General features: G+C 34.1%; 1 protein-coding gene across 6 annotated transcripts; it reads right to left on the reverse strand.

Annotated features, from left to right (window-relative positions):
* Positions 1 to 6,010: 6,010 nt before the first annotated feature.
* LOC124370315 (glutamine synthetase-like) lies at positions 6,011 to 70,102 on the reverse strand. Of its 6 annotated transcripts, none has more exons than XM_046828613.1 (8): positions 69,973 to 70,102; positions 17,510 to 17,695; positions 11,594 to 11,755; positions 11,357 to 11,502; positions 9,718 to 9,846; positions 9,007 to 9,206; positions 8,343 to 8,482; positions 6,011 to 6,410 (listed from the first exon to the last, which is right to left on the reverse strand). In XM_046828613.1, exons 2-8 carry the CDS (start codon positions 17,685 to 17,687, stop codon positions 6,262 to 6,264), a joined length of 1,104 nt encoding a protein of 367 aa, XP_046684569.1. In that variant the 5' UTR covers positions 17,688 to 17,695; positions 69,973 to 70,102; the 3' UTR covers positions 6,011 to 6,261. The 6 variants fall into 6 exon arrangements, with proteins under 6 accessions (XP_046684569.1, XP_046684574.1, XP_046684585.1 ...); XM_046828618.1 differs by lacking the exon at positions 69,973 to 70,102 and adding an exon at positions 36,885 to 37,032; XM_046828629.1 differs by lacking the exon at positions 69,973 to 70,102 and adding an exon at positions 32,278 to 32,410.
* Positions 70,103 to 106,488: the final 36,386 nt, after the last annotated feature.

The raw sequence follows: 106,488 nt of genomic DNA on the forward strand, positions 1-106,488 counted from the left end.
AGTTTTATTAAATAATAACATAGATGTTTGAAATTAGTCTTATTATTTAGACCTTTAAAATAATGTCCTATTAGGAAAAAATTTCAAATAGTTTTAAAATTATTTCCAAAAAAATTCTTTATTTCTAATTTTTTTCGTGCAAAATGAAAACTTGCTACTTTCTTGCTAAAAATTAAAAGTATTTTTGGAAATTTTTTATTGGCAGTAATCAATCTATAAAGTATAACTAAAAGTACATATTATTTTCAACAAATCCAGAAAATTTGAAGCGTATAAAATAAAATATTCTCTACTTATTGGAAAAATAATAAACATTTACTCACATTTGGAGATCCAGGAATTCACACACACCTCTGTCTTCAGAAACTGACTGTACTGTCAAAACACAATAACAGGGATGCTACAGGTGCAGAAATCAGGGAAGTCAGGGAAAAGTCAGGGAAAAAAAAAACACACTGTGGAAATCAGGGAGAAGTCAGGGCAAATTGCTTGGAAAGTCAGGGAATTTCGACATTGTCAGGAAAAATTTTTACAAAATCCCTTTACACAAATAAACTTACTGCCGCACGTGCCGAGTCCAAGCCTGCAGACTACGCGGCGCATATTTTACTTCTGTGTTGTAGGGAAAGATCGTTTGAAAGTCAATCTTTTTTTACGTATTAAAATTGTGTTCACAATAGTTTTAAAATTTTTCGCTTTTTTATTTGCCATTTTTTCGTAGCCTACAGCTTTTTTATTCATCAATCTATAAAGTATAACTAAAAGTACATATTATTTTCAACAAACCCAGAAAATTTGCGTCGTATAAAATAAAATATTCTCTACTTATTGGAAAAATAATAAACATTTACTCACATTTGGAAATCCAGGAATTCACACACACCTCTGTCTTCAGAAACTGACTGTACTGTCAAAACACAATAATAATAAATAGGTAGGTAGTGTAATAAATTTACACTATTTACATGCAGAAACTATTTCTGTTTTTGAAACCTTAATGGAAAATATGCTTGACAAGGCATTTAGCATGTACACCAAGCCTGCACCTTACACACACTGTGCGAAACCTCAGCTTTTTTTCCCAAATGATGATTATTCCCTGAACAGGATGGCACAGTTTTTCCTTCTTTGAATTTGTTTACTAGCTAGCCATTCCGAATAAAGACCTCCTATGACTTTTTCATGAACTCAGCCCTTTTAAGCCGGCTTTGTGTTGTATTTAACGCATAAAAGATATATGCATTTAGCACCATGCATCCAAAACGTAAAAATGATATTTTTGGTATGCTTCATAGTCTTGAGCTCATCCATGTACACATGCAACATCTGGTCTGTTGAGATCACACCACCTATACTTTTATTGTACTGACGAGCCATTTTTATTTTGCTCCTTATTAATACACATCCTTTTCTGATTAAGTAAATCTCTGAGGCAGCCTGACGGTCAGTAGATAAAATTAAAAACTGAGACGCATATAATTTTTTCTCTTTAAGAGCCATTATTAAGATAGGCCCTTCCCTCACACAGGCTTTCTGACCCACAGAATATTTTTCAAAAAACTGATTAGGAATGCCCTTCCTATTCTTTCTTAGAGTGCCAGTGGTGAAAGTATTATATTATAGAGAATCCCAGCAAGAGATATAGAGGTGTAAAAATTGTTACGATACAAATGGTGTCCCTTGTCCAAGCAATTTGCCATGAGCAATAGTTGTATGACAACTGAGCTCCCTAAACCAGTCTCTACAACTCTTTTGTTTTTCTGAGTTCTTTGTGCTCCTCTATATCAGTAGAAAGCTACATAATGACATGTTATTGAGTCAAAAAAGACAAAGTTTAAAAAAGATGTTTCTGTCGCATAAAGGTATTGAGTCAGTCCGACTTGCTTCTTCGTGCCAACCAACGAATCATCAACAGATAGAGCCTGTGTTCGGGAGTAGTAAAGTTTGAACAGTCTATTTGCATGGTCAATAATGGGTTGAAATCTACCACAAGGGTCATAGCCGAGATTTCCGTATGGAATGAGTTTGCTGACATGAACAATATGGAAACATTTTTTAATTATTTCAAATCGGTTGCAGGTCATAGTCTTGGCAAACAAGGGGTAGCATTTGTGAAGTGAGTGTCCCAGTAGCTGGTTATACTTGACTTGGTTATCATTCCAATGTTTAAAATTATTCTTTCAAGTTACAACAAGGTTACATCTATCCACTTCATGACTCAGCTAAAAGGATACAGTGTCTTGATTTTTAGCAATATAGAATTTTGTATGTCAATTTGTTTCATTTACAAAAAAAAGTCAGTATAGATGTTGTAAAGAACAGCTTGAAGGATTCTATTGGTTTAGCATTTTGTGGAGGACAATGCTTTGGCCCACTCAATTCAGCAAACGTGAACTGATGATTGTAAGGTGGATCATTGCCTTCCTGCACCTCGTCCCAACTACTGTCTCAGCAGGATCATTTTGTTGGACGACATTTTGCCTATTCTTAGGCCTACCAAATCGTTGCTCAATGACATTAGGCCTAGATGGAGTCTCATCTTCCTCTACCTCTGATGTCAATATATCTTGAGATACACGAGGCCTAGATGACATCAGTGGTCTTTTACTTCTTGGTTGAAGTGCAGATGTACTAGGTTGCTCAGGGTCAAAAGTAATGTCTGCATCTGATTCATCTTAGAAAATGTCATCACTGAATTCAGATTCACTACTGGTCTCTGATGGATTTTCTGAACCACTGTCACTAAGTTGAAAATTTACACCATCATCTCTAGCAATACCCATCAAAGTGCCCTCATTCATAAGAGAATTCGTTTTCCTTGTACTTATTTTTGACTAAAAATATTATAACCGGCAATGTTACACCCTACCAAACCTCAAACAAACCAATAGTGACACAATAAACATTACATAAACAGTGTTGAGAAAATGGACTGACCTCAAACGGCGCAACCTTCCATGTCATGATTTTGTTGAAGTTCAGTGGCAAAACGTAGTATATAACAGAATGATTTTTATTTTGATGAAGATATATTTATCTATCAATTGACATATAGTGAGACTTATTTGGTAAAAATACCACAGTAAATTTATCTCACAACAACAATATTTTGTTGTTTATCAATTTTTGGCTGAAATGTCAATAATATATCGTTGCGTATCAGTGAAAGGGTCAATTAATATTCAGAGCCTAGTTTTGGAATATTTATAAACAAACATAGTCTGTGAAACCAACTTGATATACTAACAAGTGCCAGATTATTTTTTGTAGTTTTGCAAAGGATTTGTTAAATTGTTGGTTTTTTTCATTTATGTATAGAACCTAGTTCGTATTCCTATAAACTAGAGAACAAAATTGACTAAAAAAGGAAACCCTGGTCACAGATTTCTCCTTAAGAAATTCTATATTGAATATAAATTATAAACCATGAGCATTAATAGATAATCATATTTTTAACAATTCATCAGCATCAAGATACTAAAATCTACGTCTCTGAAGTGAAACGTCTATGTATTTGAAATGAGTTTCTATTTATAGTAACACAGTTTGAAACATTAGCTATATGTTAAAGATGTGTGGCTAACATCTAAACTAGCACATTCTCTTAAGATCTCTTGTATGTATATGGGCAGATAATGTTACCCTTTGACAATGGAATAGTGTTCCAGTGTCTTTTGTATTCTTTTATTCAAATTTTTCTTGGCTCTGGTAGCTTCCATGAGAATTTTTGAGCTACTAGATGATTTTCAATGCTAAAAAGGTGAAATCTCACAGCCAGCTAGTTGGCTTTCAACCCATCAGCATCAACTGTCAGTGGAACTAACTTAATAAAAGGCAGACCTTATTGAGTTGTCTAATAAGTTTGTTTAAGTTGATGATGAATGCCCACGTGTTTGAGAGAAAGATGTTGCTAAGGCAATGTTTGAGTCACTATGCTAAAGTTTTAACAGTGGAAAATGGTATGTTAGTCTATGTGACAAGACTCTATTAGTGGAGTTCATCAGTACTTGTTGGAACTGTATATACGTCAATGTACAGAGGGACCAAAGGGGCTTAGAGTATGAGGAATGACTGCATGTAAGGTGGTATCGACTATGATTGGTACATATTCAGGTAAAGAAAAATTGAGGGGTGACAGTTGCGAGTGAAGGGGAAGTAAAGGAGAGGGATTAGTTCAGTTGAGTATCAGCTCTGCAAAGTGCATGTGATGCTTGGTCACATTGCACAACCCAATGTGCTGTGAATAATATGTAAAGCTGAAGTAAAATGATAAAAAAGTATATATTTAAGCATGTGTTGATATATTTATACCCTTAAATAGTGTTGTGCAATTTAGTTGATATAATTGGAATAAGTCACTGGAATTCAAGAACCTTTCGAAATACAAAATTCAGTTCAGGTGAATCAAAATGAACAGGTTGTGCCTTTAAGTGAATTTAAAGAAATCAATGATCGGTTGTGTAATAGGGAAATTAAATGAGATTGTAAGTCTTTTATTTATTGTTTACTAGGAATAAAGAAATTAAATTTTGAATTGTACCATAAAAAAATACATTTTAGAAAATGAACTTCAGGAGGTTTTATTTAATCTCAATAACTTTAATAACCCAAGTATTAGAAAATATAGCATCTTAGTTCTTCTGAACAATAAATTTATTTAGATAAATTATGGTTTGATTAATTTACAAAAGCATTTTAAAATATAACCTACATGTGAACTGATTCATTAGCGAGATTGAGGTATGTAGAGATTTCCTCCCAAAAATGTTTTTATATAAAATTAAACCGTCATACTGTGGATTTCAAAATTCAATTAATTACAGTTCTTTGATATATATATATATATATATATATATATATATATATATATATATATATATATATAGGTTAAGCAACATGGAAGAAGATATGAGAATTCAAGATATTAAGATTAGATATATCGAAGTATGACAATTCGACTAATTACTGAAGTGCAGTTGTAACTTCACTGCTGGTGTTCTCAACACTGTATCTGCAATGGTGAACCAAAACACTCCTTAGGTCTAATGTTTTTGTTTTGTTAAATGAACTGTTAACACTGAGTGTCTGAGTTACAAGTAACTTTGTAGATTTTCAACAAAATCAATCATACATATATACAAGTAAAAAATTATCATACATATATGAAAATTACTAACATAAATGTACTATTCTTATTGTTTTCTTCCTTTTGATTTAACAATTGTTGAATTCTGTTGAAAGTTAAATTATTAAACTAATTGTTTAACACATATGTTTAAAAATATTAGTTTACATGTTTCATTACAAACAGTTTAAATTAAACATATTTACATTAATTTTATAGTGAATAATATATAATATAATAATAATTAATGATGAAATGTGCCACACTTTAGTATGGAAATGTAGTTGCTTTTTTAGTTTTGTACACCATAAAATGTGATTTGTAAAGTGGGATTTTGTGGAACAAGCCAACAGCTTCTGCTTTGTTAATAAGCTGATACAAAACATTGCACCTGTTCTAGCAGTGAATTGTGTAACTAACAACCAAAGACGTTACAGAGTAAGCAGAACCCATAAAGATAGGAATTATTCAGTCAAGACTGTAGTATAATTCAGTCAAAAACATCAAATCATGTAAAACAGATCCCATCTGTGCACAAATTGTAAACAAAACTGTCCTTTTAATATTATTAAGTGAGCAATGTCCAGGATTGGACATGGGATTATTACGCCTTATAGAACACCATCTGACTGATTTCAAACTAAACAAGACAGACTTAATCCTGGATGTTCAATTTGAAAACAGGAAATAAACTTATAATTGATGGAATGGCATGTCTACAATGATACACATTTTAATAATGTGTGGTTTGGTACAGTACAATATTGTGATTGTGAATTGTATTGCAATTTCTTCTCCAAGATCACATAACAGAAAAGATTCAGTGAGTATTTTAAAAGTTAAAAAAACGGAGGAAGTGTGAAAAAGGAATAGAGAAATACAGTCTTTATAACAAATGTTTTAATTAATATATTAATGATTTGTCATTTGTACATTATTAAACATCCTCGGGACATAAACCGACCCCAAATAATCTTAAAGACATGTATATAAAAATAACCATGTATGTTTTATAAAATTATTTCGATGATCTCTTAATAATCATTAAAAATACATAATACGATAATAACAATTAGTTTAAACATGGATAAAGCACTTATTACGCTTATAATTACAATTGGAATAATTTTACTAGTCTATTCGCTGAGACAACAGGTACGGACGATAGCCTCGGTGACTTGATACGGATCACAGTTGGACGCTGGTCGTCGGTCCTCCAGGTAACCTTTCTTCTCTTCAGCACAACCTCGAGGAATACGGATGCTGGCGCCTCGGTTTGCAACTCCTGAAATCAGGGAAATATGATTAGATTCCTTCAAGAATTATTATCAAATGGACATTTGAAAAAGGTAAATAAATTAGGTTTTCAAAACATGTTGGTGATGACAAAGTACCGGAGCCTAGCAGTTCGACAATAGGATCACGTTGGAACTTTATCACAAATTATATCCATTTATACCTTTGCATCATTGAGGTAATTCGTAGTGATTGGAAGAAAATCTACAATTTTCCATGATTTGATATGATAAGGCTAGAAAGTATCCCAGTCGCAGGAACCCTGAGAATTTATTGAGACAATCTCGAAATCTAGACATAACTCAGAGGTTTATCAAGGTTTATTAAAGCTAGGAGCTAGAAGTCCTATTACAGTAGGTTTTAGAAATGGCATGTAAAAGTGTTCACAGCATTCTTGGACTCCCTGGAAGCGATATATGTCCCAGTGATATGCATCTAAAACAGATGGTGTTAAATGGGCAATGTACGAGTACAGTCAACAGATTGGAGAGTAATTTGATGTCTTCTGAGTCTAAGAATAGCTTCACTGTTTTAATAGTTGCAGCATAAGTGGTTAGCTTGATTTAAAAACTTAAAAAAATCCAGGTAGAGTTTACTTGAGTGGGAAATTACTTACCTGAGCATAAATACTATTGATGTTCAAATACTTAAAATATACTTTATTACAAATATACCTAATCTTATAGATGTTTTTAAGATAAAGTTAATATAATAAGCACAGTTCATAATAAGGTTAAAAGGATTGTGAAAAAAGTTATGAATGGAATTCAGTCGATCTGGAATCAACTTTTCTCTGAATAAACAATATCAATATTCCAAAGTAATCTCGGCCCATTTTAATTGTAGTCTTGATTCTCAATTTGAGTAAAATTTTTCATCTTATGTTAAAATATATATTTGTGACAACTTGTACGTGGTAAAATTTGCATATATGTAAAAGAGTTCTAGATCGGAAAGCGTATGATTGGTAATTTGACAGCTCTCCACCTACTTTTATACAGTTAATGTTACTCAGAAGCAGTCATAAATAGTTTTTAAATTATAGAATGTTTTATATTGGTAGATAATTGAAATCGGAATAGAGAGTGTAATGTTGAATTTGTCTGTGAAAAATGATTGCAGGGATGATTAGTTTGGTAAAAATTTGTTATGCCAAGATAAAAGTTTGTAAGGGATATGAAAATTGAATTTTTATAAAGAAGTTTTTGTGTATTATATTGTGAAATTAATAAAACTACAGAAGTCGTTATTTTAGGCTGGAAATAAAAACAGTTTATTTTTACCATCACTGATGTAAACCCAAGTAAGCTGCAATGAAATCGCTATTATCCCCAAATAACATGGTAACCACTTAACACTGTATTGCCTGCTAGTGGTAATTATGAACATATTGTGGGAGAATCCACATATTACCTTGATTGATTGATTGAATCCTAATCTGTTGTGCCTAGTGAAGTAAGCACTAATCTATGGGGGCTGTTACTTTTTTTGAGCTTCAAGATTCTTAAAAATAAAATGTTCTTAACCTCATTTCCTATACCAGAATTTAGACTGGGCCTGGGCTATGCTCCTGGAATCTACCTTTTGAGGATGGATTGAGAATGGTCTGTGGCTAGGCTATGTGGCTGTATTAAAGATAGACAAATGACTCGGCTGTAAAAAATAAGTCAATCTTTTACACAAAGAGATATAAAGAGGTGTTCCCTTCTGAAATTTCAATACAAATATTACAGAAGAGTATTTCATACTTCAAACTAAAATTTTAAATATTTCCCCTTGGCCATTATACCAGTAACTTATATGTTATTTCAGTTTTACATAAACTTAAAACTAAGACTTAGATTTATCATAAGATGATTGTCTTTTAATAAAATTTAGCTCTTAAAGGAGATGTTTCAGTATTTAAGACATCTTTATGTACCTGCGGAAAAGTCGTGAATGGAAGAGGTTTCATGGTGACCAGTGAGACGACGTTCGTTGTCCTTCCCTCCATGTGGGTCGTAGGCCTGGATGTGGCGCAGATGTTGCTTTGACAGCTTGTCAATTGCCTTCTCAATCTCACTAAAACAGAAAATAGAGTAGTGACCATCTGTTTAAACATTGATAAAACTTGAAAACTTTGAGCTACTGGAAATAAAGTTAGTAACAACACTTTTCCAATATTATTTTATTTTTGCAACAAGGTCTTTTGAAACCGAAGGATTTATCATTAGACAACCTCACATTGATAAGAGATATAAAATCTATGAGGGTTTTCTTTCAAAGGCTTTGATTTAAACATATTTGTCAAATATATGTATTCGAACTCAGTGAGAAAGTGTTATCTGAGTGTAATTGTTCATTGTCTTTACTGTCAGTTCTCACAATAGGTTGTAAAAATTCCAAACATTACAATGTCTTATGCTTCAAGGCAATATTTATTTATATGATTATCTGTCGCCCTAGACTTGAAAAGTAAACATTCAAGACCTAGACATTCGAATTTTAGGTTTTAGGTAGAACTTTATCAGTTTTGGATCTTCTCAATAATACTGATTCCAATAAACAACAGAGTGAAAGTCAGCCTTGCAATTCTGTTTACTTACATGATGCCATTCTCCTCTCTCATTGGAGCTGTGCTGAAGTTACAATGTGCACCTGCACCATTCCAGTCGCCGGCCATAGGTTTGGGGTCCAGCGTTACAACAATGCCAAATTCCTCAGAGACACGATGAAGCAGGTAGCGGGCCAACCACAACTCGTCTCCCATGGCTATCCCTTCACACGGCCCCACTTGGAATTCCCACTAGAATAAACAAATCTCAATTCTATTTCCATTTTACAATTTAATTAATATTGTTATACCTAATTAATCAAAGTGATATGACTATTTGCACTGTGTATAATGAAAATATATAACATTATAAGGAAAGTATGACTGTGTTATGTTATAAAAAGAAGTTTTTAGACGTGTTATTTATTTTCTTCATGGAGTTAATGTAATTGATTACTAGCAAAAGCAAACAAGGAAACAAATTAAAGCACAGTGTTATGACTCATAAAAGTTGCAAAAATGTATTTATATCAAATAACAATAAGAAAAAGAGAATAACTAGAAATCTAGTCATCATGTAAAGATCCTGCTAATAGGTTTTCCTTCAGTTGAGAGATACTCTTTCTATTTACCTAAAAATTTTCCTATCCGTAATGGCTCTATTAATTATCACTTTTCTCAATTAGTAATTAATGTTAAATAAATAGTAGGTAAGTATTTTTGTTTTAGTAATTAGTAGTAGGAGATGTGGAATAAGTAATACCTGTGAAGGCATGACTTCAGCATTTACTCCACTGATGGTGATACCAGCATACAAACAGCAACGATAGTGAGACTCAACGATGTCCCTTGCATACACTTTGTTGGCTCCAACTCCACAGTAGTACGGACCCTGTACATGTTAATTTTGAGTTATCTGGGAGCTCAACCAACTCTAACCATCACCCTCTACAGTAAACTAGAACTATCGATCAAGTTACCTCTTTATCCTAATATACTCGTATCAACATTTGCGATTAGTGATGTGTTGTTTCTGGTCATCAATTGGGTTGCCCAGGTATAAGTGATATCTGTTTTTTCTGTGTCATGTGTAGGTTTATCTTAGGATGGCTACTTTCAGCAATTGCATGTTCAAGCCAACAGTTTGTTACAGACACACTACAACACTTTATATTTAATATTCCTAATTTTCTTTTCTTTGGAGATTACAAGATTGTGAAATTCCTTGATACAAACTAAGCATCAGATGCTTATTGAGCAAGCCACCAAAAATGGGAGTTAAGAAATGAAATATTTGGTAATGGTGGGACCTATGTGACCTGGTGTCAATTTCCTTATTAAAATGACATCTGGTCAAGCATGAAAAATGCTGGTAATTTTTAATGTCAGAAGAATTTGGCAGTAACAATCTTCCGGTTTCTTAGTCAGAAGATTACAATCTTCTCCAGTCTGGTCTACCATCCAGTTTGACTTCCTCTTACAGACATCTTGCCCTCACAAGACATACTTGACTTTCAATCTCAGGGTTATGAGCCACTCCTCAAGCCCAACTCCTACACTTTGAAAATATTTAAAACTTGTCCATGAGCTACAAGTACCACATAACATGTTACAGAAAACACTGCTTTCAAGCCAGGGCCATTGAAAGAAAGGTGGGGTGGGGACTTGACCAGGGCCAGCTGCCTATGTTTGCCCCTAGGAGCCACCAACCAAAAGGAAAGGCTCTGTTTCTAGCCAAAGAATCATCAGACAGATATTCTTACTGCTTGCACATTAGTAAACTTACATATATTATAGTAATATGGTCATACGAATATAAAGTTTAGCTCCAGTTCACCTTCCTCTTAGTGCAGTGTCTGAAATCTAACGCTTAATCTCTGACGTTAATTCAACACTGCCCACTATAGCTAAGTTATGTGTAGAATACTGTGATAGTCTTATGTGTAGCACAATTTTCATAATTATTTTATGACTAATCCACTCATATAAGTAATGTCTAACATGTATAATCATTTGAAATCAACACAACATGGGCATTTCAATAAAACTGTTTCTTACATGGACATCATGAGTGGGGAGAGAGAAAAAAAAGGATATTATCTCCTATTCATTATATAACAAAATATGTTAGAAACTCCATTATCTACAAAAAGTAAAGCATTTAATGAACCAAGGCTAATGGGCTTAATTTCCCCATAATGGCTTTTACCGTAAAGTGAAAATGTCTGCCTTCTCATCAAAAACTTTTCTGATGACAACAGTGGTTGTGACAGTTGGAACGCTAAATGTGTTTTAATAAAATTTGAGAAGTCATTTATTATAATGTCAGTTTTGAAATAAATTTTGTTATTCTGTAAGGTTGCAATATACCCTAGTTAGTATTTTGAAAAACATATCCTCACCTGAGGACCAGGAAAGCCATTCTTTGGCCATCCAAAGGGTCTCCCTTCCATGTCCAATAGAGTATACTCCTGCTCAATACCGAACCATGGCTTCACGTCAGCTGCCTTCTTCATCACTTCTACACATGTTACTCTATGGTTTGATTCTGTAAACAAATATTTAATCATAGTATTTGTTGTTTACATTACACTGTAAAAACTATATATCAAGTGCAATATTGGTATTGTGGTACGAACCTGTGGGTTTCTTGTTGTACTTATAGGTCTCGCAGAGCACCAGCTTGTTATTGCCTCGACGGAAAGGGTCCCTGTACATCGCCACAGGGTAGAGGTAGGTATCAGAATTGCTACCTTCTGATTGATACGTCGAGCTTCCATCATAGTTCCAGATTGGTAGTTCTGTAATATACATTTGTGTGAGTAGTAATTGTGCTGTACAGTTCATTCTATCTAGTTAATCTTTGTGTTAGAATAGAATAATAATAGATATATCGTAAACTATTTTTCAAAATGTAAGTTCCTAATAATTGCTGAAAGCAGTATTAAAAGCCAAACATTTAAACAGTTAAGAAGTCTTTGGCAATGATAAAAACTTGAATATTATTATATAGATCACTGCTATCGTATTTAAATTTCTATATATATTTCTCAATCAGTATAAGCTATCATGAGTTGTATGCATCTAGGACAGGAGTGTATCTGTGTAATAAAGAATTTATTTCAGAATATGCATCTGGGAGTATCTGAATGTAATAAAGAATTTATTTCAGAATATGTTGGGAGTATGGAATAGTCATCATGAAATTTGAAGATTCACTGTAGACAATCTCCCAAAGTGTAATCATATAATTGCAGATTTGTGGTACTTTTTATAATGTAAAAATTATGTACATTCAGTTTAATAGGATAAACAGACTTTAAAATATCCACACTTAATTCCAAAGGATATTGCCATTTAAGTATTTAAAGCTAATGATATCTTACTTGAGGTTAATTAGTTTCATACAAATTTGTATCTTATTATTATGCATAATATATTTACATTTCTTTGTTGTATAATTTAATTGTGTATAACAACACTGAAATTTGAAACAAAAAGAACACATCAGTAATCAGTGAATTTGTAGATCTTTTTGATACTGCAAATACAAGTGATATTTCATATCCTGACTTAACCACAAGTAGCTTTGCATCAACCTTTTTTCTGTATTATCTATGATTGTATTAGTTCTGATTCCTTCCTTTAAAAATAGTAACATCTGTGGTGCATGCACTGTTTGATATGCAAGTACCTGATACATGGAAATTAACTTTGATAAATCTGATGAGGGCAGTCAGCTGATTCTTTACACTTGTATTTTAAAATTGCATCCCTTAACACTATAATAGTGAAATTTCAGATAATAAATATTTTTAATATGGTAATGCTACTTATAAAACTAAGTTCCTATAGTACTGGATATACTATAAAAAAGTATAGTGCTACAGTAGCCTGTAATTCAAGAACGACCAATTAATTGTGTCTGGAAAACAAAACAGCTGAGCTTCAGCTTTGTGAACTATCCCTCCACACAAAGGCACTTCCTGTTCCCACAAAAAGAACAGAATTTTCATGAAGCCCATAAGTACTATTACAAAGTTGAAGTCGAATCATGCCCCCTTATTAGTGGTATGAACCAACGTGCAAACATGGCGTTCAGTTCTAATTCAGTGTTTCATTAATGCTGCCGTAAGTCATAGTTACAGTTGTAATGACTTTTTGAAACTTTGTACTCATTTATAGCAGAACATTAGCAAGAAGACAAGTTTATAAAGTTTAGTTTGCTTGAATTGAAACGAATTGAATTGAAAAATGTCTTTATTGAAGAGACGGAGTTAGAGCTATTAAGCCCTATCTACCACTCAACCTCATATTCTATACAGTAAATTTACGATAGTTTAATACAATATTGTGGTAAATTATCAACTTATTCTTTAAATAGAAAAATAAAAATGCTTAACCTATACAGAATTAAATTATCTTCAAGTAAATATATATATATATATCTATATATATATATATATATATATATATATATATATATATATATATATATATATATATATATATATATATATATTTGTCATTTAAATGAATACTTAAATACAAAAGAAAAACTTAATACATTTTATGATAAATACAAGATAATTCAAAATGAAGAGCAAGAAGCAAGAAACATTCAATCACTCTAACACACCGATTGACCACATGACCGCAACAAGCAGCACCTTGCAGCAAAACCCGACGCCCACAGACCCCCCCCCCCCCCAGCAGCAAGTCCCTAAACCCTCGCCCCGAACCGAGAACAGTCCTCAATACATCTGATATCATCGTGGAGAGCGTTTCAAAGGCGACGTGCTTCTCATTTTAATTTGAATAACTTATAAACTTTATTACAAAAACTTTTCTTAACTACAAAACGACTTCACGTTTAGCGGAAAAGTTGTTGGGAAAAAATTGTTATGGTTTTTTTGTCCTTAAATAAATTGAATTGTTCGGCTACAATAAGGTCGAAAGTGGGCTGTTGTCAAGTGAGTCGGCCGGCCGCGCGGGCCGCTGCAACGCCAGCTATTCGCTATTGTATGTCTTTCAAAATGTTAACAAACTTGCCCATTAAATCTTCTGATGTTAATTTTTGTCTTACTTACAGTTATCGTACAAGTTAAACTCTGCAAATGCTAATTGGATAGCTCTAGTTGTAATGGATTATTTAAATGAAATACCGGCACCAAAACAAACGTTTCGAATGAAACATTGTAGCCTGTTACAGTGGTAAGTTTTGTCCTTACATGATGTTTGGGTAGTTAATGAAAAACAAGAAATCTATATCTTTTATAAATGTTGATGAAACATGTAAGCTTCAAATTAAAACGTTAATAAAATACATAACACTGCATTAGAAAATTTATAAATTATCAATTGTTTGCATATAATATTAACAACACAGCAAATATAATACGTATTGTTGATTTTCAAGTGAACTACTATTGTCGGAAAGCACATAATAATTTACAGGGGTGAAATGGTAGGGCGCAAAGCGCAGTAGTGCCTGACTCGTGCGTATCCTCCCCACTTCTCGTAGGTAACACCACTCTCTCCGGCTTCACTTTCTTTGGTCTGTGAGTCCATTGCCACTGCATGAGATTATTGATAATATTTTGACTTAACGTTGTATGATAATATATTTAACTTATGTTTGTATATTTTAATAAAATAAACAATGAATTCACCCTAGAAAATGTACAGATTCTTTTGTCAAGTTACTGTTTTTATTCATTCTCCAATTGATGGGCTTATCACTAAAACTAAACAAAGTAAGAAGATTGAAAAAAATCAAAATAAACAAAGTGGTGTTGTAATTGAATGTTTAGAATCAATTTTATTTATAGCCAATTGAACATCAATTTAATTGAACTCAATTGGAGTCAAGCGCTAATTGCTTGTCAGTGTTAATGTATGAGACATATAAATGTTATCACCCACTATCAAGGTTACAGAGTTCACTCTGTCAGCTGAGCCGGTGACCTTGAACTCTCTGATAACAGGTTATTGTAAAATTCAATGACATTACAGACTAAAATTACATCATAAACGTTACAATGCATTCCTTGGATTACCGAGATGGTTTTAACACACATTTTTAGTAATTATTTATTCGGTTTAAACTGTTTTAAAGCCCCTAGATTGCTACTGGCTTTATAATATCTTATCCAACTATAAGCTTGAAAGGAATCCTGTGAAGCCCTTATCTAACTTGTACTTGTTTATTATTTAACTCCCATTTAATAAGTGTGCAGATTTCTAGTCTTTTTTAACCTGTATAACGCAATAGAAACCCTTAGTGGAACTATATAGTTGGATGAATTGTAAAAAAAAATTTAAATCGTATAGGAATACTTTTTTAAGTCAACAGTTCTAATCCCCTGAAAAGTTTGGGTATCTCGTTATCATAAGTTATAACATTGCTGTCAAATTTTGATGTAATATTACAATGACATTACCTGTCAGTTTCACAGCTGGTCGAATTCCATTTTACAGTAACTTGGAAGTAAATTTCATTCATGCACAAAATGGTGGTTAAAATAATTGATATTTTTATGGTAATTTTTAAATAAAATGTTTTGTTGAACTAGAGAATATAACAAAATATACGTATATGAAGTCCTCATGCCGCCTGCGTGACCCCGCTACTGACTGGGTTCGCCTTGTTGAACAAAGGGAGTGTCAGTGTTGGTGATAAATTAGGTTAGGAACTAATGATGGTCCACTAGTAATAATTATTTGTGACATGATAGTTTGACCTTGTACCAGGTTACATAGTAGACTACTCTTCGATTACTGAGGGATTAGCGTGTCAGCTTATCACTATAGGGGCTCTGGTTCGAATCCTGTTTGAGTGTAGCATTTTCACCCAAAAACATGATCATATCTAAGCAAGCCTGAAGTGATGTGGTCAACTGTTTTGGACTAAAGACTTTCCACAATAAACGTAGTTATTTATATCCTTCATTTCTAGATGTCAGCTGATGTAGTCAAGGTCAAATGTAGAGCGTTGGAGGATCACACACAAAAGACAATTCCTATTGAATAAATGCTTTATAGTCGGAAATTATGTGGACTTGAATAAAACCCAAATGCTCATTAAAAATACTATGAACGTAAAACATAATACCTGAAAAATAAATGTGTTATGTATATTGACGAGGGAAACTTTCTCCGAATTATATCAATACTTTTAAAGTTAATTCACAGTGCTCTGTGGTTAATTGCTTGGAAACTTGCTTTTGTTGAGGGGGAACTGAGTGCTTTCAGGATAATTCACCAGATAAGACCTAGAAGTTGGTCAAGGCCAACCACTTAATGAATACTTACCTTGTTCGCAAATAACATTTGTTGAATTATTTACTATCTACATTTTCATTTTTTCATTTAAATCTGTTAAAACTAGATTTTTTCTTTTTCTGGTAAAATTTGGTAGAATATTTGAAGTGTTAGAGTAATTAAGTTTTATTTCAACACAGTTTAGATTTAGGTAACTAAATCTATATATATAAAAATGAAACTGTTCGTGTGTAACAGCATCACTCACAAACGGCTGGACGGATTCGCCTAATTTTTTTTTTAATTTGTTCGTCTTGATCTGTAGAAGGTTATAGGATACTTTTTATCCCTTTCCCGATTCAGGATTCCGCCCCACTGGTTACAGAAATACCCGTAAGAAATGCATTGCAGCAAACATATGTTATTAAGTGAAAGAGTCTTTTCAAATTTTTAATCAGCTGTTCTTTGTAAACATATAATATAATGCGACAAAAAATTGTTGTTATTTTTGACAGTAACTAAGTAAACATAAATATTTTTGACGTTTCTATGTAAACAAACATTTTTTGACATTTACAACGTGTCACAAATGTCAAATTTTTGATAAACGTGATTTGATATCTTTTTTACAATTTCCAAGAACAGTGTTATTTTCCATCAGTAAAAGGTTTAAAAAAATAGGCAAGTACCCTAAAAAAACTTTTATAATAGATTTTATGATATGCTACGATGTATTAGTAGAGCAATAAATTAATTGGAAAAACGTATAATAAAATTAGTATTTCTTTTCGATGCTTGATTGATGTAGCCCTCTCTACTGCCACGCGAGCGGAGCCGCGGGTTTAGGCTAGTCCACAATAAATTGCAACTCTAAAATATAAATTAATTTACTGACTCGACTTTCCCTCTTATAGGTTCACAAAATGTTATGTTTCCATCTTTACTAAACATTAATATTAGATCCGCATGAACAAGTGTTTGGGCTTATATTATTTTACCACACGTACCAAATAATAGAACATACAAAAATGTGAAATACGAGTAAATACAACTTCCACGCAGGAGTTCTATTTATTTTTGTGAAGCTACGAAAACAATGTAACTTAATTCTTGAAGCTTCGTAATTCGTTATCGTTTACTCTACGCCTCCCAACACATGCCTAAGGCGAAATGTAAATACTAATAAATTCTAGCCACAAACCATCTCAATTGAAATAGTACTAAATTCATAAAAAAAACACACAGTAAAACAAAAACGCAATCACTCAAGTGATGGAAGTACGACGACTTACCTGTAACACTTTTTGGCACGAAGTCGAGGGTTTTGGTTTTGGCTCGGATGTTCTCGCCTGTTCCATCTATCCAGATGTACTCGGCTTGGACCTTGTTCTCCGGCTGCGGCAGGGTGAGGAACCTGTCGAGCACCGCCTTGTTCATTTTGGCGTTGGGCGACTCTGCTAACAGCGACATGACGGAACCTGCACAATAGAAACACGGATTAGAAGCGAGTTATACACGGACAAAAATGTCTAGAGAAGATTTATTTGGAAGTCATTAGTCAAATAATTGGAGTTATACCAATTTAATATGAATATGCTCAGAAAGGTACGTCACAAAATCGGAGAAGAAAATAATGAATAAACTCTCTTTAATATCGTATACTATAGTTAGAAGAGTATTGATATATAAAATGTTGTGGCAGAAGGAGTAGGGAGACTTAATAACCTCACTATAATATGAACAGAATGAGGACCTCTGTATTGAACTAAAAGCTTAGTTTTAATTATAATGGCTCTTGTAAAAGCATGAAAATATATTTTATTTCGACATTACTACTTACTGAAAGGTTCATAGTTAAAGCTTGTAGTTATAAAGAAAGTTTTGGACATTTAGATGCAAATTATACAACATGAAAAATCTCACATTGCAGTTATGACGACAGTGTATGAGTTGGTGATGAATCATTTGGTATACGTGTGGTGTAGTTATTGAGAAACAGAAAACAAAATATTTAGAAAAAGGTTTTTAAATAAATTTTCAATAATGTGTTAACATAACGAAATAAAAATAATCAAATAAAACTTATATTAAATAGAAAATAGCATTTAAAACTTGACCAGATTAGTATGTCAGAGAACGGAGTATTTTTACAATTTTATGAATCTAGTTAAGTAATAGTTATTGAGAGTAATGATACAATGTATTATAAACACTATATATTATTGATATTTTTATAATTTCTTAAGAATCTCTTCTCCTTCGAAAACAACACAGGATATAAATACATAAAAATGTTAAAATGCCAAAACTATGTAAGATTATAGACAACAGTATGTCAATCTTTGGCCCATGTTAGCCTAATGAAAATAATTACACATAAATAAAAATAATTTTGTCAATAGTGTTTAGCGGCTCGCGAATAAACAAAATTTAATATAATCACGACTTTAACAGAACTTATAAGATCATTAATTGAGTTACCTTATGACAATAAAAGACACACATAACGAAACAGACGTAGAGATGAACCTTACACGAAATGTGGGACATGAATGGAGGGTCCTTCTCCTGTATAGGCCAAGGTTCGACTGAACTCTCGGGTTTGGAAGATTGTCAACTCCTATGTTGTAAGTGATCCCGACGTCATTGGTTCCCTGACTGTAAACCCCCTTCTCCGACTCTGCCTGAATATTTATATACCTACGTAAACTAGTCAAGATTCAAGCCGCGCTCTTTAATAGATGACTTTTCTTGAATTGCGTCACACCGCGGCTGTCAGATCCAAGATCCATGTTAAATGTGCCACTTCTTGTATACAGTAGCCAGGGTGTTCCGTCTGGTCTCTTTGCGATCACAGGTAAATGGCAGTCGGTGGTCAAAACGCTATATACAAAGTGAGCTCTTTGTACGATATTTATTGTTATTGTTGTAGTTGAACTGGAACTGGAGTAATTAGGAATGGGAGCCCAACTGACGTGTATGCGAAAATGTTTGAGCTTGTGACATTTAGGTTGCGCGCATTATAAGGTTTATGATTTTAATAATCTGTAAGCTATTATTCATTTCAATGAATGGTAGACTCCTGAATTATTAAGTAAACAAAATATTGGTCTATTTGCCAGCTGTCTTCGATATTACTGGTTTCAATCCATTGCTATAGTAAATCATAAATAAATGTAAAAGTTTACTTCTTTGTTTCATTTCGTGTTTGTAACACATCTTCTCCTATTTGTGTGATTTATATGCCAAACATTAAATTGTGACAAAGATAATATTTTTTGAGATTCCTGAATTACTCTTATTTAGAAAAATCTGATGATGTGGGTCGCTTTAGTAACAACCGAGACCGATACGTCCACAAGTGACAGGACTAAAGACTGTTGTTTATTTTGGTCTGATTAATTTGTTTCGTGTCTTGTGTTGGGAAATGTCTATCTGTTTTTCACTTACACTATTGCTGTTCTGCGGCTGACGACTCAGAGTGTATATATTGTTTCTAGGTTGTGAGCTACAATAATCAATATCAATCTGGAGTAGCCGAGGCGACTCTGGGAGAAAACTAATAAATTCATTAACGCGTAGACATGCAGTGTGCTTGAAACCCCCCAGAACGGTAATTTTTTAACAATTTCTTGTAAAGCAATGAGACTTGATATATTAATATTACCCATAAAAATCTAATGTATTATGTGATTGCAGGATTTTATCTCATCAGGGGGACAGCCCACAAGGAATCAGAAGAAAATCTTATATTAGAGCATAATTCTAAAAATGTACATCAAGTTAAAGGCCTGTTCCAGTAGAACACAATGCCGCAAACGGGACAGCAAAGTTTACCCTATCCAAAATTAAGTTTCTTAACATATTCGGAGATATTTGCCGACTTTATTCATTGATGTGAATACCAAATCTTATTGCTTTACAAGAAATGGTTAAAAAAATTATAAAACCGTCTCGGGACTTTTGAAGTACACTGTATAGAAACGAATAGTGATTGTGAGTTACAGCTTTAAAGATGAGGGTTTTACTAACAATCAAAGAACCGAAACGATTATTTTAAATTACCTAGTTTTGGCACCAAAATAAATTACAAAATTAAATTATAGTTGTTATGTTGCAATTATAAATGCGTCGAATATTACGAATATTAGTGGATAAAATCTATTCGAACTGGTGAAATTAAACACATCTTTCAACTAAAAAACTTTCACTTCGTAGTGGTCGGCCGTGGAAGATTCCTCTAATCACAGGAGAGCACTATCAGATTCAAAGACATGTCAAACAAGTTCGGCCATGCAAGTGTTGCCGGAGGAACATCACCAGGAAAACCCGTGTTCAGAAAACAGGTCCGTTGCATCTGAGCTGATAAAAGTGAACCGGTTTGTAATGGAGAGTTTGTCTCGTCAGCTGTTTCTACTAGAGCGTACCAAATGTGCAGGTCTTGTGGCATGAATGGCGGATGTTATGACTTTGTACGATTTTGTCTCTAACTGTATTTTCTCGACGATATAACTGAACTTATCACAACACTAGCATTGATACTGTCTCACAATTCTTGCCGAAAATTACCGCATCAGCTAAGATAGATAAACAACATCTCGATTTGCTACATTGTCGACCTCATCTTCCAACTAAGGCACCACCAGAATTCGAGTATTCGAAACGCTTTAAGTTGAATATGACTTTTACTTTTAATTTGTAATTACTATATTGTTAGTTTCATGATAAAACACGTCTAAATATAACTATGAGTGCAGGAGACGTACCGAAAGCCGAGTCTAATTATGTATAAAGTTAGAATTTGTTAGTAGCCATTCCATTTCGATATACAGACTAGTTGCATTCGTTTATTTACCAAGAGTTATGGAACTAAAGCTCATTTTGCTCTCCAAACAAAACTAGTAGTTCTGTTCTAAATCAACATCAGTTGTATCAATACTTGTTTGCAAGCAAACGTCTGAACGATGTTTCATTCCTTTGAATAGTTTTTAGTTCAGATTTCCTAGTAATTCTAATACACTGCCAATATCAAGTTTTTGAAATAAACGTGTAATATTTTGAAGAATGGTCAGCTGAATCATTTCTAAGCTTGGTCTGCACCCACCAGTTCTAGTTTGAGATCACTTCAACTAAGACCCTTACGGTATTACCGAAATTCATTGCGGTATTTTAAATCGGATATTAAGTTTCTTTTTCTCTGAAGCGCCTCAGACTTAAACCACAAGGAAAGGAGATGCTGGGCGTCGTAGAAAGATGTAGTCTGAGACTAAGGCGTGTGTTTGAATTATTTTTGTGTGACATTTATTGATAGTATAAAAAAATAGTCAACTTTATGGGTCAACGAAATGAGTTTAGTGATACACTGTTTTAAACAACAGATCTAGAAACTCAGCGGGCCGGAGGAACATAATTTAATATATTTTTAGATGTTGTTTTAGATACGAAGTATCGACTCCCGACCTCTTCATAACATGGAGAAATTTTAAAGTGATCAGGTCAGCCTTGGAAAAGAGATCGAAACAAACATTAGCAACTGGATTTCAGCAGCGTAAATTAAGCCAAGGATCAGAACCTCGTTAGTTCAGAATTCAACCGGAGAGCTAATTGATATCGGGTTTTAAACTAAACTTACTAAGAAACATAATTTAACTAGTATAAAGGCTACGCTTCAGTTATCCTTATCCAAAGAATTAATTTTAGTCTTATTAACTATTCATCCCCAGTTGGTGTTGATACGTGTATTAAAAATACTGTATGCATTGATCTATGATGATTTGCTTCATTATCGACCTATACAACACGAACCGTAATTAACATTCTATAATATAACTTTAAAATAGTCGATTTCTTGCACGACAGATAAGGGTACAAAACACGTAAATAAGAATAATAAAAATGTAAATATTTACTAGCCACTGGCGGCTACAGTCCAAAGGCCGTGACCCAGATGGTCGCTGTGACACTCGTACCGGTCATCTCCTCTATCGACGCTCAAAATAGCCGTGACCACGTTCACACTCTCTGTTGCAGCTGGCGTTCTACCTACCACTGTATTATCTGTGCCAGCTGATTTTCTGTTTGTAAACAGATTTCAAAGAAACATTTATTATGCTTAATTTCGAAACGGTGAACGATAAAATTATTTGTTAATAACGACAAGCTCGTGTGCCGACGATTACATGCATCCATCGTCTCTTTTCGGTGGCAGAGGCGCACGTACCGCGAGCTCGTGTGCCGACGATTTCAAGCATCCATCGTCTCTTTTCGGTGGCAGTGGCGCACGTATAGTACCGCGAGCTCGTGTGCCGACGATTACATGCATCCATCGTCTCTTTTCGGTGGCAGTGGCGCACGTACCGCGAGCTCGTGTGCCGACGATTTCATGCATCCATCGTCTCTTTTCGGTGGCAGTGGCGCACGTACTGAGAGCTCGTGTGCCGACGATTTCATGCATCCATCGTCTCTTTTCGGTGGCAGTGGCGCACGTATAGTACCGCGAGCTCGTGTGCCGACGATTACATGCATCCATCGTCTCTTTTCGGTGGCAGTGGCGCACGTATAGTACCGCGAGCTCGTGTGCCGACGATTACATGCATCCATCGTCTCTTTTCGGTGGCAGTGGCGCACGTACCGCGAGCTCGTGTGCCGACGATTTCATGCATCCATCGTCTGTTTTCGGTGGCAGTGGCGCACGTACCGCGAGCTCGTGTGCCGACGATTTCAAGCATCCATCGTCTCTTTTCGGTGGCAGTGGCGCACGTACTGAGAGCTCGTGTGCCGACGATTTCATGCATCCATCGTCTCTTTTCGGTGGCAGTGGCGCACGTATAGTACCGCGAGCTCGTGTGCCGATGATTACATGCATCCATCGTCTCTTTTCGGTGGCAGTGGCGCACGTACCGCGAGCTCGTGTGCCGACGATTTCATGCATCCATCGTCTGTTTTCGGTGGCAGTGGCGCACGTACCGCGAGCTCGTGTGCCGACGATTACATGCATCCATCGTCTCTTTTCGGTGGCAGTGGCGCACGTACTGAGAGCTCGTGTGCCGACGATTACAAGCATCCATCGTCTGTTTTCGGTGGCAGTGGCGCACGTACCGCGAGCTCGTGTGCCGACGATTTCATGCATCCATCGTCTCTTTTCGGTGGCAGTGGCGCACGTATAGTACCGCGAGCTCGTGTGCCGACGATTACATGCATCCATCGTCTCTTTTCGGTGGCAGTGGCGCACGTACCGCGAGCTCGTGTGCCGACGATTTCATGCATCCATCGTCTGTTTTCGGTGGCAGTGGCGCACGTACCGCGAGCTCGTGTGCCGACGATTTCAAGCATCCATCGTCTCTTTTCGGTGGCAGTGGCGCACGTACTGAGAGCTCGTGTGCCGACGATTTCATGCATCCATCGTCTCTTTTCGGTGGCAGTGGCGCACGTATAGTACCGCGAGCTCGTGTGCCGACGATTACATGCATCCATCGTCTCTTTTCGGTGGCAGTGGCGCACGTACCGCGAGCTCGTGTGCCGACGATTTCATGCATCCATCGTCTGTTTTCGGTGGCAGTGGCGCACGTACCGCGAGCTCGTGTGCCGACGATTACATGCATCCATCGTCTCTTTTCGGTGGCAGTGGCGCACGTACTGAGAGCTCGTGTGCCGACGATTACAAGCATCCATCGTCTGTTTTCGGTGGCAGTGGCGCACGTACCGCGAGCTCGTGTGCCGACGATTACAAGCATCCATCGTCTGTTTTCGGTGGCAGTGGCGCACGTACCGCGAGCTCGTGTGCCGACGCGAGGTTTGTCATACAGAACTTAATTTAACGGTGCTAGTATGTTAAACTATTACATTTCGTTTTCCTTAATAGTATCCAAAACCTAAAATATGTTCCATTCTTAATTTAAACTATTAGGTTTAACGTGACATTTGTTTAATATGAAGTGTTTTTTCAACGTTACTACAGTTAAAATAGCTTCTACTATTAGCACTTTTGTACTCGTTTTCTGTTGATTTCACACAAGTAATTGCCACAATCATGAAGATAGCTAAATTAATGTTTATGCTAGAACCCACAAATAAAATAATCTAATTTTATTTCAAGTGACAGGATGAAAAAATAAAAACATTACAAAAGCTAAAAAAACTATACACTAACTTATTAAGACATTCAATTACTTTTGCAATGTACGCTGAGCGTAAGCGAAACCTATCACTCGTGGGCTGGAAAAATTGCATTTTTGCCTGTCTGTCCGCACGATATCTCGAAAATAAAACCGACCTATAAAGTCATGTAAAGAAATTTTGCATGAAGCAGGACTTTTGTACGAGGACACTAAATCGATGATGGTACAAACCACTCCATGAAATTTGGCTGAATGTTAGCAAATATTTGTACATTGGTCTTATGGGGTAGCCATGATGCAACCAATAACAGAATAAATACATTTTTAAGAACTTGGTGTTTAGACACATGTAAGAACACTGATATGAAACCCAACTTAATGAACAAAAATGTGAATGTATCATGTGGCACAATATTTTATATATGGCAAAATATCTACTTTAAATTTTTCACAAAACTTAAAGGCAACCATGGAAATTAGCTTATCGTCGTTGAAGCCTATCACTTATTAGACTATCAAAATTTCGCTTTTGTTGGATTGGAGATATAAAAGTTAATTTTCTGTATGATTGTCTGTCGTTTTATCTGTCAATAGTGAAATGACCTAGAAAGTTTGTATTGAACTTGGCGAAGCCTGTTACGCGACACGTAGTGTGGTGTACTTCTAAATTTCAGAATGTTGTTATTACGTAATAAACTCGATCACCTATTCAGTTGTAGTCTAAGGTGGTGAGGGGTGGGATTGGAGGCCATACCAGCCACAAGTATGAACTATCCTGACAGAAAATAATAGGTTGACAGGCTCTGTTATATAAAGGAATATCCTGAAAGTGTAACAGAGCAGGTATTGAACCTGCGCTACACCTGGACCATATACAAATACTAGGATAAAGTTATGATGAATGGGCCAGTTTAAACTTATGAAAATGAATGGAGGGCGGAGAACTTGAACTAAACAATAAAAAGTAATAAGAACACTTGATCCTACTGACGAAAGTGTTACCTGAATGTCTGTGTCCTTACTGAATAAATTTAGATTATTATAAAACATGCAAAATCATGAAAAGTTCTGAGAATTCCACAGTGGGAAAATATAAGATCTAAGTGGGCAATTTTGTGAGAAACTGGTGTGGCCGGAGGAGAACGTGTCGGCCACTCCTGTGTATAGTTAACGTTGATCAGTAAATTATATAGTGAGGTCTGATGACGTCACAGAAACAACAACCGACTGGCCCTAGCTCCCAGCTTGTCTGACCTGTGTCTTTACTGCAGCAGGTGATTGTCAGGTCGTCTGTCATTGCCACTTAGAGCGATGTTGTTTAGTGTTTATTTACCTTTAAACGCTTTAAAAATAAGGGATTGAACTTTTTAAGTTTTTAAGTCTTTGCTAACCTTTTTGATTTGTTATTGTTTAACAATTAGGAAACAACTATTCGCATACTACAGCTAGAACATAAATTTTGATTTTTTATTGTACCGAGTTGCACAGTGTGATGCATAAAACCCTCTAAGGGACTTGAATAATGTTTGGAGAAAATATTGAATACAAGTCTTTAGTCTAACTTCATGTGATTGTTTACGAAATTTCTTCTCATAAAATGCTTTTTAAAACATAAAAAACTAAATAGATTATTATTTTTTTAACACACTTAGATAGCGCTTTAGAATTTCCGTAAGATTATCGAATAAATTCTACATATGTATATAATACACCACGCGGACAGATTATTGTCCAATGAACTCAATTAATAGTTTCCAATTCACCTAATTCAGTTTTCAAATAATTAATTTTACAACATCAAGCCAGACTAAATACGATCTGAAGTTAATAAACTATTAGTTAAATAATTGTATAATAACTATCTCAAACGAGATCTAGATTAGAATGTTAGTCGTGACCGTTAATTAAGGCATATTTAACTAAGACTGGAAGTCACGTGGTCTCCAAACGGGGTGAGCGGAGGTTAATATGTAGCAGATCACTTAATTGGCTAGGCGGGCAGTAATAAAATGCAGATTCGTTTGATGACCGTCGGTAATTAAAGGTGATTGAAATTCTAGATTGGATTACGGTATTTACTTCATTTTACAACTGTTTGCTGTTTGTTATTGTTATTCGTTCAAAACTCAATGTAAATTTAATTTAATCTAATCTACATGATTAATAATTTGAGTTAAAGTTGATTGGAACGGAAGATGAACTTTGTTCTAAAAAATTGTATTTTATAGAACAATTATTTTTTTTATATTATAAAAAATATTAAAAAAAAGTAAGAACATAAACGATAAGAAACGTGCGTCACGTGGTCAATCAATGACCTAGATGTGATAAACTTGTCCCTATTCATGTAACGATAAGCGAATCAGGTCAAATCATATTGAAAAATACAAACAGAGTAGCGTTAATAATAATAATAATATTGTTTAACAAGCCACTTTACAAAAATACAATTTTGCACGTCGATGAAACTGTCAAGAAACGGGGACAATGATTTCTATAGATTCGAAACTGTACAAATGTTATTTTTAATATTATTGTTATTATTTTAATAAAATTTTAAAATGCAATAGTTCTCAATCTGTTTTATAACAAATTTACGGTACCTTTCAAGTGGTTTAAATTAAGAAATAAAATTGCCCTTATTCCGAGTATTCATTTTTGAGTGTTTATTCTCTGCCTATCACGGACTTTTGAAGGCATTAAAATGCCAAACATTATTTGATTACTAGACAAGAAGTAAATGAAATAAATTACAAATAAAACAGCAATTAACGGAATGTTAACAGCAAAATTATTCTTAACTGTATGCCTACTTATATAAATTTTCATGTTTATTTATTCAGTTAATTGATAATTATTAAGGAATATAACAGTAATAAATACTGAATCATACGCAAGCACCAAGTTTATAATAAAATATGTTCTTGCAGTTTAAAACCAATCCTCGTCCATTTAAATTTTTTTAGTGGTATTTTATACCTTATCGTGACAATAATCCTGTGCACTTACATTAAATGTAAATAGCTAAATTATTAATAGCTGGTATTGTTTTAAGTCAATTCCTCGCAAAGTATATTGAAGACAAACCTGTTGAAACGAGAAATCCCTAGCGTATGCTACTCACCACAAACTTCATAAATAAACGTTCAACAGTAACAACAGCCCAAAATTCTACGTATTTCATGATAAAAGTACGAGAGATACAAAATATTCCTAACTATACTTCTACGAAAAGACAGTGATCAGAAACGTAAAAGGCTAAAATCACATCTAATCCTGTCTAGCATTCTGTCACGTGACCTCTGACTGACCTTGGACAGCAGCTGCTGTCTCGCGTGTTCGTACATCCTCATCAGCGTGCTGTAGAGAAATGACCTTGAGCTTGACCCCAAAAGACAATGTTAATCTTGTAATAGTTGTACGCCCTTGATTAAGTCTTTGTATAACAGGAGATGTTACTAACACTCGAGAGGCTGGCAAAATATGATATCTATCTTTCTGTCTGTCCGCACTATAATATATCTAGAACGATCTGACTTACTGACGACTTGAAATATTGCATGAAGCTTCATCTCTATGTAGGCAACATTGTTTGATGATGGTATATGTCACTCCATGGGATTTACTGATCATTAGCGAACATGTTTATATTGGTTTTATGAGTAACGATGATAGTTCCACATTGAATTTCACATTGTTTCAAGAATTCACTATGTGTGCTAGTTATGTTCTATAAGGCTAATCGTCTACCGAACTTTATTTACATAAAGTAAGAGTGAATCGAATACTAACACTACGGTCTACGGTATACTCCTGATTAATCTAAACCCTAGATCGATACTTAGCCTTCGGTTTTATCAGAGAATGAAAACCACTGAATCGAAAATGGTCAGATGTGTATAACATGAAGATGTTCATTTTTTTTAGAGTCAAGAGGATGTTCTCTATTTGTGGCTTTAAACAGATTTTGGAGATGTCAAGTATAAGCCAAAACCAAGTTTGTCCTTGAGTTGATAAGAGATAACAGTGTTAATGTGACATCTGTTCTTAATTATTTTAGTAAACGCTGATAATTTAATTACTTTGTTTGTTAGAGATTTACAGGACTAGGAGGAATTAAAACTATTCTTTCTTGAATTCTATTATGATATACAGGTCACATTAACAACTACAAATCGTGATGAATAATGATGACTCGCTATTCACTGTTACTTGAAATTCGAAATTATACTAGAAATGTATTGCTTCAGAATGACCTTTATTAGGTTCTGATTCACTCTTGTTTAGTTCATTTAACTACCTTTTACATTTTACACACTGTATATTGGATACGAACAGACAAATCTTAAAGTGGATATTCTTGCTAGTGGCTTATTCACGGGTGCCCGAAACCCCTGCCCCTACTCCCGTAGACAATTTATACAATCGTCTGTCAAGGGTACATTTTCCCAACAATTGGAATATTTAAATCACAATTTGGATTTGCACGGGTTGTATCCACCCAACCATTTCCCAACCACGCTATTATGTCACGGCAACCATGACAGACGCAGTCGTGACTTTTAATGGATCGTCATATTATACTCGTAAATTAATTTTACTGTTCTGTCACAAACAGTTTTATTGCCACCATGACCGCTTCAGCTAGCTTACCAAATGGAGGCTGACTATTAAAACTTACTACTTTGCTACTAACTATCCTAAATGTCTAAGGGAACTCATACATTTAATTGAGCCGTTTAAAGGGATATATTCTTCAGGATTAGTAAAGAGACATTCTTATTTTCTTTCTTACCATCACAGATCTTTCTGAGGGATAAAGAAGAAAACAGACTTGTGTAATATTGATATTTTTATTACTACCCATGATTATAGTTTTATTAGCACCTTCGTTATGTGTTTAAAATTTGGAATATACTAACCCTGTTTGTAATATTGCATTAATTTAAAGATTTTTACGGGAAAATTGACGGAATAGCAGACATATCAATGTAAATAAAAATAGCTCGACACTTGCAGAAGCGAAAGATATAATTTATTTTCACCGGTTAAAAACATAAATCCTATGCAATATTCTCTCTCATTTGGTTACACAATACTAGTGATAGTAGTTTCTTTCTTTTTATTTCGTTTGATAAGATGAAAAATGTAATATCTTGTACTGATTTCCGTAAAGCTAACATCATTAGATTACAAAAATAACATTGTAGATTAACATTATTTTAAAAGAGAATTACATTTTGTGGCATGAGATTAAATAATGACAAAGTTTAAATTCAAATTCAAATTCAAATGACTTTATTTGTATTATATATACAAAAGGGCGAATTTAGGGCCATAAGGCCCTGTCTTACAATTAACCCTAATATAATAATATAGAACTTAAGTCAAATAAAACTACTACTGTACATTTAAAATAAAACAAAATTATATAATAAAGGTATCTTTAAGAATTTAGTATAAATACATTCATACAAAAAATTCATACACAGTTACATATTACAAAGTTAAGTTCTAACAGACAAATATCCATGCAGAATTAAAATTGCAAAAAATATGAAATTACTTATAAAACAAGCACACAAACAGTAAACGAATCGATGTTGTATTAAACTTTCTTCCTGCTTGATTTCTTTTTTGTTAAATTAACTGAGTATTATAAAATGTATGATGACCAAATATTGTATTTCCTAAAAAATTCATTTCTTAAAGGATAACAGAAACAGTGAAGATTGCCTTCTTTTTCTCACGCGAGGAAAGTTCTTCCACAAATTGCCCTGACAATCTAGCAGCTGTGTTAGCAGCCTGCAGTTGTTCATAATTAGTGGGGAAACCTGGCAGTCCGGCAGCCTTGACTTGGTGAAGATAAACAACGACCTTTCCTTGAGCTAGTGCAACCTTCTTCTGCTGGACTTCTTGTCACACGTCGACTGATAGAGTGAACTTGTAAACTTGACTTGGCGACGATAAACAACGACCTTTCTTTGAGCTAGTGCTACCTTCTTCTGCTGGACTTCTTGTCACACGTCGACTGACAGAGTGAACTTGTAACCTTGACTTGGCGACGATAAACAACGACCTTTCTTTGAGCTAGTGCTACCTTCTTCTGCTGGACTTCTTGTCACACGTCGACTGATAGAGTGAACTTGTAAACTTGACTTGGCGACGATAAACAACGACCTTTCTTTGAGCTAGTGCTACCTTCTTCTGCTGGACTTCTTGTCACACGTCGACTGACAGAGTGAACTTGTAACCTTGACTTGGCGACGATAAACAACGACCTTTCCTTGAGCTAGTGCAACCTTCTTCTGCTGGACTTCTTGTCACACGTCGACTGATAGAGTGAACTTGTAAACTTGACTTGGCGACGATAAACAACGACCTTTCTTTGAGCTAGTGCTACCTTCTTCTGCTGGACTTCTTGTCACACGTCGACTGACAGAGTGAACTTGTAACCTTGACTTGGCGACGATAAACAACGACCTTTCTTTGAACTAGTGCAACCTTCTTCTGCTGGACTTCTTGTCACACGTCAACTGACAGAGTGAACTTATAACATTAACTTGGTGACGAATAAACAACGGGCATTTCCTTAAGCTATTGTAACCTTATTCTGCTGGACTTTGTGTCACACGTGGACTGAAAAGAGCGTGTAACCTTCAACTGTGCATGGACAAGATTGCTTAGCAATATATGGCCGATTGAAAAGTGGTTGAAGGAAAAAAGGATATTGAAATTGATTTCGCCTTGATATCTATACTGGGGACGTATTTGGACTGATTTCGATGCAACGAATTAACGCCTGTAAAATTTGTTCTAACGGAATTTAACCCAGTGATAAAGGCCGAAGACAATTTATAATCAGCGCCCCATTTAATAACGCCCGAAGTTGCGAGCCTAGCAATGTTATATAATCTTATCAAGGCGCATGTGCAGCGTGGTGCACGCTGATAAACTTGCAATTGTAGAGCACGTACAGGTCGAAGCGAGCGAAAGTACACAATGTAAGGATGAGGTTCACAGGTTAAATGTGAAATGTCACAACCCAGTGTCGAGTAATGGGACATTTGCGGGGTTTCCAAAAGTACAGGGCGTTGTTTTGTTTGTTGCGTCTACTGATTGTCCGCCCCCTCCCCTTCATGACCGCACCAATACCCCGCCTCCTCCCTCACCATGACAAGTCTGATTGACTGATACTTCCATCTATTATAGTCCAGTTTTCGATCACGATCCATTTACTTCTACTGTTAGCTTGCTGAATGGGCTTGGTTGTATTTTTGCTACTCTATAAGTATAAACTAAATTAATTAGTTTACTAGTTTACAAACTAGTTTATAAACAATGTATTAGTTTTAATATTCAATAAATACACATTGAGGAATATATTATCATAAATTAATTTCCTTTTAACAACATCAACGCGAAAACTCCGGAAACAAGAAAAATGGGTTCAATCGAAATTGAGGTTTTGATGTTAGAACTCAAAAACCTTCCGGCCATGCAATTGTTTTGGAGAATGTTCACCTCCTAAACAAAAATAATGATTGATGGAGAGTAATTTCAGTTTTAAGAATATCTTTACTAAGCGTATCAACGGAGAGGGTGGTGTGAAAAGAGGATCATCAACCTTTAATCCCAACACCTATCCTTAGATCGAAAATGGAAAATGAACTACTAAATATTGATAATTAAACAAAAAGTTCCGATTAATGAAATCACACAACTGTCCGATTCTAAAAATATAATATTTTTTAATTATGGAGAATTTTTGTAATATAATACAGTTATGGTTGAAAATTATTTTGCTATTGCCCCAAATTGTTTAAAAGAATTTCTGAAATTAGTTATTTGAATAAATCCCAAATGAACTATAAATAGAATTCAATATGAACTCTTAGTTAGCCGGGAAAGTTCTCAATGCCCCTGGAGAGTAAGTAACTTACCTGAGCGTCTCCACCCGATTGCTGGAAACACTTCACTCACTGTACTGGTCGGTCTGACACGACCACCACAAGTCTACTCACTACATCGATAGTCGTGATGACGTCAAAGGTGAGGAGATAACCTAGATCTCGATAGTTGCACTCTTTCCTCGGGTGGATCTTAATTACAAGAATTATTCACTGTGAATTACGCCGAGTAGACATCACTGCGAAGAAGATAAGCTTTGTAACATTTGAAATAACGTAACAATCATTTGATGTGAAACATTAGTAGATTATAGTACAGTATTGTATACTATAGTGTGCTGTGATAAAGTTACAGGGATTAAGTTTTAGAATAGGACTTAACATTTTACCAACATGAACTGTAAGATAGTAGAAAAACTTTGTAAATATCTCCTTCTTGAATTTGTTTATTTCACATTTTATTTCCACTGCTTAAAAATTATGCGATTGCTTATCTCAGTAATTTTTAAAATTTCCTTTTAAAAATCACGTTTTTACAAAAGAAGGCTTTTAAGACTTAAAATAAGAAAACCGACAATGATATAATTGGTAAATATTCAAAACGCCATTTACTGTATCAAGAAGCGTCCTAGTGAAAACAATTGTAGAAAAAATGTAGTAACATCACTTAATTACATACTTAAGTGTTACGTGTCAAGTCTGAAGTGTACAGCAGAATGACCTAGTTAACAGCTGTAAAAGTGTCAGTCACGCGCCGGTCAAGTGAGTGATAATTGTGGCATATTCATACGCCTTATCAGATCGGCGCAGCGATATCAGTCTCGCTGATAACAGCAGTTTAAAGTGCTTGGCCTATTTCTTGCGTAGCAGTATTAACCGGGCGTAGACAAAACGTGAAAAATTCTTAATGATAGTCGTTCGTATTCACTAATAAACCCTACAAACTAATGTAGCGCTTCAATATCATTAATCTCTCTTCTTCTGTGGGATGTCAGCGAAAAGTTTATTTGCAGTGGAAGGTTAAGTTCCACTCATTTGAGGCAGGCTTCATTGAAATCCAGCTATTGCAATTACTCTAATAATATTTTCGGAAAATCTTTGTATATCTCCGACGACCATGACTCCCAGCCCAGAAATAAGTGTATGCCTATGGAAAGAAATGCACTGTTTTATTACGTTCCTTACAAGCTGCATCCAATTCTGAATAGTACAGGATACAGTCTGTCAAAACAAAGCGAAAGAATATGTTAGTCTGACCTCTTTGGTAATTTTGTTTGAAAATCAAGTAACTTACTTGTATTTAAGTGTGACATTGGTTTAAAAATGATAATTTTGACAGATGCTGACTTCCATATCAAACAGCATCGCAAGTTACGACCTATGAATGTTCCTTTCTACGCACACTGCATTTTGGAGTTTCACTTGTTATTTATTCTGTAAGGTCGTAGGTTACCCGGGAGTGTTGTATAGATGTATTTGACTATCGAGGGAACAAGTTTGTACCCAACTTCCAATTCTGAAATTATCAAATAATCTCAGTAGGTTTAACGGAAAGCTAGATAGTGATTTCTAGTTCCTGACTATTGCCAGTAACTTGCGGGTACTAAGCACATTATATTACAAACTGATTGGTTTTATTTACTGGGTGGTCCTTATTCAAACAAATATTTGTTCTTCAAAGAGTTTTAAAAAGGTTTCTTGTTATTTTTGATAAATTATTTAAATCCTGAATTAAAAACACAAACTACAATACAGATTTAGTAATATTATACATAACAGTAGTTAACATAAACATGATATAATTCAATTCTTTGAACAGCGAAGTCCGTCAATGGGTTGAACCGCGAGATGAGACATTAGTTGAACCGCGAGATGAGACATTAGTTGAACCGCGAGATGAGACATTAGTTGAACCGCGAGATGAGACATTAGTTGAACCGCGAGATGAGACATTAGTTGAACCGCGAGATGATGAGACATTAGTTGAACCGCGAGATGAGACATTAGTTGTACCGCGAGACAAGACATTTGTTGAACAGCGAGATAAGCAGTGAGGTGTATCGCCGCCACCTCCCTCTCTTTGTAATATTGTCTGAGTCGTTATTTTCAACAAACATCTCTTATATTACATAAAGCGATTATTTTGAAGAAGTCCTTCAGCGCTGACGTACCGAAATTAAAGTGTTTTTGTTTGTTTCTCCTGTATAAACAGTGACAAACATATCTTGTTGTTGTTTACGTGGAATGTATATTTATTAACATGAGGGTATTTAATCGTGTGTACAACACAAGATACTAAGAATTTCAATTCGTAATCATAGGGTTGAATACATTTATTAGGTAGCTCCAGCTCCAATCTTGATTTTGAATTATTTGTAAAATCGTTTTGTTTACTCACAAGGAATTTAAGTTTTGCAGCAAGTGAACCACAGTCCATTTAAATTGCTGTACTATAGTATATGGCATACCGCAAAAGTAGGCTAAGGATAATTCTTCTCCAACGTTTACATCACTAGATGATAAATACATCTATAAGATAAAACTTACATAATTAATAATTGGTTCTGTATATAATTTTAAAGTAAGTGTTTAATATGGTGTGTTCTTCTAGTTCGGCCCTATACACTAACACACACTTTACAAGTTTACGAATGCCAGTAATTAAAATTTTAGTGAAATATATGGTTCAAAAGTAATGGATATCACTCTAAAATAAGTATCAGCGTGTTTCAGCGCTATACTTTGGCAAGTTCTAACACCGCCATTGCCCGGACCTGCAGCGGTACACCAGTGCATGTAACGTTGAAAGAGACTAACATTCAGCTAGAAGTTTAGTTAGGCGTACACAATTCTATTGATAATTGATATTATCGTAAGATTAATTGAAAACTGTGTTCTGATTGTAATGTTTTACGTTTTGTTAACAACTATGGCGACTAGGAATATTGCAATGGGCATATACCAGACATAAATATAAGGGGAAATCTATTAACAGTCAATGAAACATTTTATAAAACGATCCTAACAATTAATCGATAGTCGATGGCAGAAGTAAGTTTTTGTGTGACTGAAGTACACGCGAACCTCCTCATGCGACACACACAGCTAATTTAAGAACATAAAACCTTTTTATTCGGTGACGCCTATTTTTGACAGCTGGAGACGATTAGTAATATATTTAATGCTAGTCCATACAAATACCGTTTACCCGTAGACCAAGACAAAATCCTTCATTAGCACTATCTTATGTGGTCCTGTAGGAGTTAAGCTGTTTTAGTCCTTCAAATGTAATTTTTCAACTCGCGTGACTACCCTCAATAAAGCACCCCGTATCCAAGTGCGTGTTTCACAGTCCACCGTAGCCCTAGAGTCTGTGACGGAGTTACTGTAGAGTGTATATATAGAATGCATTCAATACGAATACAACAGCTGACACTCGTATCACTAGCCAGCGCTGCTTGTCACAGCTGATTACTAATTCCCGCCGCCAACATAACCTATCTGATGGCTTATTATATTCGCACTCGAGCCGAAACAGATGTGAATTGAACTAGCTCTACCGATGTTTGCATGGAACATAAATCTCAGCACATTTTCAGAAGATATAATATCCAAGTGTTGTTGAAATACCACCTATACCAGGAGTTTAGTAGATATTCATTAAGACCTCTAGAGTAAAAAAGTGAAGATCATACAAAAGTCCGCTGTCAATTCGAGTAAAAGGGGGACCCGTTTGTACAAAAAAACTCCATTATACAATGATTCAATCACACTCACTCGGATCTAAAGTTACACTTACACACGCGCTTGGAGGGGAGGTGAGGGGTTGAAACGTAATCAGTATTTAAGGATTCAAAGTGACAAACAGGAAAGAATCTAAAAATTTAACAAATCAAGAGCATTATGAATACTTTTTCGAAGGTCCTTATTATTACATTATAACAATAGAATATAAAACAATAAAAATATTATTTTATGTGCCACCCATTTCTAATTTGTGTTAACTAATTTTTTGTGTGAATACGGTTTACTTTATTATCTAACCTAAGATTGTAAATTTTTAGTTATCGCCCAATTCAACGAATTATCAAAATTTTACTGTTTTGACATTTTTTTTGTACCGCCAACGTTTTAAACAACATATTCATACATAGCTTATGTATCGATTTTGCACAGACAAATTATGACGTGGAGCGAAAAATTAACGAATTAGGGTAGTTTGTATATTTTGGCTCTACTTGAGGGAACTGTGCAAATTTTGTTAACATTTAGAGGATCTCATCGATTAGCCATTACTTTGTAGCCACATAATTTCATCCAATAAGCGAGTGTAGTCTGTGATTATTTAACAGTCCATAACAAGATTGCACACATTTATTGCACACGCGCTCTCTAGATGTAAACAAAAGAAACAGTTATTGTAAATATATTACAGCAATGTATTAAGAATGTTATATTGAGTAAACTCTGACAATAATACAAATAAATTAAATTCTAAATTAAAGCCAGAGATCATTACGCTAATAGAAGATTCAAATGGAGTACCTATAACTCTTAAGAAAAAGATTTAGCATCGTAGTGTTTCCTAAAGTTTCCTTAAAGTCTACTCACTTTTAAAGTTAATGGTACAGTAAACTTACCTTGAGATTAAAATAAATTTCACTAATAGTTAGAATTTAGTTTAGAACACACGTTAGAATACAACATTGACGGTTGGGTTTTGAATAAAACACTCTGAAATGAAACATGTTCTACTTTTATATTCACGTTATCTTCACACATTTGACACAAACAAGTCAGTCCTTGCATCACACCTTATCTTGGTCTGTTTACGAGGAATCCTAATAGACCGTTTTGTTTTGGTCCGAACAAAACAAACAGAGATAACACAGTATCTAGCGTGAGACAATCCTCTCTGAGGTCAAAGTGTAGAGCCTAAAAAACTCAATTCTGAGCAATAAACGTGAAAACTCAAATATTGGGTCATTGGAACTGTATCTAGCGACCTTCGATAGTGAGTGTGCTAGATTCTTTACAGAGTGAATCAAGGCGTGTTATTAGATTCTAATGAGTCTTTTTTGAGTTCGAGTTATTGAGCGTTATTGAGTTTTTTTTATTCAAATAAATGTCAGGTCACAAAGACGTATTGTAGTTTTTGTACATAATAAGTTCTTATATAGATTGAAATTTCCACTGGTACCTAGTATCCCTCAGTTGAAAACCAATACAAGTTATTATATACTTATACCGTGTATTCCTCAACATGTTTGATTGTTTAGTTGAACATTGTTATACTCTAAGCATTTTAATGTTATTCTTACATGAAAAATATAAGAACGTGAACGTAAAAATCACATTAAGTCTTACATATGTTGTTTCATATTTCGTATTTTAAAGGCAATCGGGTCCTTATTATGGTATAAAGTTACTTTTACTTACGTCTGAGTTGACATTTTAAATGTAAAACACACGTAGGATTACCTAAAGATTACAACTCTCAGAGTGGCTGAAAAGTGTTAAATGAATAAAACACATATTTAAAGGCTACTCAGATAATAGCGATTCGATAAAGCATACTTTACAAAAAAATATGTTTTATAACACAGAAAAATAAAACAAAAAGTATGCTTAGATTAAAAAAATAAATTAGTTTAGCATTTTGTTAAGATTTAAATGTATTACTTAAAACTTAGAAGAACAATGGCGATGTAAGAGACGGTCTTTAATAAATTGAAAATAAACAATGAACGTATAAAGCAAAACATCGACTACGAGTGGTTTTTCATTACATTTTCATGTACTTTTGACGTGAACGTTTCACAAACAAAAGAACGCATATTATTTCATCGCGGCAATAAACATTATTTTAATTAAATAAAACGTTTGATTTAAAATGTAATTTTTGTTCGTGAAAATTAAATAATTTATGAATGAATCCTTTAAGGAGCGGAGCTCGTTTTGAAATCTTTAAGATGATTATAACACGTTCAACTAATGTACCAAGTCAGAGTGACCTGTACGTCCGGGAATAGCGTGACGGTTGGGTCTCATGTCCACATGCAAGGCCTTTTCAGAACTTTGAACTTTTAATGCAACAAGGAGTAGTTCTATTCTCAACGACTCTTTTTTAACGATGTCCTCACTGTAAATATAAGTGTAACGAACACAATACACACATTTGTTCGAAAGTATATTCGATTCTTTTGGTTATAAAGAAACCTAAACTTTCAAATTCGCGTCATTTTATTTTATTAAAGTTCAAGTGACAAGTGTGCCAGTATTGTGTTTTTGAATTCATTGTAGATAGGCAAAATTACTTGTTCATTAATTAATTTTCCATAAAAACTATAATTCATAGGATTACTATTATTAATGATCAAATTTATGTTCATGTAACAATATTTGTATTATAAACCTAAGAATTTCCATTTGTAAAATATCGGGACATTTTCATATTAAATAATGCTCATGAAACAAAATTAACTAAAAATTCAACTAGTATCAGTTTTACAGCTTTATGCTAGAAAGCCTAATAGTAATCAACTTTACTTATGGTATATGATTCTGATAAACAGCACAAAATATCTCTCGGGATGTACAATCGTGGGTAAAATATGCGTGTTTATGAATTCTCCGGTAATATTTTGGGGATTTGTACTTCCGGTCATGGCAAACAAAATATGTAACATAAAATGGGTAGTAAATACTTAGATTACCGTCTTTCTGCCGTTTACGGTCTCTGAGGTAAATAAATATCATTTAAAAAAAATATATATCAAATTGTTTGCCTTGTCCCAAAGAATAAATTACCTTAGAGTTTGAAAATACCCTGTACATAAAATGAAAAAGAAACTGAATGTTTCGGTTTTAGTACTTCAGTAATATTGCACTGTAATATTAATTACTACATACACCAAATGTTCCCTTATTATAGTTTAAGATTTTAAATCAATGTTTATTGAGAGATTTGTATAAATGAATATTATCTTGTTGTGTCTTTCTGAATAGCTAAACGCACTGGTAAAAGTTTACTTCTAAATTAAAGTTTATATAATGACAGGGAAAGATTTGTAGCGTAGCAAGCAAGATCAAAAGAGGTTATTCAGTTCACGTTCGTGTCGGGTCGGCTGGCGGGCGCAGGGCGAGTGTAATAATCGTGATTATCAACAACACGCAGCCATCACAGAGGTTATGTTGGCGAGAATCTCTAATCAGCTGTGACTACTGACTAGTCGAGCTTCACGGCGTTGTCCAGTCCCAGCTGTTCTGGACGCGATCTACAATATTTAGTTCACGTTCGTGTCGGGTCGGCTGGCGGACGTAGGCGAGTGTAACAATCGTGACTATCAACAACACGCAGCCATCACATAGGTTATGTTGTCGAGAATCACAAATCAGCTGAGCTTCATGGCGTTGTCCAGTCCCAGCTGCTCTTGCGCGATCTACAATATTTAGTTCACGTTCTTGTCGGGTCGGCTGGCGGACGTAGGGCGAGTGTAACAATCGTGACTATCAACAACACGCAGCCATCACAGAGGTTATGTTGTCGAGAATCACAAATCAGCTGAGCTTCATGGCGTTGTCCAGTCCCAGCTGCTCTTAGGCGATCTACAATATTTAGTTCACGTTCGTGTCGGGTCGGCTGGCTTACGTAGGGCGAGTGTAACAATCGTGATTATCAACAACACGCAGCCATCACAGAGGTTATGTTGGCGAGAATCTCTAATCAGCTGAGCTTCATGGCGTTGTCCAGTCCCAGCTGTTCTGGCGCGATCTACAATATTCATTGATTCAATCACACTAGCTCGGATCTAAAGTTTCACTTGCACACGCGCTTGGAGGGGAGGTGGAGCTTATCTTTATGTAGGGTTGACACGCAATCAGTATTTAATGATAAGATTTAAAGTTTAAAACTTCCACAAACGTTCGTTACCCAACCAAACTAGTCTTTTACAAGTAAGCATATATTAGTGACTAGATTCTTCACGTTTCGGAGACTGTTCACAAATTTATACCCTCCATAACACAGACGAAGTTCAGCGCATCGGTTTATCGACCTGGTCACCCACGCTGTTTAACAATAGGATCTTGGTTAAAGATTCATAGATCCAGTCTCGCATGACTACGCCACTCGTGTTGTTAAACAACTAGATACATCGAGTGTACTGATCAGTAACTAGACCGTTCACAGGGTATGTCCTTCATACACAGACGAAGTTCAGCGCATCGGTTTATCGACCGGGTCACCCACGCTGTTTAACAATAGGATCTTGGTTAAAGATTCATAGATCCGGTCTCGCATGACTACGCCACTCGTGTTGTTAAACTGCTATTTATATCGACTGTATCTATGAGTAACCAGACGTGTGAACTCGCCAAAAAACCTTATTAATACGTGTAGAAAATAATCTGAAAACGCCTACAGAAATTAACCTAACAAAATCTCATTTATAAGCCATAAATTTGAGTGTCTTCAAATGTAAATGATTCATTATAATCAATGTAACTGCATTATGGGTAAGTCATAACGTTAATAAGTATTCAACGTTAATGACAGTATTGTTTCAAATATTTGTTACATACAATTCAAATTATAAATCAAGGATGAATACATTATTAAAATATAAGTTTAAAATTAAAAGATAACAAATTGTAGATCCTCAAGTTTTAAAGTTAATTTTTATCTTGAAATCAATGTGCTCATTTAAAATTTGTGCTCAATCGAAACCACTGTATATAACTGGTCCTGCAATGTATTAGTTTATATTACCCAAAAGTAAGACCATACTTTTGTCTTTATAGCATGGTTAAATAATGGTTAAGTAATGTATCCCTTCGCTATGATTATGATTATGCGTAAATAAATCGATATAAAAGTAAAACATTAAACCGAACTCAAACATTGGAAAACACTCAATCACAAATTACCGCTGGAGTATTTATATACTTAGGTATGACAGCGCCTCAAGTTGATAGTCGGTAACACCAGAAGATAACTTGTTATACTATTACCTACAAGTTCTAGAAACAGTTTTCCTTATAACGCAAGCTCTCAAGCTATTTATAACACATGAAACGTTTCCTGTTACACAAGTTGAATAACGGTTTTTTGAATGAAAGCAAATTTGGAATTTATAGTCTATATTTCACTAAAAACCTAAAATTTCTCTTGAAAACCATAACGATTTTTACTGATAATTGCAATATTACCAGCCAATTAGGAATCATTAACATAATTATCCAAAATATACTTCCTTAAATTCTCTAGTCCAATATCTATGTTAGAACAAACATCAGAAACCAAAGAAATCCATGTATAATGCCATCATATTATCAGTTGAAATTACTGTCTGTTTTTTTTTTTTTTAAACTCGTATATCCGCATTGCTTCAATATTTTATTTTGTTTGATTGCCGGCAATCAAAACCGTGTAGGATGGTCGAGTATATTCGTACCATTTTATATAATTCATGAAGTGTAATGTTTTAGAAGGAATATTCATTTAATTCATTTCATTTCAATATCAACGATGGTAGTAGTCAGTGCTCTATAGATAACATTGATTTACCTGTGCAATGTACCGAGAACACAATGACACCCACTTCATCATAAATCATAGCTTGGTGTAATATACAACATATATATATAATTCATTTCATTTCAATAGCAACGATGGTAGTAGTCAGTGCTCTATAGATAACATTGATTTACCTGTGCAATGTACCGAGAACACAATGACACCCACTTCATCATAAATCATAGCTTGGTGTAATATACAACATATATATAATTCATTTCATTTCAATAGCAACGATGGTAGTAGTCAGTGCTCTATAGATAACATTGATTTACCTGTGCAATGTACCGAGAACACAATGACACCCACTTCATCATAAATCATAGCTTGGTGTAATATACAACATATATATAATTCATTTCATTTCAATAGCAACGATGGTAGTAGTCAGTGCTCTATAGATAACATTGATTTACCTGTGCAATGTACCGAGAACACAATGACACCCACTTCATCATAAATCATAGCTTGGTGTAATATACAACATATATATAATTCATTTCATTTCAATATCAACGATGGTAGTAGTCAGTGCTCTATAGATAACATTGATTTACCTGTGCAATGTACCGAGAACACAATGACACCCACTTCATCATAAATCATAGCTTGGTGTAATATACAACATATATATAATTCTCATTCCACAAAGGTGGGAGTGTATGGCATACGTACATTATAGTTCACACCCGCACAAACTGTAGAACCAGAATTCGTTGCTTAATACACGTACCGTACAGCTGTATAAATAAGCATTTCAACAGACTGTACTATTCAACGACCTACCAACAACAGAGTACGATACCTCGACTTCTACGCAGCGGAAATGAGATGGGACATCTTGTTGACTTCTTCGCCACCAGCCCTGCTAGATTTCGAGAAGAAATCATTAAATTAGTATATGGCAATCTATAATTCTGTTTCAACTTTACCTTTTTTTCTGTTTTTACTCGCCTTTTTTTTAGTAGTACTTGGTGTTATATATTATAGTCTTTGCATTTAAATTGTTCGATATTGTTGTTGTATTTATAGTTTATTGATTATTTCATGTACCTGTTCTTGTTGATCTTGTTTAATCAACCCTATTTTGCTTGACTCTCTGTGCATCTTAAATCTCCAAACTTTTCTTGTTATATTGTCAAATGGTTACCTGTTGTTGTTATTGAATTATTGTTATCTATTGATTTAGTCGTTATCAAGTTATTGTTATCTAATTGTATCAGTTGTTGTATTCGCTTGTTGCACTCTTATTCTATATTGTTATGTTATTTTACTATGTAATGGTATTGTAAAAGTGGCGATTGCCGTGGAAATAAATAGAGGGTGGAATCAGTAATATTTCTCACATTAAGGTTACATTATCGGTTTTTAGTTGAATTTTTTCAATTTGAGAGGTACTTCCCTTTAGGATAACTTGAAACTTGTTGAAAAATTTTCGATCATTGCGTGAAGTTTTCATTGAAATTAAGTAGGAATTTGGGACAATTTCGAAACCAAGCCCAACTAAAACCTGAGTACTATTATATAATTTTTAATAATATGATTTATTAAAATCCATATCACTACCCTTGGTGATGACCAAGGTTAGTGTATAAATGTATGTAAGTGTATAAATATTGTATAAATGCTGTATTGTTTTCTTAAACAATTTTGATGTGAGTATGATTACAAACATTCCTATATATTACTTTAAATGTATTCAAGTAGTTGTTTTATTGCAAAATGTATCTATTTTCTTGTCAGTAGGTAATATATCTTAAAGAGTTATGGTTTAAAAGTTAAAGAAGGAAATAACCCTACCGAAGAGCGCCTGCACCAGATCAGAGTTTCCGACTCGCCTCTAATGATGGCGCCAACCATTCTGTCAGGGCCCCCAATTACTTACTATGAGACATCGTCAATACTGTGACGTCATGGATTATTGTATCTGTCAAAGCCTGGCACATTTCGATTTCACATCCAACACGCCTACATTCGCCTACATCTTTATTTCCACTTCTCTCACACTATCGGTAGTTGACCTTGTCATCCGAAACTAAAAAAGTTAAATGTATGAGAGAAATTGTTAATATTTGCAGTTTGTTCCTACCAAGCGGGGAGAATAATCTCAGTACAGCGTTTGTTTGATCTAATGACAAGTTAAAGAATACAGGTTCTAAAGAGGGTGGAGAAGAATCTTCAGAAACATCTTCAGAAATTTTCAGTACATTTACTTTTTCAGTACACTTATTTTAAAGAGACTTCAATTATATTCAGCACATTCCAAATCAGAGTAAATAGTGAACAAACATTTATAACTTGTTTATCATCTTTTTTAAAATCCATTAATATCCGTTAAAATAAATAAAATATAAAAATTGAGTTTTGGGACATCACAATATTATTGCACTTTATAGACCTTATAGTAATAATGGTCAATCAATAGCTTTCAAGTATTGTGTTTCATAAACCATGAAACAACACCAATATTGCTAAAATTGATAATTAGAGTAATTAGAGTATAGAAAATCCTGACCATTTTAAGAATGCAACATTACTATTACTATTTAGTTTTGTCGAATGTTGAATTCCCGAATATCTCCGGCGGTGGAAACGGGAAGCACTAGATTGCTTACACTCTTAAAATCGATGTTTATATTACAATGTTGTAGCACCGTTTCTTCAATGAGGTCTTCATATAATTCCTTAACAATCGACATACGAGGCTAAGAGTTCATTTAACAGATATGCTTGTATGTATGACATTGTAATAAATGTACAACCTGATACACTTTTACGCTTTTTCTTTTGGCTGTAAAATTGTGGAATGTCTGATTTTTTAAATATAATCCAAACACACCCGAAAGCTTCTTACATTTTTAGATTTATTTGGTTTACCTGTAATTAATCAATTTAATATTAAAAAAGTATACCCTTTGTAAACTAAGAAGCGGCTGGAAGCGCATTAATTATATTTTAAAAATAATATACTACCAAATATAAGGGCTTAAAATGCTTTCAGATTGAACATTATTCTTCTGGGACAAAACTCAAGGTTGTTTCACTGCGATAACCTTTTAAAAACAAACCGTTATCTTTACAAGAAACCGCATTTAATATTATTTATAAGGATTCAAAGTGAACAACTCTGAATGTAACGACGGAGATATTGTGCGATATAGCTGGTCTGTATGTCCAATTCCGATCTGTTGAGACAGTAACAATAAACAAGGACGGCAAGTCTAGTATATTGTACATTCTAATCAAACCCCGTGTGAAGAAACATAATGTGTTATTCATGTCACGAAAGTTTCACGATGACATTGGCTAAAGTCTTTGACAGAACCTTCATAAGCCTCTCATATAAAAGTTATCAATAGTTTTTAAAAACTTGATACTGTTACTTGATCTTTTAAAAAACAGATTCACTTTTCTCTCTCTATGATTTTTAATATAATCACTGCCATAATGGCCGTAAACCCCAATTTCAAAGGTCCTGGTAACCTTGGAATAATTCATATGTTTGACAAATTATTTACGGCCAGTCCTTCGTAAAACTATGATTTTATTCAGTAGCTGAACAAGATGAGAGTGATATAAGGCAGCATATCTACGCAAGGCCGTTACAAGATAACGGCAGTCTGGGCGAGATGCCACAAGCAAATTGCTGGCAGACAAGTCACAGTTGATTAACATCCAACACGGTTTTCTTCACACTTTTCTTATACACGCTCTTGACACTTGCTTCAAACTGTTATCTCGTCTGCGCATGCTTGGACGCTACTCTTAATTTTCTTCATTTCCAAATTAAAATATGTTTTTTGTAGGTCACCTTCGTAGAAATTTGGAACCATGTTCCTGTAATTTTTTCCCATATCCTATAAACGACTGTATCAAAATGGAGAGTGAGTAAGCAGGCATACAGTACGGGATTTTGTATTGTAAGTTAAGTTTTTTTAAGCGTGGCCGATTACCCACTTGGACTTATTCTGCGTGACGCAATATGCAGCAGGACTCTGGAAGGACCTTATCAACCAGAATAAGAGTGAGGATAAGTGATGAGCACAACATAGATGGAGAATTTTAAACTGTGCTATTTCCAATCCAATCATCCAGTTTTCATTGAGAGTTCAAATAAAAACTGCTCAAGTGATAAGCATGCTTTTAATTTTCGGATTTTCTAACCAGATCCAAGTCCAATGCCTTAGGCTGCGAAAGTTGAATATATCGTTGACATATAAAGCAAAAATATGGACACTCCGTTAGGATTTAATTTTCCCTCCCCTACCCCTCCCCTCTTTTTTGGATGATACTTTAACATCCTTGACCACACAGCTGACATCTCCCAAATCGGATCGAAAGAAACTCGTATTTGAAGGTATGCTGCAACATTGAAAGTTACGTCAAACATCCTCGGTACGAGAAAACTGCATTGCAATGCTATCCTAAATGATAACAAGGATATCAAGTGAACTACCAGAATGACCTTGAGGAAGGTCGCAGTAGCGGAGCTATGTGGGTCATGATTGTGGAATGATGTCAGAGCCTGAGCAGGAGCGAGCAAGAGTATCTCTGCCATAAAGACTTATGGTGGTCTCTTCCCTCAATGCAATGTGATGTCTTCTGTTAGATCATTTGGTCATCGGCATTTTTACATGCTTCGATTCACTATTCCAAGAATAATGTCAAAAATGGTACAACGCAACGGCTGATTTAACTGTAATTAAGTTATGTTACATTTCTCTAATTTTGTTGCTTAATCTATGCTAATATGAATAAACATTATGTTAGAAAGCTTTGAAGGTAAGAATTTATATCGCATTTATTTATTTTACTTTTTGTACAAAGAGGTTTTGAATAGCCAAGTGATAGTTTTGAGAAATACTTACAATTTTGAGTTATAATATTTGAAACAATATTAAAACAAAAAACTTCGAAAAATATAATAATGTCGATTTTATCAATTTTAATAAACACAATCATACTTTAAATACACATACCGGTACGAATGTTATTTCTCTGCTTTTGACACAATTAGTCGAGTTTATCAAGTACCAAAACCAAAATTAATGGTTTCTTAGCTATAAAATAATTGAACAATCAGTAATGACGCAGGACAGTGCATCTCACAACCGCTTACAACGACAGCTCACAACACTAGCGGAGTGCGTGAAACATGAACATGAGTATCAGTCGGTATACACTGAACTATACAATAATCGAGGTGAACACGTCTGCGCGTTGCTAATGCAGAATAATAATTATAATCTTATTAATGGAACTTGATTATCTTTAATCGTGCAGTGATTTTCCACCATATGCCGGATAATACTTGTATAGTGAGAGGTTTTATAATCGACTACAGCGAACGCTATCTCAACTTCCACAGTTATTTATGTCAAGTCACACGAACATTGTAAATCACAATATTATAAATTAATTATAATAAGGTGGTATTTTAAAAAAAAAAAAACTAAATGAATTAAATTGACCCAGATAAATCAATCGGATAATTTATGACTGATAAGTGTTACAGCCAGTGCTTGGATAAACTCCACGGCCTGCCTACATTAATCTTGTCTTTAACCACAAATAATAGTCTTGATGATTCATGATACTTGCGGGAAGACCCTTCTTCCAATGTGCTATTTCGATATGACTCAACTTTCATCACAAGCCGTAATTTAGTTTAACATCAGGATGGTCGTAAAGTGCCAAAATGTTTATGCGTTATGTTGAGTTACTCTAATCTATTGATTTTTTAAAGATTGCTTATACAATGCAGCTCTATAACCAGGGAAATACAAATATAGGGTTTAAAGAAGTCTTTCAATCTATGGCGTCAACGGGCCATTTGTCGTTGATACTGATGTAACAGACAGTCCTGAAGCCTTTGTCGGGCACAAATATATATCACAATCCATTGACGAGACGACCAGGAATTAAACCAGGAAGCGTTTATTTATGGAGGGATTAATTCCACGGATTGAGAGCGTACGTAAACTATTAAGAATAAAAGGAATTAATATGTACACATATGTATTTATTTCACTTTATTGTGGCTTTGAATCGTTCTAGTTTCATATGGCTGAAAATATTCATAAGTTAAAACAGGATATCGGGGCCATTGATCCCCATATATTCCCTAAGTAGGCACCTGCCTGGAACTGGACCCGAAGAGCACATACCGCTACTTGCTGATGTCATTCGGCATACTCAATTCTGTTAACATCCGTGGTAAACTGTATCCTTGTAGCCAAGATAAAGAAAGATAATTAATTTATCATATAATAATAATTCCGCATAGCCGAAATAATATTTATTGGCTTGGATGGTATGCAGGAAGGGAAAGAGTGTTTAGGAGGGTAAACACTACCACTCAGGAAGGTCGCCGAAGAGCGGGAGAAACAACTGACTGTCTGGTAGAGATTTATTCCAAATCCTTCCCCAGATAATAAATGCGTCTCTGTTAGATATGCTGATTAAAAATATTGGAATAAAAGAACAAAGTGCTATCCTTAAAAACTACCCATATTGAACTTTTATTGAAATAGAAAACTTTTCAATAACAACCTGAGCATTCTCGCAACCATGGTGCGGGTTAATAATTTGGTTGTTTTACAATGATCCTTTTCAGTTAATATAAGTCATGGTCAAAGAGATTGCGAAGTAAAATCGCAATTAATTATTCGGTTTCAAGTTACTCGGATTTATGTCATTATCGAAACCGCAATGATTACAAAAAATGAAACCCGAGCCTGACGTCTTGCCCCTTTGATACACTCCTCCTACTTCTCTGTTAGGTTGACAAATGCATGTTCACACTTCTGCTGCTATTTCGAGCTACCATTTGCTCACTTTCATACATTTTACTTACTGAACACTGGATTGCACGTCGCTTCTACTCGCTGGAGAACTGTAGTTTAAGTTAGTTGCAGTAACGACCAAGTAAACACAACATGATACATTAATACAATGATAAAATGCGACACAATTAACACATCGGTCGTACACAATTTACTACTGTATTTGTATGTTGTGGTTCAGTCTGGTGTAGCTCTGTTAAAGGAATATTTAATTCCATGTTAGGCACTGAAAAAACTGTTCACTATCATATTTTGAAATTGACGAAGATAATTTGGCTAAATATCTATTTTAAATCTTGAAAATCACTTTGGGTACAAAATTATAAAATAGAGACCATTGTATGAGTGGCAACTTTCTCTGGGGCAATGATTGAATAATCACGAATTCACGCTTCGAGTGTAAAGTTCACATGGAAAACCTTGTACACTTCGCAGTAGTGTGTTAGGTTACAGAAACTTACATTTTTAATACAGCTCCTTAAAATTATTTTTACATAACTTTTTAAAAGTACATCTCAAAATTAAACTTATACGTTTTGAAGTTTAAGGCTTCTAATAGTAGAAATTACAATGTATATAAAATCAACCGCCCTGCTATTATATTTCACTGGAAAACTTCAAAGCAATGAACCATAAATATCATTTTTAATTATTCAGAAGAATAAAAATTTGATCACTATTTAATTTTTAACGATAATATGTTCCTTAACAGATATATTTTAGTATTTAACATATAAGAAAAACTTTTGATATTAAACGTTTTACCTTGGGAGACCACATATGAAGAAGAAACTGCATGTCTTTAAAACAAAATACGTCCTGGTAGAATATTCCGACGACTCATAATACAATCAGCAAAGATTGTAAATAACTATCTCAAATTCAACAGTCGTTCAATTTCTTTATCTTTATGGAAAAACAAATTTACTATTTATGACTCCTTTTGAAAATGACAACCTCTATAATTACCATGACATTTTATTACCCGGGCCGCCGCATTTCCCAACATTGATTAGTCTCGCAGCTTATCTCGCGCGAAATATTTTGCAACACAGTAAACTACTGATAAGACGCTTTGCCTTTTTACCGATCTCTCGAGTGTCTGAAATACGTTCAACACATATACCATTTGATAATGAATAACGAAATAAGGAAAATTAAAGCTTGAGATGACTAAGATAAAATTGACATGTTTTGTACATGTAAATGTGAAGTATATGCCCTGTTTCACCTTCATCACAGTCAGTAGAGTAGACAATTGGTATCTAATGGATTCGAAGTCCGTGGAGGACGATAACAATTTGTAAATGGGTTCGGAATGTTTCCCTTAAAGTTTATTTAACCTTGATTAAAATGTTCTTAGAGTAAAAAACATCCCCTCTCCTTAAAAAATCTTGACTGTTATTTACGGTCCAGACACATCAGCAGTTTGGCGCTCTTTGATAAACTATGTGAGGTTAAACAAGAGACCAAAAATCAATATCCATTCAAAATTTATGATCAGTCAAAATAGATTATAAAGCAATGGTTAAAAATGTGATCGGCAAAATAATTTTGCATTTAAATCAATAATGAAAATGCAATATATTTAAGTAGGCTATTTTGATTTCCGTACGCAAAAGGAACACTTTTGATATGAACTAAACTGATGAAACGAGCTTTAGATTTAATGCCGGGAAATTCTTCTTCTGGGAATTACTGTTTCCATTAATCACAATAAAAGTTATAACTGAATGAAAATATGAAAGAATCTACGACATGTGCATGAATTATATGGACTTTGAAATTCTTTGCACAACATACATGATCTTTAAAATGTGTGCGTGCCATGTGTCATCTTGTAATAATATCTAAAACCACATATACGTACTGAACAAAGCTTTTTAAATTAACTTGTCCACCTGCAATATAACTCCTATGTTGCAGATCCATTTTTGTCTTAAGGAGGTTAATTCAAAAACTTTAAACCGATTGTTTACTTTCCTTTTTATATTGTTTACTGGTCGATTTATACTGTATGCTGTCTTTCATATCATATTATAACACACACAATAGGCCTACTGTAATGTATATTATAATAGTAATATAATAATCTTATATACTTCAGTTTGGCTAATAGTGTAAAATTTGCCGAACTAAAAATCAAAATCAATAATTTATAAAAAGTAAAATGTAACAATATTTCCATTGTGTGCTAATACAGTTTAAATAAGCCAGTTAAAATAGTTTTCTGATGCGAGCTAAAGTAGTGTTAAAACCAAAGAAAATGTTAATTTTTTAATGTTTGTAAAGGTATTTACAAAAATGTTAAGCTAATGTGAAATATACAATACAATTAAATAATTATTATAGTGTGCTGTTTATAAATAGAACAGTTATATAAAACAAATGGAAACTTGTCAACGAAATAGTGTTTATTAATGTTTGTTTGATAAGTTACACAAGGAAAATTTGAATTAAAACTAATTAAATTCTCAGAAATTAATAAAATGATGCTACGAGTAAGGTAAAATATATTCGAAACAAAAACATAAGTTATACTATACACGTAACAAGTAAATTTTTGGGGCACACAAGATCAAAGCAAAGAGCCGTGATAATTTTCATGCATTGTTTTGTAGACTGTTTGGAAAACCAAAGTTATATATTTTATACACCCAAGATACTGCATACGCGTATCCAAGTAAAATAACACTGTTCAAGAAAACACCATTGGAGTCTCACTACTTTATTGCGGTAACTTGGATTCTGAAGCATATACTACCGTATAGATTACGTCTGTCTCAATCTCCTATATACTACCTATATAAGCCACCTGTCGCCACTCTGTTAAGCCACTGGACAAAAGTACTACAGACATGCCATGTTGATCTGGAACGATGTGGTCATATCGATATGTACTACTAGTTTAAGTATAATATATTGATAGTCCAATTCACTCCAATTTTCTTTATTATATTCTTATTACAGGCCTGTATCTGAACAAGATTCGGACAGCTTTATGGTTTATTCATGTCACAGCTAGCAGTGAGTTGGCAAGAGAGAGTATTGAATACCTGTTGTTGAATATCAAGGTAATCTATAACAACTTCTAACACTTTCTATTGTCTGAGTAAAGACTATGATACATGATGCCTTTGATGTTAATGTGGCAATACTCAAATTAGATCGAAATATTGATGGTAATAAACTTAATTAAATGTGATAAACCATATATTGTAATTAAGATTATAATTGGGGCCATTAAGAGAGGTTGTAATTTTAAGAGATAGAAGTCAAGATGCTGATAAAAAAATCAACATACCTAACATTAACCTTGACGGAGTTTTAAAAACGTTACGGTAAACAAAATATGATCATACATTTTCTGTAAATATTCGGGTTAAAAATAATATTGAATTTTCGGTAAAAAGTCAAGATTTTTTAATCTCTATTTGCAACTGACATTTCAATATTGATGAAATGTTAAAACTGATAGCTCTATAGATAGTTAACAACATTTAATAGGCACAGATTTTAAGAGCAGGTAAGTCTGCAAACTGAAACAAAATACGTTATATTATACTAACGAACAAGTAATAATATGCAGAATTTGTAGTCCTAAGATTGGCTTTTAACGTATTGTTTAAGTTTAAAAAAATCAATTAATGTTAACTATACCAAAATATAATATTTAATACTTAACAATTCGACAGCGGTCGGTCCGATGTTGCCCCATTACATTTAATTTGAAAAAATAATGTTGAAGTAAACGTCAATATTTGAAACTCAACCTGTAATTTGCATGTGCCAATTTCGCAAGGAAGGTTTTAAGACACGCAATATATTTTAGTTTAATTTTTCCAAACAAACTACCCAAATGACAAAATTGCTGCGAGATCTTTCAATTCTGCCAAGAAGAACAAAATAAACGGATAAAATTCGTATTCGTGCTGTCCAATAGAGTGTAATGGCCCAATTATAAACACGCAGTCATTAGTGAGGTTATGTCGGCGGGAATCAGCTGTTCCAGTCACGTGGTATCAACATCAACCACAACTGATTGTGGGTTCGTTTTATGTGGATCTCCTACTCTCACGCTAATTCCTACGCTAAAATGAAGGTGTACGAGAAACAGTAGTTTTGAAGTGGATGAATTACGAAAGATGGGAGAGGTTGTATTATACCAATAATCAAACTGCATTTAAAGGATCAATAACGAGTTTGCGTGGTGCAAGTTTTGTTGCACGCACTCATGATTATATTTAGTTATTAAACAAATTGATTCAACCTGATGCTTACAAGAGTTTACAACTTTGAAGCATATATACTCGTGTACATATAAACATATTGTTTATTTATTTATGTTAAACGAGCTCTCCATTCACTTATTTACTGTTATTTAACATAAAACACTTAAGCTATTGTGGAGTTAAAATTACTTTTATTTATTACTAATAAAATGTAAGCCACAGAAAGACTTTTAATCCAAAACAGCCATTGGTATCTTTATGGACCATAGAAGATAAGAAGTTATCTCCGATGACTATTACTTGAACTAATCCGTGATATTTATAAATATTTAAATGACTTTACTTTGTCACTTTTAGTGATACAAAATTATTGCGTACACGAGTTACTTTTATGGGAATGAGCAATAAGAATGACGAATATGAAAGTTTTACTATTGTTTAACTGTTTAGTTCTACGAATTCATATCTTTCTAACTGCACAGTGTAGCTTCATATCTTTCTAATGTTACTGCGTAGTAATACAAAAGAATCAGAAATCAAAGTCTGTTTTGTGTGTCAAAGTCTATGTATGAAGTGATTTTAACATTTGGTTATTACAGGGGAATGAAAACTAGATTAATCTAATGATATTCAGTCTGTATTCATAATTTTTCTGTAAGATTGGTTCCACGAAATTTCATGAATTTATTTAGTTTGGGGAATGCTAGTGAAATGAGGAAAACCTACAATAAATCAGGTAAGACAAAAGTAGGTCAACAGAGGAGGTCAGTAGTCTAACAAATGTAATGTTCTACATACTTATTCGAAATATATGACCTCTTATAGAAAAACTGCGGAAGGAAACAGAATTAAGGAATATTGCAAATAAAGGAAATACCACAATATAAGAGTTTGAATGAGGTTTAACTTACATCTGCCTGTAAATTATTGAGATTATCATGACTAACGGCAGTTAACACATTACACCGAGGTCTTCTAAATGTCTGCCAGTAGCCAGTAGGGTAATATGGGTGTGAGAGGTCAAACTGTAAAGAAATATCATGGATCACATCGATCCCTCTAGTATGCGAAATGGGCTTCAATATAAAAATTTATGAGACAGTATGCAGTAAAATAACGAAAGGGAAAGAAAAATATAACAGAAATACTATTTCAGTACTAACTGGAAAGTTTATTTGACAAACAATGAAAAGAGGACAAATATAGGGACTGTGATGTATAATCATCCTCCACCTGTTTCTTTGTATTCTATTCATAGACTAGAATGTGCTTTAAAGGTTCTTTCAACATTGGGTTATAGTGGTTTTGACTAGTCTACGTCTATTACTTCCTTAATATTACTAAACTGTTTGTAAATTTATTATTTACGATACATTTTAATATTATGCCTTGTCTTTGACATCGTATAAAATGTTAAATTAAACAAAGAGAAGATTTGCTTCTAGTTGACCCAAAAGTAAAGTCTCATCAGCCGTTGAGAAGAATGATGCGATCTGCTGATTGAGACTATAGTGTGTGATTGTCAGTCGCTGCTATGGAAGTAAGCAGCCAGCAGCAGAGGACAGAAGGAACAGCAGCTTCGTAACACGTCGAGTCTTGCTTGCTTGTTAATTAACACGCGCTTGGTAATTTTCACACGCTTCTCTCAATTTTCCTTGAGCCACAATGAAATTTCGACTGGTATCTCTGGGCGTTTCTCATCGACACGCATCATGGCTTTTGGTTTTAGATGTGTTTTTACATTTTGTTGTAAATAAGCCTATTCATTTATTATGTTAACGTCTCCCTGCCATAAAGTTTTCAAACGTAAGAGCTATAGTAGTCTAAAATTTTGTGTAGAGAAAAACCAACGTTTATTTACAGACACGGAAATATATAAATCTATACTTTTATAATATAACACTCTTAAGGTATCTGTCTGTGTGTTACTCAGTCACGTGTAAAACGCACACACACAATCGGTACTACCACACCGATTGTACATACATTTTGCATGGACATCTTATGGTCCCTGGTTAACAAATAAACCTAGTCCTCTTTCAAAAATCCCTTCGGACTACGCCCCACTGGTCTCTAAAGTTGCGAAATCCTCCTTATTGGTCTCTAAATTAGCACATGAAACAAATATTATTAAATGAAGAGCCTAAGTAATCAACTGTTCTGTGTAAATATTGATTTATTACAGCACGACCATGTATTCACAATTAATTGATGAAACCACTATTTTCAATTTGTTTACATTTATAGCGTGAAGGCTTAGAGTAAGCTTGATAATAATAATACTTTTAACATTTTCACAATTTCAACATTTTCTGTAACTGTTGTTGAGCACAGAGTAAGAAAATGTCTAGATAAGAAAATTAAAAGTTCTAACACACGACACTTTTAATTGTAAATTTTAGCAAATATTAAGTATGCAGTTTTTGGTTAGTACTGCAATTTAAATATCAAAGTCAAAGTTACTGTCGAACTTTTACTATAAATCCATCTTAGTTGTCTTTTGACAGAACTAGGCTTCTCATATCTCACGATCAATATATATATTTTCTTGATTGGGGAAACAAGGCCAAATCAGCAATAGCACAAAAATACCAGAGTAAATTACAATGGCCATAAATATACACTTTGACATATTTACTTGATTTTTGCAACAAGGTATACTCAATATTGGAGTCGGAAATATATTTCTTTCAAACTAGAAGTGCTCATACATGTGCAACGCCTTCGAAATTTCATGCGAAGCTGCGGGTCATTGCGAGTAGTTAATTAATATTGTTGGTCGACACGCATCACAGGTAAAATTATAGAATTAAGACATTTTATATGGAAAAAGATTCTTTATACACATTTTTTATGATTTTTTATATTTCAAAAATTATTTGTGTCGCAGCCAGAAAGACTGACGTGGTGATTGAAAGAAATTCAGAAACGAATACGCTGCTAGCTGTTAGAAATAGAATTTGAAATTTCCATTTGAAAAGCTAATTGTATAATACCTCGTTTCCGCAATTACTTCTGAATTATTCAAATTTTAATTAGTGAGTTGCACCTGTGAAGGTTCTGAGAATGAAACAGTTCTTTCGTGAGAACGTATAAGGTAACATGAATGTCAACAAATTTCGGGGGAATTTGGTTTAGTATTACCTGCGATATTAGGGTTTAATTACACTAAGAAACACGAGTGGGGTGGAACCGAGCTATCAGTCACATAAGTCACTACAGCGGTGAGATGACTATGGGTTGTGACAAAAGTTCATAGAACTGAGTTCTGTAATTCTTGTAAAAGTCTGTATAACATATTTACATCAGATAAACAATATATCAGCTAACAGAGACATAACAGTAAAATGATGAGTTTTTCGTTTTGTTCTATCTTGAGGTAGTTCATTAAAACCGTTGCCGCGATAAATGAAAGTAAATTGTTGGCTCTCCTCCCAAATGTCAGTAGCCTCTGTGGCCGAACAATGAACCCAAACTGAGATCCACTTTCCCTCGAGCCTCGGGCCGGTAGCATTACAAACTAATATTCCGGACCATCAATCCAGCCTGTCAGTAAGACGCGATGTGGACATCTGAGGAGCATTTAATCTAGAAGGGTGAAACGTCACTATAATTGGAAGTGACGTCACCGGCGAGCGCTTGAAATGTATAATAGCAATTGTGTTGTTATAGGAACAAACAGCAGCTCCTATGTTTTAACACGTTTAAAATGTTATTTTAATTCTAAAGTCTGTCTTATATTTCTCCATCATGTTTTTACTTGAAAGTGATCAAACGCTTGTTTTTAGCCAAAAGATGAATTAATTAGATTTGTTCTACCACTAAAAGATGGGTGTAATTCGAAGTTCTTCGAAATTATCGCAATGGCATACTTGTGCTTACACGGAAAAATACAACGACTTAAAAAAATATAAGTTGCATTGATATCCAGTTGCAAATAAAAGCAACATTTTTATGTTGTTTTAAAAAGTTACCTTTCCTGTATTACTGTAAACTAATATTCTATAACCGTAACAGAGTACAGTAACCAAAGATAAAGAGATCAAACATTGATAAATCAGTGTTAGTCGCACATTACTACACATTCAATACGTCATAGACTTTTTTATTTATACCTACAAATTACACCTCCATACTCTAAGAAAATCTTTGAGCAATTTTCAGTCCCTCATGAATGTCGTACTTCGGCAGAGTGGATTTGTAAATCTGTAGAACAATTGTAACCGCATTGTACGGAATTATTCGCGGAATATTGTGTAAAAATAAAAATATCCTCAAGGAGGTGTGAATGTGAACTATGGAAAGTACACATTTAAACATTGCAAGTGGTAGGAGTATTCTGATATCCCTCCCTCCACGTGGGTACACCGCTGCTGGGACAACATTACTGTATCTGTTCGTCCTCTGAAGGCTGTAAAGAGATAACCTTGAAGTCAAGAGCTCCGGAAGTGTAAGGGCAGACAGTGCTTACAGTGCCTTGTAGCCTATGTAGGTCATGAGTGCAGATTGGACAGTGACGTCATGTAATGTTCAGCCTGCGGTCAAATTCGCGCGGCGGAGAAAGTTGCACTTTATATTAACTGTCACTTGTAGGAGATTTGCAAACGGCGTAACAAAATAATAACGTTTTAAATAGAAAAAAAATACAAGAACTGTACAAAGCATACAAAATGTTCGTACAAATACGATTTATATGGCTAAAAATAAAAAAATCTACCTCGAAAATTAAAAAATACAAAGGACTCGTATAGCTCGATCGATAACAAATTGTGGGATCCGAGTTACTGGTGTTGTTGACCCGAGGTCAGTGGCACGCGTTGCCAGACATTCAACTCTTGTTCGGACACAAACTGTGTAACAGAAAATTCACTGATTAATTTCACAACAAATTATGAATACACACTAGAGGCTTTGATTAGGAGTTTTGTCGAGTCTAGATTACGTAGCTAATACCCTTAGCGGATAAGCCAATATCAAGGTTACTGTGATTTACACTAATAAGTTTTAACGGCTCAGTGAGAACTGTGTTTTTAAGACTACATAAAGTGTAATTAATATAATACAACTTTTTTTAAATATACAATATGTCGTTAATTTCTAGTAACGTATCTCCATCGAAATGGTGTTCCTCAATGACTTACATTACAAACATATTAATATCACTTAATTATTTCTGAAATGATGAACTACTCGACATAACACGGTGCCCGCGATACTCTATATCTTTGTTGTAAGCATTCTTTAGAAATCACAGTTGCGGTAATACATTACTTTACTAATTACTTTACAAAACTAATTAGAGCGGTAATACAGGAGAACAAATGACTGGGAGGATCACTTCTTATTTTGCAAAATATTCAGAAGGATAACATTCATTCACATGTAAGTGAAGGCATATTTCTTTGCATCGCAGACTTTGGAAAAGTTGAAAATCTGTAGAAGTTATTACCGAAAACAAGCGGACTGGTTAGCGAACTGAAGAAGCTGTCAATCAATAACAGGTACAGAGCTTTCCACGTGAGTCGGCTGAGTCATTGGTCATATCCCTCAACGTCAGGCAGCTCTTCCAGCTTACTGTACGAAATTTGCATCACTGACAAAAAATTGCAAAGGTCACAGAGAGGATATGGACTTGCGCTACATCTATCTCAGAACCTGACTCTGACGACTGTACAGACCGCGCGGGTGGTGTAGCACGTGTATAAAAGCTGTCTCGTGACTGTGGCTATGTCTCCGTCCACAGTATTGCCACAGTTACAAAAGCAGCAGTGATCGCTCCTCGTGCACCATTTGCCTCGTGTAAAACTAAACTGCCGTGTAGATAGGATTATCAGCATATCTTAGTCTGTATGATTTATTGTGTCTCCCGAGGCAGTATTTTCCGCATAAAATAGAGTCAATTGTAGTTTTGTAACTTGTCCACACTGCTACTGCTTTTCAGTATCATCAAACACAACATTGGATTTTAAACTACTTTGCAGTGAAAAGTTCCGATAGTTTGTTTAAAATATTTTTCGTTTATAAAATGCCAGTGTGTGGAGTTTACTCCACAATTTGACTAGAAAAAGTTTTGCAGGTTGCGAACGTAGGAGTAAGTTTTACAGCAAAAAACTAACATTAAAGCAAATACACAATTAATTGAACAAATACATTTAAATGAACAAAAAATAGCAAAATTCAACGATTTATTTTACCGCTGGATTTTGAGGAATAATCAGGAAATGAATACGTACTTATATAAAATAATCCAATTGTAAATTTTTAAATGACAATAGAAACAAAACCATTATTTTTATTGACAGTAACGGATCATGACAAGTTTGGTGGGCTGTTTTATTTTAGTATTTAATGTGATTTTACGAGAGAATACTGGTATACCTTATTCACATTTGGCGATTTGTATACAGCACTATCAAGAGTTATATAAAATCTAGTTTAGTACATTTTGTTATTTGTTTTTATTTTTATATTTTACTTAACAACGTATTTAGTACTGTACTTTGAAATATATTTATAATCACTGTTTCATATCGTTTGCCTTAAAATAGAGCGTACCAAAATGTTTCAGTGGCAACAGACTATAGCATAATAACATATATATTCTTGACCTTCGATATAAAAACGCCAATCAGATTAAATTATTTTTATGTAATGTACATTTAAAAATTTAACAGGTAGATATTAAATTTAAATCTGATTAAATAAACGGCCGGGGAAAATCGTTTAACGCTACATTTAAAATAATGTATGGCTCTTGATAAATGTAATGACTGTAAACAGATTGTAAATAAAAGAAACATGCTAGAGTATATATGTTTGTTTTAATTAAATATTCTCTTACCAATTGACATACTTATTACAACGTATTATAATTAAAACAGTAAGGTTTTAGTATCTACCTAAGCACAAAAAATGTATTAATTATATTTAGTACATTGCATACGAAACGATAAATACATTTGAAGGAATAATAAAAAACAAATTATTTATATTAAAAGCATTGCTTGTAAAACTGAAACTAGGTCACGTACTTGCAAATAGCTGAAAGAAGAACCCTTCAATAAAAACTTATGACCATTTTGGAGGGTTCTTTCAAGTGCCCTCAACTCTCAGATAGATAAAACACTTATTAAGTTTGATTATAAAAACCCAGTTTAGATTATGATTATTTTACGAATCTACATATTCTTATCTGTATGATATTATAGTTCTTGGCTAAAGTTGACTGCATGGAGGTTTATCGGGGGCGTGCTGTGTTATCAGTGAACGGCCTTGCCGTGGTTGTCAGCCGCTCCTTATCATCTGATAACAATAACGACATGGGTCGGAAGCAGCAGGTGCACTCTCCCAACCCTTCATGTTCCTCAGTCATATAAACCTAACCTCAAAAAAGCAACACGCACCTTCAAATTGTACAATTGATTTACTGATGAGGTCTTTTAATTTCTTTTTGATGATTGAATGGCAATCGTTTCTCGGGTGTGAACTTCACTGTCATGTCAATACTGACCATCACTGTGAATGACATTTAACTGACAACGCACTTCGTGCACAATGCTCTATACTAGATCAATAATTTCGTAAATCCTGAACAAATATTGCGCTAATTTAAGTTTTCATTATAAATAAGTGATTGATCAAATAGAAAATGCCACTGAATCCCAGTCTGGCGTACGAAATAAAGAATGATGACATCCGTAAGTACTTCCGAATGTCAGTTTTTCCCACTGTCTAAAATAAGGACTAAAATAAAATAGAGACTTCGTGAGAAGAAAACTGTTAGATAAATCATTCTTCGTCTGTAAGTTACAACCAAATTTCTCAGGGCAGTACGTTTTAATCTGCTATTCAGTAAAAACATCCTAATTTTTAAAGATTCCTAGTACATGTGCAGTAGAAATATGCATGTTATTACATGCCTATTTTTAAGTGTTCATTTAAAGATTCTGAACGTATGAAAAATATAACGACCGAAACATGATGGAACTGTGAGCGGTACGATTTCAACCGCGGTTACAACAGACAGGATCCTGACCAGATGATAACAGAGAAGTTGTGTCAACGAGAGATCTAGCCCTGGGCCTGCTAGCCTAGAGGGGCGGGACAGACGTTAAACACTACGCTCTCAGAATATATAGTGATTACTGGCTTTCCCGGTACTAATTCGGGTTCTCGCTTTCTAAAATCCAATTAGTGGAAACGAATGTAGCCTAAACAATAATGGGAGGTAAACCTTACACTCAGCGCGTTAATGCAATAGTGCAATCCCATGTGCGTACTGATAATGTAGACTCGTGAACGGTTATGGTTCACTCTGAGTTAACCTCCGTATCTACGGTTCACAAAATATTCCAAGTAGCGTAACGCGAAGTCTGCAGAAACACGATACGGGAGACACGACCCGTGCGTGAGAGGGGAGAGCTATCGGGGTCATGACCCCAGTGATAACACACTGATAACAGAGCCGCCCCAAGGGGGTCACCTTTGCTTTAGTTTTTACTCAAATTTTTTCCAGTAAATGAAACATGAATGGTATTTTCCATAATAGTGATATTGTCGTCTGATACCACATCCTGTATTGAACAAACCTCGGTAAATTTCTTACTTTTACTAATGATATATTAATAGTTCAGCTGAGATTCTTTCAGTTGTACAACACAGTGTTTAATACTTTTAGTTTTATTGCGAGACGGTTAGTGTGAATTGTGATTGCAACTAATATGGTGTATTAAGTTACGTTCAACGTTTATAGTGCAATTTGGCAGGACATGAATTCAGTTGTACAACACAGTGTTTATTACTTTTAGTTTTATTGCGAGACGGTTAGTGTGAATTGTGATTGCAACTAATATGGTGTATTAAGTTACGTTCAACGTTTATAGTGCAATTTGGCAGGACATGAATTCAGTTGTACAACACAGTGTTTATTACTTTTAGTTTTATTGCGAGACGGTTAGTGTGAATTGTGATTGCAACTAATATGGTGTATTAAGTTACGTTCAACGTTTATAGTGCAATTTGGCAGGACATGAATTCAGTTGCAATTCTACAATTAAAATAGTTATACTGTAGTGGAAAGGACATATTGGATATGCCATTAAGATTTACGTGAAATGTTAACAGATTTTATTATTTTAGTTATCACAGTAGCCCTCATTGATTTTCACTGTTCAGATCTTTTACAGTATTAAAAAGAATTGTCTTCCCGAGCTTCGAGAGCAGGTTAAGTAATTCAAACTAAACAACAGTAATAGTCACCTGAACACAATATTTTTAGATCTGAGTAAATAATGTGTCGCAAATCGTAATCGCAGCAAACACAACACAGAAGTCTCACTGGAACACAGTTAACAGCGCCTCCTATGGCCAGACCAAGTAACGTCTATGTAATGCATACAGCGAGCGCAACACTGACGAATTTTGTTATTCTAGAATACAGATTGCTAATTGCAAAGGCTACGTCGTCAAATCCATATTGGAGTTACGGACAACGATCTATTAAAGCAATTCACTATATGTAGCAAATGAATGCAAAACAATGCAAACTTCAATAAAAATTACTGTAAACTCTATTCAATACGATATTGAAAATAAATTGACAGGTAATTCACACGAAACTGTCAAACTTCTTCAGACATCAACAAGATAGTAAAGGGTAAGCAATGATGGGGGGGAGGAGAGGGAAGCTTGTGGTTGGCGGGAAGCCAACTGGCCAGTTCTCACATTTACCGACAGACACGTGGCGATCATGACTTAACAGGTTATAACATCTCCACAACATATATCACCATGACTGCTACTTCTCTGTCTCTACTGGCAGTGGGTCTTATCGCGTCGTAAAATGTACTATAAAAGTCGTGTTTTGTACGGTTTATTTAATTACGCGATAATTCAAGGGCAGAATTGCCGATTGAAGTACACTAAAATGTAATGCAGTGATTATGGATACTAAGTGTATGCCCATTGGGTCTAAGCTCAAAGATATTTAGAAAAGCCAATACATTGCTTTGTATTAGTACGGAAGAAATTCTCTTACAATTCTTAATTATTTATTTAAATAATTTTTCAATATTGATATACAATTAAAAACTTTACATTGTACATTATCTAGTTCTTTGACTTATTTATTCAATATAAAAATCGTTCATATCTTTTAAATTTTCTTTTCAGTAAGGTATTATTTCTTATAATACCGCAACACGAATGAATTTATTTACGAATTCTACTTTCCTTTGATATACAGAAAACAATGATGGTGTCAAACACAGATAAGCCATCGCAATATTGTTTATTTACAGACCGGGTGTGCGATATAGTCTCACGTCTAATGATTCACGCCCAATGATACGATGACCACCAAGTGACGGTTCGCATACTGATGTGAATGTTTGATGATTGTTCAATCATGGCCCCCCAGGATGTCGTTTGAGACACTCCAAGTTTAAAGGATCTTAATTTTTAAATGGGAGCTTTCGAAATCGTAGAGACTATATCCAATACGAAAATTGAAATATAAAAGAACCCCTGCACAGACTCTCTCTGTTAATAAAATAAATCACGCGAACAAAGTATCTATAAAAACTTTGAATACACAACTTGGCTGAGACATACATTCTTTGCGGTTTACATGATATTAATCTGTGTTATAGAAAATCTGTGGATAGAACTATGACTTTTTATGTATTGCTTTTTTAATAAAGGTGTACATATTTTTATTCGAATAGTTTGTTCACGTAATATTGAAGTTTTGAATGAGACCTAATAAAAACGCATGGCTTTTGAAAAAAAAACTACTGAAAAAGTACAACTGATTCCACTTGATTTGTTCCATTATCTTTCTTTATTCATGATTTTATCGTCTTTAGACAATTTTAGAGAAAGTATTTAAGCTATTTAAAGTTTAAATACAATGAAGTATCTAACTGATTTCTTATTACTAACACACTACGAGAAATGTTTGTAGGTGAAAAGTAGTAAATTAATTAACAGAAAAAGCACTTTTTGGTAAATTAATTTAAAAAATATAGTATTTTTGGATTATAATTGGACAGTACGTTGATCCATCCAGGAATAATGGACGATTCAGGATAGGTTAAGTGGTATACCTAGACCGGTTCAAAGGGGGGTCGGTGCACGACCTCGTCTCCAACTCTCTCCAACTGCCCATAATAACCTCACTCATCTCTACCCCGAACTTGATGGACGCAGGCCAACGCAGCTGAGTAATTAGCTTACTTGGCGCCGACAGAACCTACCGTCAGTAGTGATCAAAGTACCAGTACAGCGATGTAATACAATTTAATTTTAACGTAAAAATTCGTTTCTAACGTAATCGTGCTCTCGGAGTTTCAAACGGTGTGCTAAAATGTAGTCTGAGATATTAAAAAGTTATTGTCACGATAACTTATTGCCTCAAGAGGATAGAAGGTAATATAATATCATTGAAATAATAAAATGGGGAGGGCATTAGAACATTGAACTGTTTTAAAACTGCCATGTCAGAATTATGTTTATGAATGATACAGCGTTCCTTTTCATCCATCATTCATGTGCCACACCATCACAACCAATTAAGTTACTTTTACATATTTGAAATCAATGTCATTTGGCGAGCCTTCAGGAGTCCTTGGTAAACAAGCAGAAACAACAAGCTGAATTCTTCGAACTGCTCGGATTGACACATCAAAAGATAAACATAGAAATTTGAGTAGATGATGCAACTCCACTGGAATGGGTAAACAACGCACACCAAACTTCAAGCAGTTCAGGACACGGAGAAGACTGGTTTCGACATTACGAGGCGCTAAACAAATGTTTTGTAAGGGTTGTTTTATAGATCAGCTAGCAAGTCTGTCTGAAGAGTTCCAAGAGCATTGTAAACGTGTGGGCGCTTAACAATGAAAGCAACTTTGTAATGTTTGTACTATACAGTTATCGACTATTTACGATATTTCGATTTTATTGTCATATCCAGAGCTGCAGGCAAACTAAGAAACCATGATAAGTTTCAGATTCAGAGACAAGGTATTCTTAGACATTTCAAATGGTTTTTTAGCAGATTAAAGGGCTTTCCAAATTCTTTTCTTGGTCAGGTGAAGAAGAGTTTGCTTTTGGCGCCTAGTAAATAGAGCCTATTGAATTGGCTTATTGCACAAATTGAAATACTTGTGAAATGATGGTGGGAAATAGAGCGACCTTGGGGTAGGCCGTTGGTGGAGCCAGAAGTAGGACTCCAGGGGCTAAATCCAGCCAGATTATTTTGAAGCGCATGTCGGTGTGCGTGGGCGCATGCGCGAATGTCATTTCATCACCACTTGCTCGCTCGGCGATGCCATCGATTTGACATCACAAAGTAGTTTTAATAGCAGGAATAGCTAATTGCCAAATTAAAATCAGACGCAGATATTCTGCCGTAAATCGGCTTATAACGTCTTATATTCGTTAATATATTTCACGGAAGTAGCGAATAGGCTTTAAGGGGGTTCGGTATGCCCTATCCTTCCCATGTTAATTTGGTGTACCTTTTTCTCAGAAACCTTTAAAGCTATCATTATCAAACTTTAGGACACTACTATTTAGACCTTTGTTAACATTTAGAGCGGAAGACATTATAAAAATCTATTTTAAATTTTTATTAAAAAAAATTATAATTATAAATTATTTTACAAAAAATTAATAAATTTTTTATTTACAACAAATTAAATAAATTTTTTTTTAACTTTGTTCCGCTCTAAATGTTAACAAAGGTCTAAATAGTAGTGTCCTAAGGTTTGATGATGATAGCTTTAAAGGTTTCTGAGAAAAAGGTACATAAAATTGGCCAAATTAACATGGGAAGGATAGGGCATACCGAACCCCCTTAAATAACAACAAATAAAACATTGTAGGCCTGACAATGAGTGAAGCCTGTATTGTATTGTACTAATTTTAACTTATCCCTTTGGCACTATGACTGTTTGTTCGTTACGCATTTAAGTGCAGCTGCACTACACGTGCAGTTAGATCATTGGCATTGGGCACTGACAGAATGTCAGTGACCAGGGGTCACGAATTGTCCTGAAGTAAGCCTTCAATGATGCCCATATTGTACGTATAGGCGCATACAGAGTGTACAATTGATCTAATAGACATAACCCCTGGATTCTTTAGACGGTAAGTAATTTTCCGTACGGTACTCAAATCTCCACAATGGTCGAAATATCGAAACCGAATAAACGTTATTTACATCACCTTTGGCCTCATAATGATGAATATTCTTAACCCGTATCAAAGCACCATGATCTACAGAACATAATCACCATGAATATATAGGGGCAGGGTATTGTTAGTAATAATTCTAAATCACGTATTGATTCCATTATTCATCAGTGAATATTTTTAATTCACTACTTAAATGGGAGTGGTAACACTAATATTTAATAAACTGAATGATAAACGTTTACATTGGTAAAATATATCATGTAATTACCAATGTTATCCTAGAATTATTTAGTTCGCAATACAGAAACAAATGAGTTTGACTCAAATCAAACTAGGACACGGAACAAGTATTTTAAATTGTTTCCAAATTCTGATTTTACCTTTAAGTATTATGAACAAGAATAATCAATGTTATATATTTCAGGTTGACTGTTATACGTTATTGAAATAACAAAAACTAATGTACTTATATTACTTTTAAAACATTAAATTGACCACATTATGCTAACTTGGAACGTTATCATTGATGACTAAGTTACCAAGTCAATATCAGTGGTATAAACTCATATCCTTCGCAAGGCGATAATACAGATCATACTTGCACTCTGGACAGAGACAGGAAAGGCACAACATAGCTTGTTCTGTGTTGTGATAACTTGTAACTGCTAATAAATTCGAATAAACGTTCAATGTAAAAATCTCTAACTCGTATTTTTGTTATATAATCACTATTATTACGCTATTAAAATGATCTGACAAGTGGTATAAATTTATTTCAGATATATTCAGATATTTTTTTATAAATATAGCATATAACAAAATAAACTTTCATTGATTAAACTTACAACAAAAATAATGAGTTGAACCAATTTCAATGCAAAGTTATGTTATAGTTACATTATAAAGGCAAAAGTTTTAGGAACAGTCGAAATGTTAATTATCGACAGAAGAATATATTATTCTTCTTCCTTCTTTACTCTATATTCTCTAAGGTCACTGTAATTTCTATTGTAGGATTAAGGTATGATTAGTTTTGCAACATCTCCGCCGAGAAACTAATTGATTATTAATTTTCCGTCTATGGTTCTCGTAATCGTATGATTAGAGAACGCTAGTTAGGATATGTGAACTTGGTTTTGTTAAGGCATATCACTGTAGCGAAGATAATAATATTCTTATTCTTCTACGAAAAACTGCTGTTAGTCCTTATTACATTTTGACAAATACGAACAGTTATAGCCACAGACATCTTTTCATTAGACTTAATCCAATTATCTGCATACCCTTACTCAACAAATTTGAAAACTTCCTAAGCCTTACCAGAGTTTCTCATTACAAAACACTCATGAACCTGGCGTTAAAGAAGTTTTTGGTAAAGTAAACTTGCCAGGAAATAACATGTTTTTTCTAAAAAGTGGTTTTTACCTTATGGGCTCAAAAATTTTCCGCTTTTGGCTGCCATTCAAGATTATACTGTATAGGATATTACAGTATTACAGTTCATTGCCCTCTTCATTCAAAATCGGGTCTTTTTCGGTTCTAAGAGAAAACCACAAGCTATATTAAAAAAAATTCTTCGCGTTTATTATCACTTTACAATGATTACTTTTTTCGGTAGTATCATCTCAAATAATAAAAAATATTAGATGACATTTAATGTCATTATTCATTTCAGTGATTTGACATTTGGTAAAATTGAATTTTTATCTTACATTTATCTTCATAGGTCTAAGTATAAAGAACTCATACATTTGTTTCAGATACTCACATTACAAATGACTCAAGATTCATATTCTGCACATGAACGAAAAATGCATAATAAAACTAAAAATCACCTGCAAACAACCCGCAAAGTATAAAATACTCTCAAATAGAAAATGCACCTTTCCTATTATCAATGCCCTTGCCAATATTCACAACACAGTAGAGAGAGGATAATGCCAAGAAATGGACTGATAAGATAAGAGCAGCGAGCACAACAGCTGACCTCAAGATAACGGAGCTACTCTCAGATTAGTAAAGATCGTCAATTAACATTGTTTGACCCACGCTCTGAAAAAGTATACGTACAAATACAATAAAAACTTCCCGTGTGTAACCGTAGATACCTTGTTAAAATTTATTAAAATACTACATTTTTGTTTTAGAAGTATGTACATTTAGCCTAGACCTGACCAGTTTTGGTCCACTGTGGCGGTGTTTTTTCCCGAAGAGGGTTGCCTTGAACCCCCTTATTAGAGAGGTACCGTAATTACTACCCCCTAGTCTTGCACACTAGAGGCAATGTAAAAGTTTCGAGTCAGCCTCTCCAATCCACGTTTTGAGATAACTGGACAGTCCAGCTAGAGGTGTTCTGCTGATTCTTCATTACAAAATCTACAACCGACGTTTCTCTGGCGGTGAACGTAGGCTACTGATGCTGCATGCTGTTCCAATGCTTCACTTGGTCAAGCCGAAAAAAATTTAATTGGTTAATATTTTACCCTTAAAAAATTCAACAACTCGCCATGTCACTTCAGTGCGTTAACATTTTATTCCGCAATTGGAATTTGTTACCAATAACTTGTGCGATCAGCGCGTGCACTCTCTTTTTAGCGATTTCATTACTTAATTCTCTTTATGGTTGAAAACTTATATTTTGATAAGTTATATATAACTTATAAATTGAAATTAATTTCCTTAGATTCTGTCATCTCTTACCTTCCAATCGGAGGAAAGTCCTTCCATCTTTTAACAAAGTAATATTTATAACGGAAATATTGTTTAAAGACGACTAGGAAGTAAACATCCAGTTAACATACGAATTATACAAAAAACGAAGTAATCGCCACTTTAATACTGATTAAAACATTCCCTTTACTTTTAACTCCGTTTCCAGCCTTATCAAGACAAATGAGGAGCTATTCAAACTTACATTGCTAACAACAATGTTACTCGAAACGTTAATGAGTTTTGAATTTTGAATTAAAAAACAAATACATCCAGATGAAGCCCATCAACTTTTAGGAGACATGTTCCCATGAAGTATTTCACTTATGTTAGTATAACGAATAATCTCTTGACTGTTGGTGTAATGACACCAAAGCCCCCTGAACATTTTACCTTATAACTTAGGCTATATGTATAATTAACAGAGGCTTGATTTTTAATTATGAAAAATGTAAGAATCCATACATAGAACCCTTCAAATATAAAAACAGACATCCTCCGGTATTCTGGTCAAGAATTTACGCTTCGTATCCCAGCGATATCACCAATGCAGTGTTACAATACAATTTTATAATTATTACTGATTATCCGGTACAGTTTGAAGATGGAAAAGCTAAAAAGTGAGCGTAAAAATTTAAAACAACATATTCGGTAACAAGAGATACAAGTAAAAAAAGAGAACTAAACCCACTGTTAAATTATAGAAAACCTTTGATGGCATTTATACTAGACTGTAATTTTGAGTCTTGGCAAGAAAATTGATTGGTCGTTTCTATCGAAAACATTTTTCATACCTAGTTTGTTGAATGACCAAACTCGTGAATTCTCAGGGATAACGTTTATAACTATTTTTGTCCAAAAGCCGTTAATATTAATGATGGAACAAAATTGTAATACATTTATTATAAAATGTGATATAATTGATAAAGGTTTTTACTATTAATGAAAATTCATACTGAAGGCACGAACTATCAATGAAAAATGTGTATTTTAAATACGTAATTGTAACTAGACAAATACACGTGAGGGGCATACCATAAAACATCTTGCGGCAGTAATTTTTAGATGTATTTCTTACAATTTGAATTTTGAAAAATGAAAGAATTTGTCTTTTAACAAATGCGCATTTACAATATAAATTTAAAAAAATGCATAGATGATGTACCTGTTAGTGTAACAGCGGTGAAAATCTAAAGACGACCCCGGCTCTGCAGGGCTGCACCACACGACTGAACTGACACAAGCCCACCTCTCTCACACATATACACAACAGCTGTTTGGTGTCTGGTGCGCGCGCATTGCCACTCATAGATAACAGCCACCCGCGCCACGACGCGCGGCGTCGCCAGCGTCACGTGACGAACCTTGTACCTGCGTCCTTACCGCATGCATTTTTCTTTTTTCAGTAGTTCTTTATGCATAATTTTGTTTAAATTGCTAACTCTAAGCTAAATCAACTTTAATTAAGTGATAATAAGGTCGGCATGTATTGATTAAAATAAGTGATCAGTTTATAAGGAAATTTTGAAAAGATATTTGTGGAGCAAGACTGCCTAAATATTATATGGTACATCCTTTTCTGATATTTTCTTCTGAAAACTCTAGAATTAAAAACTTGGCTCTTTTAATAGAAATGCGTTAGTACAGAGTGGGTGGTTAACCAAGATGAGAGAGATGGCAAGGTATATCACAATCGCATTTGTTCAGTTATAAATATTTAACTATTGTATTTGGGACATGTAAATCCCTAGTTTCTGAACGATATTCCCCACCTCACAGAACCTTTTTTATCAGCTTAAAAATAGGCATGTATCCTGAGATTTAATTCTAGCTACACTCCAGTGTTTCTCTCCAGGGTTAACAGAACATTACGAAACTTTCTACATAATATACAGCCTTCATATACAATATTGTAACGATACCACGATGTCACATAAATCATGGCTTAACGGACTAATTTACATTCGCTTCCAAAATATTGCACAATATTTCAAATTAAAGTACTTCATTGTAGGTTTTAAAGTTCAAAAATATTAAAAAAATAATTCGTACATAATAACAAAAAAAAAAAACATAAAACAATTGAAAAAAAAACGGCGTTTGAAACCCACCTGTAGTAAAACTAATATTACTTTGTGAATATATTGCCTATAAATGTATAAACACATTGTGTTAACATATTTACGGTAATAAGTTAAAGCAATTTATATCGTAGGGGCGCTATAAATGTACTGCGGGTCTGCATGCGCACTTTAGCATCTACTCATATGGCCATCGGTAGCAGAAGGGTGTAGGGCACTCGTGAATAAAGCACCAGTTGAAGGTATCGTTTGTAAATAATGAGGGTAATGATATAAAACCCACTGTTCCATTTGTGAATAATAATACATAGTAGTTTATAATAATGGCGTTGTATTACGTTAATCACCTAACGTAGGTAATTGTACTTGATATATTGTGTCGTAACAAAGGAAGTTATAGGGAAATTTTCCATTTACAATTTCCAATGTGACGTTTTAAACTCGTAACTTCAAAAGGGTTCACTGTTCTCTACAAATTCTAAAGACACAATTTCCCTTAATCAATACACTCCTAAGAGAATCCACCCTATTGTCCAGCCCCTTGTTTACCGCACTCCACTCAACTGCTTCGGTTCTCTGTGATCGCTGTTCAAGTGTGGTAAGCACTTCTGGCGGTCGAACAGGCAAGTTCACGTAAGGAAAGCTTCCGTCTTGATTAAGTTATTATTCTGTCTTCTAATCCCAATCCGTTCTTTATCAATAGCTCAGTCTGACCCATAATCCTGAGCTACAACATAACAAAGCGTATCACCGTAGCAAAATTACCTTTGAAAGTTAAAATATGAGATGGCTCAAAAACAAAATGTTCTTTGAAATACCAATTTCAATTTGATCGCAGTGCATGGCACAATTTGTCATTATTTCTAGATAGGACTTGTATTTCGCTTTGCAAGGACACATTGAAATAAAGTGTTGTTTTGTGGCGGACAACTAATTAAAGATAACAAATTCTTGTGCATTCACGCGCTTTCTGCAGTCCGAAAGCCGTATCGAAAGTTTGATCACTGAAATCTGTGATCGACACCTACCTGAAGAGTATTCAGTAAGATCGAAACACGGAGTACCAGTGAAAGAGCAGTATTGTCTCTCTTCACTGTTTTGCCATTCCCAGCGGGATCAGTGACTTATGGAATGGAAGAGATGGTTCCAAACCATTTATACTGTATAAACAGTACTGTACATACGGTCGGCGCTCAACGCTCACCATACTCCTGCAACAAAATGAGCTTACTCCGTTGTCGTCTGCCTAATGTGAAGGAAACACATGAGTGCACTGCAATAAATGTGTTGAACCATAATTGTCAGAGAAAGAATATGTTACGGAACGAATGGTTTGTTGAATCATATTAGGCCTGATTAATAAGGGACCCCTCATATAAACGAGTACGTCTGAGGCCATATGAAGGGGTTTTACAATTATTTAAAAAACATTGATCAAATGAGAACTTTACCATCACAGTATTCGTTATTCCTGTCTTAGTTAAAGTCGGCTGTTTCTTACAAAGTATATTGACTAGCTTAGTAACGAGTCAAGGACGTAGCCGGGAAAAGATTGGAGGGGTGTGGGCTTCCAGACAACTGATTATTTTTCCGTAGTGGACAGACAGTAAGGCCCCATTTTGTTCCTTAAAAAGTTCTTGGCCCGTGTCTTTGTTGCGAACGATCTTTCAGCAATACATGTCAGTAATACAGAATTATTTATATTTAAATCATAATAATCGTTCACTAAAAAAATGTTGGGGGTCCGGATCCTTTGGACACCCTCGTTGGCTTCGTCCTTGTATCCAGTATTATCCAAGAAAGACATACTAGAGTACGTAGAGACCACCACTAGACCAAGGTATTGTGTATATTGGCTTGAAGTATGCGTTAACCCAGCGTACTATGAGAAGTTCCTTCGGCTTCACTCTCACGTAAGGATGATTACCCACAGACACCTCCCGTAGTGGACTTACTGCACTACGCCACTATTTCCGATCACATTAAGTGCAAGTTACCACAAAGTATCATAATTATTATTCAGTTCGATGTTTTTACAACAACAGATAAACACCACGATATTTTTTAGGAGTTTCAATTTATAATATTTAAATGACCTTCAGCGTCCGTCCTGCCCTCCACAGCATGCCTCTTAAAGTGGGTTTTAGATAAGGTGGGATTGACGCAAGTAGGTCCATGGATTTATGATTATCTGATAGTGAGCTGAAGTCAGAGAACGCGTGCACGCTCCATCATCATCCTGCCTGGCAGGTGACTGCCGTGATACTGATTAGCAATATCGGCTTCTCGGTACTCGATGTGTTTTCTAATTGATAGTAAATAACACTTTTTGTGTCTAAGCTAGATAATAAAGCTTCAATCAGTTGTAAACACTCGGAGGCTTATCATACACGGAGTTGAAAGGTCGTGTAGTAAAGTTAAGCAGAAGTCACTATCGATGAGCAGTCTTCTTGTCTGGGTAATACCTTACCGATGTTTGTGTGCATTACCTTAGTAACGTTAGAGGTATTTAGTCACTACACAGGTTGTTTTATTCTTTTGACATAATCTCAGTTTTCGTACTGATACTCAAAAGTGGGTTTTAAACATTTTATATCCTGTGTCTTGTATAATATATACAATGTCGACTTTGTACAAAGGTTTTATTAGCTAGATCCAACATAACGGATTTTTTTGGACAAGCCTGCATTTGTAACAAGAAACACATTACAATGAATACTTCATTAATTTAAGGAGTTTAACTATGCCTGTTTATCATTGAAATTTCATTATAAGTCAAGCATCTTTTATCATATTATATTATTAATGTCATACTCATAATACTAGATTTAATAATATTGTTCTCTAAGCTCCACCTGTAAGAAATATATAAAAGAAAACCTGTGTACATAGATAGAAAAGATACGAACAACATACACAACATTCACACAATCAACATTTACGACGTAAAATTAAACATTTGAAAAATGTTATAGTGTTGGAAGGCTTCATTATTTAAAACTACCTCTACAGTTTAAAAGAATTATAAAAAAAACACCAGTTTGCCAAACACTACCTAATGCTAACCCTACTCTATAGAAACATTGCCTCCTATGCTAGAGGATCTATGACGCTCCTACTAAAAGAGGATCAAAGTATCTAGTATGTAATTTCAAAATTACACGTCAGATTAACTCACTCACTGACTTGTAGTTTACCCACTTGAAAATATTAGAAACGTAAAATCTGGTATGTCCTTAGGGTTCAAAAATTCGCAAGAGGAAAAAAAGTTTTTCGCTATTGGGAAAAACAGACATTCGGCTTGCACATAACCTTAGTAAAGGTTACATACTGTTATTTTATTCGCTGAGCGTTAGTGAAGCCTATCACTCGAGGGACTGATAACATTTCATGTCCGCCTGTCCCTACGTCCGTCTGTCTACCCTCACGATATATAAGAAACAAATAGTTGAAATTGTGCACTTAGCTATATCTACGAAGAACACCGATTTCAAGTATGGTCGCTCACATGTCGCTCCATGCGATTTTTCTCAGTTTAGCGAATATTTTTATGGCGACTTAGTTTGTAGGCGTTTATTATTTAAGCAATGTTATGAAATCCAATTTAATTATAAAATATATTTTAATGTAATACATCGAGAAATGTTTCATCTGTAGACTTTAAATTTTGTATGTAACTTCATTTCGATACAGACAAGAATGAGTTCTGTCAGCTCTCATTCAGAAGGCTGCACAATGTATCTTTTGTTCGCAGGAAGGTGTTAACATTTCTTTCCCGTAAGATTATATCTGTGGTTAAATTAAAATTATGTCTATCGTGTTTTAGACCTAAAATTTGAGTTGGCCCCAGCGAAGCCTGTTACGCGACACATGGTGTGGCGTACCTCTTCCTTGTACGTCGTGGGGGATAGATTACAAATAACTCTCCCTATGTTAATCTTATGAGCAAGGTTGTATTACGAAATATTTAAATTTAAAAAATCGGGTAGAACTTGTATGTATGTATGTATGGAATAAAATCCAGATGAAACCGAACAAGTCAGAATTAGTAATTTGAAATTACTGTAAAGTTTTGGGATCAAAGTACCCGAATCCTTTAATGAGGAATACCTGGGTAAATCTGGAAAAGGATATAAATAATTAAGCATTTAACTAAATCACGCACAACTTAACTTATATGAGACAAAAAATTCTCATAATTATCTTATAAAACAACTAGTAAAATATATTATTTTGTATATTTGGCCCCTATAAATTAAATTAGATAACAAATTCAACATGGGTATAAGTTTCGATTTGAAGCCAAATTGAAGCTAATTTTTAGGTCTTAGCTCAGATCTGATGGAGAGTCGTCCATCAGAAGTTTGACCATCTACAATAAAGTTCATTGAGATCTCTCACCGTTAAGCCACAAAACAGACTCAAATTTTAAATGTTTGTAAGTAATCCTTTTTTCGTCTTTGTTCATATACGTAACAAATGTAACATGTAAATGCGTATGTTGGCTAGTAACTGGTTTTTCCGGAAACGAAACGTATTAAATTGCCCCCATTACGTTAGTTCCTAGGAACTGTGAATATACCATAAACTACACTGTGTAGTTCTATGGAATATACCAGCATGTGTCAGTGACGGTTTTGTTTGTTTTAAGTTAATTGTTGTTTACGGCTTTAATTGTAGTTGTTAAGGATATAATTGCAAGCAGTTTGGACCGGCGGTGTGCTGACAATTCGGCCCTCTACTTTCCGTTGATTTCCCGACTGAACTAAATACATTTCAGTAGACAGTTCTTATGAATTCGCGTGAATATTAACTACCCGCATAAACCCCGTATGTATTGAGAGACTACTGATTAGTACGAGAACAGGTAATGTATTAGTTTCTTTTTCCAAGAAATATCTTAAGTAAAGTTTATGTATATAGCTGGACAATAAAAATCAACAGTACGGTATATGATAGTATCATTATACTTTTTCTTTCGAAGGACCCCATTTCCTTCAAGATCCTTCCACTGGCCATAGACTGGCCAAGTGAACTCTCACAGCATTTTGTGTCCGAAACAGACTTGTGTTGCAAACATTTATCAATTGAAGGAGTCTCAGAATAAACAGATTATACTCAGAACTTCCACGTTTTTACAACTGGTGATACCAAAAATCCAAATAAATTAAATTGTTTGTGTTAGCAACATATCATGTTGCTGTGCAGTATGAATGAATAAACAAGTGTCTGAAACGAAACGGTAGCTGCCAGAGATCCAAGAGCTACTAAATAGAAACTGAGGGTTCTTGGAGTTTGTGAAGTCCCGAAAACAGGCACCTGACAGAAAAGTCTTAGAATGTTTCAGACAATTAGTTTTATATATATATATATATATATATATATATATATATATATATATATATATATACTATATATATAGTCTTGTGGCTTATAAGGAACCATTGTCATTTGCAACGGAAAACTACCTGAATCTTGTGGGCGGTGAACTAGGTCTCGTTTAAATCTGGTTGTGTACAAATTTTCATACTGTACTTTTTATTTGATTTATTTTGGATATTATATTATTCGTCACAAAGTTTAATATGTATTTTTTATCTTTTTGCAATATTGAAAAAAGTAATATTTAGGAGTCAAAATAGTTGACGACCAGTGTATCACCAACACTCGTGTGATAAGTAGAATGTGTATTAGTGTTGTTTGCATACTGCGAAGGTAAACAAATACCGAGATAACTTATGTTGAGTGTCTCTAAATTGTGGAGATTAGCAACATTGTCTTGGTGTCATGGTGATCTCACTATACTTTGGGCTGTACGTTTGCTACCCATAATAATTAATTTGTTACTTCGGAGTCTCAGTTTGGTAACTGGTAAGAAATAAAACCCCATGATCCTCCACAACATTTAGTAAAATACCTCGCCTTCAGTCCTAACTTTGCGAGGTTAAATAAAGTAGTTAACAAAGCCAGAGATAATATGAATATATCTACATGTTTTAATGTTTTATTTACTAAATAGACTTAAAAATCTGGATTTATTTTTGAATACAGTAGATTTTCTGCAAAACAATGATGATAGTAACAGCATTGACTTCGTTAATACGGAAATCGCTTCAGCAAATATTTAAACGGGCCTCTTCAGGTAACATGTGGCAATAACCATTATTTAATTTTCAACAGTAACGTTAATATAATTTCACTTTCAATTTGCTAATATTCCAAATTTTTAATATAGTGTAATTTTGTATTTTTGGCTTCTACTAACTAATTTTTATGGATAATTTAGTTGAATAACGATTTTAAATCATTATCATCATCAAAACACTGTTAATATAAAAAAATACCTCCTCTGTACATTTTACGTTTGCTAATTTAATTCTTTGATATTGTTAAAACATTTATTTTATCTATTTAATTGGTATATGGCCTTCTACAAAACCGATATTTTAGAAATGATGTAAAGGTTTTAGCATATTGCACTTGCATGCCAATAAAAAAGGGGTTAAATTTAACAGTCTGCCATCTTCAACTTCACATGTTTTGGAAAACCCATGGAAACAACTTTTAATATCTGTAAGCAGGTATTACAACCACCGTTACTGGACCTACCACACCAGTGGCTAATTCTGTTACTAACCTCAGATGGACGTCTAGCACTACATAATATTTGGTGTTAACGATCTAAAATATTTCAACTCGAGATGTTAACACGGAGGGCGTTAGCAAGTCAACTCTGCCTCTGAAAATAAATTGTGAACAAATTGATACCAGTGAAATGCTAACAGAAACATTAGTGTCGAGGTGTTAGTATAGTGAAAGTGGTGTTATAACTCGTTAGCACCCGTGGCACTGCCACCTCAAATAGTAGCAGGCAAGTGATAACGAGACCACCGCTCCGCCACGACTGCCGCTCGTGCCTCAGGCATGGTGCCCAGCTGATAACCACCTCAGGACTGTGATAACGCAATTAATGCTTTATGTAATGGAATGTCGTTCTTAATGAGTTGTGCTGCGGAGAATAGTTGGGAGTTGTAAGAAAACCGATAACACTTTACTTAAAAAGTGCTGGGTTTAAAAGCTATCAGCGTTGTTTATTGATTCTGGATTAGTTTTATTTGAATAACAATCCAGTTTGTTTGGCATACAATAAACACTGTACATTGATGGGGCTGAATAATTAATTACTACTCGCTCAGTATTATTTTTATAACAGCAAGAAATGTGCACATGGTAACTTAAAAATAGTAAAATGGTCCATTATAAATTCAACTGTGATATCACTTGTTTACCTGCAGGTATGCCGGGTGTTTCTGAACTCCTCTACAACCCAAACCAAATTAGCAAAACCTTTCACACGATTTTTGTTTCAATTTATCACTATCAGTGGATGTTACAACAATTTGTTGTTAGTTCACTGCCTGTAATACGTGGTGTAAACATAACACCTGATACCACACAGAGGCGAAATTGTTAGAAGTCTCCTAGATCCCAAGATGTAAGGCTACAATTCAATAAGATGTCCGATGGTGAGACGATCCAAGTGTTTTTGCGAGATGCTATTGTTAGAAATTCATAAAAGCACCTCACCTCCGTTGCTACACCACTATGTTGAGCAACTCTGAATTAATGCAGATTAGTTGAATATTAAGATACAATCAAGGATAATCAAATATAATTTCTCAAGAAAAGAATTCTCTGAGATTAAAAATATTTCTTTAATGTCATTCTGATCAGAATATAGTTTAGTTCTTTCTATAGTTGTTATTATTATAAAGGTTTCCTCGTCGTTTATTTATTTACAACAAAGGAAATAGAAGCTACTGAAACAAACACAAAATCACTTTATTACGTAAAGTTCAACAATAGAGCAATTTCAAACATCACATAACAGGTCATATTTTAACAATAATAAAATTAGGACCACGCAAGGTTGCAGCATTTCATTGTTCACCATGTTTACAGCACGCCGGGGGACTGGCAGATTATTCGCGACGACATTGAGCTAACATGCAACAATCAATGATGCTCCCTCCTTCCTGTGCAACAATCAGCTGTATTGAGGATATCCGTGAAACCGCACAACTATCCCACCATCGGACCTTAATACATTGTTTCGTTCACGTTGTTGTTGTTTTTGTTGGCAGCTGGTTTGAACGCTACGGCGTAATCTCAAATATCGCATCCAACAGACTTGTGCTGTTTTTGCGCTGAAGAGTTGGGGAATATGCTAGGTGCTCAGATTCTGTGAAGGGTCCACATCATCAAACCTTCACTTCAGGGTATGTGGAATTGGCTATAATTTAGAAAGATAACCGAGTCGCTACACTCCTACCTTATTCTTCATGTTCATCAAGCGGGTACTGCTGAGGAGTATTACTTCAACCAGGCAGGTGTATTTGCTAATCTGTAACTCTTTATAATTTTATTCTTATCATTGTTCTTCTTCCATCTGTTTGCGAATAATGGAGATAGCTGTACTGTTCATTGCATCCCAGCCGTCTTTGAACTCTGTCAAGCAGACAACTAGAGTATCAGGCATCAACCAACCTGTAACGTCGTCGTCTCAAGAGCTAGTTCTCTTCTTTCCACCTCGCACGAGTAATACATATTTTCTCGGCGAAAATATCCATAGGTGTCCCGGTCAAAAAAGTTCAGGTAGAAATTTATCATATTTTCTTATTAACTACACCAAGATGTTCGGAATAAGCCATTTGGTCCATGCTGCCAAGCTTAAAAAAACATGTTACGGATTTCTGTCCTGTATCCTTCTACATATGGATTGTACGCTCATTTCTCTACCAGGAGATGCATTTTGGAGCTGGAGTTTCCAGTTAGCTCCTGAACAGCCTCTAAAAGCATGTAAGCAGACTCAATCCTGAGTGCTGCAGATCACTCCATAACGGGTAGTATCCTCTAGTATTGGCAAAGACCACGTTTCATCCAACACCTCTCGTTTGCACGGACTGTATGGCCGATAATATCAGTCCACAGGTAATAAAAGGACTACCTGGGGCCTCGCACATTATGCATGGTGGTATAGATTACTGCATTCATCACGGATGTCACCTGGCCGTTTGTTCAACGAAAAGGAAGAGGATCATGTCTTTCGGTATGATCAACGTGCCTTCGACCATAAATGTAATAGGCAAGATCTTCCTCGTCCAGCCATTATGATCGCCTTAGTCCTTTGTGGAATTAGAAGGAATTCCGTAATTTCTACATAATTCAGGTATAACTCCGTTCACTAGCCCCAGCAACGATTTCATGCAGTGACAAACCATAAACTTCTAATTTGATCTTAAAAATACTTGTTGTATGTGACGAACATTGCGAGAAACCACCATGCCTGCAACCATAACCTATCTAGCTGTTTCAGGTTGGAGTAAACGTGGCCTCCAAAAGGAGATAATCCGGTAACAAATTATACAATTCTAATTCATCCTGACAATCCCTGTGTTAATTGACGGACATAGGATGTAATCTCCATCTCTAAACTGTTCATAACTTGCAGCCTCAGGATAGAATACACTTAGAGAAAACGTGAATAGCATTGATATAAACAATTTAATAAAATATGGAAGAGCATTTGACGTCCAAAATGCTATTTATGTGTTAATAATAGGAACACATACGGTATTGTATTTTTTTTACACAACACATTGTATATACAAAACGTTAACAATTAGTTTCCTTATACATTAAATATATTATTAAGCGTTTGTTCAAAGCATTATTTAAAATAGAGGGTGTGAGGCAGACCAACCACTGACCTGAGAAATCTATAAATAAATAAAAATACCTTCTTCTTTTAACAAAAAACCCGATATTTTGACCCCAAGGAATTCGAAAAATAATTTTTAATACCAAAAAGTATCCTGAAATGGCACTTGTGGCAGAGGAGAAGGGGTCATTTTTAAAAGATGTTAAATGTAGATTTTAAAGAGCCGTACCTCTTTTTAACGGTACCTTGGATGTAAATTTGGATTTGTTACAATTCTAAACAAGGTAACATAAAAAAACTGTGAAATTGTTTTAATTTGACATTTTGGACCACTCTGTATACAAGAAGCGAAATGAAGTAAAACTCTTTAAAATGAGATACGGCTCAATCTACATTTACATATAAAAATATTTAAAAAATGGTCCCTACTCCCTCGCCTAAAAGTGCCAGTTTGAGATATATTTGGGTGTTAAAAATTATTTTAAAATTCTTTGGGGGTTTCTCACTTCAGGCGCTGTACGTCACGAAGGGTGGTGGTCTGTCTCACCCTGTATAAAAGTACTACGAAGGGCTTACACTCATTAATATGTAAAAGGACGGACATACATTTGTACAACATACGAGTAGATTCTGGGGATCTCGTAAACAGAGGACCTAATTTTCTCATGAAGACCTTATTGGTATAGTTTTATTTGAGTATTCCTCTTTTACTGTCTACAAAAAACCATAAATTATATTTGTCGCTACCTGATGGTTAGGTCCGTTCACAAAGTTCACACATCAATTAGTTAAGCTGCTGGTTTTGTTGTTGTTCACAAATATTATACTCTCACAAACGTTTTGATCAAATAATAGGAAATTTCTTTTATTTCAAAGTACATTAACTATTATAAACAAATCAATGTTACGAAGTTGAAAGTGTGTTTATATGTATTCATCCGAAAGTGGTTTCAAATGTAGAATTCAATTCATCGGATGCTGTAGAACTGTGTTTTTGAAAAGATGAGTTACGATTTTAGATTATTTGCCATTTATAGACTGCAAAAATGTCTTCTGATTAAATGACCAATGAATTCAATTTTGGAGCTTAGTTTAGTTGATAAATTCGATTTTAGAGAATATATTACAAAATAAAATATATTATGTCAAAATATATAAATGAATACACACTTACTCTAGCAATCTATCACTTATAATGGTATCACCACGTTCACACACACCTCACGAACACAGACACTGGTAAGCACGAAGAAGGTGAACAACGCAGTAGCGGAAGTCGCGGCTCGATTGACATCGGCTTTACTGATCGGTCCATCATCAGTCGGTTCTGAAGAGATAAGGAACTTGAGGACTCGGTCAAGGTCACAGACACATACTATTCTCTATATTCTGTTTGCAACTCATTCTATGTTGGATAATTTGCTTAGAATTGCTTGTGGAATAGTGTTTATAATAAAACAAATACATCTACTTGAAAAGTTATTGCAATTTACTTAGAGACATTTGAATTACAGTAAAAGTAAATAAGTAATTAGGACTAAACACTCGAATTTATCTAGGTTGAAACTTTCTGCTAAGAAAGTTACTTGTAAACATGTAACCAAGACTAATTATAGAAAAGTTATGAATATTTAGTGTGCTTTTAAAGTATGACCACGTTTTAGTTAGTCAGCTGGATTGTGGGTAAGGGATGGATACGGAGACGGTGTTGTTAGCATTTATGATCAAGGTAACTAATAGAATAGACAAGAAATAACTGGGTTGTATTTATACATCACCAAAGAAAGTCCTTGACTCGTAAATCATTAGATTCCAATCCCATAATGCTCGTATACAGGTGGAGTTTTAAATGCCCCCTACATTTCTCCATATCGTCTCCAGATTACTGTTGATCATTGTTGAGTATCATATACTTCATAATTTGATAAGTTGATATTTTTTTCCTCCATATTGGAATTCATCAAATTTTTCAAATCTAAAGTTGGTGTTGTGACTTTTTGCTCTGAATACGATGCCGCAATCCATTTTGTAATATCTTAATTCGATCTTGAGATATTGGTACTTTTATCATTACATCAGTGTGTAGTAAAATAAAAAAGTATCTAAGCTTGTAATATACATAAAATATATCTTAACCGAAAAGTGCTTATAACATTAAACAATTTTGTTCAATTTGAAAGAATTGTTTATTTTATTTGATACTTTTACTATTAGTCACTTAAAAATACTCTCAAGATGACAATCATTTTAGACGAGATATATTATTGCATGAGGTTGTAGGCTACTTTGAACAACTACTTATGACTTGTTAATAAGTGAAAATAGTTTTGGTTATAATAAAAATTTAACATAAATGTGCTGGCTAAAACATTTTTATTGTTTCTAAAATTACCAAAATCTCAATAACATATATGAATGTTAAAAACGAATTGCGGCCTCGAGCTCAGTGCAAAAATGCATTAAAATCATGTACTACAACACCAATATTATATATAATTTTTGATATTTATCATCGTCATATGTTATAAAATGTATAACATGTATAGTAGTCTCCAATTTATACATTTAGATATATAAACACGAGTTGTGACAATACATGGAAATACACAATATTTGGTTGGAAATCAAAGTACATATTCTAATTGTACATACAATAAAGTTAAAACTAACAATAAGAATTACATTATTAATTTCTTTATAAGAATCAAACAAAATTTTAGTATTACATTTTACATTGTTTTAAAACACGATAAATAAAATCTATTTTACTATTTTTTCATTTATTTATTTATTATTATTATATATTATTTTACACAATGCACAATATGTTATTACAATTAATTACTATCACAGATCAACACTTAATTAAATTTTGTTGTATTTGGTAAGCAAACACATTACTCATATCCTTTTAGTATTTCTTCTTTTAAAGCCTTATTAAAACATCCGTTTAGATGTTACGTTTTTCAATGCGTTACTTAAAGTATTCATTCAACGTTTCGATCTAACATGAAAAGAATTAGTGTGTATAAAACTTCTATCAGGAAAGTACAATATTGTGTCTTCAAAACGGGTATTTATAAAAATAACATTTTGCATTCTGACATAACTTTCAAACATTGATAACATATTCAGCGTATTCCAGACTTTCTCTAATCTTTAACCGTCCTACTTTCTTACAATAGACAGTTTCATGATCATCAAATTTCAGATTTAAAATTACCTAATACAAGCATTCCGTACCACTTGTAACTTATTAATCGAAATATTATTTAAATCGAAATACGCTGATTGAGCATAATTAAAAAAGGAAACACAATAATTTGTATTAAAAACTTCTTTATGTGCACAGAAAGATTTTGTTATAATGTCCTGAATTGGTACAAAACATTGGTAAACTATTCTTTCTACGAGTATATAATCGACTTCATATGTCTAGGATAATGTATTGGTCAAAGCCCAGATTTATCATATTTTAATTACGTTATAGTAGTTTATAGCGGAAGAATATTTATAAAATCTACAAATTGATATAATTCGAGAAGTATCACATTTTTGACGTATTCAAGTCATTGTTTACATTTTACGTATTCAATTTAGGCCATGAATTTTAAACCAGTTAAACACTAAAAAAATCAGAACTAATTAAATTGATTGTCTCATTAATATTATTTTATTTACATTACAACTGAAAATATAAAACTGAATATATATATATATATATATATATATATATATGCAATAATGAAAATCACTATCTATCTATCTATCTATATTCAGACTTATACTTATCTAAAATTTTATAATCATTTACATAACTCATGATTGACTTGTCCATTATTTTTCCTAAAATACTAAATATATTTATGGGTCTATAATCTTTAAAATCTAAAGGACTCTTCACACAAAAAATCACTAGCTTTGATGCATGCCCTTACTTAGTATAAAATTAAAAACATATAATAAAACTTTCTTCACTTCATTAAAGATCAATGTAATAAACTTTATATCAATTCCCTTATTTCCTACTTAGGATTAGATGCTATATCCATTATTATCTTATAAATATTATCAATATTGACTTCCATAGAAGTCAAATAATTCACTTCTAAAAATATCTTATTCTTATAGTAAACAATTCATTGTGATATATATTCCACAAAAATATAGTCGTTGAAACCGAACCAATTGAACTACTGGATCAGACAGCCACGTAGTTCCTCTACCAGCTCCCTGATCTTTATTTACGTTCCACTATTTTTCCAAGAATTATCTACACTTAAAATATTTTCTAGGTATTTTTTCTTAGCGCCTCAAATAATTATCGTTATTTTATTTCGCAATATTCTATGTTCTTCTTAAACTATTCTATCTTTACATTTAATATGGCGTTTATAAAATTTGACCCTATTTACAATCAATTTAATATATTCATTTACCCAGGGGCATCAATTTCTCTTACTACACATTTTTCTTATCAGTAATATATTTATTAAACAAATTTAATAACTTAGATACTAAAAACATTTTACTTTCTCATCCATACATACAATAGAAATTAATATCAAAAGAATACAAATTATACCACGTACCAGGAGAACGCACCACACTCTCCCCTAAAAGTTTATCTACATGTACATTCTTAAAACCTCTTATTATTTTTATTTAAATGCAAACTAAACTCTAAATATACAAAATCAAGAGAAAATATACGCGATATGTCTATTGACCATGATTATTTACTCTACTATACCATTTTTTGTTATAATAATATATAATCCGGTAAGTAAGAGTTTAACGGTTCAATGTATAACCGTTTTGAACAGATAGTTTTATTTAAATATACTAGATTTGAGCTTAAATCTATATTAAAAAACATTATTATAATAATAATACAGCCACTATTTGGGGTAACAAATTAGCTACTAATTCAAAAAATTATGGTGTTCCCAATTTAAGGGGTTAAATGTTAAATGCTTATGATTGTAATGGTTCGCGATCATCAAACATTGTTTTTCTACCAAAACATGATTTAATTATTTTGTAATCTCAGTTTAAACAGGCTTACGTGGTCCGTGTCATTAAGTTATCATTGAAGTTTTCTGGTTCATAACGCCTCGAAAAATTACCAACACTAATTAAACCTCCAAATATTTCGGCCTCGTTTTTTTGTTATAGATGGAGGCACTTGTGAGATAAAAATGTTATTTACGTTTTATTGTCACTTAATAAAACGACAACATTTATTATTGTGTAAATATATATTTTATACACAATATGTCGATTTAAGAATAATTGTTTTGGTACGTTTTTACTGTAATAAAATGCAGCAATATATGGCGTATAGTTAGAATAAACGTTTTTGCCGATTGTTTTAACGATTATCTTGTATTGTTATTTTATTTGATCGGCCGAGCGTTTAGCGAAGGGACTGGAAAAAATGTCATTTCCGTTTGTCTCTCTAGTGGAACGAACTGACTTGTAGACTAGAAACTTTGCATGAAACTTCATTTGGGCCAACTATATTATATTTTTTAATATATATTTCGATGAAACACACGCACGCACGCACACACAATATATATATATATATATATATATTATATATATATATATATATATATATATATATATACACACATTCATACACACACACACACACACGGACATCTCAATCGGTTTTGTAGGTCCTGCTTGATGAAGAACGGTTCCATACAACGGTCCATCCATCCAAACTTGTAATTTATTCTATTAGTAGAAGGACTATATATTAGTAATAACCCTCAATCTGTCGCTGAAGACAAGTCATATTTTATCAAGAATATTTAAAGTCAACCGTGTCAATAATTATTCATCCACTGGTTATAACTGGCTTTGTGTGCAGATACGTCTAGACTCTGATACCACTATTAGTTGAGATGGAAATACTTCACTGATAATACTTGAGATAGAAAATGTGGGTTAGCTATGGGGATTTCAAAGTACTCCAAGTATGTTTTCATTGTGACAATAATCTTATCTTGTTCTGTTTGTTTCGTATTTTATAATTTGAAATTTTCAAGCATAACTTTTACAATAACTTTGTGTTGTGTTTTCAATCATATTATAACGTGCAATAAAGAACCCTAAGAATGGACCGCTATGAGGCCATCGTTGCTCGCTACCTCATAGTATCGTGAGATGTCCTCATATGAAACTGCAAACGGATGAGTTCTCGGTACCAACTGTCCCTGCACACGTAGTAGCCATTACTCATTACGGCCCTTATTTTAACAGACTAATTTTAAGTTTACCTCTTCAAGTTATTATTGAAACTTCTAAGGAGATGAGCTCATAACGTTCAAAGAATCAAATGTCGTTTTTAGTTTTAACAATTTAAATAACTTATTTAAATGGCTCCAGTAGCCTATATATGTTGTTTAGAAACATAAGTGATTATTTTAGCTTTTATTTACTTCAATATCCTTGCTTTACACTATTATTGTATAACTAGCAGTTACCCGCAACTTTGCTCGCGCTTTTTTTATTGAATAAGAGATTCGTCACAAATATGTCCACTTTAAATTGGTTAATACACGCTCCTGAAAATAATGTATACTTAGTTGAAGATATTCCAGTATACCGTGTATTCCAAATTTTATGCAAACTGAAGTGATCTTGGAAACCATAAGAGATACAGCAAAGATTAAATAAACAAAGTTGTGCGTTATTAAGCTATTATTACAACAAACTATTATTACGCTATTATTTTTATTACAACACCAACAAATTAATGTGCTCATGTTCATTATTCACTCGCTGCGCTCAAAAAACTATTTTTGGTCAAAATTTTCAAACTGTTACAGCTTTATTATTAGTAGCTATTGAAACGTTTTTTTTACATGAAATCTGCGCGAAATTTCACCTGCCAATATTGTCTTTATTTATGTTTCTCCATCATATTTGTGCCAAAACATGTGTGAAAATACCCAAATAATTGTGTAAAAATAAACAGTAAAATTATAAAAAAATATGCATTTGGTTTTATAAAGATAAATATAATCTCTAGGTTTTTAGATACTTATTTATGCCAGTTAAATGATTTTACACTGTATTGAATTTTAGCTGTGTTACAATATTATTCATAACAGTAAATTATGATGATTTAATTTACTAATAACTTTCACCAGTCTCTATCTAAAATTCAACATTTTTATAGTTAATTTATTTTAATAAGAAACAAGTATAAAATAATGACCACGACATCACAAATACTTTAAGGTGGACTCCTTAGAATGGAACTTATTGAAAACCTATTTTCTATATATTAAGAACTTAAAACCAGCTACAAACTCAGTATTTGCTATTTTTGAATAAAAGCCAAAGAGTTAACATTCATTGACTACTTCGCAGACAAAGCAGAGAGAGACACTCACTATCTGAATAAATAATTTGCATCACACTAGTTATCAATTTACGTTACTAATCCGTTTAGCTTATCAACTTTGTTAGCTTGCATACATTTCAATAATGTTTTATTGTTGAACTCACATGTACAATTTTCAATTAATAAAAAATCAAATGTATTTCTAGTTTTTATTTTTAGTTGTGTAAAGTATTTTTTCGCGCATTAAAGGTTGCTACAAATTATGTCAAACATTCATTTAAAGGATTGTTGATGTTGGAATTATAAATAAAAAAGATGAGTAAGACATTAGAATTATAGAAAAATGCACTTTGAAAATTTATATCTAAATAAGTATCACTTACGTGTAATGAGATTTTGGTAGATGTGAAACTAGAATACTACGTTTCGAATATTGAAATCTACCCTCTTCCTTAGGTTTCATAACCCTACGAACACACTAAACCACAGGTTTAACAACATAATATGTTGCACATCAAGAACTCAAGCAATACAACAACAACTGGTACTCCAACAACATGAAGTCTAGACTGGTGAGCGATTTTACTGCTCAGAACCAAGAACACATTCCATACGCATCAGGGAAAATGGAAGACTTAGAAAAAAAATAAAGCAACAAACTTTAAACAAACAAAAAATATGTCTATCAATATTTTTATATGGTGGTTCTATAATTTTCACATCTACCAGCTACTGAACATTATCAGCAGTATTGCAACAAGAACACGCTCCACAAGAAGATGCTTCTGGCTATGGTGAGATCTGACCAACTTTCACGAGTTGGATCATGGACACTGAGTTAAGAGTAGAATGCTGCCTTGAGTGGTCTGTACTCGTTATGATGTACGTAGGCTACTCAAGAGAGGTCGTTCTTATCATCCCAAACCACCTGAGAATTACGAAAAAACATCAAAATCCTTTTAAGAGTTTATAATTTTACTAATAACGCCAGTAAAATAAAATCTAGTAACTTTCAGTTTACAAAATTAACAAGCACTTGGAAATTATATTTTACATTTGTTGCCAATCACTGTATCTGAGATAAAACTAATCACCCTCATAACATTGTTATGTGTGTGGTCATGCGCATGGTAATCCACAAAACTAACTTCTCCCAAATTTATAACATTTTATTTTGTTATGATGTGTTGGTGGAGCTTTCATAAGAATGTCCAAAATGGCACTTAGCAAAATGCCACAAAATGATTATAAGATTCGATCCTCATGCATAAGATTGTACTCGTAATTGAAGTACATATAATTGGAATAGATGGAAACAACCTCATGTTTATATACATTCTCGTATACTATAAAGACAGTTTACCCGCAGTGACTATTTATTTATATTAAAGAGAGTTACTCTACAACATTCATTCTTCCTAGCATTCAGCTATATTGAAAAAGTTCCCCGTCGATGTTCTTGTTAGGTAGACAATGAAAATGATTATGGACCTGCCCTATCAACCAATGATGACTCCCTTCCTATCAGCCGTTATTGGTACGTCCGCAACACGCCACTACTTGACCTCAGGTCATAGGTCCTCCACCGCAGTGGGTGCTTCTCTCCTGTCAGAGCCGTCGATGTCTTCATGATAACATTTGTCACGCACCGGTTGTGATCACGACAACTCTAATTCGAAAAGGACACCAACTACTATTGTCACTTCTAACTCGTCACAAACTCACCGGTGGAACATATTCGGACGAACTAACAGCTCCATGCAACCTCTGTGACTGATGGTCATTTCGTCATTCTTCAGCTAAAATTCATATGTTACATTGTAGAATCTACTAGTGACTTCCCAAGTCGCAGAGATGTAAGGCCTAAGCTTACATGTGGATTATCAAGGGGGTTCGGGTCAGAGGCAGGACCTTAATATCAACTATTTTGAGGCTCACCCATCCATAAACTAGTGTGTCTAACTTCAAGTTGTTAAAGTACATAAGACCTACTAAAGATACAAATTAGCGATAAACATTTTATTGCAATTTGTAACATACTTGGGTTTAGATTTTCAATTTAAAATTATTAAATTCAATAATGTCTCTCAAATGAACCATACATTAGTGACCATACAATAAGCATGTTTAGGCTCAAATATACGTAAGCCTTAAATGAATGAATTAAAACAAACATTGAAGGCAAGATCCAAAATATACAAAGAAGGGTCTGCCCTCTTCGTGGGTTTGTGCACTAAGGCAATAGTAACTCCTGTCCTTCTAGTATGTTCTTAGTAACTTGGTTTGTATGATGTTCTTGATGATGGGAACTTGATGTTCTTAGTAACGGCCGTTAAGTTATTGTGAGGGATAAAAAGTGAATAGCCAGTTACTTTTGAGACAGAACAAGGATAATCTAAATACTGGTCACCCATTGCAGCATGTTCGAGTACAGACCACTCAACGCAAGCATTCTACTTCCTAACTCTGTGTCCTAACATCATGCAATCTTTTGAGGTTTATATGAAAAAACCCGTATTACGTGACCGTTGGTCAGATCTCACTATAGCCAGAAGCATCTTGTGGAGTGTGTTCTTGTTGCAAGACCACTGATTTGGAACATGAACACAATTGGAAAACAGTCCTCATTCAAATTTCAACAGAAACAGAGTCTGGCCATGCAGTAACATAAGTGTTGAGCCACACACATGTCCGTTCGTCATCCGGACTTCCCTACGTTCGAAACCGCAGAATACAATCATCATAACTACTGTTGCATTTTTTAACAAAGTGTGCAGCTGTCTTCGACACGACAAGCGATTTGCTCATGGAGATTCATGTACCGCTTTCCTCTTGTCGTTTTATGGACTCCGAAGAACTAACTCAAGAAGTAATTCAGATTTGTGCCGCCCACAAAATGTACATTTACCGCACGTACAGAGATTCAATTGTATCGTTGGTCATTATATTATTTTATATTTACCTTTCTTAAACTTTCCTAACATGTAGCTATCTCCCCATGGCAACATTCTACTCGTATGTCTGTTCTGACCCATGAATGATATTATTACTTTTTTTCCTTTCAAGATGTGTCCCAATTTAATGTTGGGATATATCTTGAAAGTACTACATGTCTGTATTAGGATGTATTGGCAATGCAGCATAACTTCTTTAAGTTTTAAATTATAAAAACATGAAATTATAAAGATATGAATTCTGCATACTATTTTTTTTTTTAATTTGGTTGTACTGTATAATAATTTACTGTATTAATAATTAATTAATTTATGTATTTATAATAATAACCTACCAAGAATTAAATGTAAGCATCATTAAAATGCACATTTCTGTAGCTTGTTAAGTTCTTAAAGTTATCAAATGAGTTGTTAAGTTCTGTGGTCTAAGGTGGGTTCTGAAACATATGTTGGTTTTAGAGATAATAAATCTACGGTATGAAAGAAAACCGAGTTTTAGTAAGGATAAATAAAAAATTTTATTATGCTTTCTAAATGTATTTATCAACAAATCCATCAAAGTGTGGGATAGGCCTGTCTAAAAGTTATATAATTAGTTCATTATGTATAAATAAGAATGGCTATATTTATGGAGTAATAAAAGTGTATGAAATTATACGTCAAAAAAGGTGTTAAAGTACTGCTAAATAGCGTCACTGAATATAATTTCACAAAAGTACGAGAACTTTTACTAAGTATAAAAGATGCTTTTCTGTCATTGATATACATATTTTGTATTTTAGTGGAATATTTTTTAAACATTAAATATTTTTTTGGTGAAAAACAAATTAAAGCCGCCACAGTTGTAAATAAAATACAGCGTATTTGTGCAAAAACTGTAGCTTGTGAATTCGTTTACCATGTAGCGATAATAGAATATTTTTAAAAACCCGTTAATAAATTAAGTCTATACCAAAACTCTTTGATTCTATGCGCGCTTTTCAACCAAGTTATTCCAAAAAGGGATGGCTATTTAAGTATTTAGTTGGAGTATGCTCCTTAGAGGGATGTTGTTGACCTAAAATATCCCCAAGTTACAATTTGGTATCTGCAATGGTTCATACATTACTAGTATCAGTAGGGCAGACTTAATCGCTCTTTATACCTAGTTGTTTGCATGACCTACATTAAAACTACTGCCTTAACATAAAAGATATTTTTGGTTGCAAGATATGTGTTACAGTGTTTATGTGCTGAGAATAATTATAGTTTCGCAGTTTAACTGCGAGTTAGATAGCGTATCTGATTAATATTTCTTATCGACTGATATATTCGCGAGATGATGCAACAAAATTTAAAATATGCATCTGTTACTTTGAAGAACACGTCATATTACATACTTTTAGGTTGTCAGTTTAATGATTTTAACCAGTATACCGAGAAAATGTTTTAACCCAACCATACTGTTAGCTAAAAAATTACTTTACACATTTTTTAATAAAATTACAAGAAAATTACAGAAGAAACTTACTAATTTCTGTGAAATCTGTAAAATCTCACAACGAATGAAATGCAATAAGCAACAAAATTACAAGACAACCACTAGTCTTATTTACAAACTATAACTGTAGATTCAGTGTGCAAATATGTTTCAATTCGACACTCATTTTGTTTTGAAATGTTTCATCAGTGTAATCAAGCTATTAGAAAATCCAATGATTGGCATTGAAATATGTAGGCTACATATGTTAGAGCAACAGATACATCAATTTCATAACAGGAATAAAACATTATATCCTTATAATAATCCTTATTAACTTACATTCCATGTATGGTTTAGCGTAGAGTTACAAAATAAATGCAGAAATAGATTGGCATTAGTTATGTGAAGATATGCTGTTGAAATTATAAATAATCCAATTTTATAAAAAAATTGCGAATCATTTCGACAGATAACGAGTGTGTGGGGGGGGGCGTGCGTGCGTGCGTGTATGCGAGCGTGCGCGCACGGATGTATTTAAATGTTCTAACCTTCAACGTTATCAGCACCTACCAAGAAATTGTAAACGCAATGTAATTTTTTCAAAGTTCATAATCAAATTCGTGCATTATTGCATACATTTGTTTATTGACAAAACAGAATTTGATATTATAAATTAAGCTTGAATTTATAATTATACAAACCTTTATTATTGAAAATTAATTTAAAATGAGTGGTAAATTCATCTTGGTTACATTGACGTCTTTTTTACTAAATTATAAACTTGACTGATTAAATTTAAATGCAATTTTCAGTTGTGTAATATACATTTTTGTATATCTAACAGCTCCAAATTTAAACTATTTATAGATTTATTAAAACATTTAGTATACAATGGTAAAATAGCCCCTAAATCCATTCATACCTCTTGTGGCTTTGTTATAATTACCGTCTTCGGTAGTGGATCTATTATGAGCACAGCTTTTTAACAAATCATAATGTTAATAATTATTCCATTCTCACTAAAAAATGCAATACATTATACTGTAGACTTGTAGTATTGAGAGGAATATTTCCCCCAATTTCAACAAATAAGTTATAACCATTTAAATTAAAAGCTAGGGATTCTTGAATGTAGCGAAAATATCCAAGACACTTTTACATCAACAAAACTCAAAAACAAAAGGGATCTGAATGAAATGTTGCACAATCTAACAAATAAAGATTCATCTCATATGTGTAGGTTACATTGTAGATGTTAGAATAATAAACTATAATTATTTAAATTTTATTCTATGTACAATAATGTTTCACCAGTCACGAAGTGGATCTTTCAATAATAACGTTAAGAAACTGGTTTAAAATTCCAAAATCCATTTCGGAATCCATAAAAACCCACCCACACTACCAATCATAGAAATTTTCTCATCTATTGGGATCAAACTTCAATCTAGCTCGTGCTTGGGTGTTAATGAATCAGTAGAAACAATATTGAAAGTATTGTAGTTTAACCATAGAAATCCATATAAAAACAGGGATACTCCGAATGTACGATTTTGATAATGAACGGCATTTATGACATTAAGTTTTGCATACGTAAATCAATATTACCCTCAGGTATTTCAAGTTAAACCCTCAACGATTTGGAAATTGTCCCGGAAACGCAGTTGCCTGCAAGTGACTATCACTGTTCTTTGGAAAGTTTGGGATGTCATTTTTAAATCGCCATATTTGTACATTCTTTGCAATAATTTCGGAAATGTTTCTATGACAATCTTATTAATTTCTTGATTTGAACTCTGAGTAGTATCATGTGTTCTTTTTTAATGAAGGGTTCCGTTATACATATCTAATAATCTAACACGAGATGCTTGTATGCCCGATCGGTATTACTTGTACCTACGATTTTAAACCGATTTCTGGCCATATTTTCATAAAAAAACTTCGGAGCCCTAAGATATTATTTATAAGTTATTAAACAACCAGCTGACACCTGACATGGTTGCACATAACCATAACTAAAAGATGTAAGAGTTGTGTAATTGTTTGTCTGATCGACTTTTGAAATAAAGTTTACTTGTTTTTATTTTTAATGTTCCCCATGGGGTTCAATCAACATACCTGCTGGTAGACGTCCAAAACGCCGACCCAAAGTTAACTTCAAAAAAGCAATAAACCAATAACAAGTTAATGAAATGGATATTTATCAGCCACGCCCCTCTACTTTCAATGTTGTACTGAACATCTCGAAATCATATCTGGCATTGTTAGCTAAGCAAAGAACAGAAAAATTATCACCAATTTCATAGCTCAGCTAAAAGGAGATGAAATAAATTATCATCATCTCCTCAAAATCGCCAACAAGGTGCATTCGAGGATCTAAATAACCTGGCTACTAAAGGGACATTCGCCTCGAGCCGTCAACAAATCGGCTGTATAATACAGATTCTTGATCGATATCTGAGGAAAACAACAATGAAAGGACCGAAATCTCCAGAAGTCATTCTACATGAACAATACCCTTTTAATGACTGTAGTTTATGATCGTGAATACAAAGCATTCAACAACTATAAATTGAATTAAATGGATTCCACATTGGAAGCCACCTGTCAGCGGTGGAGATGGATTCCATCAACATCGAGAACAAGGCAAGCTCACAGCCCCGCTATACGAGGCTATTGACAATATGTTAAACAATTTGACCGATGAAAAAGGCACAACCATCGGGGAAAAGGCCATACTGCCATCAAAGTTCGTTGATTCAAACGATGTTACATCGACAATTTTGAAGGCACTGAGGCTTCGGCATGTCCGACTTCTTTATTTCTGTCACGTCATCCAAACCAATAGACCTGAGATATGGAGTCCCTCAAGGGTCTATACTCAGTCCTGTGCTTTTCCTGCTTTACGTGAACGATATAAAATCATCGCTTCTGCATGGAAAATTGGTGCAGTTTGCCGATGATACGACTCTTTTTTTCAATGCAATGTCAAGCAAAGTTTTGGAACAACAGGCTTTTGTTGACATCAACAACTGTGTCCAATACTTCCACAGCCTCAATCTAACAACAAACTCTTCAAAAACCAACGTTTTAAATTTTGCCTTGCGCACTGCAGGCAACCAGTGTGAGCCGGCCATTTTGTTAGATGACTCCACACTGGAAGAAGTCTGCTCTTCAAAATTCCTAGGAATGCACCTCGATCGAGGGCTGACTTGGAATGAGCACATTGACCATGTTTGCGCAAAAATCTGCTCAGGCATTTTTGTTTTGAGATCTTTAGCCAAATACTGTCCGAGTCAGGTACTGATTACGGCGTATTACGGCTTGATTTATCCCCATCTTGCCTACGGAGTGGTCCTTTGGGGAGCTTGCGCAAACACTCAGTTTCAAAGAGCATTCAGACTCCAAAAAAAAGCAATTAGAGTAATCGCCAAAATCAAATTTAGAGAGTCGTGCAGGGAAGCTTTCAGGAAATTGCAGCTGTTGACTCTGCCGTGCCTCTACATTTTGGAAACAACTTTGTTTTGTGTGAGTAAATGTGCCTTAACCAGAGGCCAAGACATACACATGTATGAGACGCGTGGCAGAGCAAACTACCGGACTGGGAGACACAGAACGGTAGTTTATGAACGCCTACCCTCGCAAGCGGGTGTGCAGTTCCTCAACAGACTGCCCAATTCAATTAAACATGCCCCAACGCCTAAGGCGTTAAAGACTCGCCTCAAACGCTTCTTGGTGTCTCAGGCATTCTATAATGCGGGTGAGTTTTTGGCATTTGACTGGGAGACCGCCCAATTAGAAGACTGACTCTGCTGTGCCAAGTGGGCTGCATTGGCGAAGAATGAAAGAGGCGTGATTGTAAAATTGTAAGTATGAATGTGTATTGTGTGTATGAATGCTTGGAATTTTAGAAACCCCGTATTGACGTTTGCCATACAATGTATATACAATGTCGCTGCAATAAAAAGATTTTGATTTTGATTTTTTATTTTGATTTTGACTAATCCAGAATGGCCAGAAATTAAGGAAGCACTGCGCATAGATTTGGCTACGGCGAGTTCCTGCAGCAGAAGACACAAACCGTCTCGACATCATTGCACGTGTCGTAAAGCTAAAGTTTGACCAGACTGTAGAAGGCATCTTCTACAGGAAGAAAACTTTTTAAGCCACTGTGTACGTTGACACCATCAAATTTCAAAAAGCGTGGCTTGCCGCACAGCCATGTGTGATTATGACTTCGGAAGACCGGATCAAGCGCGCGAGGAACGACTTCATTTCGGTCGAAATTCCCGACGGAGATTCCGGTACGTAAATTAGTGCTAAAGTGGATGATTCACCAGCTGTGCGGAAAAAAACATTCAATCATCGTGCATGCAACAAAGAATAAAAAGGCAACTCTTTGTTTTCCAAGAATACCACTTTAGATTCCGCAAGAGTTCCAAGATTTTGTATCCCTCATTTGAGCAAGTATGTAACGAGGATAAATATTCTATATTGTTAGAGGATAAATGGAATTTAAAACATAGCAACGTTTGAAAATGTTCTAATTTCTCACTTACCATCTTTTGTTGATAGAGTTTGGAAAGCTGTCATCGGTTTATATCTCTATATGTGCTTAGATTTGAGGATGTCTGTGCTTATCAAAGAATGTGTCTGCGGTCTTTATCCACGTTACCGGCTGCTACGGCGAATTAACATCCTCTCTCTGGCCTTTTCTATCCCTGACTCGATGTTGGGTGTTGATAACTTATATAAGTTACCAATCCTTATTTGATACAGTGGTATACTATTCCGAATTAATAGAGAAGCGAGTTAGTTGGTCCGAAGTTATCTTGGTTACAAAGTACCTACTGAAGAACTGGTGTTAGCATAGACTGCATTTTAAGAAAGATATACACAAGAGAAAGGTGACACTTGAATACCTGGTACACTGGCACAAAACTCGTTCTTTTGTGTGATGTACAATAAAGAGTTTTTAATTTCATTTCATTTCATTATTATATGTGAAAATGTACTCTTAACTTTTACATAGTTGCCACTGAACTCACAGTGGTCACATCAAATGTAATGATTCTGTATGTGAAACCATGCCTACAGGTATATCAGATAGCGGTTGGCCTGTAGAACAGGACCAATTGTTCGTAATGAAGAAGAAAGCCTGATATGGTCTGTAAAAAACGTAACGATCTGTAAGTCACACTCACTGTGAATATTTGTTTGCATGCTGCAAAGTTGGTAAAGTTTTGATTGTGTAATCATTGAGGTTCACTCATTTGTAGAAGTGTTGCACTAAGTCAAAAGGTCAGAGGATATCTTATTTATCAGGTGGAGTTAGGGCTAAAAGCCACTAAACACAGGGACCAATGGCTTAGAGGAGGCTTCCAAACCACCAACAATGGCCGGACAGATGGGCAGCTTTCAAAAACAGGATCGCTCAGCAGTCACACATCCAAGGAGCAGCCACATTCGATGTGTATTTTGTAATATCGCTATACCAACAAGTCTCCGCCACTGGCTGCACAATGTTAACATCAGTTAAATAGTTTGTAATATATGTGCTATGGAGACCACCCTTAGAGATCATATTCAGTGTAGCTGAATTAGTACTAGTTGAACAAAATCTGTAACTTTGCCTACATCTTGTCATAGCCGAATTTCTCACATCCTTTTCCCACTCAGATTAAAGATCTGCATTAAAATGGAGCCAAGGTTAAGTTATACTTTGATCATAGGCTACCTTTTAACTGCTGAACAACCAAACAAATTAAAATTCTTCAGATAAACGCATAAACATACAGCTTGAAGAAGCAAAGGAAACTTGAAAATACTATATGAGAGAGTCTGATGAGCTGCCACCTGGGGACTCTTACTCCGACCTTGCACAAACATGACACCACTTAGTGTCATAAAATTTAGTTCTGGGTTTTCATTCATCTAATCTGGCTCAGGAAGTATAGAATTTAAAGGCAAAAGAAATTTGGGTTGTTTAGTGATTGGCCAATTTTTATAATGCAACAACATTAAATAGGTACATAGAGAATAAAGACCCTTCAAAGTATTACTTTACATATATTTTATGGGATCTTTTTAGAAGGTTTAAAACTTCCCAACTAATATAATTTAATTTCAAATTTGATCTAAGTTGTTATAGTTACTGTTGCTGATATTTTGGACCAAAGCCTAGAATCATGATCCACAAATAAGGTTCTTCATGAATTACTACTATTTTTGGATCTTGAACTTAGGTTTTCAAAGTTATAGGTCTGATTGCTAAATCCCAATAAACTCTGGAATATTTAACAAAATGTTTTCACACATGCTGACTATAATAGAATTGTATGTATAGATTTCAAAACTCAAAGCCATTTGTTCTTCGAGTTGATGAAACACTGTCCTGTGTTTACATAATTACAGTCCTCATTTGAATAAGTACTCAACTTGAAGAAGGTGTAACACCCAAAAAGAATCAATTTAGATTACTGTAATTGAAATAAAGGAATGATTACCTATTACAAGTGTGTTAGATATACAGTATTTTCTTCATTGTTAAGAAGACGTGACACCTGAATGAACTTGTTGATAACTTTGGTCATTCACACATCAGCCATTCCTCACAATGTCTGGGATTTAAACTATCTTATCAGTACTCTCAGTTGAATAAAAATTAAGTGTTTACAACACTTATCATAACACTAACAATACTCATAATATCATCAGTCAGAGGCTTTTACTGGTATGTGGACTATGATCCTAACTCTTGAGCAAATATGCAGTTCAAAACTGTTGAACTTACAAGAATGAATTTCCACTATATTTACTGACGAATTCAGGATCTCATAGCATAGTGTAAAAAAATGACAGCAGTCTGGCACTTAGAAGATTTGGGATGGCAATGTTTTATTGCAGTTCTCACATTGTCTTCATATCTGACCCATTTCAGTCAACATGGACACTACTAGAGAAATGTGATAAATCCTCTGGAGCTTGGGCAAGGTGAGAAGTGATAGGTGGTTTTATCAATCTGTAATCAATATCAATCAGAATAGTAGTTTGGTCAATATTTTATTAATGACTCTTTCTAAGAATAAGTCAACCTTAGATATACTCGTACAAGCCACCATATTCATTCCACACTTCTTCCATCTCATACTTACCCATGAGCTAATGTCCTATATCTTAAAAACGATTAAAATTTATTATTTAATTGGATTTATATATATATATAATATATATAGCTAGACAGATATTGTTCAGTAATTAAATTAACACGTTGACTGTGACAAACTCCTTATGGCGCACAATCAGGTTACTACTAGTCAGTCTCACACAGTACAGAGCTGCAGTTAAGGTGTTAAATTACAGGTAATGGGCTGTCATGTACGTACTTTATTCATGTCAACTTCAGATTCTTAAAACCAAAATTTCTGTTCAACAAGTACCAGAACCACCCTGCCAAAGCTAATTTTTTTACAGTATCATGTATGTGAGCATCAAATAGTTTTGTTCTTCTAACCTGTAATGCTTAATAGTTCAGTGTGATGTGTTTCTCCTGTTCAGCTGCATATGCATTTTATTTCATAATCTCCATTAAATAACCTCAACTTGTTCAGAAGGGGCTATTAGGAAGTGGGTAATTAATTCAGCTGCCCTCCATTGCTTCCTGCATAATGAATGGAGAGGTTTTAAAAGTACAAAATCAGAGGCTTTCTAGAGCTTATTCCAAAGCTTTGGCCAGGATAGGGTTGCCAGAGGTTGCTATATTATGTGCTGATGAGATGATGACTTTGATTCATCGAATGAATGCCTTGGGCCTCTTTATTGACTAGAATGTCTGTCATCTCATTGGCTAAGATTCCCTAATAGCCTAGGATCTATCTTAGATCTAGAAAGATGCTTAAGTGTTGCAAGCAGGGCTTTCTCACTCTCATACAGGTTCAGAGGAGGTTTAGTGGGTGTAGACTGCTCTATGCAGTCAGTCTCCTGAGAAGATATAGATGTGCTTTCCATGTAGCACCTCTCTATTTTCTTCTAAGTACAGGTGAGAAATGCGTGGAAAACTGTAAGGAGGTATTCAGTGCTCCCACTTAAGCTGAAAACGGCAAATCCTGTGTTGATTTCTATTAGGAAGCCATAAGTTTACCATGCTATTTGAATTTGTGCATATATCCATTCTATATTATTAGCTCAATAATGTATAGGGTCCAATGATGAGGACTGAAAATACTCGATAAAACAATACTGTACTAGGCTGACACCTGATATCCTTCCAAACAAGAGATTTGGAATATCTTCAAGAATAAGAAAATGCCCTACACCATGCAACCTGCCTGTAAGTTGCCACCTACACTTTAAGGAACATGCTGTAGAGAACAGATTAAACAATACCTGTTGTATTATACAGTAAGTGCTACAAAGGACTTCCATGGCAATAATGATTTCATATTTTGGTGTACTTGTGAGTTTGTTAAATGCTCCTGTCTGCTGTGCTTTAGGCCACCAAACAAAGGCACCATAATGGCACCAATCTTGTGTCTGAGAACCCCCATATAAAACAACTGGCTGAGGGGCATCTTCAAGCTCCAACAATACCCAACTGAGTTTCCAAGTTATGCCTATTTTTCTTGTGTCTGAGAACCCCCATATAAAACAACTGGCTGAGGGGCATCTTCAAGCTCCAACAATACCCAACTGAGTTTCCAAGTGATGCCTATTTTTCTTGTTAATGTACCTAACACGACAGTGCTTGGGAGTGAACACCAATCTACTGATCATCCAGGATTAAACTATAAAGGAGGTATGCTTAGAATGGAACCAGAACCTATACTTCTACTAATTCATGCACTCTTTTATCAAGTAATGATGGCTGTTATATTTAGAAAAACACCTTATCAGCCTCAGTATAGTTGACGATGACTAAGTACTTCTAAAGCGAGTGTTATTAATATAACATAACCTTTGATTATATATACATCAACAAAATAACTTATTTGCCTTAAATATTTCACACGAGGTTGTATAGGAGCTTCAGGTCTTTTCTTAGAAGAGGATTGGTAAAATGCCACACTCATTAGAAAATTTGATTACATTATCATTACGTATCTAACTTTGGAGATCGTGGCCATCCTCCAGTTCAGACATATTAAACTTTGATATATTTTTATGAATTTTCTGCTCTTGAGCATCAAAACTTTAAAATAGTCTCTATTTTCTTATAAATAAGTATTAATTGCTAAATGTATTGCTAAGCGCTAATCTCGGGCATGGCTGGACCAATTCAACAAATTTTTTTAACAATATTTTTGAATTACAAGGAAGTTTTATATGAAGAGAGAGATTGGAAAAAGTTTACCAAAATACTTTAGAGCTCCTAAAAAATGCTAATATTTATTTCATAATTCAAATTTAACTGACACCAGCTGTTCATCAAAGAGGATGTAATATTTTCTTATTTTAAATTTTAGAACAGTGCTTGGTGAGAATAGTAATGCAGACAGCAAAGGCAAAGTTAATATTATATAATTTTTACTCCAGATTGTCCTAGTTACAAATTTTAAATATTTAATGCGTTAGAAATAATATTTAATAGTGGCAGTAGTGCCTCTCTGTTATGTTGTGGTTTTTTGTTCGTGTTTCTTCTGTGTGATGACGTTCTGTCTTTTTAGACAAACAGTTTTTCTTGAACTGACATCACATTCTTTTTTACTTTTTAACTTTCTTGCTCACTCAACCTTGTTTTAGCCACATGCTTATTAACAACAGTTTGTTGTTTCTCTCCACACAAACCAGTTATTTGTTTTAACTCATGTAAAGGTCCTGGAACTAATGATAATCAGAGTAAAAATGTCCCCACACAGCAGGCCTTACAAAACTTTGTAACTTTAACATGGTTTTGCTTCTGAAAGCGGTTTAACCACAAAGAGTTTCTCATTACCTCATCTCATACCTTATGAAAACTATTTTTTTATCAGAGAACCGACATTTACCTTCATTGTGAAAGTCAGTATAGCTTCAGTGAGAATGGAGAGTACCTGTTTTCAAGTGTTATTTTATGTTCTTTTTGGGTTTTTTTCAAAAATTAGAAAATTTTCTCTGACATATTTAGCATTCCTAACATGAGATGATGTTCTTCATAATGTCTTGAAATATCCCAGGAGCAAAAGACGCTCTGAAGAACAAACATGTATTGCACCGAGAACGATTTTGGGTTGGTATGTTATACAGTAATAAATTAAGCTCCTTGAGCTCTATCTGCTGAAAGCCTTCCCAAAGGTCCTGTTTTTTTTTTTAAATGTAACAGCCCCATTAACAGTAATAACTAGGCCAACAATAGTGTGCAACTGGTGTCTTTCTCAAAGTATAGTGGTGGCCACTCTCATATCCTCATATAATCTGAGCTCATTCTTTGCTTTATACACAAGAATACAGATGATACCCAAGGTGGAAAGTTTAATTATTATCTTATTCTTAAAGATAATTAATCCCTCCATGGTTAAGCTTCCATCTTAAGTCTGATCTAAAATACAATTTTATCTGCATTTATGAAATTGGGTATATATTAGGATTAATGTGAATATCGAATTAAAAACTTTTTGCATATTTGATCCTTTAAACATTGTTAGAACCAAAGAAAATCCACATATGGTTTTCTCATGTGTGTAAATAACAAAACTGAACTTATGGTCTAAGTACTTCCATAAAGTAATCTTTAAGTTTACTGGGTTAACACTTACGTATAAGAATCTGAAGTTGAATGTCTATCTTTAACAATGTACGGATTTAGATTTTTACTTTTTTGAGAATTTAAAACAATAAAAACAATTCTTTTTAAAGCTATTTAAACATGTAAATGTTCCTGATGATATCAGATTTATGACATAATTCTATACAACATTAGAAGTAATGTTAAAAGTTTTGGGTGACTCGCTTTTTAACTGCATATTCCAATTTACCAGTTGACGAAACTTTAGTGGAGAGATGTTCATGGATTGTTAATGGGCTCAATTTAGCCTAAATCAGTCTATTAAACTTTAATAACTTCTTCTGCATATCCTCAATCGAGGATTTAAGTCAGTAATCTCTAAATTATATTGTGTTAGGATCATTTTACAGAGTATATCTACTAAAGTTTGAATTTTTAGTTCAAAATCTATCTGATCTCCAAATGTAAAATTTGCTGTAAAAAGTTGCAGCATAAGGTGAATTTTATTTCAAAATTATTTAAGAATTATTTTTAAATGGACACTGCAGATAACTGGAAAATTTGCCTGAACGTAAAATCTTCAAAGTAGGATCTTGGGCATGAATTAATCTATGTCTCTGTACAATATTTTGCATAATACATATCTGGCTAAGTTGTGAAGTAACGAGTAACATAATTTGTAACATCTAAGACCAATACTGTCACTCCTAGCTTGTTTCATACTGAAGGTAGAAAAGCTGAAGTTTAATAGCTTTCATGTATCCTGCCTTCTCATCATTATAACATAGAAACATTCCACACAATATGTAATTACTTTATTGGATATATTATATTTTATCCAAAAATTAAACTCCGGAATATATGAGTATATAAATATTTGCTTTTTAGAATATATATTCAGTGAAAAACAACTAAGTGTTTACATAGGATACTGCAATAGGCTCATGCAATACCACACATTTTCTTTGGTAAAATTTTAAAATATCAAAAGAAAATATTTAAAAATATTTTTATTGCAATTAACCTCTTACCCCAAAAGTCACACGTATATGTAGAGGTATATTCTGATCACTCATCTATTGGCTCATTCTGGAGATATCTATTGGTTCCATATAAGACATAGACAAGATTTAAGTTTCATATGCCACACAATTGTAATTTTCAGTCTATTATACTCGAGATTTAAATTATTTAACAAATTGCTTCTGTTCATAAGACAAAAGCTAATTAAAGCTTTGCTAAGATTAGTCATGGATGTCACAAGATTCTGTGGTAACATTTCCAAGAATTGCAGGTCTGTCAAATTTGTTCTTATCATCAGATTCTCCAATTTCAACTGATAAGGGATTGTGGCATGTCTCTTCCTGATAAGTCTTGCTCAGCGCAAATCACTGCAGCCCTGCTCTCTGGTATATGTGCAGCTACCTTCAGTTTATCCTTTGTTACATTGCACAGTAAACATTTTCAGAAGGGTTTGTGAAAGTTGTAGTTTTACAGAGAAATAGAGGTAGAAACACCTTCTGGTTCTTGGTCCAGCCCCAGTTGGTTCTTTTGTACCTAATGGTATATATGATTAGGGTTGTTATGCCACAGGATATCTCCAGAGATCACTGGAGAATATATAAAGGTCAAATATTGCTCTAGAAAATGTTATGCATAAAAATCTCATATTTTTACATTTTTCTTAAAAATGTGTTCTGTAATGAAAATGTGTTTAAATAGTTTTTGAAGACAAAAAATAAAACATGTTTGTAACTAATACATCATCTTATACTTACCAAAGCCAAACCCACTTTTCCTTTACACTTTATCTACTATTATAATACTGTGGCTTTGTTTTAATGGCAACATTTGTTAGCTTTTATATATACTAAAATATTTCATCGACTGCTGAGGATTGAGATTTACGGTGTCAGCCAAAGTGACTCAAGTGAACCAAAACGAATAGGAAACTTCAGAACGGAATTGAGATGAACGTTTTAGTCATTGTTCTGTAATCTCTATTGTAAAAGACGTTGCTGACGCATCTAGTTGTTTACGACTACAATTCACAGTAAGTTGTAAGGCTTAATGTTTGTAGAGTTTAATGTATAACATGAATTAATTTTGACTGCAATAGAAGACAAAGAAACAGGCTAAGGGAACAAATATAAAAAAGAATAAAGCTATTCTATAACTATTTACTATTGATGGAAGATTTCCTAATTTGTATCCGCAAACAGGGTATTTTATATTGTCTGTTCAATGGAAAAAACAAAGATTACATTAACACTAGAGTTAACTAATGTGTCAAATACTGGGTGTTCCTTTATGCTCACTGATTAGCATAATAGCATATTAGCTTAAAATTGTATCATATCTTATAAAAATAATAAAGATCATTACTATATAAAATTTATGAAAATAACTAATTAAATTTTTACTCAACTTACTTTACTCAAACTGAAAAAGATAACAAAATCTTTACACCGGAAAATGGAATGGTGTGCATGGACAAGTCCGCTGACCCACATGTTCACCAGATTTAATGCCATTGGTTTTTTATTTGGAGACACATGACCAACTCCCCCAAATTCTTTACAAAACCTTAGAGAGAATGATTACTTCTTTTAAAAGCATCAACAGGCATTCTATGAGAAGAGCAACACGTCATTATGCATACATAGAAGAACCATTTGAACACCTTTAGTTAATTAAATCCTACTTCAAAAACTGAATCTACATTTATATTTCTTCTGAAACAGTTGTTATTTGTTGTAATTATTCATTTACAGTTAAAAAACTTAGTCAAATAAAAATTTAATTAGGTATTTAATTGCTATATGAAATAAAAATAATTTCATAAAGTCTACATTAGCACATTTGCTTCAGAGTGTTACTCAATATAAAAGGAGGGAGAGTAAATGAGTCCATCATACGGTGTCATCCGTACCTGAGTTAGTCAGTATTCCAACAGACTTTTCAAGGCAAAGATTGCATAAGACAATTTTGAGCATACTGGTTCCACATGGAAGTTTAATGCCAGCCCTTGATCAAGGTGAATTCCAAGGAATTTTGTAGATCAAACTTGTTTTCCAACATAACTGTTGGGCCACATATGGTTTCCATGGATCTCAGGCACAAATGTATGAAATTTTACTTTGTTGAGTTTACTTTGTTTGATTCAGTTAAAACTTTGAAAGCAACTGTTCAATTCTTGAAAGTTTTGAATTTTTAACTCAAATTTTGAATTTTCATTTATGTAGAGAGTTGTGTCATCAACAGCACACTTTATGAGTTGCATTGTAGTAATACGCTAATATCGTTCATGCTGTATATCAGGAAGAGAAAAGGACTTGAGGGACACCATTGATCGCTGAGGGACACCATAGCTCAGACTTTTGGATTCAGAGGCCTGA

This window comes from Homalodisca vitripennis, chromosome 1, assembly GCF_021130785.1.
Source record: "Homalodisca vitripennis isolate AUS2020 chromosome 1, UT_GWSS_2.1, whole genome shotgun sequence".
Classification (NCBI taxonomy): domain Eukaryota; kingdom Metazoa; phylum Arthropoda; class Insecta; order Hemiptera; family Cicadellidae; genus Homalodisca; species Homalodisca vitripennis.

What these genes read in the sequence shown, in the direction of transcription:
- LOC124370315 (XM_046828606.1), bottom strand. An exon ending in CGTGCCAAAAAGTGTTACAG is followed by an intron (nt 11,756 to 17,509) that starts GTAAGTCGTCGT and finishes TGTATATTACAG; the next exon opens with AACTACCAATCTGGAACTAT. An exon ending in AGAGAGGAGAATGGCATCAT is followed by an intron (nt 8,483 to 9,006) that starts GTAAGTAAACAG and finishes TTTCTGTTTTAG; the next exon opens with TGAGATTGAGAAGGCAATTG.